The sequence below is a fragment of the Macaca fascicularis genome, chromosome 3 (genome assembly GCF_037993035.2).
Source record: "Macaca fascicularis isolate 582-1 chromosome 3, T2T-MFA8v1.1".
Classification (NCBI taxonomy): Eukaryota; Metazoa; Chordata; class Mammalia; order Primates; family Cercopithecidae; genus Macaca; species Macaca fascicularis.
In genome coordinates this window covers 83,890,102-84,034,280 of record NC_088377.1, presented here as the reverse complement: position 1 = coordinate 84,034,280, position 144,179 = coordinate 83,890,102, and positions in this window count along the sequence as shown.

The window sequence follows — 144,179 nt, the reverse complement described above, 5'->3', positions numbered from 1 at the left end:
ATCACTTCCTCTTTAGAAACTTAAAGTTGGAGGGCACCTGCAGAATCACTGCTTTATCCCTTGACACTGTGCAGAAACACCATTTACAGCTGCCTTCAAGCGTGCAAATGGTGATGGAGACAGGGAGTCCCTCCCAGAGCATGAATCAGTAGGGCTTGTTTATCAAAGAGTCTCCACTGAATGGAGCCAAAATCTGTTTCTCACTATATTATTTCCCTGGATTTACCAGCAGAAAAAGCCTAATCCCTCCTTCAAATGATAAGCCGTCTAAAATTATAGGCAGGTAAGCTTTAAAATTTAAAGGCAACTGGATCTTCACATCTCTATTGCTTCAACCACACAGATGGCATGCTTTCTAAGCCCTTTGTCATTAAATTGGGACAAGTTTATTCCTCTGTGCTGGTTTTAATTAATGGCATACCCCTGAAATCCCTCAGTTTTCCATGAAGAACTAACTTGGCCCCATTGTCTTCACTGAAGACCCATTTCTTAGCCCCCTTTCACAGCGGAATTACCTCTGAGGCATCTCTGCCCACTATTCCTGTCTCCTTTCCAATTTGCTGTTGAGCCCACTCCTCCCACACTCTTGTCCCCACAAGTCTGCAGAAACTCTTCTTCCCTTAGGCTAAGGGAAGATTTCCGTGTTACTCTGTTCAACCTTCCATTCTCAGTATTTCTCTTTTGGCTGCTCTTACCTCCCTTCCTTACCCCTTGCCTACAGTGACTCCTCCTGTCCATGGGCTCCAACAACACTGGCCTGCCTGCTTCTTCTGGACAGTCCGGACCCTCTGGGTAAGAGCTTTGCTCTGCTGTCCCACGATGTGTATCCATTTTACCAGATCCGTCCTTTGCTTCACAGTGAGGCCTCCCCTGGCCACGCCTCCTGGCCCTGGATTGACTCAGAAGAAATTACCCATCTCTATTTTATCTGCACAGCACATACCTCTGACCTAGATAGTAAATAATATGGTGAGTTGTATTTGTTGGCCATTGTTTGCCTCCCTGATCTGTACAATCTCAGCAGGTGCATGCAGGAATGGTTGTCCCTTGGGTCTCCTGAGTGCCTAATGCAGTTTCTGGCATGAGGCAGGCTTTCATCACATTCTAGATGAATGAGTAGCATTATGAATGGTGGTGTGTACGATGGAGGGGACGAGAGAGCTCAGTGGGCTGGAGAGGTGGACAGAAAGTGAGTGACATGGAACATAGAAGAGCTCCCAAAACTTTAACCACTTTAAGGGAAAGAGCCCAAGTTAGGAGAGTCAGCATGTTAGTTATTTGTTACGTCCCTATAAATGATCATAAACATGGTATGAGTTTGGGTGAGGAAGAAAAAGGATAATTAAAAAAAACCACAAAGAATACGCGGGTGTCACCAATAATATTTTTTGTAGGCACATTTGAAGTTTTTAAAAATATACTAAAAAAACTCAATGCATAACTTGAGTACCTCACCGTTGGGTGGGCTAACCTTGCTTATTAACTTTCCAAGTACAGGAATAACCTCATAATACTATTAGCTGACGCCTTTAGAAATAGTGTTCCATAGGTAAGTGATCTGGTATTTACAAAAATGAGAGTGTGGGAGAGCAAGTGTGTACTTTCAGTCCTTTATGCAGATCAAAAATAGCCCACACTGGGCTGACTTTTTGCTTTCAGAGGAGTCCACTAGGTTGGGAAAGAATGAATCTCCCCTTGGGCTTTCAATCTGATGATCTGCAGTAGGTCTGTCATCTCTCCTCCCGTCACTCTTCAATAAAGGGGCCAAGTCGGCACTGGATTAAAGTGCTTGCCTTTCTCCATGGCTCTGAGTTTTCAAATCTTTTTGGCAGAAAATAGTTTTTCTGATGCTAAGAAATTGCAAAAAAAAAATTCTCACGTGTCATTCAATGGACTTGATTAAAGGCAAACTTCAGGCGGTACCAACGTCATTTTACCACTGAGTACCTAGTTCTTCACCTTGGCGAATATTCTATTCACATCTTAAGGTTTGGGCATCATGGATGCTTCCTGGAAAAACAAGCAAATAAAATGTTGCAATTAATAGCTTTTGAACTGAGAGTCAACATGTTGTTTCAGAGCAGCAGGTATTCAGTCTTTTAAATGAAAATTGCAAAATCTAAATCCACTTTAATCAAATTATAAGCTGAGAAAGAAAAAACATATTAATCCAATCATGTATTAAATAGTTCTTTGGAAGTGATACCATTGATTTGAAGTTATTCTTTAAAATAGCAAACAAGAAAGGACCCATGGTAACCACACGAGATAATTACTTGGGTTTTTATAGTTTCTTTTTAGGATACTTCAAGAGTTACTTTGTGCCTTGTCTATGTCTTCAGAAGAGGAAAAATTCTGTGGCATACAATGTTGTAAGGACAAGTGTATTTTCCAGGCTCTTGCCACACCGTGGAAGTTTCCTCTAAGGTCTCACTGTTATACTTTAAAGCCCTCATGTTTCTGGTTCCCCTAAGATTCAGGATCCCCCCAGGCCAGATGTCCTCTGCTGGCCACACATATGCATCTGTACCTGTCCTAATCCATCAAATATAGAATTGTTGTCTTTCAGGTTAAGAAGGTCTTTCTTCTACAGTGTACTCTGAAGTGTCAAAGTGGCAAGTTTAAATGCAATCTTAGTTTAATGGGTAACTAAAATACAAGATTTTACAACACTGTCCCTTTCTTTTCTGACCCAGAACAGTGGAGATTTCCTAAGGTGAACAGGTTATCATTTCAGAGGTGATAAATCTGAGTCTTAGGACAGATGAGCAAACAGTGTACTAGTATCTCTGGAATTTGGATCTTCATGGAATTTAGTCTAACAAAATCCAAGGTTTTCTCCTCTGAACACTGGCAAATCAGCTTATTATAGTTTTTTTTTCAAATACATATTCTTGTGAATTTGAGTTAAGTGTATGACAATAACAAACTTACAACTGTGGTACGCCTCTTCTTATCATGAACATCTGATCTCCTAATTCCTGAATCCCATCTCAGGCATCTCTGGAGGCCCAATCTGTTCAATGCATCTTTTCCTTCATGCAATGACACTCAGGCTCTTTGGCTATGTGAGCTGTGAACCGTATGACCCATGTGACTAGGGTCTTTTCCCCAAAATGTATCCTCCCTAGAGGCCTAAGTTCTTGAAAAGTCACAATAAGACTTAATTGATCACTAAGGGAATAGGCAAATTTCACTGGGAGATAAAGTAGGCAGGGTTGTATCAATGCCATTTCGGGAAGACAAAGAACACCTTTTGCCTTCCATTCTATTAAACTGACCTGCACTTAGACTGGAACCTGCTCTGGAGTCAGCCTGTCCAGTTTCACTTCCTCGTATCACTGAGCTCAGGCCACCAACACCAAGGTAGCTTCTGGTAGTGGGGTTGGGGGAGAAGGTGTGGAAGAACATGCATACATCTGAGTTAAGATTCCTTTGTGCCATAATCTCCCTGTCTGAAGCAGCTGGTAGATCTCATCACTTCCTTGTCATAGGAACACCTGCTCATTGGAGCACCCCAGGGTTTGACTTGTGCTTTTCATGTCTCTATCTCTAATGCTCATTTGAAAATCTCTCCTGGCTTCTTGACTAGAAATATTATTCCTATGGAAGATTCCCAGACTTTAATCTCCAGTTCAGCCCTCTCTTGAAATCCACTCATATGTCCAATCACTCATTTAACATATCTGATTGGATGCATAATCTGTGCTTCCCACTCAACATGTTCCCTTCAGAACCCACCCACACTTGTGGCAATCACAGTCTACTCTTATTTAGGTTCTGGAAACTCTTTGTTTTCAGGAGCATTGGTGAGTCCTGGGAGTCAGTCACATTTTTATCTTGTTTTACATATCCCACATCCAATCTTTCAGAAAGTTGTTTTGGCTCTAGCTTCAGGATATATTCAGAAGACAACCTCTTGTTGTCAGCCCTACCACCTACATACTGATCAGAGTTATCATTATTTCAGGCTTTGATGATCTCCTGGCGAGTCTTCTTACCTTTTTCTTCAGCTCACCACAGTCCAGACTCAACGAAGCATCTGGAGTAGGCATATGACGCTTAACTCATGTTGTGCTCCTCTCAGACTCAGAACCCTACAGTAGCTTCTTATTTCCCACAGAGTATAAACCAAAGTCCTTAAGGCAGCCTTCCAGGCCAGGCATTAACTTCATCTTCTGTGCCTTGCTTCACTCATCTGTGAGTTGGGTATAATGATAGTACCTGCCTCTCGAGATATTCATGAAAGTTAAGTGAGTTAAGACATGTAGTGAGCACAAAATGTGCCCATTACGTGTTAGTCATGATTCTAAGGGCTGGTTTTGGTTAAGAGGTGTCAAATCCCTCAAATTCAGGATGAGATGCAATATTTATGCCTTTTGACACAGTAAATAAGACTCCACCAAGAAAGGTTTGACTTTTGGAGGTGGACTGGGCAACAGTCCTGCAAGTATAAAGGGAGAAATAAAATACTCTATTTTGCCTCTTTTCCTGGCTCTGAGAAGTTCAAGGTAATATTGATAATCTTCATCCAAGTAAAATTTTAGCTAAAAAAAATCCATTTAGAAAATGTGTTTTTAATATTATGTCAATTTGATTTAGTGTGACACTGAATCATGTGACCTTCCAAAATCCAAAACTAAAAGGAAAGTGTTAGAACAAATCATCTTTTCTAACTTACTGACGATCATAATCATTTAAAGACTTTAAGGAAAACAAATATTAAGAGAAGGACTAGTAGCTTATTTCACTTTTAAATAATTATGCTATTAGTAAATGATCATAAAATTAGCTTTAAACTATTCATTAGTCAAGCAGATTGAACCAATGATGACTATTATTCTATATGTGATCATTATAAGACTTGATCATAAATACGGCACTGTACAATTTCCCTGGTTTATAAACACATTGATGTAAGCAGATGTTTATCTTCTCTCTCTAAATATGAAAGTAACATATTTAGTGCACTCTAGAAGCCAGGCATGCTAGTAGGTAGAGTTCACACTTTGACCTTCCAAAATCAGACAGTGTGAAAGGATACACATCCTAGAATGCTTTTTTGAGGGTCCACAATTTTCACATTATCTCTTCCAACAAGATGGCAATATCAGCTATGGAGAAGCTGGTTTCTGATAGTCAATTTAATGGGAGATTATCTGTCTACCTAACATAGTCAACAGAAGAATTGAGGTGCTTCTTTTTTAATTCCCATTCTTTTTTCCTTTACTTGCTTACATTTTGCGTGTTATTTTTCATTCTTCTTATTATAACTTTATTTAGATAAAGTCATTTAAGTCTTATTGTGAACAAATACTATCCTGAAGATTACTGAATTTTAAAACTCAGTTCAATAGTTATACTAGCATCTGTGTTTGTCATTAAAAAAGGAAGAAATCATGACTAAGTTTTAGTCACTGCATTCAAGAAGCATCCAAGATACTTGGTGGAAAAAATCAGAGAAATCCACAAATCTCTTTGATCTTATGATGGCAAGATGAAGTCCACAAGAAATGTGTAAAGCAAGCACACTGGGAGTTTAGAAGACCTGGAGAGACCTAGTTTGAGCCAGTTGGTGAAAAAGCCTAAGCAGATTAAATGAAGAGGTGGGGCTACATGGTGACTTTGGAGTGAAGATGGACGTGTGACAGTTAGACATATTAGACCATTAGACAGGAGAAAATACCTGAAGCAAGAGCATGAGCTTTCTCTAAAGGAAAGGAAAGGAGCTTGCTCAGGCAGTGAAGAATAGCCAGTTTGATTGGAGCAAGAATATATGAAGGGAAATAAATAGTGGAAAGTAAGTTTGGAAAGGTAAATGGATAACCTAAAGAGCTGCTAGGGACTTCTTTATTAGGTGAGCAGTAAAGAGTCATGAGAGGTTCCAGAACAGGAACATGTTGAGGTCAGAGCTCAGAAAGACTTCCCAGGTAAATGAACATGAAATGAAAATGAAAGAATATAGGAAACTCTTACATTATCAGGGAGCATTGACAGGGGATATGTGTAGGATTTTCATTACATATGTAACAAATGGATACAACTTGGCCACTGCAGTATCAGATATTTCTGACCCTGTTAATGTGAATTTAGCCATCAGCAGGGCAGGGAGTAAGCAGGTATTGTAATAATTGGTAACGATTGCAATGCTCTGAAATTCCTCAAATGCACACTATGTTCACCCATAAGAAACCATCATGACTTAAGGAAATTTTAGTATTGCTATATAAATCTAAACACAGGTACTCACTACTGACCCAATTTAAATGATTAAGAAAAAGTTATATAAAAAAGTCTTTCTGGAATATCACTATTTACTGTGGTGGAATGCATCTTTAGTTCCATCTGCTTGGAAAACTGAGATGGGAGGATTTTTGAGCCAACTAGTTTGAGGCCAGCCTGGGCAACATACCAAGACTATATTACAACAAGACTATAATTTTTAAAAAATTAAAATTTTTTAAATGTTTAACAAAGAATATCATTATATATAAAATTTACAGAAGTTAAATCTTAAGCTTTATTATGGAAAAATACTTACATTAATTATGACATCTATTTCATGGGATATGGTGCTGATAAAATTATTACTATGTCCAAATCAATTGAAGAAAAGAAACACGTTACAGAGTATCTTAGGAAGTTGGCTTATAATAAACAACAAAGAAAGGATGGATTACTGAATAATCTTTAGAACAATTGGCTAGATGTTTAGGGCAAAAAGCTGGATCCTTATTCCTCTCATTATATCATTACTTTTATATGATTCAAAAATGTAAATGGGCAAGAAAAAGTCATAAAAATGCCACAAGAAAGCATGAAATAAGGCATCTTACAAAAGAAGAGTCAAAGTTGGCAATAAATATAAAATGCAACCAGATAAAACAAAAACATGAAGATGTATCAAATTGGCAAGATTAAAACTTCAAAAGACAATCTTAGTTTTGAAGTTTTGCAGAAATGCACAAACAATAGTAATAGTGGGGGTGTAAAATTGGTAGAAATTTATAGTGAGCATGCTGGCACTTGTAATGGTTAGTCTCATGTGTCAACTTGGCTAGACTATAGTAGACAACTGTTTAATCCTACACCAATCTAGGGGTTGCCGTGAAGGCATTTTATAGATGTGGTTAGCATCTACAGTCAGTTGACTTTAAGTGAAGGAGATTACCCTCTATAATGTCAACGAATCTCATCCAATCATTTGAAGATCTTAGGAGCAAAAACTGAGGTTTCCTGGGGAAGAAGAAATTCTGCTTCAAGACTCCAGCATCAATTTCTGCCTGAGTTGCCAGTTTGTTGGCCTGCCTTATAAATTTCAGACTTGTGAGGTTTTGGATTGCCACAATCCTATGAGTCAACTCCTTAAATCTCCCTCTCTCCAAAAAAAAAATAAAACACAAAACCTCTTTCTCACTGATAAAATATATACATCCTATTCCTGTTTCTCTGGAAAATCCTGATTGATATTACTCTACATATAAGAATTTAACATGCACAGCTCTATTTTATAAATTTATCTCAAGAAACTAATTTTACAAGTTGGAAAATACATATAAACAAGTACATTAATTTCTGTGTTCTTTATATAATTGAAATACTTGACAACAAATGTCCATTTCCTAAGGGCTGGTTAATAGCCATGTAATAGAAAATCATGGAGTCATTAAAATAAAATCTCAAATTTGTTTTAATTATGTTCTTTATAGTTGGCATTTTTTTCCTCATCTATTCTTCTAGGGTTATTCTTTGTACAGAGGATGAAGAAATCCATGTGCACAGATGGGACTTCTCCCTTGGGCTGCAGAGATGTTCCCAACTGTCTCCTGGACATTTCCAGTTCAGAGTTAACAGATGATAGAAGAGTTATCTCATCTTACATATTTACTTGCTCACATCTCCCAACTGCTGCAATCACCCAAGAGCAAAATCGAGGTGTCTGCCTTAATAGTTCTTATCAATGCATCACTGCACACAGATGTGCATGCACTTATACACACGCTCCTTCAATCCATCCTACGTGGTGTTGATTGTATCTCCAATACATTCTTCGTAACCCTTCTTTCTTCTTTCCCTCTACAGTCCCTAATCTGGACAAGACACTAATAATTTCTGAGGGGTATAATTTTAATACATTATTCTCTGAACTCCCTACTGAAAATTCATATTCTTCACATTGCAAATAAAGTGCTCTCTCTATAAAATGACATTTGATTATGTTACTCTCTTTGTATTTGTTTTATTATATTAATTTCAATCTTCAAAAGTCCCCCCACTTCTCATACTATAGCAGCCAAATTCCCACAGTCCAGAGCTTGGCTTTCTACATTCTGCTCCTGACAAGCTCAAGCTCTGTGGTTCCATCTCCTTCTGTTCTCCCGTGGCTTCCCAGACTGCTATTCTGTCTTCCTGGAGTCACTCCTGATTGTGTTGTGGTTGCCTGCAGCCTCCTTCTCTATGCACATGGCATTTTCTGTGGCAGAAACACTGCTAATCTATTATAAGCCTAGTCAGCTTCTGCTCATTCTTCAAGTTCCCACTCAAGGGGACACTTCTGTGAGTCTTCTTTCAGCATCCTGAGTGAAATTGATTACCACCTACTTCATGCGTCTTATGGCCTTATGCAAACCCTGTCACAGTCCCGTTTCATTTTAACGTCCATGTGCTCCAAATAGACCATGCTCTTCAACAGTGAGAACTAGGATATACTCCATTACCTAGCCCCACACCTGCAGGAATAGATGTCTTAGTGTGGATTCTACCTAAAAGTAGATCCTGAAGCAAGATCTTAAGTGCAAGAGGTTCTGTTTGGAGGTGATTCCACAAGAAGCACGAGAAAGAGAATAGGGAGGTGAGGCATGGGAGGAAGGAAAACTGTAAAGTGTACTAATCAGTGGGTCATCCCTCTAGGCAACTGGGATTCAACTGGACAGGGCGCACCTGAAGAATCATATAGAACATTCCTCATAATACACTAAATCTTATTTTGTCACATGTTATAAATTTATCTTTTGAAGTCAGTCCAAACGAGAGTGGTCTTCAATTCTACGTGACCCCTATTTAGATACTGGAAAATAGCGAATGCACTCTCCCTTTAACCCTAACATCATCCACAGCTTTGACAGCCACAAACGCTTCATCATAGGGTCTCACTTTTACAAACTCATTCCATTTTATGGCTGTACCATATAAAAATAATGCCAAGGACTAACACGGTGAAACCCCGTCTCTACTAAAAATACAAAAAATTAGCCAGGTGTGGTGGTGGACACCTGTAGTCCCAGCTACTCGGGAGGCTGAGGCAGGAGAATGGCGTGAACCCGGGAAGCAGAGCTTGCAGTGAGCCGAGATTGCACCACTGTACTCCAGCCTGGGTGACAGAGCGAAACTCTGTCTCAAAAAAAAAAAAAAAAAAAATAGTGCCAAGGACTACCCACGGTGCCTTGGAACCTAAGCATGCCAAGGTGTGTGGTGTGGCAGAGAGTGCCAGATACTTCTTTGCCCAGGGCTCTAATCAAGCTGCTGGAGTGAAGCCAGTTGTTGTAGTCCATTTGACTCACACACTTCTTGGATCCAATCTGCACACCCAAATTTTGGCTTATGATATATATCAGCTTGCATTTCTTCTTGGCTTTCCTTGTAAAATGTACTTATTACTGTGCTTCACAAGAATTCACGAGAATCTATTCAGTTGAGCCGAGGCACTGTGCCTGGAGTTAGAGGTACAGACACAGACTGAACAAGGGCAGTGCCTGTGAGATGCTCACAACTTGGCAGGAGACCAGATGTGTCCAGGGTCAGAAAAACACTTAAGGGAAGGGCTCAGCTGCAGACATGGACAGAGTGTATCTAGAGAAAGAACATGCAGCATAGTCACGTGAGACTTTCCTAGCATCTAACTTAATGGAATGTTATGTTTCAGGGTTATGGAATTGCACATAAGCCAAGAGAAAAAAACATCCTAAAGGTTTTGGTTTTAAGTATTCAGAATATGTGTTTTGCTTACCAAGCCAAGCTATGCTTAGCCATGGTATCTAGAAAGGATTTGTTGATTTCTAGATATTCAGTGATTCCATTATTTAGTACAAAGGAGCTAATAATAATAAAATAGCTAATTCTTAAAGGGTGACATATGTAAAAGAAAAATATGAAATAATTTGCATCAATATTATTAACTCAGATAAAATTATGGAAACATTTATTTTTCTTAGTTATATAATATTTGAGTTTTGTTTAAAGAGCATGTATTATCTCAATAAATCAAGAAAAATATACAGTAAAAAGTAGAAAAACAGAAAATTCAAAGACATAAAGAGACTTATGCAATGGTGACTCGCAGGGGAAGGCAGAGAAGCACAAATAAAATATTTATTATTATATCTCACATCTTGACTGTTCCTTGTAACTATTGTATTAGTTGGTACTCTCCCTGTAAACACCCAATGAGTTCTTACTGCCTGTTGCACAAACAAATCCAATTGACTAAGACCAGCACTTTGATAAAGACTTTAATTGACATGAGGCCAGCCATGCGACCGGGAGACAAAGTTGTTACTCAAATCAACTCCCCAAAAACTTGGGGGCTAGGGTTTTTTGAGAATAGTTTGGCGGGCAGGGGAATGGGGGTGTGGAAAGTGGTTCTCTTCTGGGTGGTGCCACAGGATGGCTGGTGGGTCCAGGTGGAGCCATCATCATTAGAAATGCAAAAACTGGAAAAGACATCTCAAAGGTTAATCTTCAGTTCCATAACACTGATCTTATCTGCAGGAGTAACTGGTGAAATTTCGTATCTTGTGACCTCTGAAATAATGACTGGTAATTGTTTTTAAGTTTTAATACCTTGGCAGAATTCAGGCTCCTCATCCGCCTAACCTGATCGTTTTTCACTAGCTTTACAAAGTCAGTTTAGTTTTAGGGAAGGACTAGTATTATTATTTAAACCATAAACTAAATGTCTTCCAAAGTTATCTTGGCCTAAACCCAGGAATGATTAAGGGTAGTTAAGAGGTTAAAGGCAAGACAGAGCTTTGCTAGATCAGATCTCTTTCACTGTCATAATTTTCTCACTGTTATAATTTTGGCAAAGGTAGTTTCATCCCAGGAGCTTTAAAAATGCTCACGGATGTGTGTTGAGACTGTAAGAAAGTTTAAATTTTCCTCTTGAAGTCTGGATAATTTGAATATATAAAACAAACTGATAATAGACAGATTAACAGGAAAAATGACATACAAATATATTACATGTACATGTGTAAATGGACGTCATAAAAAATAAGAAAACTCAAAGAAAAGACCAGATGGTACAAGTTTCATCCATCCTGAGGTTACAGAAAGAGGGGCTTGGAGCAGGGCAAGACAGTTTATGGGAGAGGGAAGAAGGGAAAGCCGTAGGGCAAAAGCAGTTGGAAACTTCATGCAGATGAAACCTCAGGTAACAGGCCTCAGAGAGAGCAGATGGTAATCGGTGGTAATGGTTTCCATCAGACCATTAAGAGTATCAGACTCTCAATTAATCTTTTTTAGATCCAGACAAGGGGGCCTTCAGAGAAAGCCTACTTGCATTCGTTGTTTATTTCACTTTATTTCCTCTACTGATGTAAATCTCCCCCACAAAAGACAGCTTTGCAAAGTTACTTTTATCTGCAGGACCTCTGAAGAGCCATCTCAAAATATGTGAAAGAAGTATATTATGGGGTTAAATAGTTTTGGTTTCCTTTAGGACCATTAAAAACTCCTAGACTAGTAGTAGCAGCAGTAATAATAATAATAGTTATTAACTTACAGAGAAGTTTGCTTGATCTTTGCAGATATGGGAATTGTAGCCAAATATTATTCTTGATACTTTATGAAAAGGCAAAAATTGCCCTAGAATGAGTGTAATAAGATGTTAAAATGGAATTTCTGGCTGAAATAGAAAGATACTGATTTCCAAAGTAATGAGTTAGACAAGATTTACAAAACATGTGGCCAAAAACTGGTTAGATGACTTTTAATGAAGAAGTTTGTGGGGCAAAAAATAAATAAATAAAAGTGTGTGTATGCACTGTTGTGCTCCACACCCGTGGAGAAAAGTGAAAGAAACAAAATTGAGTTTTTATAATAAAATCCAAATTCGCCTGCTCTATGGGAGAAGGTTGACTTGCAGCCATGAGAGTCAGCATAGATTGTATTGATCTTGCCTTCTTGGCCTGGCAAAGGTCCTCAGTTTGCATTGTTAAAAGAAAAACTTTGGATACATTAAATTTAACAGAGTTTAATTGAACAAAGAACTATTATCAAATTGGGCACCTCCTAGAACTAGAATAGGTTCAGAGCATCTCCAGGGCTGCCAAGTGATCAGATAACATTTATGGACAGAAAAGGAAAGAGACATACAGAAAATAGAAGTGAGGTACAGAAACAGCTGGACTGGTGACATCTCGGTGTTTGTCTTAGTTGAGCATGGTTTGAAAAATTGGCCAGCTGTGAGTGGATGCAATGCAGTCACTGTGATTGTGACTTGGCTATTTGTTAAGAGAGTAGATTCCAGTCTATTTATACATCTAGCTAGGTGTAACCATGTATGGAGAAACCTTTAGGCTGAACTTCAAATATGTAAAAAGACAGTATTAGGTTAAATTTAATTTAACAGTACGTCTGCTGTCCAATTGTTACTGGAAAGGGGTCTTAATCCAGACCCCAAGAGAAGGTTCTTGGATCTCATGTAAGAATTTGGGGCAACTCCACTGAGTAAGTTGAAAGCAAGTTTATTAGAGAAGTAAAGAAAGAAAAGAATGGCTACTCCATAGGCAGAGCACCCTTGAGGGCTTTGGGCTAGCTATTTTAATGATTATTTCTTGCTCATATGCTAAATGAAGCATGAATTATTCATGAGTTTCTGGGAAAAAGGCAGGGAATTCCCTGAGGGGAGGTCATCTTTTCCTTTTAGATCATATAGGTTAACTTCCGAGCATTGCCATGGCATTTGTAAACTACCATGGCACTGGTGGGAGTGTCTGTTAGCATGCTAATGTTTTATAAGTAGTATACAATTAGCAGTGAAGATGACCAGAAGTCACTTTTCTCGCCATCTTGGCTTCAGGGGCATTTAGCCAGCTTCTGTACTGCATCTTGTTTTATCAGTGGGGTCTTTATGACCTCTAACTTGTGCCAGCCTCCTATCTCGTCCTGTAGCTAAGAATGTCAAACTTTCTGTGAATGCAGCCAGTAGGCCGCAGCATAATTTTACCCAACCCCTTTTCAATATGGAATCTCTCTAGTTTTACTGTCTCTGACAAGATGAGATGTGTATTAAGTATGTCTTTTATTTTTTATGATCTGATGCTTTGACTTCTGGGGCCTTGCTGACCCTTAAGGATAGCTAATTCCTAAAGATAGATAACAGCTTACCCAGGAACACACCTTCAAATACAAATCTGTCAATCCAAACCCACACTTTTAGGAACCTCCACTGTGAGACTCTCACAGTCAGGGCTACTGTCCACCTGCCCTGATCACTCCAGGGCCAAGTACCAGGCAACTAGGGACAGCTCCTCTGCCCCAGAGCCTGGAAATTATTCAAACTAGCCTATCCTAAGCCTGCTTCATTGGTATTGCCTAATTGTTCCTGCAGAAACCACAACAAAGGCTGTACCCATGTGGGCCCTCTCTCCCTCTGCCTCCTAACTCACCCTGGTATTGCCAGGTCCCTAAATGGAGTGTGGTGCCTCTCCTCATGGGAACTGGGTAAGAAACTATCTTTTCAATGGCAATTATCTCCTGATCTGTTAGCTTCACTATACTTCTCTTTTCTATTAATGCAGTATATTTTAGAGCAGATAGAAAATGGACCATGTGCCATTGAAATCCACTAAGATGAACTACTTCACCTGACACATTTGCATCTCTAAACCAAGAGCGATGAAGTGAAGCACCTGCAAAGTAAAGGAGCCCTCAAATACATATGCACTATAAGATAATGGTTATCTTAGTAAGTTATCTTAGTATGGCCCAGGATTGAAGATAACTATATATTTTTTCCAAGTAGTAATCGTATATTGGTGTAGCGCTATTGATGTTCATCCATTGTTGTTTATAATTTCAGAAATCTATAGTCATCTGTCTTGAAAGCTCAGTTTCCCATTTCGAAACACTTTCATTTTCCATGATTTTTCACCCACTATTCACTGTCATCTCACAGAACTTTCTGGAATGCCATGGCAATGTAGCAGTCTCATTGTCTGGGGTATTACCTGCAGCTCTTTGTCTCATGACCAAGAAAATTAAGGAGCCTGGACAACAAGGGTGAGGTTGGAGCAAAAGTTTAACAAGTGAAAGAAGAAAGCTCTCTCATGAGGAGAGGAGGCCCAAAGGAGAGTTGCTGTTTCACAGTTGAATACAAAGGCTTTTTATGGACAAGCTAGTCAGGCAGGGTGTTTTATTAGCATAAGGCACAAAAAACCAGTTAGGGCTGGGTTTCTTATTTGGATAAGGCATACATTTTTGGCAGCTCTACCCCATCCCTCTAGTGCACATGTGGGCCTTTGGCCTGAGTCACTCCATATTGTTTTCTTTCCCTTACTGTACATCTATTGGAAGAGGAAAATTTTAATTGTGCATGTGTCTGGTTCTGTGTAACTCTTCTTATCTGTGCAGCTACAGGCATATCCTAGGCAAGACCCCTGTGTAAGTTCTTTTATCTGAGCATGTCCAAAAAAAAAAAAAAGAAATGTACTCACTGAAGCCCACTGTGCGTATGTGAGACCTGCTGATTATAACAGACAAAAATGTTTTATGTTGGACCTTGCTTCTTTATCTCTTCTTGCAGCTTGAGTTTTCAGGCTTCTTACTTTCTCCCTTCTCATTTCCCCTTCAGGAATGGAGACCCAGACTGCTGTTAGGGAGGTTGGGTGATGATCTTTCTGGATACTTCCTGTTGGAGAGGGACGTTGTGTGGGGAAAGTAGCCAGGGTTTCTCATGGGATCGATTGAAAAGTCTTTGGAAGAAAAGTGTTTCCATCTTGGGCTTCATTTGCAGTAACATCTGGAGTTTGATAGTCTCTAGGCAGGAAGAGGTAAGTTTTGCAAGAAGATTTAGTACATAGAGACTAAATATGAGTATTAAGATCATCCCTGTTAATGGAGGTATTATTGGCCATAGCTATGACGGTAAGATTTGTTTGATAGCTGCCAGCCATTCTGATAGGTTGGATTTCTGTAGATGAGTTATAATATTGGTTGCTTCTACTAGGTGTTGTTGTACCCTAACAGAGGAGTTAATGTAAAAACAACATTCTTCTTTGAGAAAAACACATATTCCTCCTTGATTTGCTGTAAGGAGGTCTAATCCTCTACAGTTTTGTAAGGTAACACCTGCAAGTAAATCTAATTGTTGTAGTTTGTGAATGGCAGCCATTATTTCAGCTAGGACCTGAGTTTGTTGGAAGGAAAGATTAAGAGAAATGGACCCAGGAGTGATCCCCAAAAGTTCAGACACAACAGCAGCAAAGGAAGTAATACTGTGGGGCTTGCTGTCTTTCCCATGGCATAGATACGTTTTATAAGAAACAGGAATGCTGCAGTGGCATTGGCATAAGACAATTTTGGAAGTATTCCAACACTGCCACAAGTTCCCCTCCATTGGCTTGAAAGACTCATAGATCCTGAGACTCCACACTTGAAGTCTAGCCCTTGTTTGGGGTCTAAAGATACCTCATACCACAAGGAGGCTAGATCCAAAGGGAGATTCTGTGAGCTCCCAGAGGTTCCAGTGAGTCTTTCCGAGATAAGAGACCTGTCTGCAGCTAGTTGTGCCTGGAGGTTGGAATGAAAAGCTGAGTCAGGGTAAAATTTTAAAAACATCTTTTGTACCCCCTGGGCAACATTTGAGCTAAGGGCAAAGATGAGTTATTTATTAATGTTGTGGACCAATCTGTGAAAATATTTGAAGTGATCTCATTGCTGGTATATTGAGGTCTTCTTGGGTTTAGATATTTAATGAGAAGGAATTGGTGTTGTTTTTCTTGGTAGAGGTATAAATTGATTTTTGTTTCTGAGGAGTTACAAGGTATTTCTTGGGTTGTCTAAGAAAAGCTTCATACGAAAATTTAGATAAAGCTTCCAAGAAAATTTCTTTTGTTCAGTGATATGTGAAGCAGAGGGGAAACTGGCTTCTTGAAGTTACATTGTGAAAAACCCTCACAGGGTTTGGGGTTCATATAAAATTTAGATTGGGACATTCCTTATGACTTGTGATAGTACTGTAAGAAGTAGCTTTTCTATAGTTGGACTGGGATATGTTACTTCTAATTGGATGGTTATGGTGACCCTGGTATTAACTTTGGCTAATTATCTAATGATGATGGTAGTACTTCAGCTAATAGCGATTCCAAAGTCCAAATGTAGCAAGAGGTTAAGTTGGTTATTGAGGTCAAGTGTTGTATTTGTTGTATAACGGGGCTTAGGGGATCAAACCATCTTATTAGGAAGGGAAAAAAATTACTTTAGTAACAAAATCCTCATGTTTGTCTTTCATCAGCAACTATTATCCCTGCTATTAGGATAGTACCTAAGCAAAATACTACAGAAATTAAGGTTCTCTGTCTGGTACTCCACTCTGAAGGTGCTACATGGTGGATGACCCTACTGCAATAAGTAGACTGAACGAAATAATCCTTGTAAGTATGGTACAGTGAATGATTCCATCTGAGGTTTTATCCATTAAAGTTTTGAATTTCCCTCTGGGGGTCTATGAAGTTACAAACTTGGTCCCATGGATAACAAAGTCTCCCTGTAAATATGCATCACAAAGAAGTTGCAATACTTGATGGCAGATTTTGAAAGGAAATGTGGAAATAGATGAAAGAGTTTGGTTGGGTAAATGTGGGATTGAGCTGGACGAGTAGTCCTCACTCATCTACTTATCTCGTGAATTTTCAGTTTAAGGCCCTCTCCTTTTTCACATTGATGTCTGGGTTGCTTTTCTCGGCTGTTAGAGATTGCTCCCTCTGCTTTCCAAGCTTTGACTTGAGTGTGATGAATCCAGGAGTTGATTCCTGCAATTTTTACCACTGAGGGGAAGGGGAACAGTGTAAAGTCCCCCTCAATTGGGGCCTAGAGATGGGGAATGTGAGGGGAGATAATTCAACAGTACTAAGTCTCCTGGGTTAAATAAAGGTGTTCTTATTTTCTGGGATTGAGCTTCTGTTGGCTACGTTAATTCTTGTTGGAAGTGAGTCAGCAAGTTATATGTTTAACTAGTTCAGAAGTTTCCTGGTCTAGTAAAAGGTTATTGGTGAGGAAAGGCCACTCATACATAATTTCCAACAGGCTTAAAACTAACTTTGAAGGGGTGTTCCTTATCCTTAGTGAAGCTATAGGAAGAAGGGTAACCCAAGGCAGGTGAGTTACTTTGGAACATTTTCTTAGGTGTCTTTTGATCATATCATTTGTTTTCTCTGCCTTTCCTGAGGATTGTGGTTTCCAGGCACAGTGAAGGTGGTACTGTATGCCTATCACTTTTGAGACCTCCTGTGTAACAGCCACTTTAAATGAGAGGCCATTGTCACTTTGGAGATACTTGGGGAGTCCAAAACAAGGAATTATTTCATTAATTAACACTTTCATTACCTCAGAGGTCTGTTCTGTCTGGCATGGAAATGTCTCTACCCAGTTAGTGAAGGTATCTACCCATACTAAAAGATATTGAATGCCCTTTACTTTTGGCATATGGATGAATTCCATTTGCCAGTCTTTCATTGGAAAACTTCCTATCTTTGAGCTCATGGTGGGAGGAGCTGGCTGTTGAAGGGATTATTCTTGAGACAGATTTCACACTCATTGACAAACTGTTTGACCATTTTTAGCAGATTTTCCTCTGAGAACAATTTCTAGGTGCATTGATGTCTCATCCTCTCCTAGGTAAAAGGCTTGGTGAAGGAGCTTAAGAATCTTCCATTGACAGGAAGCTTGAAAGTGGTTTGCTGTCCTCTGATTGTAACCATCCAGAGGGCTGAAAAATGTATCCTCAAGAGGTGGTTCATTCTATTTCTGCAGGGGAATACTAAGGCTTTATTCTTCTTATGGAGCCCTCCCAGATTAGAGGGGCTTCAAATGTATTGGAACTTTGGGGTCTTCTTTTGGCTGACTTAGCCATCTGGTCTCTTTCTATCCCCCTCAGATGTCCCCTGCAATGTATTACTGCCACTTCCTGTGGGAGAAAAACAGAATAGTAGCCTGTTGATTTTCTGATGATATTTGATGGGAGACCCATTAGCAGTGTCTTTCCTTCCAGATAGTGGCACAGGCATGGAGAAATAGGAAGGCATACTTGGAATCCATATAAATGTTAGCTTACTTTCCTTTGCTCAATTCAAGTGCTTCTCAGGTGATTAGCTCAGCTAGTTGAGCTGAAGTGCACCCTCAATAATGTTATTTTCAGTGACCACTGCATATCCTGCTTCATGGATTTCCTGTTCTACAAAAGAGCTCCCATTGGTAAATAAAGTCTAGTCTGTGACTTCCAGGGGAGTTTGACGTCCTCCCTGACTGCATAGGTTTACACCACTACATATTTACAGTTATGTTCAGGTTCTCCAGCTTTCTCCCAGAAGAAAGTGGCTGGGTTCAGGCAGGGACAGGGTTTTAACTGAACTACAGATCCTTCTGACACCCAAGCTTGATATTTGAGGAGGCAATTATCTGTTAGCCAGAGGATTATCTGTTACCCTTAGAGGATAACAGTCCTGCCCCATTATGTGGTGTATATACAGTTATGTCATTCTCCACGGTTAACTTAGTGGCTTCTGGCTCCATCAAGGCTACTGTTGCAACTGCTTGGAGGAAAGCTGGGCATCCTTTAGCCAACAAGTTGAACTCCTTTTTTAGGTAACCAATTGGTTGTTGAGTTGGATCTCGAGCCTGGGTTAAAACTCCCAAGGCTATTTTTTTTTTTTCCTTTCCAAGACATAAAGATTAAACACATTTTCTATGGGAAGACTGAGGTCTTGTGCTTTAAGTAAGGCTTGTTTTAGCTAGTTAAAGCCTTTTGGAGCTTCAAGTTCCCAGATCAGGAGGTAAGTTTTAGCTGCCCGAGTATCTCTCATAAGGTGATATAAAGAAAGTGCTATCTCACCATAACTGGGTATTCATAACCTGCAGAAACTTGTAATGCCCAATAATCCTGTCAGCTCTTTGAGGGTTTGGGGAAGGGGAAGGGGTAAATGGGCTTAATCCTCTCCTATTTCTCTGGTCCCTACTGACAAGACTAGACTTAGGTACTTTACTGAATTCTGACAGAGCTGAGCCTTAGACTTTGAAACCTTATATCCTCTGTTAGGTAGGAAATTAAGAAGAGCCTTAGTGACTTCCAAAGAGGCTTCCTCAGTTAAGGCACAGAGGAGGATGTCATCTACATATCATAAAATTTCAACCTGAGGGTGAGAGACATCAAATAGATTTTTCAACATGGCCTGTCCGAACAGGTGAGAGTTGTCTCAGAAGCCCTGAAGCAGTATTGTCCAGGTTAACTGGGTGGTCTGATTGGAGGGATCTTCAAATACAAACAAATATTGGGAGTCAGGGTGCAGTGGTATACAGAAAAAAGCATCCTTCATGTCCATAATGGTGAACCATTTGGTTCTCTCAGGTATTTGAGTTAGCAGGGTATAGGGATTGGGAACTATTGGATGAATTGAAACCACAGCTTCATTAATGAAGCAGAGGTCTTGAGCTAGTCTCCATTCCCCATTGGGTTCCCTAAAATTGCACCACTAAAATTGGAGTGTTACAGGGACTCTTGCATGATCTGAGGAAGGCTTGTGTTCTTAAGTTATTAATAATAGCTTCTATCCCTTTTCTAGATTCTGGTTTTAGGGGATATTGCTTCTGGTTAGGGAAGAAAATAGGATCCTTAATGTGGATTTGGACTGGTACAGCAGTTATAGCTTGGCCAATTCTTCCTTGGGTTGTCCAAACCTCTGATTTAATGTTGGTTTCCACTAAGGGGAGGCAAAGGGTTTGTTCTGGATCTGTAAGCATGATGGCCCCCATATGGGCTAGAATATCTCCACCTAGTAAATGAGTAGGACTTTCGGATATGATTAAAAAGATGAGTAAACAGTAGGTCTCCACAAGTATAACTAAGGAATTGAAGGAAACATTGGGTTAAAGTCTCGCCTGAGACACCCATGGCAGTCGTACTATGGGAGGAGAGAAAGCCTAGATTGGAGAAGAGTACAGAGAGACCAGATCCAGTGTCCAGAAAGAAGTCTGTTTTCCTCCCTTCAAACTCCAGAATCACTCAGGCTCCTGGATGGTGATGGCAGTCTGAGCCATTGGAGCTGGGGAACTGAGCCCTGGGACCCATCAGTCCTGCTGGACCATGTGGGAAACTGCTCTTGGACTCACTGGGCCTGTGCCCCTGGGGGCAGTCTGCCATCCAGTGGTCCCCACCACAGGCAGGACAGGGTTGAGGTAACTTTCTTTTGGTGCCTTGGCTGTACTTTTTAAAGTGTCCTGTCTTGCTGTAATGGTAGCAGTTGGCAGGTGCATGTCAAAGATCCTGGATTTTATTGGCCTGCAATGCGGCCACCAGGGCCACTGCCCTTTTCTTGTGTTTCCTTTACTTTTCCTGGGCCTCCTCCTGGTCCATATCGTAAAAGGCTGAGGTTTTCTAAGGTGCTATGTGGTCCTATGCCCTTTTTCTGTAACTTCCTTCTAATAACAGGAGCTGCCTGTATAATAAACTTGTCCTTTGAAATTAGCTGTCCCTCAACTAAGTGAGGAGATAGAGAGGTATGTTTTACTAAATTTCTTAACCTTTCCAAAATACTGGAGGAATTTGCATCTAGTTTTTGATTTATCATGAAAAGCATAGAGTAATTGAATGGCCAGACTTTGGTCCTCCATAAGCTCTCTAATATGCACATTTAAAAATGTTTTCATTTCCATTCATCTAAGGGATCACTGGGGTCCCTACTAGGGCTTACAAGGGGCACTGCCTCTCTTCCTATGGGGTGTTGGAATTATGGTTCGTTCTCATTTTCTTTTCTTCTTGACTGGTTATAGGAGACATGTTGATCATCCTCAAATTTTTCTGCTGCCTGCAGAGCTGCTAGATTTTCAGCAGCTGTTAGGGTCTGATTTGGGAGCAACATAACATCTCACTATGTAAGGTAAAACACTTGGGTCAGGTTTTGGAAAGCCTCTAGATATTGATTGGGGTCATCAGAGAAGTTGTCTAGGTCACCTGTTATCTGTCTAAGATCCTGAAGGGAAAAAGGAACCTGGACCCCAGTAGCACCAGGCCATCAGTATTTCCTTTAGGGGTAAGAGTGAAGTTGGAGAGGGGTGGTAAAACTGGAGGAACTGGTGATGTGGCTAGAGAGGGTCCTGAATAGAGAGAACAGGAAGGGCTGGGGAATCAACAAGCTGCATGTGAGGCTTCCCCAGGGGGTTGTTTCTCTGATTCTGGGGAATTGTCTACTGTGGGTTTGTCTGATATAACTGCTAAGAAGGCCAGGCTGATTTTACAATGTTGGAAAAGATCGGGATTATCTCCCATGGCAATGGAGGCTTGCACATAAGGAACCTCAGACCATTTGACCTCCTGTCTACAGAAAATATCTAGTTGTCATAGAGTATTGAAATTAACACTTCCCTGAGGAGGCCAGGCCTCCCCATCCTGCAGTAGGTAAGTCAGCCATGCCTGAGTGTAAAAGAATATGAGATGCTTTTTCTTCAGAATCTGAGGGTCAAAGGAGTTCCAGTTTTTCAGAATGCACTTGAGAGGAGAGCAGGCTGAAGATGGTTTGTTACCCATCTAGAAAGAGAAGGGAAAAAATGCATCCCTTTGTCACCTTCCTCCTCTTGGAGTGAGCCAGGGTGCAGAGAAAGATAGAAAGGGCATCCCCCTTCTCCTCCTTCCCTCCCTGTATTCTCTGGGTCCCAGCAACTGCCATAGGTGCTGTCCATGGATTGCAAGCATGACCTTCATCCATGGATCCTGAGGAGCTAGTTGGCAGTAGTCACAGTTACCTAGTTATTCTTACCTCTGCAATGCTCTTGCTCTCCATTGGGGATTACCTATTGCTCTCCTAGACCCAATTGACCAAAAAGGCTCCCAAGGTACCACAGGGACCTGGGAGAGATTGTACAGTACTTGGAGGGGAGGGTATATTAATTCTATCTTTGCCTTCAGTAGCTATGGCCCTGGCAAAGCATTGTATTTCCAGAGAGTGGAACTGATTGACTTCTAAGCATAAAATCCTTTTTGTTTAAATACCAATGTAGCTGGATGCAGAAGAAATGTCTCAAAATAACATATGGGTCGAATGGCTGTCCTCCCTTTGACAGGAACAGTACTGAGACTAGAATCTGTCTTGCCAGGATGACTTCTTCTGGCTGTTGAAAATGGAGTTCATCTGTCTACAAATAGGGCACAGGGCCTGATTGCTGATAGAGGGATGTAGGAGAGAAATAAATTGGGGAATTAGAGGTTATGGCAAAAGGCTAATAGGGCCCACCACAGAGAAAGAATCCCACTTCACTAGGTGGATTGGTAAGACCTTAAGCATTAGGTAAACATCATGGCTCCAAATTCTTTCCAGGCAGAGGTTAGAAAGAGAGGTTTTGGGGACTGGGTGCAGTGGCTAACACCTGTAATCCTAACACTTTGGGAGGCCAAGGCAGGCAGCTTGTCTGAGCTCAGGAGTTCAAGACCACCCTGGGCAATATGGTGAAACCCTGTCTCTACTAAAATACAAAAAATTAGCCAGGCATGGTGGTGGGAACCTGTAGTCCCAGCTACTTAGGAGGCTGAGGCATGAGAACTGCTTGACCCTGGGAGGTGGAGGTTGCAGTGAGCCAAGATCGTGCCACTGCACTCAGTCTGGGAAATAGAGTGAGAGTCTGTCTCCATTTAAGAAAAAAAAAAGGAAGGAAGTAAAGAAGGAAGGAAGGAAGGAAGGAAGGAAGGAAGGAAGGAAGGAAGGAAGGAAGGAAGGAAGGAAGGAAGGAAGGAAGGGAGGAAGAGGTTTGGGGCTTAAAAGGCTATCCTCATAGGATGCCACCCAACAGAAGAAAATTAACTGGTCTCCAATGGAACAGAACAGAGTCCTCAGAAATAATACCACACATCTACAGCCATCTGATCTTTGACAAACCTCAGAAAAACAAGAAATGGGGAAAGGATTCCCTATTTAATAAGTGGTGCTAGGAAAATTGGCTAGCCATAAGTAGAAAGCTGAAACTGGATCCTTTCCTTACTCCTTATATGAAAATTAATTCAAGATGGATTAGAGACTTAAATGTTAGACCTAATACCATAAAAACCCTAGAAGAAAACCTAGGCAATACCATTCAGGACATAGGCATAGGCAAGGACTTCATGTCTAAAACACCAAAAGCAACGGCAACAAAAGCCAAAATTGACAAATGGGATCTAATTAAACTAAAGAGCTTCTGCACAGCAAAAGAAACTACCATCAGAGTGAACAGGCAACTTACAGAATGGGAGAAAATTTTTGCAATCTACTCTCTTCTCTACCATCTACTCTCTACAATCTACAATCTACTCTCCTTCTCTACCATTCTCTAACTAGGTTCAGCCACCAAAGGATGTAAACAGAAAAGCTGGAAAGGAGCCTTTATGATGGTGGATATGAAGTGCTGGAAATTGAGTAGCCCCAAAAGAGCCTGAACATCTCTTTGTAGCCTGAACATCTCTTGTAGCCTGAACATCTACAAGATTTCACAACTTCCATGATTTGTTATACTCTTCAGTAAAAGTAAAACAGTTCTTGGTGTCGTAAAATGGCATAGTCTTTTGGGATGAATGTGCCCTGGGTGCCTGCCTCTGTTTCAGTCCCTCATATATTAATTAATGCCATCTACTAGGGTCTTCAAACCTAAACATATATGGGCCATAGTAATTCTTTTTGTGACCATAAAAGGAAGAGGACAGATATTTATGATATTGAAAACTATAGTGAATCCAGAATTTGTTCTAAGTTTGGAAAAATGTTAGTCACCATCCAGATATAGGGAAATAAATGTTTGAGCCTGGGATTAATGATGTATCTTTTATGTAACGTGTTACTTTGACTCATTATATTTACACTCCTGTGAGAGGCAGATAAATTACGTTTCCCTTTTTTAAAACATTTACAAATTGCATGTCCATATTTTTAAATATTATAATAAAGTATGAAAAACCTAAAATTTACCATTTTAACCATTATTAAGTATACAGCGGCATTAAGTACATTCACATTGTTGTGCAAACATCACCACCATCCGTGTCCAGAATTTTTTCATTTTCCCTAACTGAAACTCTGTAGTATATTTATTATTTAAACAATAATTCCCTATTTTGCTCTCCCCATTGGCGTCTGGCAGCCACTATTCTGCCTTTCGTCTCTATGACTTTAACTACTCTAAGTACCTCCTATGAGTTGAATCATACAGTATTTTTTGTAACTAATATCATTGAGCATGATGTCCTCAAGTTTCATCCATGTTGTAACATGTATCAGAATTTCATTCCTTTTTAAGGCTGAATAGTATTCCACTACATGTACATACCACATTTTGCTTACTCATTTACTCACCAATGGTCCACTTTTTGCCCATTATGAATAATGCTACAATAAACATTGGTGTGCAAGTATGTGTTTTTATCTCTGCTTTCAGTTCCTTTGGGTACGTGCCTAAAAGTGAAATTGCTGGATTATATGGTAATTCTATTTTCACTTTGGAGGAATCACCTATTTTTTACTGTGTTTGTATTATTTTTACATTTCCACCAGCAATGCACAAGGGTTTCAATTTTACCACATGCTCATCAACATCTGTTATTTTCTTCTTCTTTTTTTAATAACAACAATTCTAATGAGCATGAAGTGGCATCTGATTGTGATGTGATTTGCATTCTCATGATGATTAGTTAAATTCAGTGTCTTTCCATATGCTCATTCACTATCTTTATATCTTTGAAGAACTGTCTTAATGCCTTTTCTCATTTTTGAATCAGGTTTTCTGTTGTCAAACTATAGGAGTTACTTGTATATTTTGGATATTAATCTCTTATCAGATATGATTTGCAATATATTCTGTCATTCTGTGAGTTGCTTATTACTCTGATGATAGTGTTACACTTTTGAATTTTGATGAAGTCTACTTTATATAATTTTTTTCCTTTTGTCACCTGTGCTTTTGGTGTCCTATCCAAGAGATAATTGCAAAATTTAATGTCATGAAACTTTTCCCCTTTAAGATTTTTAGTTTTAGCTTCTACTTTTTTTTCTTTGATCAATTTTGAGTTAATTTTCATATATGGAATAAGATAAGGATCCAACTTAATTTTTTAAAATCATGGCCATCTTTGGAATTAAGATAGCATGTTTTAACTTCAGAGTTATTATCACCCTCATTTTTTAAATTTTAATTTTGAAGTTGTGGAGTACATGTACAGGACTTGCAGGTTTGCTTCATATATAACAACATGTGGCGTGTGGTTTGCTGTACCTATAAACTCATCACCTAGGTATTAAGCCCAGCATGCATTAGCTATTTTTTCTAATGTCCCACCCTCTGACAGGCCCCACTGTGTGTTATTCCTCTCCCTATGTCCATGTGATCTCATCGTTCAGCTCCCACTTATAAGTGAGAACACGTGGTGTTTGGTTTTCTGTTCCTTTGTTTGCTGAGGATAATGACTTCCAGCTCCTTCCATGACCCTGCAAAGGACATGATCTCACTCCTTTTTATGGCTGCAGAGTATTCCATGGTGTATATGTATTGTATTTTATCTTGCTGAAATAAGGCAGGCAGACATGATTACAGAAAAAAGAACAAAACAGAATGAACAAAATCTCCGAGAACTATGGGATTATGGAATTATCCTCATTTTATTCATAGGGACACAGAGACTTGGAGTAGCAAATGCCTCATCCCTCAACTAGGTAGTGAGAATGATGATGCAAACACAGCTCTCTTTATACCAACCTCAAGCCCATAAATAGTCCCCATATATGTAACAGTTAAGAGAGCTCAGGCCAAAGTTAATTAATCTGTGTCTGTTATAATCATAATGTAAAGTATATTCATGTAATAGGATTATTCTTATAATACATGTAATACCCATTGCTTGTTTGTATTTAAATTTTAATATTTGTAAACAAACAGGGTCATTAAAGCAAAATTAACTTTTAGATTTGTCAATAACTTTTAACATTTGCCATCCTTTGTTTGCTAGAGTACATATAAACTAGAATATAAATGGTTAGGGAGAAATCATCACTGGCAGGAACATCTTAGGTTGGCAAGTCACCTGTTCTGACATTCATAGTTGCTTACTGCATAGAGCTCTTTATTGTTGGCAAAGCATGTGCATTTTCCATGTCATTCCTTCGGTCAATATTCATTTATTGAGTGAGGACTGTGTATCCGTGGGTACTCTGGGCACTAGATTGAGGGAGACTGCACTTCTGAACTTTGGATGTTGAAATTTCTAATTGGAATTATTTCTACACTGGTGTCTGGTAGTACCAATGGGTGCAGGATGTAGGCAAGCATTGAGGGGCTCATCCAATTCACATCTTAGAGATAAGAATCAGAGAACACTTTGTAGAGAAGGTGGCAACCCAGTGAGACTGTTAAGGATGCATAAGGGACAAGGAGAGTATTTATTGTGTAGCATTTATGTGGGTTAGAGACATTTAAAGATCATAAGCTAATGTCCTTCTTACAATAAACCTTTAGAGTAGGTTCTCTTATTTTATTTTATTTTTTATTTTATTTATTTATTTATTTATTTATTTTATTTTGAGACAGAGTCTCGCTCTGTCGCCCAGGCTGGAGTGCAGTGGCGCGATCTCGGCTCACTGCAAGCTCCGCCTCCCGGGTTCACGCCATTCTCCTGCCTCAGCCTCCCGAGTAGCTGGGACTACAGGCGCCCACAACCGCGCCCGGCTAATTTTTTGTATTTTTAGTAGAGACGGGGTTTCACCGTGGTCTCGATCTCCTGACCTTGTGATCCGCCCGCCTCGGCCTCCCAAAGTGCTGGGATTACAGGCGTGAGCCACCGCGCCCGGCAGGTTCTCTTATTTTAATTTTACAAATGAGGATACTGACTCAGGTAAGATGACACACAAGGAAGATGTGCACTCAGGAAGAGAAAGACATACCACATAAGTCAATAATTTGGGCTCCAGTGGGGACCAGGGAGGCATGAGTCTGTCTGAGCAACAGGGAGAATAAGTTTTTTTTGTCGGAGAAAATAGGGATGTGAGTTGGCTTTGCAAGTCATGATGGGGTGACAAGCTGATTTTAGGAATTTGGACCTTTAGCTTTAGGCAGGGGATATTTAGGGCTCAGTGGATGTCTGTTAGGGCCATGAAGCTCCTGAGAAGTGTTTGCAAAATACTGGGTGTATATCCTGGTGTGTATTTCGTTGGTTAAAAGATCATAGCTTTTATGAGATTCTCAGAAGATTACAAGATTAACAGACCGAGTGCATGATGGAAAATCAGTAAAGACCCTCAACCAGGGAACAGCCTTAAACAGATTTCACTGCTGGCCACCCAGAGCAAGGAGGTCAAGGCAAGAGGGTGTGTTGCTATTGTTGTGTGGTAACAGGCTGATCCCCTGGGTCCACTCACCCTCCTTACACATTGACCCCCTTGGTTTACATGAAGTTCCATGCAGGAGCACATTGGTATTGTAATTCAACCTAATGCCCTTCACATGGTCCCAGGGCCTAGAAAAGTGGTAGCTGCTTAAGTGCAGTTCATTGAATGAAATGAGTAAATGTGTCTACGATGGTTGGGTACTTTAATGAAGGTAAATATTAATAAATAAAACAAGTAGCAAGTCAGGAACTGAATAAATTTAAATAAAGGCAAACTAACCACAAAAAGCAAGTAGAAGATGAATCTCAAGGTCACTAGAAGCCAGCAATATTTGTTTCCTAGTCACAGTTTTTCTCAAATTGAACACATAATGACAGTTCAAATATTCCAAGTGTGAAGGACAAAATATGAAATATTTGCAATGAATTAACAGAGAGGAAAGAAGGTGGAATTTGATGGCAACAGCCCTGGAGTCCAGCCCACTGTCTCATGTTTGCTGTTGGAGGGCCCACTGAATGTCTCAGGGACTCAAGTGTCCTTAAAGAAAATCCCAGAAAACAATCCCAACCTACTTACAAGGTGACTATCTCTCTGGATAAAAGGAGACACGAGTGCAAACAGGAATTGTTAACTGGAAAGCGTTTATAAATGTGATGGTGAAATAATTATTTTAAAGTAAACCGTGAATGACACATATTACTATCCAAATATGCCAATGAGTTATTAGTAATACAAACACTTCTAAAACGAGTTCGCCCTGTGGCACTCAAAACAAACGTTTTTCTTGAGCTAGTAGACCAGGAAGTAGGGAGAATGCTGCCTTGAGTACACCTAAAAGAAATAGGGTAGTGATAAACTGATAATAATAAAGTGTGACTGAAAAGAATTGTCTGTTGGGCCATCAAAAAAGAACATTTTGTTTTCCTTTAATCAGCTCCTGTCACTTTTTCTTCTGTCAAGAAAAATGTGGTGCAGACATACATCTTTTGGGATGATCTCAAACTTCATTCTGCTGCTGGGCATTGTTTGTGGGGAAAACAAGTAACTTTTCAGATGTTCCATATGAAATAAATAAAAGATTGTTTTCTACACTCATATTCTAGTTTCTGCTGGGAATCACTGCAGACTGTTTACACGGGTCTGGATGAACTTGCAAATACAGAAATAGGATGGGCCTTATTCCCGTTTTGGAGGATTGAGGGCCTGATAGGACACCACTTGGAAGCAAATCATAGTTTGTTTGTTTTTTAGTGTAAAGGAAATTTGAGGTTCTGGGATACAGGAAGTGCCCAACAAATACTTAACTTCTTTGTAATAATTTAGTTAAGTTGTTAGTACAAACAGGGAATGATATAATGATCAGAGGTGAAATAAATTTCTGAGCACCTCCTCCAACATAAATCTCATCTCAGATTCAGTAAACACTTATCAAACATCCCCTTGTGCTGAGAGTATGTTAAGAGTGAGGCGTATAAAACAGTATCGCCTCCGGTGAGGAGCTTGCAGGCTGATTAGCAGGAGAAATAGATATGGAAGCTTAGATCATACCAAGGAAGTGCAAACTAGGGTCTGACCAGTGCTCAGAAAAAGCACAGAAGAGAATGAATCCTGGTTTTTCTTGGAATTTGTGGAAGGTCTGTCAGAGGAGAGATGCACGGTGTTTTAATTATACCCAGGATTTGTTTACAACAGACACAGACACTTAAATGACTATCATAACGGAAGGAGTTCAAACTCACAGTTCCCTGGAAGCAGGAGGCATGACATACCACAAGGGGCTTAGGATTAGCTAGTTTGAGTAATTTCAGCAGGGTCTGGAGTATTGACTGAGGCTTTTGTTTGTCACCTGGTCCCGGGGTAACTAAGAAAGGCCAATAGCAGCCCTGAGTGGAAGAACCTTATAGAGGAGGTGGGGATGGAATAGGAGAGATGGAAAGGTATGGCCCAGGAAAGCTGGAGCCTTTAAGAAGGAAGAAGGAAGGTAGTATATTGCAACTTTTACAAGGACTTTGAGGCTTCAGTGGGGGCTGCAGAGAGCAGAGGGGTAGGGGATCTCGGGTCTGGTGGGTATGAGGAACAGGAAGACAAGAGGAAAGTCACTCCTGCCCAGCTGCTCTAGTTTCCTACAAGAGTATTCTATTTCCTCTTGCCAGCTTGTCTCTTGAAACAGCTCTTGATACTTCCAAAATGTGGAATCGGGAAAATCTGCCACTGAAAGAGAGGAGTTAAAGAATAAAAATAGGATAATTTAAAATGACAGCTCACAGAATGGGGACAGAGAAACATGACTTGAAACCCACCTATATCATGTCATTGACTGATAGAGTTACTTATTTTCAATTATGGAAGCCTCAGTTTCCTTATCTGAAAAACAGAGATAATCACAATGCATGCGCTTTGAAAGAAATAAATGAGTTAAGTCATGTTCACTCCCTGCTGCCATTCACTACAAGTTACTGTATGCTGTCTTGTGGTTAACCACATGTGGACCCAGCAGGGCATTTAAAAGCATTTCATTGGCCAGCATGTGACTCAGTTTGACCTGAGCTTTCTGCAAGGCCATGTGTGCATGAATGCAAAAAGAAAGTAATCACTGAAGCCAGTGCCAACAGAGACCAGTAAGTCATGACCCAGTTATGTACACCAGGCATTAAGGATTATTTTTCATATGAAAGTTCCAAAATATTTCCCCATATATAACAAGTCATTCTCTCAAAATACTCTGCAAGGAAGATGTAATATCACCTGTTTAACAATGAGGAAATAGATGCCAAAAGAAATTAAGTGTGTCAAATTCTCCAAACCAACTCATCAGTGACACCTACCTGAACCCAGGATGTTAATTTGAAGTCTAGCACATCCCCCCAGTCGCTAGTCACTGTGTGAAAAATGGGAACAAGTGTGCAATTTGCTTCGCAAAGAAAGGGGAGGAAGGAAGGGCAGGGGTGGTTCCATGTTGTATGAGTTTGAGAAGTGCTGGTTCCTGCAATACCATGTCCTCCTCCTGAGATGCCTATGACCACTGCCACAGTAAAAACTGACAAGTTTTTCCCTGAAGGAAGTCACCTTAACTTTGATCTAGCATTTCCTAAAATTGTTATTCTACTGAAGTTACAACTTAAATAACACGTTAATGTCTGCCCTTGGGAAATGCTGATAGGTTGTACTGTCATGTTGTTACAGTTGTTTTGTTTTAAAAAAGTTATATTGGAACCCCTTTCCACATTATCATTATTATTATTATCATTATTACTCTTGTTTAGACAGAGTCTCACTCTGTCGCCCAGGCTGGAGTGCAGTGGCACAGTCTTGGCTCAGTGCATCAGTGCAGTCTTCACCTCCTGGGTTCAAGCAATTCTCCTGCCTCAGCCTCCTGAGTAACTGGAATGACAGGTGTCCATCCACTCCCAGCTAATTATTTTTTTTATTTTTATTTTTTAATAGAGATGGGGTTTCACCATGTTGGCCAGGCTGGTCTTGAACTCCTGACCTCAGGTGATCTGCCCACCTTGGCCTCCCAAAATGCTGGGATTACAGGCGTGAGCCACTGTGCCTGGCCACCGATTTTTATTATTGTGTTTTATTTCCTATATTTCAACAAACGGATTCTCTTTCCATTAAAAGTTTTGTTCTGCTATTCAAACAAATGGACACTTAAGTGAGAAATTTCCTCCTAGACTCACTGAATTTATTCACACAAATTAGAATAGCAAGGATTTCTCGTGAATACTGTATTACTTGAAATCTGCAAATGATGTTTTTTGCAGAAAGAAAAACTGTTAAAACATATCTCAAAAAAGCAACAATGCCTAATAAAGATAAAATACAAAAGTTTAAATAATTGTATAGTTAAAGAAAGATCCTTATTAGATTCAAGATGAATATCTGTTTTGGTTACCTTTCTTTAGCAAGACTATCTTCCCAAATTCAGCTTCTGTGCTTAGATTCTCACACTCAAATCCCACTCAGCAGTGTGAGCCTAACTGGGTGCAATTTACATGGCCATTTTCCATTAATTATGTAATTAATTAGCTACATGTAATATGAAATATGTTTTAAAAGGCAGAAAACTATAAATATTAAATTTGTTTATTTAAATCCAACACTTAGCCTCAGTAACTGTCAGGCCTCTGAACCCAAGCTAAGCCATCACATCCCCTGTGACCTGCACGTACACATCCAGATGGCCGGTTCCTGCCTTAACTAATGACATTCCACCACAAAAGAAGTGAAAATGGTCTGTTCTTGCCTTAACTGATGACATTACCTTGTGAAATTCCTTCTCCTGGCTCATCATGGCTCAAAAGCTCCCCGACTGAGCACCTTGTGACCCCCACCCCTGCCAGCCAGAGAACAAGCCTCTTTTGACTGTAATTTTCCTTTACCTACCCAAATCTTATAAAATGGCCCCACCCCTATCTCCCTTTGCTGACTGTTTTCGGACTCAGCCCACCTGCACCCAGGTGAAATAAACAGCCTTGTTGCTCACACAAAATCTTTGTGGTGGTCTCTTCACACGGACATGAGTGGAAGTAACCACCTTAACCTCTTGCTACATTTGGACTTTGGAATCACTATTGACCGAAGTACTACCATTATCATTAGATAATTAGCCGAAGTTAATACCAGGGTCACCATAACCATCCAATTGGAAGTAACATATCCCAGTCCAACTATAGAAAAGCTATTTCTCACAGTACTATCACAAGTCATAAGGGATGTCCCAATCTGAATTTTATATGAACCCCAAACCCTGTGAGGGTTTTTCACAATGTAACTTCAAGAAGCCAGTTCCCCCTCTGCTTCACATATCGCTGAACAAAAGGAATTTTCTTGGAAACTTTATCCAACATACCCTGGTTGTTGGTATTATGTGTGAGTTTCTATTAAAATCTGAGCATTTGGGGCATCATGTTCTAAAACTCTGGATTTCACTGAACTCTGTGCCTGTTTTAGTGGCTTCCTCTGACACTTCTCCAGCTGGGGAAATGGCCCACTGCCTCTACCTTGCCAGATGGGGTAGAAGTCAAGATTCTCCACCTGGGTCTATTTACACTGAGTGTGGGGAGAGATTCCTAGTTTTTCTGGGTAGAGGTGGGGGGCCACAGTTTTTCTCTGGTATTTGGCTGGAGTGGGGATATTATTGTCTAAAAGTTTCCTGTCTTGCTAGGCTGCCCCTTTGCTGGTGCTTTGGCTAGACAGAACGAGTTTTTTCTTGGGGGATTGCATTTATTCATTTTGTCTGTGCCTGTTGGCCTTTCCTCATTGCTCACTTCTTCAGATCCAAGTCTGTAACATGTGAGGCAAAAAGAAAAACCCAAGGCACTCACCACCACACCAGGCCTTGGGTCTGAAGGTCCCTCGCTGGACTGCTTTCTCTCTGCCTGTCAGTGTCTTTTTATGGTGGGGGTCATGAGAGACACTGGCAGGCAGAGAGGCACTATGTGTCATGCCCAAAAGTATTCATGGGAAGAATTGGGAAGTACATGTGCTCCTCTTTCTCGATTCAAACCCTTGACCACTGCTCATTTGTAACTCGCTTCTCTGCCATCTGGAATCCCCAGAAAAAGATAAATCCTACTGACTGCCCTTCCGCATAGGAGCTCTCCATATTTGAGAAGAGCAGGGTTACCCTGAGACTCCTCTCAGCAGGCTGCCGCCCGTGTCCTGGGGAAGCATGACCTCTTACCCAAGCACAAAAGCCCAGCGTAGCCTAATCAGCTGAAATCGTTCACAGGCGTCCGCTTGGCTGCAGGGCTCCAACTGTTACAGGTGATGTTTACTATCTAATTATCAATTGAATCATACCAAGCTTGTAATCAATCAATAAATAGCTGGAGGTCTTACTCCTATGAATGTCTAAGCTTTTCTAAGTCCCTGTTCTTGTAGGGTTTGGGGCAGAACTTTCCTGCCTCTATGATGTTTCACTTTGTTTGATTTGGGTCATTGTGTCATCAATTGTGTCCCCAGAGTGAGCACCTGGGCTGTCTCCTACCAGAGACTTGCAATCCACTGCCATTTCTGCCCTTTAAAGAAGAGGAACTCATAAAGGAAAGGCTACCCTAACCAGCCCTTTAATGAAATGTTTTTGGATTATTACATATGATTCTTATTAACAGTAGTACAGTATTTATTCATATCCTTTGCCCACTTTTTGATGGGGTTGTTTGTTTTCTTCTTGTAAATTTGTTTAAGTTCTTTGTAGATTCTGGATATTAGCCCTTTGTCAGATGGATACATTGCAAAAATCTTCTCCCATTCTGCAAGTTGCCTGTTCACTCTGATGATAGTTTCTTTTACTGTGCAGAAGCTTTTTAGTTTAATTAGATCTCGTTTGTCAATTTTGGCTTTTGTTGCCATTGCTTTTGATGTTTTAGATATGAAGTCTTGGCCATGACTATGTCCTGAATGGCATTGCCCAGGTTTTCTTCTAGGATTTTTATGATTTTAGGTCTTACGTTTAAGTCTTTAATCCATCTTGACTTGATTTTTGTATAAGATGTAAGGAAGGGGATCAGTTTCAGTTTTCTGCTTATAAAGAAAACATTTATGCAACCAACAGACACATGAAAAAATGCTCATCATCACTGGTCATTAGAGAAATGCAAATCAAAACCACAATGAGATACCAATTCACACCAGTTAGAATGGTGATCATTAAGTCAGGAAACAACAGATGCTGGAGAGGATGTGGAGAAATAGGAACACTTTTACACTGTTGGTGGGATTGTAAACTAGTTCAACCATTGTGGAAGAAGTGTGGCGATTCCTCAAGGATCTAGAACTAGAAATATCATTTGACCCAGCAATCCCATTACTGGATATATACCCAAAGGATTGTAAATCATTCTATTATAAAGACATATACACACGTGTGTTTATTGCAGCACTATTCACAATAGCAAAGACTTTGAACCAACCCAGATGTCCATCAATGATAGACTGGTTAAAGAAAATGTGGTACATATACACCATGGAATACTATGCAGCCACAAAAACGGATGAGTTCATGTCCTTTGCAGGGACATGGATGAAACTGGAAACCATCATTCTCAGCAAGCTATCAGAAGAACAGAAAACCAAACACTGCGTGTTCTCACTCATAAATGAGAGTTGAACAATGAGAACACATGGACACAGGGAGGGGAACATCACACACTGGGGCCTGTTGGGGGATGGGGGGTTACGGGAGAAATACCTAATGTAGATGACGTGTTGATGGGTGCAGCAAACCACCATGGCACATGTATACCTATGTAACAAAACTGCACGTTCTACACATGTGCCCCAGAACTTAAAGAATAATAATTAAAAAAGTACAGTAATGATGAAAGAATTCTACTTTCTTACACAAAAGTAGAAAGAAATCTTTTAATTCTAAAACTTAAATTTCTCCAATTTGAATTGAGTTCATATTTAGTGATTGTGATATTATAAAAATCCAAACTTAAAACTTAGTTCCCCTATTTGCAGTACTCAAAAAAAAAAAAAGTTTCATTAAATTTCTGTACCAATTAGTAGTAACTTGTACAATTTGTGACTGCTTTTACATTTCCAAAAATAACACCATACCTATTATCTAGAGATTTCCTCAGTGTATTTGAATTCTCCCATTCATAGGTGTTTAATTTGCACGTAACCTATCAGAAACATAACTACTATCTATTAGGGATAAGTAAAGAAAGGTAATGTTTCTTAAATATATTTGCTTACAAGCCTTTGATGATAAGCAGATGACACTTACAAAATCTGGAAGACAAATTTGGAACAAAATTATGAATCTAGGTGTTTCCCGAAGACACTAGCAAATTGCCTACCAAGATGTCAGCAGCAGGCAGTACTTAGGTCAAATTAACCTAGGTTACAATCTGTGCCAGGACTCTTCAGACTCAAACTCTAATTTTCTCTGTGTGCTAAAGCAGATGTGCCCCTCAGAGATGGACTCACTTTAACAAAGACCTCATAGAGCTGGGCTGGTTTGGGCTACCACTTGCTCATGGCTCTCAAAGTTCAACACATACTTTCCAACCCTCTTCAAAGAACTAATCCTCCAGGGCTATTTGTGTGTGGACAGTCTGCTTCAGAGTCCCATGGGCTTCTTGGAATTGCTTTGTCCAAAGTAGAAGCTGTTCTGTCTCTCTCAACTCTTGTCTTCTCCCGGACACACAGTTTTCCTGCGAGAGCACCAGTTGCTCACTCCCTCACACCAGCTCCTTGGGGACCTTGCCTGACTATGCCCTTTCTCTTTCACTAACTTTGTCCATTATGCCTTCTAATAGTTCCCCCAAATCCATCTCATATTCACTCTTCTATGATTAACCTTGTTTAAACTGTTGTCATAATTTCTGTGACTACAACATAAATCTTCCAAATGGATCCTATCCTCCAAGTCTCCTTGCTCTATCCCTGAGTTGTCCAATACACTAGCCAATGGCCACATGTTGCTACTGAGCAGTTGAAATATGACTGGTGTAGCCAATTATCTAAAGCTTTAGTAGTATTTAATTTCATTAAATGAAGAAAATATAGACACTGGATTCAGTTGTTAGAAAACAAGAATCTCTGGTTGAGCGTGGTAGCTCACACCTGTAATCCCAGCAGTTTGGGAGGCTGAGGCAGTTGGGGAGTGCTTGAGCTCAGGAGTTTGAGACCAGCCTGGGCAATATGGTGAAACCCCGTCTCAATCAAAAACATAAAAAATTAGCTTGGTGGCATGTGCCTGTGGTCACAGCTACTCGGAAGGCTGAGGTGGAAAGATCACGTGAGCCCAGGAGGCGGCAGTTGCAGTGAGCCAAGATCGCGCTACCGCACTGCAGCATGGGCTACAGAGCCAGACTCCATCTCAAAAAAGGAAAACAAAACAAAACAAAACAAAACAAAACAAAACAAAAAAACAAAAAAGAGAGAGAAAAAAACCCTTTCAGAATCTCTGAAAAGCTCCAGCATATGAATGTACTCTTCAACTTTAAATTTGATGAAATCTAAATACAGATCAAGTAATTGTGATGAGAGTTTAGCATCTAAATAAAAATATGCTTTATGTATAAAATACATGCAAGGTTTCAAACACTGAGTACAAAAAGAGTAAGTATAAACTATCATTAATAAATTTGTATACGGATGACATTTTAAATGACAAAAGTTTGGATGTATTCTGTTAAATAAAATACATTATTACATTTATTTCACTTGTTTCTTGTGGCTATTAAAGAATTTTAAAATTGCATTTATGGATCACACAATATTTCTATTGGTTGTTTCAACCAATCCATGTTCCACCTCTCCATCCATTGGTTGTCTCTCAATCCATATTTCCCCTGCTACCAGCAAGTGAAGTGCTCTGTTGGCTCTTCACTTCCTCCTTCCTGACATCTGTCTACGGAATAGAGCCCAGTGTTCCCTGCAGCCTGACTTCTCTGCCCTGCCCTGGGCACTGCAGCTGGAAGTTGGCACATCACAATTGAAAGGCTCCCAGTGGAAACATTTCCTCTCCCAACACCAGCCCGCCATGGGGCACTCTACTTAAGAGGGTTGCTTTTCTGTCCCTTTCTCTGCCTCCAAGTCCTTTCCTATTATTCCTTTAAGGCAAAATAAAACAAAAACACAAACCTGGCCAAACTGTATTTGTCATTTAAGAACCAGCTCAAGGGTGTCATTTTCTCCAAAGTGCAGTGATACCACTGCCTACTCCTTGACAGGTAGATCATTGCCCTGGGCTGTGTCCCACGGGGTCGCTTTCCAAAGTAAGTTACAGTAACACCTGCATGCCATCGTTCTCCCCTATCAGGGAGCTCACGGTTTCAGAAACCCAGGAAGCTCCTTTCTAAGGAAATACTTGGATGAATAAATGAACTCAACAGCCACGTCAGTGTTACTAATTCACAGTGATAAATAAAAATCCTCCTGCAGGTTGGAATGCACAGTGGTTTGGCCAGGCATTTTTTTCCATATTTGGAAAACTAGCACAAGCAAGGCTTTATGAGATACAGAATCAGAAAAACATGAGAGCAGGTAATCTAAAAAGCATGGTCAGGGCAGTACAGCTATGGCTTTTGCAAAGTAGCAATTGCTGTCCATGGGTCAGTTGTCTTATCTGCCTCTGCCACAACTACTGTCTTTTTTCTGTGTTCTTGGGAATTCCCTGACTCTTCAGCCAATGCATTATCTTTAAAGATATTTAAACATATACAGTCCAGCCTTGTTAGCCGGAGGTCCATTCTGCCTTTTCTGAGGAGTTTTTGTCAACCTACCACCTGAGTCACCAACCGCTTACTATAAATTTACATCAGTCACATTTCCTCCATTCCTGAGTTTATGTGGCCACCTGATAAACAGGCTTCTCACACATTGGTGTGTCTCGACGCAATTTTTAATGTTTAAAAAAAGGATGTAAATGCTTAAAATCATATTTTCTAAATAAGTGAAGCAAATGTTAAATTTTTTAAAATTTCAGTGTCTTACTTACAAAATTTATTTGTTCTTAATTGCTAAGAGTTTGAAACCTGTACCTGTCTGAATCTTTCATTGACATGGACATAGACATTATCACCCAAACACGAAGTGACAAAGCATTTGACAGAGTGAACATGGAGGAAGGCCACTCTTATCAGTGTGAAAGATAGTTGCATCCTATGAGGATAGAAGACACGGAAGATAAAATCTGAAATACAATAAATATGCACTTGTTTATATTTTTCTCTTCCATAATTACCATAGTGACCTCTTGCCTGATAAAAACGTCAACAGGGATGGGAGAAGATGGGTCTCAGCTGTACTCTCAACAGATTCAACAGGCAGAAAACTAGTTTTCAGGGTCACAAAAGTTTAACTCATTTAATGAGCTTATTCTTACATCCTATTATTGAATTAAAAGCATGATTTAATACTACAGGGTGGAAAAAAGCAAACTGCATTGCTTTGAGAGATAAATTCCTCTCTAGCATCTTTTAGCAATTCCTAGCATTTGGAACCGCATCCTATTTAATATTTTTTGTTGTCCTTTTTCATTTTTATTCTCAGTAGTCATTCTAAATGTGTTTTTAAATTCATAATGATTTAAACTCCTAGGAGGCTGTGTGAACTTTGACAAGTGACTCAACCTTCCTGGATGTCAATTAAACACTACATTTTTGCTGGGCTTTAATCATCTAAATAAGATTCTATTTTTCCTTTACAGATACCTTGACATCTCTTATTCTTCCACGTCTCCATAAATTGTATGTCTAACTTTCTCTGTTGGGATGTTTGCACCAATAATACAACAGTGGTTCTCTGACTTGAGTGTGCCTTAGAATGAGCTGGAAGTCTTGACACAACGCAGACTGCTGGGTCCAGTCCTGAGGTTCTGACTCACTAGGTCTGGGGTGGGGCCTGAAAACTTGTGTTACTCACCAGCACCCAGGAGCTGCTGATGCTGCTGATGTGGCTACCACAGTTTCAGAACCACTGCAATACAGACATCTTCTCAAGGGTGCAGAATACAGAGCTTAAAAGATGTTTGCATGCCTTACGAACATATTAACATTGAAATATCCATAAAGAAAGATGTTCATCTCCTTACCTTTTAACTCATGTTCAGATCACCTGTTCAGGTTATCTTTGCATTTGGAGATGAGGTGATATATGTGGAGAATTTTCAAACACTAAAAGCAAGTGATACGCATGGAAGGGAACATGACCGTCAGTAGCCAGTCATGACTAATTATACAATGTAATCTTTCAAGGCTCCCTCATTCCTCCTTTTGTCTTTGACTCCGTTCTTCTTATCAGCTGGGTGTAAAGGCAAACAGCACCTCTCTGAGCTCAGATATGTTCTTTACTGGCTGGGAGGTCATGGGCACCTTACCTCAGGTCTCCTAGTGGAAGAACTCCCATAGAGACACTCAGATGGCTTGTGAGGGAACCCCAGCTTTGATTTCATGACTCCGGCATTTGTATTTTTAAGTACAAATTACTGTCAAGTAAACTCTTCTTCATACAGAATGTGAAATTCATCTATCCTTCCACCCACTCATGCATTTATTTATGTATTAATTTAAGAAATATTGATTGACGGCCAGGTATGGTGGCTCACACCTGTAATCCCAGCACTTTGGGAGGCCGGAGCAGGTGGATCAGTTGAGGTCAGGAGTTCGAGACCAGCCTGGAAAACATGGTGAAACTCTATCTCTAGTAAAATTACAAAAATTAGCTGGGTGTGCTGGCACACACACCTGTAATCCCAGCTACTCAGTAGGCTGAGGCAGGACAATTGTTTGAACCCAGGAGGCAGAGGCTGCAGTGAACAAAGATCGCACCACTGTACTTCAGCCTGGGTGACAGCAAGATTTTGTCTCAAAAAAAAAGAAGAAAGAAAAATATTGAAATATTGATTGATTATCTGCTTACATGCAGAAAATATGTGCTTTGGAGTTTTTAAATATTAAGAAGAAACTTCACCCTTAGCTTTATTAGACTTAATTGCGAGTGTTTTTATTATTTCTCTAATCTTTTGATTTTAATGATTTTAACATTTGAAGCTGGACTCATCTTACTGGATCGCTCATCATTTTGTCACCTTAAATTTAGCAATATGATTCTCTTCTCCAATGACAGAACATTTCAAGTGACAAAGTAAGCCATGGCAGAGCTACAGTGTGTTGGCATGGCCCCCTTCCTTTTGGTATCATCACCATCATCATCATTGTATGGTTTAATACCTCAACATACATAAAAGCAAACAGTGGAGCTAGCATCCTGCCCATTTTACCCCTAAGATGTTCCAAAAATCTGTGTTTAAAAACCTGTAAAATGAATGATTCAACATCTGTGACAGTTCTTTTATCTGCTTATTGAGAAAACACAGTAGTACTTTCCTGTTTCTCTAAGTGTTAATTTGTGCAAGCTCCTGGTGATCATTTTAATATATATTTTCTGTCCTAAACCAAACCACATGAAGATCCTATTCTAAATTTTGCCAGGGACCCATGTAAAGCTTCTCAACTCACAGATGATAGCATCCAACATTCTGTTTTTGGAAAATTCTTCTTGATTTATGAGAGATGCCCAGTACTGGTTTTACTCTAAGATGTGAGCCAGGATGAAAAGAGTAACAACAACAATAACAACACCCATCAGAACGTGCTTTCAAGTTTCTAAAAGATGTTTAGTCATTCTCACAGTCACCCCTCTTCATAGAACTATGAGGTTGATAACTTTTCTGGCTTCTCCCTAGGGAAATAACTTGGTCAAAACACTCAGGAAGGGATAAGCCAAGACATCAACTTGGATCTTTCCATCCCAAACCTTGTACTAAATGAAGGAAGTAAAATAGGATCAGATGATCCCCTTTTTCATATTGTCTCTGAGAAAACGTAAGTGAAATAAACTTGAGTTTTGGGGACCTGGACACTAATCAGCTTGTTTATGTTTTGGTATTTTTGTTTTTTTACTTACAGATGTTTATTATTTCTTTCATTATTTTGCCAAACCAAGTTTTTCTTAAATCCAAGATCTATTTCCTCGGTCTAAAATAAAAATAAAAGTAAAACAAATAGTATCATTTTATATAAATAGCAGACTTGGGATGCTTAAGATTGAAATTCTTGCCAGAATCATAAATCACTGACAGAAAATAACGGTCTTTTTATTACTTAAAAAATTAAACTAACATCTAGGCTATTTAAATGTTAATAAAAGTGAGTTTGGAAGGGTTGGAGTTTATTTCAGAGAAAATTTTCTTTTCTTTTCTTTTCTTTTTTTTTGTAATTTTGATCCAAAACTAGCCTGTCTCCAGAATGAGGCTTGCAATCTGATCGGCCCTGAATTTCCTGCAAAACTGTGGTTCTTCCTGTTTACATTCAGTTGAATTATTCAAGGAACTTGCATACTGCAACTGTTCAGCACTAACTAACTTCTGTTAGTCTCAGATTAATAACTGGCAGGCAAAAATGAAATGGCCCAGTGGTCATCAAACTCAAATTGTTCAAATCCAAAATATGTCATATATATAAATCATTGCTTTTATAAAACTCTTGTATAAATTAGCTTTACATAAACTACAATTACAAGTTTTGTTTTCTGTAAAAATTGCTTATGAGTTCTTCAATTTTATAGATTTCTGAAAAGGAATAGAATAATCTTTATGTGGGTATTGCTCCTACATTTTAGTGACAATTATTACTTGGGCCTTTCCAATTCTTTGGGCTGGTTGTGCTCTGAACATACGTCTAAATCTACCTTCTAGTGATGGATAAATGCTCTCATCCATCATATTAGAACAATTTCTCAAGTCCTCAACATGTTTTAATTAAGAAAAAATTTGAAATTGTTCCCATCGTGTTCATTTGGCTATATTTCTTAGCCGTAGAAGTCCTCTGATGAAATCGAAGAAGTCTCTTTTAAACAAGGATAGAGGGAAGACATTTTGATTCCTGAAGAAAGCCTGTGATCTGACCACAAATCCAAATAGCATTAACATTCTTGACTCTCCTCACCACTTACTTTATTTCTAAAATAATCTTTGCTTTTTTATTTAAAACGAGCACCAGTTATGAAAAAACCATAGAACACATTGGTTCAACAACCAATGTCAAAGAAGAATGAACATAATTCTCAAAATAAAAATAGACACTAGTAAACCTCACCTCAGATATTCTGAAAAAAAAAAAAGTTTAAAATTAAGTCATGAATTGTAGAAAAGAAAGAAGTTTAATATCCTAGTAAATATGAAAGTAAATACCTTATGTTACTTCTGGAAATATATATAATTCAAATTTCAAATGGTGATGTGACATGTGACCAAGTAAAGGGTTTTTTTTTTGTCATTGTTTTGTTTGCTTTTTGTTTTCTTCCCCTAGCAGTACATATCCCTACAATGTCAATGTAGGAAGTGGGAATATTTCCAAGGTTATCCCACAAGCACTTCTTTGGTCCTTAAGCTAACTTAATCATCCAGAGTCACTATGAACCTGAGCATGGCTTGGCTTGGAAACTCTGTGCCTTACTTAATGGACAGATCAGTAGGTGGTGAAGAGGAAAACACTGATCTCAAGGAGAGTCCCATGCCAGCATCAGGGATCCTCTGAGTCAGGCAAACTGAGGGCCTCAGGAACTAAAGAAAAGGGCTGCCTCTGTCAACAGCTCCACTGATTATAGTGGAAATAGCCTCTTTTCCCCATCTCTCCAGCTGAATTGCTCTATAATTATGTCCAGTTTTACATATTGAGAAATGCAAAACAACAAAAGCCTTTATTCAATCAATAGCTTCATTGTGTGTGGTTAATTCTGATTTTGCATCCTTTAGATTTCATGTCGTGCATTAGATTCCAACTAAAATCTCTCTTTGATGAAACTGTATGCATATCAATGAACGTAGGTAAATGTAAGGTGCAAAAAGCTTAAAAATTAGAAATGACAGTTTCAATAGTCTCAGTAATTTTAGTAAGAAAAAAATCAATTATCTACTTACTTAGAGAAGTCATTTGTCAACTTTTTGAACTCCATTCAAATGAGCTGGCCATTTATTCATTTATTCAATCATTCATTTATCAGTTCTTTAATTCACTGAGCTTCTACTATGTGTCTGGTAGATATGGGCACTGAAGAGGAATATTCGTCTGTGATTTTATCATAAGGTATACAAGTGAACACGTACAATGCAGTAAGTACTCCATCATAAAGAGCACCCAGCAAAGAATATGCACAGCTTCCTCAGACAAAGAAAAGATGTTGCTAGAGATCATTCCTAAGGGAGACTTATTGAAAACAGATGACTAGGGTTGTGGAAGAACATTTCAGCCAAAGAACAGCCGTGATGTGGCAAAAGTCAAGCCTAGGGCCTGTGGAAAAAAAACCAGGAAAGGAAGCTGAAAGGTCAGGCAAAAGCCAGATAATAAGAACTTTGCGAGAAAAGGAGTCTGAATTTAAGTCAGAAATAGAAATATCACTGGCTGCTATTAATTTATGTGCTAAATATCATGTTGTAATTTCATCTTGTCTGATGGTCACAGCAACTCTGTGCTCATGCCTGTAATCCCAGCACTTTGGGAGGCTGAGGTAGGCAGATCACGAGGTCAGCAGTTTGAGACCAGCCTAGCCAACATGGTGAAACCCCGTCTCTACTAAAAATACAAAAATTAGCCTGTAATTCCAGCTACTTGGGAAGCTAAGAAAAGAGAATCGCTTGAACCCAGGAGGCAGAGGTTGCAGTGAGTCGAGACAGTGCCATTGCACTGCAGCCTGTGTGACAGAGTGAGACTTCATCTCAAAAAAAAAAGGGAAGTAAACCAAGTGACTTGCTCCAATTCACTCCATTTTTCTGAAGCCAATAAAGGATTCACATCTAAATCTCACACACGTTCTTGCTGTAGTAACTGTTTTAGTCTGTTTAGACAACAGTAACAAAACACCATAGACTGGATGACTTATGAAGGAGGGACATCAATCTCTCACAGTTCTGGAAGCCGACACTCTGATATCAAGATACCAGCAGATTGCTGTCCGATGAGTGGTTGCTTCCTGATTCACAAATGGGGCCTTCTGGTTGTGCCTTCGTATGGTAGAAGAAGTGGGGGAACTCTCTAGGGACTCTTTTATAAAAACACTAATTCCATTCGTGAGGCTCCACTCTCAGGTCCTAATCACCTCCCAAATACCCACTTCCTAATATAACCTTGTTAGGGCTTAGGATTTTAACATATAAATTATTGGGTGATAAAAACATTCAGTCCATAGAAGTCACTAAACTGGTTCTACTCACAGTGTGACTGCAAGGCCAGTGCCAGACTGTCATTAAATAAGTACTAGCCTTAAGAATCTAGGAGAATTTATGTTGGAAACTTAGCAATGTGACCTTGCTGTGATGTTCAGGTGCACAATCAATAAACATAATTCATCAGATTACAGAGAGATTTTAGTGCTGTGGACCTCAAATGGGCAGTCTCCAATGGCATTAGCTGTGTCAGGCAGACAAGAACGTCATACCTGTCTGATAATTAATTAAAAAAACAAAAACAAAATCAACTGGTTCTTCACTAAAGTGAATTTGAGAAATATCTTAGCAGTGGAAGTAATTGCTAGAGATGGAGTGAGATTGGCATCAATGTTCTAGAAAAAGATCCCTGGAGTTGCTAGACAGTGGTTTGAAGAGAGATGCAAAGGATAGGTCGAGCACTCAGGTGGAGCCATTACAGACAGCACAAGTCTCCCAGAAGGTGAGAGGTGATAGATCCAGGAACATCACAGTAGACATAAGGTGAAACAAAAAGATTACCAAGAAAGAAACAAGGAGAAGAATCAGTGCTTTTCTGACAAATTGCATATGTAAGGTAAAAGAGCAATGAGGATCAAAACATTTCTGATTTGGAAAACTAGAATGCCTACGATGCCTAGAAATTGGAATAAGAAATATAAGATGAAAATGAGCACTTTGGGGAATAAGGCTGTGAGGATCGTTATGGGAATGGTGGTTTATTTTGTTCATATCCCAATGGGAGCCAGACAGCTAATGAGCTATGGCTGTGAAACCAAACCGGATGAGTTAGAATCTGGCTTCTGCCATTCACTCACTAGTTGCCCTTAAGCAAATTATTTCTGTTCAGTCTGTGTTTCTTCATTTGTAAAATAGAGATAGTAAGAAAGAAAAAATTATTTGACATGACTTTTTTTTTCTTACTTGCTAATTTAATACTATTCCCTAAATTTCCATTTTTGTTTGTTTTGTTGCAGTGTGTTCTGGTTTATTTGTATTTGTAGTTTGTTACTTTTATCTTCTCTGATCAAACGGTCATCTCTGAATTCTTAATAATAGTTCAGATTTCCATACTTTCACTCAAAGAGGATACCCCTAAATATAACTTAATACCTAAATATCTGAGACTTGCTGGAAGAAAGCTGGAAGGGCAATGTTCTTAAAAAAGTGGGAGGTGTGGGATTTCATTTGAAAGTGTATGGACTAACACTTTTTCTTGAGATTATGATTAAACTGTATTTAAAAACAAACTGGTTTGAAAATACTTAAGAGGAAAATGACTTTTTACCCTCTTAGAAATAGCATGGTTTATGGAGAAATAATGGTTTAGTATCATCTAGTAGTTTTGTATAAACAGACCTGGTAAGATGTACGTGGCAAGACACTTCCAGTTTGTCTGTTATAGAAGCTTAGGCAAAGTGAAATACTTTCACCACAAACATCTAGAAATCAGGAATAAGATACCACTAGCACAATTTTACATGAATATCTGATCTTGTAAGGAAGGAAAATAAATCTCTAGTTGCAAAAAAAAAAAAAAGAAAAAAGGAATTAAAGACAAGACAGTAAACTAATGCTGAGGTTCTTTTGAGAAGAAACAGAGACAGGGAGTATGAATCATGAGCCAGGCTTGGGATTACTGGAGAGAGGATGTTCACACTGAACCAATGTAATGAGAAGGGTTTGGAAGGATGCCTTTTCTAAAGGCAGAAACTGCCAAGGGCTATATCCCATGACTTTGAAAAATTTGGGTCATTGGTACAGGCAGATAGCAAAAAAGTAAAGTAATATGTCTGTTTTAGCCTAGCATTTGTAATGGGTGATTGGCAGCTATCAAAACATTCAATTGTGCAAAACTGTACATAATATTTGGAATTAAAAACAATAGTATAAGAAATTATTGAAGGAAATTAATGAAAATTAAAGAAGATATAAATAGAGTAGAAAAGCATTCCATGTTCATATATCATCATATTTAATATTGTTTAGATGGCAGTTCTTTCTAAAAGGATTTACAGATTGAACACAACCCCTACCGAATTCCTGATGGCTTGTTGTGGGTTTTTCTTTTTTGCAATAATTTCCAAACTGTTTCTAAAATTCATGTGGAGCAACATAGGACCCAGAGTAGCCAAAACAATCTTTAAAAAGAAGAACAAATTTGGAGGACTCATAATTCCTAGTTTTAAAACTTGTTACAAAGCTATAGTAGTTAGGAAAGTGGTACTAGAGGGGGAAGACTTTTGTTTGTTTTGTTTCATTTAATATACAACACAAAGTAATAAAAAAAGAGCATAAGGATAATCACATCATCAATGGGATAGAATTGAGGGCTCAGGAAAAAAAACTCTTGCATTTATGGTGAACTGACTTTCAACAAAGGTGACAAGGAAAATAAATGGGGGAAAGAACAATCTTTTCAGCAAATCATGTTGGGGCAACTGAATATGCACATGCAAAAGAATACAGTTGGATGCCTTCACTACATCATTGCAAAATTATTCAAACATGTTAAATACAAAAAATGTAAGATCTAAAACTATAGAACACTTAGAGGAAATAATAGGAGTAAATCTTCATACCCTTGGTTTAGACATTGAGTTTTAAATATATGATAGCAAAAGCACAAGGAATAAAACATAGATAAATTGGACTTCAAAACTGATTGCTTCAAAAGATGCCTTCCAGAAAGTGATAGAACCCACAAAATGGAAGAAACCATTTATCTACTTTCAAATACAAACCATTTGTATTTGTAGTTTGTTACTTTTATCTACTCTTTTCAAATGTCATCTCTCTGAATTCTTAATAATTAGCTAGGATTTCCAAACTTTTAGTCAATCAAAGAGGATACCCCTAAATATAACTTAATACCTAAATATCTGAGACATGCTGAAAGAGCAATGAAACCAAATCATATTTCTGAAGAGTAACATGTATGGAGAATATATAAAGAACTTGCAACTCAACAATGAATAGACCAATGACTCATTTGAAAATGGGCAAATAATCTAAATAGACATTTCTCCAAAAAAAAGATATACAAATGACCAATAAAGACATAAAAAGATGCTCAACTTCACTTTATTAGACATTACCTAAATGCAAATCAAAACCACAATATCCCTAGATATCCTTATAAGATGGATATAATTTCTAAAAAGACAGACAAGAGGGAAATATAAATTAATACAAGGATGAAATATAATTACACACCTATTGAAATGGCCCAAATCCAGAACACCGATAATATCAAATGCTAGAAAGGCTGTAGAGTAACAGAAACTCTCATTCATTTCTGGTGGGAATGTAAAATAGTAAAGTCCCTTTGGAAGACAGTTTGGCAGTTTCTTACAAAGCTAAACATAATCCTATCAGATAATACAGCAGTTACGCTTCTCAGTATTTACCCAAATGAGATGAAGACTACATCCACACAAAAACTTGCACATAAATGTTTATAGCAACTTTATTCCAAATTCCCAAGACCTGGAAACAACCAACCGTTCTTTAGTAGGGGAAAGGATAAATGATTTGTGGTATATCCAGATAATGGAATATTATTCAGTACTAAAAAGAAATGAGTTATCAAGCCATGAAAAGACAAGGAAGAAACTCCAATGCATATTACTAAATGAAATAAGTCAATCTGTATTATTCCAACTATGTGACATTCTGGAAAAGGCAAAATGATGGAGACAGTAAAAGGATCAGTGATAGATTGGGAGAGAGAGGGATAAATAGAAGGAGCACAGAGGAATTTTAGGGCAATGAAACTAGTCTGTATGATACTGTAGTGGTTGATACATGTCATTATACATTTGTCTAAACTCGTAGCATGTGCAACAACAATAATGTAAACTATTTTTTACATTAGGACTCTGGACTCTGAATGATGATGTGTCAATGTAGATTCATGAATTGTAACAAGCATACTGCTCTGCCAGGGCATATTGATAATAAGGGAGACTGTAAATGTGTGGGGGAAGGGAAATATGGGAAGTCACTGTCCTTTTCTCTAAAATTTGCTGTCAACCTAAAACGCTCTGTAGGGGAACAACACACACTGGGACTTTTGCAAGGGTGGAAAGTGGGAAGAGGAAAAGGATGAAGAGAAAATAATTAATGGGTTCTAGGCTTAATATATGAGTACTGAAATAATATGTATAACAAACCTGCATGACACAGTTTACCTATGTAACAAACATGCAGTTGTATCCCTGAATGTAAAAGTTTAAAAAAAAATTTAAAAAAGAATAAGATTTTTAACAAAAGACAAGTATTGATAAGAAGGTGGATAATTGGAACACATTTATTGCGAACTGAAATAGAAATATACATGCTCTTTGAAAAGCAATTGGGCATTATCTCAAAATGTTAAGCATGGAGCTATCACATGACCTGGAAATTCTATTCCTAGGTAGATATTCACATAAAATGAAAACATACGTCCATGCAAACATTGCACATGAAGGTTCCAATTCATAGGAGTATTACTAATAGCCAAAAAGTTAAATGTCTATCAACTGATGAAAAGATAAACAAAACATGGTATATTTATACAATAAATTATTATTTTAGAATAAAAAGGAATACTGACATGTTTCAACACGGATAAACTTCAAAACATTATGTTTAGTAAAAAGAAAAGTCTGTCACAAAAGACTGCATATTATATTATTTTCTTCATATGAAATGTTTGTAATAGTTAAATCTATAGATGCAGAAAGTAGGTAAGTGGTTTCCTTGGGCTTGGCAAGTGTTGCAGAATTGGTTAGAAATGGCTACTTGCTGTGGTCTGAATGACTGTGTCCCCTAAACTTCATATGTTGAAATCCTAACTCCAAAGATGATGTTAGGAGGTGAAGTCTTCAGGAGGTGATTAGTTCATGAGGGTAGAACCCTCATGTATAGGATTAGTACAATTATAAAGAGGTCTGAGGTAACTCATTCATCCCCTTACCATGTGAAGATGGAGTGAGAAAGCGCCATCTATGAACAGAAAAACAGGTCATCACCAGACACCTAATCTGCTGGCATCTTGATCTTGCACTTCTCAGAATATAGAACTGTGAGCAATAAATTTCTATTATTTGTAAGCCACCCAATTTACAGTATATTATTACAGCATCCCAAATGGACAAAAATGCTGATAATGGGTACTAAATTTATTTTTCATATAATAAAATTTTCTCAAATTACATAATGGCAATGGTTGTACAGCTGAAAATATACTGAACACATCTAACTGTACTCTCTAAATAGGCAAATTTTATGGTATATAAATTATATATTAATAAAAATATTTTTAAAAATCAAACAGTATACCTATGTTCCAGAAACCCTAAACTCAGGAATTAACATAAAATTGCTCTTAGAACTGTGACATAGCTGGGAAATCTTTTCAAAGATAATGCAAAATATCAGTAGAACAAAATATCTTCAAGTAGAGGATTCCTATGGATACAGCCTTGTATAAGATGAGCTCACAATTCACAATTATAAAACACACAATGAGACTATCCACAGTGACTGAAAGAGTCAATGGAAAAAATAGGAAAAGCAAATGTTTTTGGTTCTTACCTGATTCTTTTAATGCAACTGACTGTGCACCACTATAAGCGTGTTGACTATCATACTGATCAAATCACTCTAAAAAACCCACTGCTCTACCAACAATTTAGAGTGGATAAAGTAGAAAAGTGATAACAGAAAATCAAAAAGTGATATCAAAGAAAAGCAGGAGAAAGAGAGGATTGTCGAAGCATTGACAAAATCTACAAATATGCTTTTACATACGTGATTACAGGTGATCTGAAACAAAAGCAAACTCCAGCAGACCTCCTGCAGAGGGGCCTGAATGTTAGAAGGAAAACTAACAGAAAGGAATAGCATTAACATCAACAACAAGGACGCTCACACAGAAACCCCATCCAAAGGTCACCAACATCAAAGACCAAAGGTTGATAAATCAATGAAGATGAGGAAAAACAAGTGCAAAAAGGCTGAAAATTCAAAAAACCAGAACGGCTCTTCTCCTCCAAAGGATCACAACTCCTTGCCAACAAGGGAACAAAACTGGATGGAGAATGAGTTTGACAATTTGACAGAAATAGGCTTCAGAAGGTAAGTAATAATAAACTCCTCCAAGCTAAAGGAGCATGTTCTAACCCAATGCAAGGAAGCTAAGAACCTTGAAAAAAGGTTAGAGGAATTGCTAACTAGAATAATCAGTTTAGAAAAGAACATAAATGACCTGATGGAGCTGAAAAACGCAGCACAAGAATCTCGAGAAGCATACACAAGTATCAATAGCCAAATCAATCAAGCAGAAGAAAAGATATGAGACATTGAAGATCAACTTAATAAAAGAAAGTGTGAAGACAAGATTAGAGAAAAAAGAATGAAAAGGAATGAACAAAGCCTCCAAGAAATATGGGACTATGTGAAAAGGCCAAACCTACATTTGATTGGTGTACCTGAAAGAGACAGGGAGAATGGAACCACGTTGGAAAACACTCTTCAGGATGTTATCCAGGAGAACATCCCCAAACTAGCAAGACAGGCCAACATTCAAATTCAAGAAACACAAAGAACACCACAAATATATTCCTTGAGAAGAGCAACCCCAAGACACATAATCGTCAGATTCACGAATGTTAAAATGAAGGAAAAAATGTTAAGGGCAGACAGAGAGAAAGGTCTAGTTACCCACAAAGGGAAGCCCATCAGACTAACAGCAGATCTCTCTGCAGAAACCATACTAGCCCAAAGAGAGTGGGGGCCAATATTTAACATTCATCAAGAAAAGAATTTTCAACCCAGAATTTCACATCCAGCCAAACTAAGCTTCATAAGAAAAGGAGAAATAAAATCGTTTCCAGAGAAGCAAATGCTGAGGGATTTTGTCACCACCAGGCCTACCTTATGAGAGCTCCTGAAGGAAACACTAAATATGGAAAGCAAAAACCAGTACCAGCCACTGCAAAAACATACCAAATTGTAAAGACCATGAACGCTATGAAAAAAACTGCATCAACTAATGAGTGAAATAACCAGCTAGCATCATAATGACAGGATTATATTCACACATAACAATATTAAACTTAAATGTAAATGGGCTAAATGCTCCAATTAAAAGACACAGACTGGTAAATTAGATAAAGAGTCAAGAACCATCGGTGTGCTGTATTCAGGAGACCCATCTCACACCAAAGACACACGTAGGCTCAAAATAAAGGGGTGGAGGAATATTTACCAAGAAAATGGAAAGCAAAAAAAAGCTGGGATTGCTATCCTAGTCTCTAATAAAACAGAGTTTAAACCAACAAAGATCAAAAAAGACAGAGGGCATTACATAATGATAAAGGGATCAATGCAACAAGGAGAGGTAACTATCCTAAATATATATGCACCCAATAGAGGAGCACCCAGATTCATAAAACAAGTTCTTGGAGACCTAGAAAGAGACTTAGATTCCAACACAATAATAGTGGGAGACTTTAACACCACGCTGTCAATATTAGATCAACAAGATAGAAAATTAACAAGGATATTCAGGACTTGAACTCAGCTCTGGACCAAGCAGACTTAACAGACATCTACAGAACTCTCCACCCCAAATCCACAGAATATACATTCTTCTCAGCACCACATCACACTTATTCTAAAACTGACCACATAATTAGAAATAAAACACTCCTTAGCAAATACAGGAGAACAGAAATCATAACAGTCTCTCAGACCAGAGTGCAATCAAATTAGAACTCAGGATTAAGAAACTTACCCAAACTGCACAACTACATGGAAACTGAACAACCTGCTCCTGAATGAATACTGGGTAAATAATGAAATTAAGGCAGAAATAAATAAATTCTTTGAAACCAATGAGAACAAAGACACAATGTACCAGAATCTCTGGGACACAGCTAAAGCAGTGTTTAGAGGGAAATTTATAGCACTAAATACCCACAGGAGAAAGTGGGAATGATCTAAAATCGACACCCTAATATCACAATTAAAAGAACCAGAGAAGTAAGGGCAAAAAAATTCAAAAGCTAGCAGAAGACAAGAAATAACTAAGATCAGAGCAGAACTGAAGGAGATAGAGACATGAAAAACCCTTCAAAAAAAAAATCAATGAATCCAGGAGCTGGATTTTGAAAGGATTAACAAAATAGACTGCTAGCCACACTAATAAAGAAGAAGAGAGAAGAATCGAATAGGCACAGTAAAGATGATAAAGGGAATATCACCACTGATCCCACAGAAATGTAAACTACTATCAGATAATACTATAAACACCTCTATGCAAATAAACTAGAAAATCTAGAATAAATGGATAAATTCCTGGACACATACACCCTCCCACGACTAAACCAGAAAGAAATCAAATCCCTGAATAGACCAATAACATGTTCTGAAATTGAGGCAGTAATTAATAGCCTACCAACCAAAAAAAACCCAGGACCAGATGGATTCAGTCAAATTCTACCAGAGGTACAAGGAGGAGCTGGTGCCATTCCTTCTGAAACTATTCCAAACAATAGAAAAAGAGGATCTCCTCCCTAACTCATTTTATGAGGCCAGCATCATCCTGATACCAAAACCTGGCAGAGACACAACGAAAAAAAAGAAAATTGTAGGCCAATATCCCTTATGAACATTGATGAGAAAATCCTCAATAAAATACTGGCAAACCAAATTCTGCAGCACATCAAAAAACTTATCCACCATGATCAAATCGGTTTGATCCATGAGATGCAAGGCTGGTTCAACATACACAAGTCAATAAATGTAATCCACCACATAAACAGAACCAATGAGAAAACCCATATGATTATCTCAATAGATGCAGAAAAAGCCTCTGATAAAATTCAACACTCCTTCATGCTAAAAACTCTCAGTAAACTAGGTATTGGTGGAACGTATCTCAAAATAATAAGAGCTACTTATGATACACCCACAGCCAATATTATGCTGAATGGGTAAAAGCTGGAAGCATTCCCTTTGAAAACGGGCACAAGACAGGGATGCCCTCTCTCACCACTCCTATTCTACATAGTGTTGGAAGTTCTGGCCAGGGCAATCAGGCAAGAGAAAGAAATAAAGGATATTCAGATAGGAAGGGAAGAAGTCAAATTGTCTCTATTTGCAAATAACATTATTGTATATTTAGAAAACCCCATTGTCTCAATCCAAAATCTCCTTAAGCTGATAAGCAACTTCAGCAAACTCTCAGGATAGAAAATCAATGCGCAAAAATCACAAGCATTCCTATACACCAATAATAGAGGGCCAAATCATGAGTGAACTCTTATTTACAATTACTACAAAGACAATAAAATACCTAGGAATGCAACTTACAAAAGATGTGAAGGACCCCTTCAAGGAGAACTACAAACTCAAGGTAATAAGAGAAGACACAAACAAATGGAAAAACATTCCATGGTCACGGATAGGAAGAATCAATATCATGAAAACGGCCAGACTGCCCAAAGTAATTTATTGACTCAATGCTATCCCCATCAAGATACCATTGACTTTCTTCACAAAATTATTAAAAAAACTACTTTAAATTTCATATGGAACTAAAAAAGAGCTTGTATAGCCAAGACTATCCTAAGCAAAAAGAACAAAGCTGGAGGCATCATGCTACCTGATTTCAAACTATACTACAAGGCTACAGTAACCAAAACAGCACAGTGCTGGTACCAAAACAGATATATAGGCCAGTGGAATAGAACAGAGGCCTCAGAAATAATGCCACATATCTACAACCATTTGATCTTTGACAAACCTGACAAAAACAAGCAACAGGGAAAGGATTCCCTATTTAATAAATGGTAATGGGATAACTGGCTAGCCATAGGCAGAAAACTAAAACTTGACCCCTTCTTTACACCTTACACAAAAATTAACTCAAGATGGATTAAAGACTTAAATGTAGACCTAAAACCATAAAAATCCTAGAAGAACACCTAGGAAATACTATTCAGTACATAGAGATGGGCAAAGACTTCATGAATACAACACCAAAAGCAATGGCAACAAAAGCCAAAATTGGCAAATGGGATGTAATTACACTAAAGAGCTTCTTCCCAGCAAAAGAATCTACAGTGAACAGGCAACTTACAGAATGGGAGAAAACTTTTGCAATCTATCCATTTGACAAAGGGCTAACATCCAGAATCTACAAGGAACTTAAACAAATTTACAAGAAAAAACAAACTACCCCATCAAAAAAGGGCAAAGATATGAACAGACACTTCTCAAAATAAGACATTTATGTAGCCAACAAACATGGAAAAAAAAAACCTCAACATCACTGTTATTAGAGAAATGCAAATCAAAACCACAATGAGATACTGTATCACGCCAGTTAGAATGGCAATCATTAAAAGTCAGGAAACAACAGATGCTGGAGAGGATGTGGAGAAATAGGAATGCTTTTACATTGTTGGAGGGAGTATAAATTAGTTCAACCATTGTGAAAGACAGTGTAGTGATTCCTCAAGAATCTAGAACCAGAAATACCATTTGACCCAGCAATCCCATTACTGGGTATATACCCAAAGGATTATAAATCATGCTACTATAAAGACACATGCACACATATGTTTATTGCAGCACTGTTCACAATAGCAAAGACTTGGAACCAACCCAAATCCCCATCAGTGATAGACTGGTGAAAGCAAATTAGCACATATACACCATGGAATACTATGCAGCCATAAAAAAGGGTGAGTTCATGTCCTTTGCAGGGACATAGATGAACCTGAAATCCATCACTCTCAGTAAACTAACACACGAACAGAAAACCAAATAATACATGTTCTCACTCATAAGTGGGAGTTGAACAATGAGAACACATGGACATAGAGAGGGGAACATTACACACCAGGGTCTGTTGGAGGTGGGTGGCTAGGGGAGGGATAGCATTAGGAGAAATACTTAATGTAGATGACAGGTTGATGGGTGCAGCAAACCACGATGACACGTGTATACCCATGTAACAAATCTTCACATTCTGCACATGTATCCCAGAACTTAAAGTATAATTTAAAAAAATTTGCTTTGAGGTAAAGCATAAAAAAGCCCATAATTTATGATAAAAGAAAAAAGAAAGCTAAAGGAAGCATCCAATAATAGAGCAGAAGATAAGTAATCAACATGGTACTGTTAACCTTTCTGATAACAATGGAGACTTGGAGATGATATCAAAGAGATATTATAATATATTAATAATTTTATCAAGACACTCTCATCTTGAGCTATAATCTTCAAATGACATGCTTTCCCCCAACCCCAGGTAATAAAACTTGGTTGAATAAACTTCAATTAAAAAACTTATGGCCTGGGATAAGTGGCCAGTCTGGGCACCTTTGTGAAATTTGAGAAATTTTCACTTTGTGAAATCTCTGAACATTATATATTTGATACTTTTGCAGATGTGTTTGCTAAGAAAATAACTAATTTATGTGAGATATGCCCAAAGTAGACACAAAGTGTGATTGCGTTCTCTGCTCAGGATGACCAAATCTCATTCTGGGTTCTGCAAATAATCAACAGAGAGATTTTCTTCAAATGAAATTATTTTCTTTTGAGTTTGAGTGACATGTGTGGTCTCGTGCATTAAAATGTATTGAAATTACTGCACACAGGGGCAGAATAGTATGATATCTGCATATACAATAAGTAATAGTAAGTGTAAATCCTTGAACAACTTCAGTCCACCAGCAAATCCACAAGCACGAATTTTCAGAGGAAACTGGGACTGAGCCATTTCAGTAGATAATGATGAGGATGAACACCCATGATGAAAGAACTCGCAGAAGTCACTGTTGGGTGAAGAAAAAGGACACATGACCCTGACCAGATGTTCATTTATCTAATGTCTAGATATTTTAAAATACAGATATTACTATGGATTTAAGCCAAAGAGAGAAAATCCTAAGTGAAATGAATTGAAAAACTGAAATTTGATAGAGATAACCCTGCAATTATTGAAAAAAAAATGGTGAATTTGAATATGTTTATTTGGCATGGCTTAATCAAATTTTCTCTTTTCAGGCAAAATTTTAAAATGAGCAAGTATCATCTTTCAAATGCCTACATTATATTTCTTAATACTAGTGACACACAGTTTATATGTGTGCATCATATAATTTGATTCTCACAATAATGCTTTCAAGATGTGCTACTTTGTACATTCTTTAAATGAAGGCAATTGAGGAAGATTATATGAATTGCCTGCCAAGTTAGCAAGGGGAAAGGGTGGCTTGAGTTCTTGTTTTGATTCCAAGGCAGGCAGAATTGGAAAACAAGAAATATTTTAAACATCTCTACTATTAAAGACAGAATAATATCTATTTTGTTTTGCTTTGTCTGAAGGTGTGAACATTTATGTCCAAAAGACAAACTGCCTATGATTACACAACTTGGGACACTATACTCTGTGGCAGTTTTATTTTTTTCTTGTCCTAAAATTTTATTTCAATATACGATACCATATATAAACTCATTCAAATCCATAAAAAAAAATCAGTAGCCTACAGGAAAAAGAAAAGGAAATCAACTGTGTTAGGGTTCTCTTGAGGGACAGAACTACTAGGATATATATATACACACACACATATATATATTCCTTAATAAACTCCATATATATATAATCTCCTTAATAAACTCCATATATATATATCTCTCCTTAATAAACTCCACATATATATCCACTTACATATATATATCCATTTATATATATATATATATCCATTTATATATATATATATATATATGGAGTTTATTAAGGAGTATTAAACTCACTTGATCACAAGGTACCACAATAGGCCATCTGCAAGGTAAGAAGCAAGGAAGCCAGTCCAAGTCCCAAAGCTGAAGAACTTGAAGTCTGATGTTTGAGGGCAGGAAGCATCCAGTACGCGAGAAAGATGTAGGCTGGGAAGTTAAGTGAGTCTAGTCAAACTGAATGGGAAAAAACTGAAAGCCTTTCCTCTAAGATCTGGAGCAAGACAAGGATTCCCACTGTCACCACTGTTATTCAACATAGTACTGGAAATCCTAGCTAGAGCAATCAGACAAGAGCAAGAAATTAAGGGCATCTAAACTGGAATGGAAGAAGTCAAATTATCTTGGCTTGCAGATTATATCACATTATATTTGGAGAAACCTACAGACTCCACCAAAAAACTATGAGAACTGAAAAATTCAGTAAAGTTGCAGGATACAAAGTCAACAGACAAAAATCAGTAGCATTTCTAATGCCAACAGAAGAACTGGAAAAAAATTGACCTAATTTACAATAGCCATAAATAAAATTAAATATTTAAGAATTAACCAAAGAAGTGGAAGTTCTCTATGAAGTACATTATAAAACACTGATGAAAGAAATGGGAAAGGACACAAAAACTGGAAACATATTCCACATTCATGGGTTGGAAGAATAAATATTGTTACGTCGTTCATACTACCCAAAGCAATCTACAGATTCAATGCAATTCCTATAAAAATACCAATGACATTATTCACAGAAAAAATATGTAAATTTAACACTCCTAAAGTTTATACAGAACCACAAAAGACACAGAAAAGCCAAAGCTATCCTAAGTAAAAAGGACAAAGCTGGAGGAATCACATTACCTGACTTCAAATTCTACTACAGAGCTATAATAAACAAAATGTCATGGTACTGGCATAAAAACAGACACATAGACCAATGGAACAGAATAGAGAACTCAGAAACAAGCCTACACACCTGTAGAGAACTCATTTTTGACAAAGAAACTAAGATCATACACTGGGGAAAAGACAGTCTCTTCAGTAAATGGTGCTAAGAAAACTGGATATCCATATGCAGAAGAATGAAACTAGACCCCTATCTCTCACCATATACAAAAATAAAACAAAAATGGTTTAAGTAATGAAATCTAATACCGGAAACTACTAAATTGGTACAAGAAAACTTGGAAAAAAATATACAGGATGTTAGTCTAAACAAAAATTTCTTGAACAATACCCAAAAGCACAGGTAACCAAAGCAAAAATGGACAAATGGGATCACATAAAGTTAAAAGTTTCTGTACAGCAAAGAAAACAATCAAAAAAGTGAAGAGACAATGCACAGAATATTTGCAAACTAGTCATTTGACAAGGGATTAATAATCACAATATATAAGGAGATCAAATAACTCTATAGGAAAAAAATCTATTAATCTGATGAAAACGGGCAAAATATTCGAATATTCCTCAAAAGAAGACATATAAATGGCAAGCAGGCATATGAAAAGGTGATCATCATCATTGATCATCAGAGGAATGCAAATCAAAACTACAATGAGATATTATCTCACCCCAATTAAAATGACTTATTTCCAAAAGACAGGTAACATCAATTTTTGTCAAGGATGTGGAGAAAAGGGAACACTCATACACTGTTGGTGGGAATACAAATTACCACCACTATGGAGAACGGTTTGGAGGTTCCTCAAAAATCTAAAAATAGAGCTACCATATAATTCAGCAATCCCACCTCTGGGTGTATACTCAAAAGAAAGGAAATTAGTATGTCAAATAAATATCTGCACTCTTACGTTGTTGCAGCACTGTTCACAGTAGCCAAGATTTGGAAGCAACCTAAGTGTCCATCAATAGATGAATGAATAGAGAAAATGTGGTACATATACACAATGGAGTTACTATTCAGTCACAAAAAGGAATGAGATTCTATCATTTGCATTAACATGAATGAAACTGGAGATCATTATGTTAAGTGAAATAAGCCAGGCACAGAAAGACAAGCCTCACATACTCTCACTTATTTGTGGGATCTAAAAACCAAAACAATTGAACTCTTGGAGATAGAGTAGAAGGATAGTTAACAGAGGCTGAGAAAAGTAATGGAGGGGCTCAGGGGAAGTTGGGGATGGTTAATGGGTACAAAAAATAGAAAGAATAAATAGGACTTACTATTTGATATCACAACAGGTGACTATAGTCAAAAACAACTTAATCATACACTTTCAAATCACTAAAAGAGTGTAACTGGCAACACAAAGGATAAATGCTTGAGGGAATGGATATCCCATTCTCCATGATGTGATTATTTCACATTACATACTTGTATCAAAATATCTCATGTACCCTATAAATATATATACTTAGTATGTACCCACAAAAAATAAAAAATAAAATATTTTTTTTAAAAAGAAAACATGGTGATAGGCTGAAAGAATATATATGTCATGTTCTTATTAATATCTAAAATATAAAGATTTTTTTAAAGAATCGATAAGAACCTCCTCTCAAGTTGGACAAACATATTTATCAACAAATTATTCATGAAAACCCCAAACGTTCTGTTTTCTACTGATGCATAACAAATTGCCACAAACTTAGTGGCTTAGAACAACTCTCATTTATTAGCACAAAGTCCTATAGATGAGACATCTGTGTATGGTTGGCTGTGTTCTCTGTTTAGATCTTTGCAAGGCTAAAATCAAGGCATTGGCCAGACTCTGTCCCTTTCTGGAGGCTCTGAGGAAGAATCCTCTTTCGAGCCCATTCAGATGGCTGGCCAAATCCAGTTCCTTGTTGAACTGAGATCCCTGCTTTCTTGCTGACTGAGCTGGGAACTGGTCTCAGCTCCCAAATGCTTCCCACACTCCTTGACACATGGATCTTTCCAGGAGAGGAGAAACACTTTTATGCATTATCCTCTCGTGTGTTGAATCGCCATTGCCAGAAATAATCTAGTTCCTTTTAAGGTCTCACCTGATTAAGTCAGAGCCATTTTAAATGTAACTTGTTTGGGATTTTAATTAAGTATGCAAAGTCTCATTATAGTAACATCTGGGTAGCAATAATTAACTGGGAGATGGTGTATACACAGCATGGGCCATAAATTTGGGGTTTAATTTAGAATTCTGCTTACCACAAACAAGTAAATCAAGTGACGTTCTATCGCACTGATAATCAAATAAATGAAATTGAAGCCAGAATAAAATGTCATTTTACAGTCTGCCTAGAAATAATTATACACACACACCCGTATAGTATATACATATGTGTGTTTGTATACTCATGTAGTATACATGTGTGTGTATATATGCTGTATATAAATGAATGGATGTGCATGTATATCTAAACATGTGAATATATATGCATACGTGTACATATAAAATTTGTACATATATATGTATATGTAGGAAATTTACCATTCTCAATTAAGTGTTGAACCCATCCAGAGATCAAATTTGTACATGATGTGTGACAGGTATCTATTTTTATTTTTTCTACCGAAGAGGAGAAATTATATTTTTTCTCAACCCTCATTAATTCATAGTTTGGACAGACTCCTGCAACAGAAGACAGATTAACAAGAGTAAAACAAGCAAGTTTATTGACACATGCAGTGCATACCATGTTGGAGAAACATAACTCAAGATATTTGCTTAGAGTTTCAGTTTATCTAAGATCTTCAACAAAGAGCAATAAATTTAAGAGAAGCAACGGGACAAAAAGAAAAGCAGTCCCAGGCTTCCAAAGGCAGAAAAACTGTAGGAAGGTAAATTTATGGGCAGACACTAATGGAGTAAATTCTGCTCACAGACTCGTCTGGCTCCATTTCTGGGCTGATTAAGGGCTGTCTACAGTACAGGAAAATTTATATTCTGTCTTTAAGTGGAAAAAAATGGGGAGGAGAGTGGAAAGACCTTTTGTCTTTGTAAATCTTTGTCCTGTTTTTGCACAGAGAGGGAAGCAGAGAGCTTCCTTGTATCTTAACTGTCTCCAGCTAAACAATCCTTTGTATTTTGAGAAGTTACACTCTGGTTTTCTTCGCTATATACATGACCAATATTCCAGCCCCACTTTCTGTATAATATATTCTTTAAAAGTTTATTTGTGATGTCAACTCTATTATCACCAAGTCTCTATTAATCTGTAGATACGTTACTCTGGTCTCTTAAAATGTGATACTAGTCTATTTGTTCCTACAAGAGTAAAATACTCTCTTCATTACTATGACTTTATAGTATTTATTAATATGAAGTATGGTGACTATTTCTTACTGCTTTGCTTTTTAAACTTTGTCTTATCAATTCTTAAGATGTTATTCTTGTATGTAAATTTCAGAGTCAGTTGATCAAATGCACACACTAAATCTATCATTTTAAATTTAATTTCATTAAATGATAAAATAATCTATGGAGAATTTATCCCTTTATGATGTGATTGTTACATCCATGAACATGGTATGCCTATTAATTCATTTTACAAACATAATTAATTAGAATTTTTAAATGTTCCTTTTTTGAATCTTTTGTTATATTTGTTATGTGTGGTTTTTATTTGCAATTATGAGTGGTATCTCATTTTCTATTATATTTTTATCCTAGGCTAGTACAATTTTGGAGTGGCATATTGATTTTTATAACATAGTACTTTGTTCAACAACTTTGTTGAACTCCCTTATGACTTCTAATATTTTTTCTATTGATTTGATAGATATTCTCCATATATTACCAGAAAATAATTACTGTTTTAACTCTTTTCCTCCAAGCCTAGTTTTTCTATTTCTTTGTATTTTTAATTGTATTGCTCAATACAGCTTGAATTATGCTGCTCATTAGCGTTAATAGAAATAATCCCTGCTTTGTTATTATATTACACCTATTATTATAACAATGCAAAAAATAAATATAATTTTTAATACAAAACAAAATAAATATAATTTTTTAATATGCTGCTTTCTATAGCTAGTGATAAGATAGAATTTTATCAGATTAGGGAGCTTCCTTTTATTAATAAATCTCAGAAATTTTATCATCAATGACATTGAATGTTATTAAACGCCCTTCTTTAGAAACAAAAATGTGTATTTTTATCTTTAATTGAGGTTGTGAATACACAATGATTAAATAGGTAATTCTACACTGCTTTTTTTTTTTTTTTTTTTTTTTAATGAAAACAAGTCTCTATTTCCTTTTCCGAATGTTTTATGCTCCACAGAGGTAACCACTATGAACTTCTTTAGCAATCCTTTTGATATTTAATCTCATGTCTCTAAACTATATAGCTATATTAGTATTCTTATGCAGTTTTAACTAGCACATATTTCAATCCTACTAAGTACAAAGATTTAATGTTCTTTATCATCCCCCCCTGTTCTTATGTGACACCTTTATCAGTTTACTTCCCTAGGCATTAAACATAATATTTGTTAGGTAAATACTAAGTGTTTACATTATTTTATTAAACAAAAATTTACAGCTAGGCCTAATAATATATTTAAATTGATCTTTTCTGCAGAACTTTACTATATTTTTGATGTTAATGTTTATTTGGTTTGTTTTACTGTTATTCAGTTCATTAATTTTCAATAGAATTATTATTTACTTAACCCAAACATTACCATAATTATTTAAGCATTCTTCCAATATGTTCAGCTTTAGCAGTTACTTTCTCTTCCTCTGTGACTTTCATCCTTCTCCTATCTTACCAGAAAATCTCTTCAGGTGCCCTCCGTCTCCAACTTGAATTAGCTGCTCTCTGCAACTGATAATCAGAGGAGGTTTAAGGATGTCCTTTTGCCAACAAGCTGGAAAATTATTTCATTTCTTTTTGAGTTGGATATCTGCTTTCTCTATTTTGCATATTTTCCTTTTTTGTCTAATACCATGTTTTGGTGAAAGACAGCCTCTAGAAACTTCCTGAGAAAGAATGAATGAGAAGTATATTCCTGGAGACTCTTATGTCTTAAAATGCTTTTATTCTATTTTCACACTTGTTAGTACCACTGTGTGTCAATTTCTACATCAAAAGTCATTTAATTTTATAGTATTGAGAGCATCTCTCCGTAAATTTCCAGATACTAACAATGCTATTGAAAAGTCTAAAGGTTTCCTAATCCTTTATACTTGAATGAGATTTCATAGGATCTTCTCTTCACCTCTACAGCCTGAAATGTGATAGTGTGCCTTGGTTGAGGAGGGGATTTTACTCATTGTTCAGATGTGGCATAAGTTCTAAATTTAAGGCATAATATTATGTGTGTTTTGATATTTGGTGAAACCGGGAGAACTTTGATGGGCTAACTCTTGGCTCTCCTAGAGTTAGGAGAATGAATGGATCCCATTCTGCTCCCACAGGTAAGGCCTTCATAACAAACAAAGCTTCCTATCACAGAGACCAGAAACAGTTCCTGCTTATCCCTGAGGAGCAGGTTCCAGTTTCTTGCCAGTCTCCATAATTTTTCAAACAAGCAAACAAGCCAAACACATCCTCCCATAGAAACCAGGGTACACCTCACCCTCTTGTTACTACAAAGTCATCCTTCCCCAGACCCTGTTTGTTCACCATGTTCCCAAGAGTCACTCTGTGGCCCTATGTGGCAGGCAGTGTCCACCTTCAGACTGTGAGTATATGTGACTATAAACTAATGTCAACCTCATCTATTCATTGTAGGGTATTGTGTGTTCATGCATGACCTTAGCGCAGAAATCTCTCCCTTGTCAACGGAGTGAATAAGAGGTACTTGAAAGAATTGGCGTCAGAAACAGGATGTTCTAAACATAACTGAGAACACTTGGTCAGCTTTAATACACAGTTTTAACTGTTTCCATTATATGGCGAAGTCTGACTACAACACAAGTGCTATTGCTAGTGACATTTAGTTTGGTTGGCATTGTATTGTCTGCATTGGGTGTTTCCATGTCTTTCTACTCTAAAATATCTTATTCCTAAGATGAGAATTATTATTAATGGATCATATACCCATGTGATATGCCACTGAGTTCAGCCTGTGTTGTCAGGCAGTCTCTGAATCTCTACCTATAGAGGTGATAGTAACACATTCCTTTACCAGTTAGCACCTGATTGCAGGTTTACTGTGTGCCAGGCACATTGGAGGTGTGCAACATGCATTTTCCATTCAGTTTCACAACTACACACTGATGCTGGCACTGTTGTTGCCCACAGGTCACAGACATGGAAACAAAGACAAGGAAAATAAATAACTTGCCCAAAATCCCATGGTATGTGAGTGGAGCTGGAGCTCTAATGGGAGTCCCTGTGGCTCCAGTGCCGGGACACTCAATCAGCAGGCTCCTCAGCAGTCACTCAGACACTCAATCAGCAGTCTCCTTTCCTCAATTCTCCACAGTGGACTTTGAAGCCCTGTCTCCCCATAAGGCTTACGAGGGCGTTTGAAGTACAGAAAATAACAATAAAGAAAGGTAATAAAAATCTGTGACTTTGGGAAATTCATGTTAGCTCTTTGGGCCTCAGTTTCCCTATCTTCAAAATAGGAATGAGAGGTTCTGTCCTGTAACAATAAATGGTGGTTGTGAGGATAAAGCATGAAACTGAATATGAAAGATCAGTACTAATTAGGAGTATAACTATATGGCAAGATGATGAAAAGGCTCACAGAAAAAGCTGATAATTATCAACCCTGCTTCAAGTTTAGTTTCCATGTACACAGGAGATGAAATAGATTCAGAGGGTTTGTTGCTGTTGTTCATTTATCTTACTAAAAAAACACAGAATCACACTGTAAATATTACTCTAAATTTGATAAAGCTGATTTTTGCTTTTTCTCCTTGGAGTAATCCTTCCCTACCACCCTACCTTTATTCTGCTAGCTTCCTACTTCTGCTCTTCGATATTTCTGGGTCTCAGATTTCAGATTCCAAACATGTTGCCTTTCACAATGGAAAAACCATGCACATACTTTTACAAAGTACTTGCTGATGATAAACGCACATAACAACATGAATAGAATGACATTTGAGGCCATATGGGCGATGTGGGATCACACGTATTTGCCTAGAAAAAGAAGGTCAGGACCTGGAGTGTTGCAAGAGCAAGGAAGCAGCAGCAGCAGATGCAACTGGGTGTTGGTTGTAAGCTTAAGTAAAGTTTACACACTTGGTGGGAGAATGAAAGGCTTGCTTATCTGAGTTGCGTCAACTAAATAAAGATTATACAATCAGGGTTTGCCAGGATGATTTACTTTCACCCAAGTACATTATCTCATTTGACTTCAAAGGTTTCTCCCCTCTCCTTTCAGGCCCCATCCAGCAACTACCTCGCTAGCACCCTGGGGTCTGCCAGATTTATTTTTCTTAGTCGTTCTACACTTCTTATTGCAATGATGCTGGGCGCTTCCTGATGTTGGGAGTTGAAGAAAAGGACAAATCATAATTTATGACTGTTTACTCCAGAATTTCAGGGTTGCACATGGGTCACTTCAGCAAGTGTAACTGAATCCTGGTGTAGATGGGATAAGGGCTGCCTTTAATTCCAGGTGAGACCTCAGCAGATCACACATGTTGCATAGGAACTCACATCGCACACTGTTTCTTCTCAACGCCTCGGACCCTAGACACAACAGGAACTGCAGACCCTCATTCCTCCACATCCTCACTGTCAATGCCTAAGGCTTGACTCACATTAATTCTCACCTTCCCTGGCTGCATTCTAATCACTTGTCTCTCTGCAGCCTGGAGCCCTGTGGTGTCTTGTCACATCTTCAATTACTGTCCGGTATCCAAGTGATTAATTCCCTAGCCCTCCCCTCACAGATCCAGTTGTGTTTTCTCTCTTTCTTCTTTTCAGACCATAAACCATAGTCGATCACCAGTCTCCGTTGTCATGGCAAGTGCCCCGAACACATCCATCTCCATTGTGGACATCATTATTTCTATCTGGAGCACACTAGGGCTTCTCCATGTGGACCAATCCCACTCCTCTGCCAGAGGCCAGCTCTTGAACAAGGAGCTCATTATCAGCCTCCTCCTGGATAAGTCCTCTGTCTCTTCCTCAGATGCCCATGTAATGTTAACTGATCATCACCAACGGCAATGTCTTTTCAGTTGTAGTAATGTTATCTGAGAACTATATCCTTATAGGAAAGAAAATGAACAGAGAAAAGGAATGATTCAGGGAGAGTTATTTTTTTAACTTTTATGCTGGGTTCATGGGTACATCTACAGGTTTGTTATATAGGTAAACTCATGTCACAGGAATTTGGTGTACAGGTTATTTCATCACCCAGGTACTAAGTATAGTACCCTATATTTATGTTTTGTGATCCTCTCCCTCCTCTCTCAAGTAAGCCCCAGTTTCTGTTGTTCTCCTTTATGTATTAATATATTCTCATTATTTAGCTCCAACTTATATATTAGGACATGCAGTATTTGACTTTCTGTTCTTGCGTTACTTTGCTAAGGGTATGATCCCCAACTCCATCCATGTTTCTGCAAAGGACACGATCTTATTCTTTTTTTATGGCTACATAGTATTCCATGATGTATATGTACCACATTTTCTTTACCCAGTCTACCATTAGTGGCCATTTAGGTTGATTCCATGGTTTTGCTAGTGTGAATAGTGTTTCAGTAAACATACAGGTGCATGTGTCTTTATGGTAGAATGATTTATATTCCTTTGGGTATACACCTAGCAATGGGATTGCTGGGTTGAATGGTAGTTCTGTTTTTAGCTCTTTGAAAAATTACACTACTTTCCACAGTGGATGAACTAATTTACACTCCCACTAACAGTATATAAGTGTTCCTTTTTTTCTGCAACCTCACCAGCATCTGTTATTTTTTGACTTATTAATAATAGCCATTTGATTCAGGGAAGGTTATCAACAAAGGAACATTTAACAAGAGTGTGGGCATAGGAGAACCAAGAGTGTGGGCATAGGAGAACCAAGAGTGTGGGCATAGGAGAACCAAGAGTGTGGGCATAGGAGAACCAAAAGAGATGGTGCAGCATCCTGAACTTTAGTAGCAGCAAAGCTGTAACCACTCCTGGGCCAGAGGTGCAGGGAAGAAGTGACTGGTCCCCAGAGAGAGTGTTTTACAGCACAGTCCACATAGAGGGGCAGTCACCTTTGCTAAGGACACACCTAGCTGGAGGTACCTTCACAGGGAAAAAGACAGAGGTTTATAAACCCAGACTTACTCACTGTTCCCCACCCCATGTCCTGTTAGAACTGGCGAAATCCAGCCAGGAGCCAAGGCCGTAGGGGCTCTTTGATGAGATGTATACAGCTTGGGCTTCTGCTGCAGGAAGCAGATTGGAGAAGAGTAGAAAGAAAATTTGGAGGGTGAATAACAGACCACTCCTGTTGCCCTCCACATAGGTAATGTACAGTCTCATCAACTACTTCCAGAGTGACGTCAATCTGGTCTTGCCACCTGAAACCTAAAGTCTGAGGAATTGCCAGGGTGTTCATATAAGACCGTATGGTTTGGGTCTCTGTCGCCAACAAAATCTCATGCTGAAATGTAATCCCCAATGCTGGAGGTGGGGCCTGGTGGGAGGTGATTGGATTATTGTGGTGTTTCTCATGGTTTAACATCATCTAGCCTTGGTGCTGTTGCCACAATAGGGAGTCCTCATGAGATCTGGTTGTTTAAAAGTGTGTGGCACCTCCCTCTTCCATCCCTTGGTCCTGCTCCTGCTATGTAAGATGCCTGTTCCCGTCTTGCCACCTGCCATGAGTAAAAGCTCCCTGAGGCCTTCCCAGAAGCTGATGCAACCATGCTTCCTGTACAGCCTGCAGAATTGTGAGCCAAATAGACCTCGTTTCTTATAAATTACCCAGTCTCAGGGATTTCTTTATAGCAGCGCGAGAATGGACTGATACAATGAGAAACAAAGGACACAGTTAAGAAGGATAAACTACAACATGGGAATGAATGTAGAGCCATATCCCTAACCATTCATTGTCTCAAAACCAGGAACATCACCCAGTGCTCAGCCTGCTCCCAGGATGTCTCTTCCCTGTCTACAGAGCTATCTCTGTGAGGCTGTGTTATGGTGTCTACCCTCTCAGGGTTGGTGTTTCTGTCCTGTGCAGATCTGTCTGTGGATGAGGTCAAATTTCATTCCCTTCCATAAACTGATCATGGGGAATTCCTCATTAGACCACAGGTGTGGGAGGACAAAGCAGTGAAGCAGTACAATCAGTTTGCTATGGACATCAGAGTCACTTGCTTTTTCTGTGTGTTTAGTTGGCCTTTCTGTCCCTGTTCAGGCCTCATCTAATTTTTTATCACTTCCATTTTATCATGTAATATTTTAATACAAATCTAGCTTTAAGGTTTGGAGCATCAGGAAGAAAATAGTTCATCATAGAAAATTAGGGTTACATGGCTACATAGTGTCCTGTAATAAATTATTCAGTCTCCAGCAGGCTTGGAAACAAGCCAGGCACTGCTTTTACAGTGCAGGGAAATGCAGGTACAGCCCATCACCAAACTCTCAGGGGCTCTGCTGTGACTCTCCTAACAAGGCTTTCTGAGGGCTCCCTAGAAGAGAGTATATAATTTTCCATAAACATTTCTTGTGGCTTTTCTGGGTCATAAGGTATACATGGCAGGGTGGCTGCCTGGACCTGCCTCAGAGACCTTTCTTGACCCCTCATCCTGCTCAAAACTGACAGACTTGCAATTACACTTTAAATGGGCAAAAAGAACAAAAAAAGAAAATATACATATATATGGCATTTATTGCCTCTAAAATCTAAAGAAACCCACCAAGCTAGGAAGGCTTTTAGCAGACAGAAAGGTTGACAGTTGTCTCCAAGGTCACACAAAGTCACATCCTTCTCCTAGAGCCAACCTGTGTCCTATACCAGGTCATTACAGGTTATAAAAGGCCAGGTTTTCTTGCCCTAGGACAACTGTGAAGGCCCACATCATCTTGCAGACTTATCCATATGATTGGCTAAACCCTTTGGGAGACTGAGTCACACCTTACCATGTCCTGTTTTTCTTTCTTCCTCACCAGGTGTTGATCAGAAGAGTTCAACACAGTGAACTGCCTGCATGTGAGTCTTCATCTCAATCTGTCATCTTGGGGCAAAGGGGTGCAATCCATAGCAGCAACTCACTCTAGAATAAGTGCCACCACACCCCTAAGCTTCTACAGGGTGGATCTCCTACCCTAGGCAGCCACATACACCTTTCAGGCCTCTGGGGCATGGCTACCTGTGCCCATCAGATTCAGTGAGTCTGATATCATCAAAGTAAAGAAGAGTTTGATGTTCTGTGGGTAGGTCAAGATTCCTCCGAATTAGAGTTTGAGAGAAAGCAAGGGAGTTGAGACAACCCGGAGGCAATTTTTCTGTGGGTCCTGTCCTCCAAATTTATCCTAATTTCCCTCACTAATGGTATTAAAGTGGAGGAAAAAATTCATCAAGTCAATAGCTACCTTGCTACCTACCGGAAGCCAGGGCTTACATCCAATTAAAAAAAAACAAACAAACAAAAAAACACACATCTGACTCTACACAGGATTGCGACACTCTATCATGGGGTTTATCCCAATCTGTTGTCATCATTTTCATGACATGTGTGGCACTTGTACATCATCAAGCTTGTCTGAATCTATCCCCATTCTCACGACTCCTCTAGTCTTTTGCACTACAAAAAAAAAAGTTACCAGAAAAAGAGATACGACTCACCATCCCACACTTAACACTTCTCAGGACTTTTATTGTGGCACTGATCTTAGTTGAATTTCTCCTGGGGATGTTTTGTTGTTTATTTTTTTAACTTTTTTTTTGGAGGGTAGGAATGTCCTAGAGATTGTTCAGTTGAACCTTCTCAGACACAAGGCATGAGAAAGCTGAGGGATTCTGAAGGATTGGACCTGAAAAATACAGGTAGGAAATACGTGAGATGGGAATCTGTCTTTTCTTCTGAAATTGGCTACAACGGATATTCACATCAATTTTAATGATATGTTTATATCCGAACTCAGTTAGGAGTCTTAAAAAAAAAGAGAGAGAGAGATGAGATCTTGCCCAGGCTAGAATGCAGTGGGACAATCATAAGCTCACTGCAGTCTTGACTTCCTGGGCTCAAGGGATTGTCCCACCTTGGCCTGCTAAGAGCTGGGACTATAGGTGTGCACCACCATGCCCAGCTAATTTATTTTTATTTTTCGTATAAATAGTGTCTCTCCATCTTGCGCAGGCTGGTTCCAAACTCCTGGGCTCAAGAAATCCTCCTGCTTTGGCCTCTCAAAGTTCTGGGATTACAGGCCTGAGCCACTGCATCTGGCCCTAACTCAGTAAAAGTCTTAATTTTCAGTGGGTATTCAGGAAAGGAATGATCAGAGCAGACATGAAAAAAAGAACTCTTGGAAATTAAAAAATAAAACTATATATTTTTTGATCCACAAATAAACAATACCAAAATTGGCACAAAACTGGTACAGATGAATACTCAGTTGACAAAATGAATATATGTGAGACATTTCCCCAGTTATCGGTTAAGGCTGTTGTAAGGGCATGCTAACAACTTTTCGTATTGATTTAACAGCCGGGAAACTTGCTGAACAGACTAAGTAGACCTGATGAATTGTAGATTCCCATGGATTCTCTGTATAGATATTCATCTTATTGGCAGATAATGACAAGTTTCCATTCTGTCCTTACATTTCTTACTGCTTTTCTCATCTCAGTTTTCTCTGTAGGATGTCCTGTACAATGTAAACAGAGATTATGATAGTAGGACCCTTATCTGCTTCCTGGCTGTGAAAGGAATGCATCTAGCAAGTCATCAATATGTATGACGTTTGTTAAGGTTTCTACAGATAATACAGAAATTTTCTGTCCTCCTTTGGTGGAAAGAAATATTGGATTTCATTAAACATTTTTTCTTCTATCTCAATTGGGATGGTCATGATTATTCTCCTGTCTGTCAATGGTAAATTACACCAATGAATTTATAAATGTTAAATAATTTATCAGTGTTAAACCTAACTGGTAATAAGTTACTGATTTTACATAAATTGAAGAATTGGGCAAACATTTCTTCAGAATGCCTTTGTATTATTTTCTTGTTGGTGATATCAATGCTATATAATCATGATAAAATAACTTAGAAGGTTTCTCTTTATTTTCTATGCCCTAGAATACTTGGTATAAAATAGGATTTGAATCCCTAGTAATTTTGGAAAACTTTCCTAAGTACTTGGACCTCAGTAGAGGTCTTGATTTCTCAGTGAGAGTATGTGTGTGCATATCCAGGTAGAGTAAACACTCAATATTTATTGATTATAAGTCCTTTTTAGTTTCTTATTCTGAGTCAGTTTTGTTGCTATAGAATGATTTTTTCTAAGTTGTTGTTCATTTATTTTTCAATTTATTGATACAGCTGTTCATAGTATTTTCTTGTATTTTAAAAAATCTTGGGTTTATCCATAGTCATAATGTAACTAAACTATGGATAAACAAATATTATAGTCATACTTGCCCAATTCTATATTTAATCCTATTAAATTGTGCTTCAGCTCTTATGCATTGTAGTCCTGTTATATTGTTAGTTGTTTACTATCTTGTCTACATTTTATTTTTCTTATTTATTTTATTTTTTGAGAGAGAGTCTTGCTCTGTTGTCCAGGCTGTAGTGCAGTGGCATGATCTTGACTCACTGCAGCCTCTGCCTCTCGGGTTCAAGTGATTCTCCTGCCTCAACCTTCCAAGTAGCAAGTAGCTGATATTACACGCTCCTGCCACCATGCACAGCTAATTTTTTTTGTATTTTTAGTAGAGACAGGGCTTCACCATGTTGGTTTCGAACTCCTGACCTCAAGTGATCCTCCCACCTTGACCTCCCAAAGTGCTAGGATTACAGGCATGAGCCTCTGCGCCCAGCCATTTTTTTGTATTAAAAAAAAAAAAATTTGGCCGGGCGCGGTGGCTCAAGCCTGTAATCCCAGCACTTTGGGAGGCCGAGACGGGTGGATCATGAGGTCAGGAAATCGAAACCATCCTGGCTAACACGGTGAAACCCCGTCTCTACTAAAAAATACAAAAAACTAGCCGGGCGTGGTGGCGGGCTCCTGTAGTCCCAGCTACTTGGGAGGCTGAGGCAGGAGAATGGCGTAAACCCGGGAGGCGGAGCTTGCAGTGAGCTGAGATCCGGCCACTGCACTCCAGCCTGGGCGACAGAGCAAGACTCCGTCTCAAAAAAAAAAAAAAAAAAAAAAAAAATTTATTTGTGTCTACTCTCTTTTGGGTTTTAAAACACTTGATTAGCATTGCTAGTTCATTACATTATGAGCTCTTTAAATACAGTTATTTAAGCTGTAAGTTTCATTCTTAGTTCTGCTTTAGCAGCTTTCTCCAAATTTATATGTTTGATGTTTTTATTTTCCATCAGGTCTAAATGTTCCATACTTTCTCAAACCACTCTTCTTTCAATTTTGTAGATTTTTTTGTCGTATTTAACTTCATTTCACTATTTCCTGTGAGATGTTAATAATAATGTTTAATGAAACTTGCTCTATGGACTCATGTGTTGTCAGTTTTTCTAAATATACTGTGTTTTCTCTTATTTTTCTAATTATTGGGTGTTTATGATATCAAGCTTTTTTGCTTCTTTATTTGTAATTAATGGAGATACTTAATTGTGTGTCAGTTTAGCCTTTTGTGTATTAGATTTTGCTTTTTATATATTAAGCCTCTCTCCTCAGTTACAAATATTTTCAGGATTATCATATTTTCCTGTTGATTTATTCAGTTGAACGCATTGGTTCTTTATCCTTACATTTGTTATTAGTACAATGTTAATATACTACATCATATTTTTCAGATTGGCGTTTTTTCCTTATAGCTTTTTTATATATTCAATCAGCATCCATGTGCTTTAATATTTTAATAATCATGACAGGAGCATACAATCCAAGCTGAGAACTGGAAATTTAGAAGTCATGCTTAACCTGTTAACTGTTATTGTGAATTTTATTGTATTTGAATTTATTTTTACTTTTTTTCCATTTTTGTTTTATTTTTATCATATTTTCCTTTGTTAGATTTTTTTTCCATCTCTGACTTTAACTGGTAGGTCAAGTTTTCTTTACTTTTATTTTTGAACTTGTTTTGGTTATATATTCCTTCAGTAGTTGCCTAACATTTTAATATATATAAATGTGTCAACATTTAAATTTACTCAGTTTTAAGTCAGGCATGGTGTCTTATGCCTATAATTCTAGCACCTTGGGAGTCTGAAGCAGGAGAATTGCTTGAGGCCAGAAGTTAGAGAGCAGCCTGGGCCACATAGCAAGATCCCATTTCTACAAAATATAAAAGTTAACTGTGCATGGTGATGGGCTTCTGCAGTCCTAGCTACTTGAGAGACTGAAGTGGGAGGATCACTTGAGCCTAGGAGTTCAAGGTTATAGTGAGCTATGATGGCACCACTGTACTCCAGCCTGGGTAAGAGAGAGAGATCCTCTCTCTAAAAAAACAAAAAATTAATGATAATAAACTTATTCAAATCTCTAGTGCCTACTGAATAATAGAAAACCTTTTTCTTTAACGTTCTGCAGTTTTAGTAGGATATGTCTCTATGTGCATTTATATCGTTTTCCTGTATATATGTTACTGTCAGGACTTAGGTCTCCACTCACTTTTAAGAAACCTCAGCACTGTCTTGTTGGGTACAGTACTCACTGTCATTCATTTATTCATTCAACAAATGTTTATTGAACACTGACCCTGTGCCAGACACTAATCTAAATGTGGAGACTCAGGTTGTGACTGAAACAGTAAACATTTCTACGTTTACAGAGCTCATATTCTATTAGTGGTGAAAAACAAAATAAAGTAAAAAACAAAAGAAGTAAATAAGTTGTATTGTCTGTCAGATAAGTGATGTGAAGAATACAGAAGTTAAAGCAAGGAAGACGTTTTCATTATTTATTTATATTCTAATTTATTCATGCCAAATTTAAGATACAATATGAAGGTAAATCCTCTCAGGTAATTGGGTATTTAAGCCAGAGCCTAAAGAAGAGCAGTAAATGGGTTCTAGGCGTAGGAAGAACAGATTTTGGGGTCCAGAAGATGTGAGTCTGTGGGGCCAGAGCAAAGTGCTCAGGGGAGGAGGGAGCAGCAGCAGATGACCCTGGGACGCGTGATGCAGAAAGGGGGCTCCCTGAGTGAGTGTGGACTGGCTCTCCCTTGAATTTAGGAAGCTGTGGGAGGGCCTAAGAGCCAGCGGGCATAATGTAACCTATTTATAAGCATTACCTCGCTGTTTGTGGTGATAACAGATCCCTGAAGGGCTGGGACAAAAACACAGACACCCTCAGGATGCTCTTCACTGATGCTGGTGGTGACCTGAACAGAGGGTGGTAAAGGTGATGACTTTATCCAAGGTTGTCACTTGAATGATGGCCAGTGTGATTTGCTGACAGACCTGAAAGGAAGTGCAAGAGAAATGACTCCCCAGGGCCTGGTTGAAGTTGAGATTCACTGAGAAAGGCAGACAACAGGAGCAGACTTGTGTAGAACAAACGGGGCTTCAACTCTGGGAGGTCATGTGTGAGACACCCACGAAACATTGACATGACAAAAAGAAGGGCTTTGGGTGAAAGAAAATGCAGTTTACCGGGAAAGATTTGGGGCTGAGATATAAACCAATAGTCAACAGATAGCTAATATTTAAAGCCATGTGGCTCCATGAAGTTTCCAAGGAGGCAAGGAAAGGAAAGACAGGAGTAGATTGAGCCCTGAGCCCTGGATCTCTGAGTAGTTCACATGCAGAGACCAGGTGCCCCAGGCAACAGGGAACAGAAAGATCCCAGGGGAGGGAGGTGTCAGGAATCCAAATGAAGGGAGCGTGCATGAAGGAGGGGCCACAACTGGGTTTCCAAGCCTTGCTACCACAGGCTGACAGATGGAGTTTCACTTCCCTCCTGTTCATGGAGACTTTCTCATTCACCTTTCAGGAGTCTCAGTGCTCGGTGGCCCCTCATGCCTTCTGTTTCACATGGGCACTCAACATCAGATCCACCCGGTTTCACTCTGCTCCCCTGTGGTGTTGTGAGAGGTGTTGGAACCAGAGTCACTCCATCTTGAATAGCGGCTGCTTGAAATGAGGCCCTATATTCTGCCTATGCTATAGAGCAGCTATTCTTTATTGTTTTACTTTCCAGATAAAATTGCTTTCACTTTATTCTGTGGACTCGCCCTGAATTCTTTCTTGTGTGACATCCAAGAACCCTGTCTTGGGGTGTGGATCAGGACTCTTTTCCAGTAACATCTTCCATGACAAACCACAAAGACACGATAATGTGGAGACCCCTGACCCAAAAGAAATAGATTGCAGCACCAATTGGCTGGCTTTGTGCAAGTGGTGGGGTATTTTGTCATGGCTAAAGGATAGAATTGGGTTACAGGCCCACTTTAGGAAGGTTAGAGTTTCTCCTAAGAAATAGGGGCTTAAAGGTGCCTCTTAGTAAAGTGCAAAGCTATTTGTCTGAACTTGAATTAAAGGTCCAACTTAGGAAGGTCAGAGTCCATCCTAAGACAGAGGGGCTCACAGGTCCTCCTCGGTAAAGCCCCTTTTGGTTAAAAACAGATGCGGCACTCACAGATGTTAACCACTATTCTCTTTGGATGAATCTGCCTTGCAGTCTGCTGATAGCTGTGGGTGATAGGACTAGGCATATCCCAGTTCAGGGGACATGGGGAGCTTTCCTCCTCCAAAGGGGAAAACTTGAGAGCTAATGGAACTGCTGGAAAAGGTCCCTTTATGACTGACAAGTGGCCACTTAAACTTTGATTCAGTGCTGCTGCAATGGGTGGGTCTTTCTTTGGTCTCCCTGAGCTTCTCTCCTCCCCAACCTTGCCACAGGCAATGCTTTTCTCCCTCCCTTTTCTTCCCCCTCTCTTTCTCTCCTTTCCCCTTTCCATCTTTTCTATCCCTCAGGGTGACTGCCCACTCTTCCATCTTGCCCAGAGACCATGTGTTGAAACTCCTGATCAGAGATCATTCCACCCCCCTTTGAGTGGATTAAAGATGACAGGACCCAACGGGGGCACGTTTGAACCTTGACAGGTTGATACTGGGTGCTGAGCATCATGGCTAGGGTCTATGTTGTCACATATATTTGCTTCAGCCAGAATGGAAGATGTTATTTCAGTTCCCTCCTTGCATCCTGTTGGGCAATGTCTTGAAAAATTGTGAGGCTTTTGCCTATAGTTCTATAAAATGGTAAATGATGATTTTCTATTGTAACATTGGTTGGTCCCATAACTATGGTACAGCAAGCAGGGCCATCAAAGCACTCAGAGAAGGGAACTCAGAAAATGCAGGTAAAAGGGTAAGAATTTCTTACCAGTCAGGCTTCTGGACTCTCTCTTTCTGTGTTAACCTGTTGAATGAATAGCAAAAATCACTGTCTCCTCTGAAAAATGTTGATTAATGGGAAAAAATAATAATTATGAGGCTAGTCTTATGCTGTAGTGAATCTATTATACCTTGTGCTGTGAATTTGTCTTTCTGCATTGTTCTGTCATAGAGGGGGTACTATGGATACAATGTGGGCTTAGGACCTCTAAAAGTCCTCTCTTCAAGCTGGCTCAGCAAATTGGTTAGTTAACAAACTGCTTCAGATCCCAGAAACAAAACCTCGATGAGATTTTTCTCTTTTTTGTTTTATGCCCTTGAGTGCTTAACTTTATGACCATGTGGGGACACTTCTTTTGGTCTGTGCCATCCAGAGGACAGGAGTCTGAGGGTTCATGTCATAGCCCTAAAAATTACCTTGAGCAATTAAAAACTTTGGCAAGCTCAAAATTGACTGCTCTAGCCTCCTTCTGGGAAGAACAAGAGAAATGCCCAATGCTGTAGCTCAGTAGCTAAAGCTTTTGTCTTTTCACATGATAGTCTGGGTTCAATTCCCAGCTTAGGGAATAAGACCTTTATGGTTTGATATTTGTGTGACCTTTGCCATTTATTGATTCTTTTCCCTTCCCTAAATAACTTCTGACTTCCTGTCTTGAATTTCCTTTTCTCTGAGCTACTTTTGGCAGTTCTGGATCTTGTAAAAAATGCTAACTACCTCCTTGAAAACACTTCATATACCCATGGTTAAATAACCTTAGTTAAGGCTTATTTGTCTCACCTGGGAGGTTATGTTTGGTAAAGTCCAACAGTCAGAAATATTAGCTGTTTGTCCTGGCTAGAGTCAGGTAATAAGAGATTTAAAAGATTTTTTTTTAAAAAAGTTATGGTTAAAAGTCAGCTCAACTAATAGCAAATACGCAAGCTATACATATATGTAAGAGGCCTGTTTGTTTTTTTTTTTTTAATCTTCTTGGATTTTACTATTCTAAATAAAAAGTTTGTTATTTTTTCACTCGGTTGACTGAATAACTTTTCTCCAGTTTGTTTTCGTGCCACTCTTCCTGCCTACATAAGAGGATTTAAGATGCTGAAAGAGTATTTCTAACACTTTGGGTCTCCTAGGGAAAAATAGGAGAGGCACCACAGACCTTGTTTGGGGAAATACCTCTGTTTTTCACATGAAACCCAAGCAATTGAAAGCGGGTAGATCCCTCTCAAAATAGAAGGCTGTGTTTTGTTTTGCATTGCATTACCTGACATTTTTGACTTTGGGAATATCAGAAATTACAGATTATGAGAGAACTTTCTGCTCTGCTGTGTGATAACTAGGTAGGAAATATACCTTTCAGGATGACTAATGGCAGTTATGGGGGATACTCTGCTCTTTGCACATTTGAATCAGAGGAACATGCTCTTGGCCACCTAGAAGTCATCACAAAATCTCCACTCCCCACTGAGAGATAAGACTCCATTGAGGGATGGGCTGATTTCCTCTTTTTTGGGGATCCAGGGTCTGTTATAAAAATGGCACCCTTAATTTGGGGGATCTGTTTTGCCTTCCAGCTGTGTCTTCTTATTGGGCCTTAAAAACTGCATGCTTTCCTGGCCCTGTTCCTTGTAGGGCTCCATGCTGAAGCCAGTAATCCAATTAAGAAACTTAAAACTGGCAAATTAAAAATCTTACAACTACTGGATTTTCTTCTGTCTGTTTATTTATATGTGTTGTGTGTTTTATGTTTATACAAATGAGCTCTAATTAATTTGCTTAAAGAAAAATAAGTGCTTAAATCAAATATTTTGTCAAAACAATAAAAACTTTAACGACTCTAAATTCACATGACTTTAGTAATATTTAATAAATACAGTTTAAAACATTGTTGGTAAAATAAAAATGTGTTCAAAACTTACACATTTGATCTAAATTAGGCAGGTCAGATACTGATTTTACTAAAACTACATAAACTGTATCTTTGATTTGATAATTTTTCAACTTACTTTCTTGGGGACTATTGCATTCTAAAGAAGGCTTGGGGACATGTGGAATTAGTCACGCCCCCTGGCTATGCTGAAAGAGTATTTGTACTTCTGTCTGGTATCCTTGGCTCCATGCCTAGTACATAATTGAAATAGCTTACCTACCAGGCTTTTCATCAAAAATAAAAGTTGCTAAGAGTTATCATTGTAACATATGTGACCGAGACTACTAAAGAACAGTTTTACATGCATGGTATGTAAGAAAAGTAGAATGTGTTTCCTGTGGAAAAAAAAAATGTAAGTGTAAGGATGTAGGTTTTTTTTTCTTTTGCCTGGTTTAGAAGGTTAAAGGATTGTTTTAGATTAGATAGGATAAAGCTGAAGGTTTCAGAGGTGGTTCATGAAAGATTAATCTTATAAAAGAAATTATATGTATGAACATGTTGTCTAAAGTTAAAAGGATATCATTCATTTGTTCTGAAAATTGAACATCAGCACAACATGGTGTGTTTAGAATACTGATCTTCTCTCTTGAAGTATATTTTCATGTAATACAAAAAAAAAAGATAGATTTTTGTTTGGCTTTTGAATACACTACAGAAAATAGAAAAGAAAGAAAAGAGATTGTTTGGACAGCTGAGTCTTCCTTCTATCAATGAGTAAAGGCCGTTCTAAAATCTTTGAGTGCCATTTTGAATAAATACATGACTTACGGTGACCTGGGATTTTATTTTTGAGTATCAGGTGTTTTAAACCTTTGATAATCAAGTTGACAAACTTTCCAAACTCAAATTCTAAGTTATGTCTTTTCCCGACCTGATTAACCATTAAGATCTTAGGTGCCCAAAAGTCCAAAAATGACATACTAGCTTATTTAGCATATTAAAATTATACAGAAAGCATTGTCAAATATGAAATGGTGTTGGGATTTCCTTGGGCTGTATTTATATAAATACATTATTGGTATGTATTCCAATATTATGGGAAAGTTCTATAATTCTGATATTACTTAGTGTATGTTATCAGTAATAATGATAATTGTGTAAAATTGTTGTATACCACAGAAAAAAACAAAATTCCCACAGAAGAAACTAAAAGTCAATTGTGCCTTTAACCATGACTTACCTAAGATTTTTTGTCATCCACAGACAATTGCTGTCTTGTTTTGATCCCCTTTCAAAGGTGGTTTATAATCAGCTACAGGACTCTGACAAGTACTCTTAAATACAGGTCTCTGATAACTTCAGAAAGTGTGCCATTACTATAGAGAGGAAAGAACTTCCAAGACTCTCTTGGAAAACATCTTCATAAATATCGAGCAAAGCAGGATGTAATAGCATGGATGACTTTTTGCTTAAAAAGTTGCTAATTCATTTGATTTTGTTTTTCAGAGTCAAGAAAACTTTTCTTTTGAGGTCTTACAACTTTTAACAATTGAGTCCCGTAAATGAAATTTGGAGCATATTTATTTCTCTGTACCTAATTTCTCCAGAGTTGGAGAACTATTTGTGAGTATTATCAACTGATAACAATATAGTTATTTGCATACTGCAATAAGAATCTGTTTTGTTTTGTAAGAGGATACAACTGGGGAAACTGATTATTTTAGCAAAGCTTTTACTGGAATGACACACTTTCAAGTACAAACAGACTGCTTTAAGGAATCAAAGTTAACTTATAGAGCCAAAAAAAGCTCCTTTGGAAAACTGGCCTCATATCTTCTCTACACAGTCTCTTTGCAGGGTTTTTGACCTGTGGTAAATAAAGAATGTCAGTTTATTTTCTTTTATCTTTTCTTTTTCTTTCTTTTTTTTTTTTTTTTTTTTTTTTTTTTTTTTTTTTGGAGTCAGGGTCTCATTCTGTCACTCAGACTAGAGTACAGTGACTTGATTTCGGCTCACTGCAACCTCCACCTCTCAGGCTGAAGCAATTCTCCTGCCTCAGCCTCCTGAGTAGCTGGAGTTATAGGCGTGTGCCACTACCACCTGGCTATTTTTTGTATTTTTAGTAGAGATGGGGTTTCACCATATTGGCCAGGTTGGTCTCCAACTCCTGACCTCAAATGATCCACCCACCTCAGCCTCTCAAAGTGTTGGGATTACAGGCATGAGCCACCACTCCCAGCAAGAATATCACTTTTTGACAAGCCCATGAGCCCCAAGTTAACTTGGGACCTTGAGAGGGCAGAAACTTACTTAACTCTTAGAAGCATTTGCAGGCACAGATAAACCCATGGATGGGTTCAAGGCTTTTAAATGTCTAATCTAAGATTCCTTATGGAATAAAGTTCCATCAAAGATAATTTAAAAAGGACCCTATATGACAAATAATTATTCTTGCTGCACTTTATACAAATAAACTAAGTATAATAAGACTAACATTTATTTTGCAAACAAACCAGTCCTATCATGATTTGTTTTTAATAAAATTGGGAACAGGGGAGAGAGAAAAAAATGTTTCAAAAACTGGTGCATCTGTTATTACATTCTAGTCTTGTCAGTTGTTTCTGAGCTTTTTTCTACAATTTAGTTTGACCCTGCTTATTCCTGTGAACCAACCAGTGATCTCTGGCTGCTACTCAGAAAAAACAAAAGGAACATGTAACATAAAAATCTGGCTCAAGTGCTTTGGGCATGTATTAGAATTGGCTTGACTTCATATGAGTTTGGTTCTAATAATTGCCTAGTTTATGGAAAGCCTTCTTACTTGGTTCACTTGGGATTATTTTACTTATTTTGCTTTACTGTTGTGGAATACATAGCTGTTGCACTCTTTGTGTAGGAATGCAAGATAGGCTTACTCAATGTTTTCTTAAATTGGACACATATTAATCTTCCAGTTTTTAACTTTTGTCGGGACTCAGAGTTATTAATGACCCTCACCATATGGATGCTTTCTGACTGAGCTCCTCTCTACCTTGAATATAAAAGACCCTAATAGTTAGGCAAAAATATCATCATCCCTATTCAGCCTGAAGAGGTTACGGAAAATGGATATTCATCCCTCTGCAACCCTTAGAATTAAAGGTCCTCTTGTAAAAGGGAAAGAGAAACATATGTCAGAGGCATCTGAACCAGAGAAACTCCATCTTGAGTAGAGGATGGGTAAAATGAGGCTGAGATCTGCTGGGCTGCATTCCCAGGAGGTTAAGCATTCTTAGTCACAAGATGTTTAGGGTTAGGGGAACAGATTAATAATAATAATCAACAGATCCAGAACTTAACAGACCTAGGAAATATCCTGATGTCCTGATACCTTAAGAATAAAAGCATTCCTAGTTTAAGAATAAGTTTCACTTTAAAGGTAATATCAATTCTTGCAAAACATAGAAGTTACAAAGATGACCAATCCTTCATCACAGATCCTTGTAGTGGAGCACATCTCCCCCATGATTTTGTTGTTGTTATCTTCTACATAAACAAGCACTGCACCTAAGGTGAATGCATTCAGTATCTTACTTTTGGATACACCCTTTTCTGCCTATGGAGCAGCTCTTATTTTATTCCTTTACTTTTCTAAAAAATTTGTTTTTACTTTACTCTGTGAACTCACCATAAATTCTTTCACATGCGAGATCCAAGAACCCTCTCCTGGGGTCTGAACTGGGACCCCTTTCTAGTAACAGTGTTAACTAGGACTCATCCTCCAGATCTGAATTTTTTTTTCTCAGTTTCTACCGGCTGGGGTGTCCCTTATCTTTCTTTTGGTCCTGATGATGTATGATTATTTATCTTATTTCACATTTTTTCCCAGCTTTCTGACATGTTTAGCATTTTTCCAGGAATCCTGTTAATCAACTGTTTTTGTTTTGTTTTGTTTTGTTTTGTTTTGTTTTTTTGAGATGGAGTTTCACTCTCATTACCCAGGCTGGAGTGCAATGGTGTGATCCCAGCTCACAACAACCCCTGCCTTCTGGGTTCAAGTGATTCTCCTGCCTCAGTCTCCCGAGTAGCTGGGATTACAGGTATGAGCCACTACGCCTGGCTAATCTTGTCTTTTTAGTAGAGATGGGGTTTCTCCATGTTGGTCAGGCTGCTCTCAAACTGCTGACCTCAAGTGATCCACCTGCCTTGGCTTCCCAAAGTGCTGGGATTACAGGCATGAGCCACCGCACCCAGACAACTATGATTTTTTCAGTGTCATTGTTTCCTTGGGGAGTGGGAAGATAACAGAAAATTGTAGCCCTGGTAGGCATGCTGCAGACTTTCTTGCTCTAAGTTAAACTTTCCATCCTTGGAAGATCTTGCCTATTATCCCGGACAGAATAAACATTACAGCTAAACAGTGGCCGGGCAATCCATGCTATTTGTAGTTCCATAAAGCTGAGTTATTCTAGATCCTAAGTGCCACCCTAGTGAATGTTGAGTGTAAGTGTATTATGATCTTGTGGTAGGCAAATAGCCCTCCACAGATGTAGACGCCTACATCTGGGTCCCTGGAACATGAATATGAATATGATATATTACATGGCAAAGGGACTTTGTAGAAGTTACTAAGATAATTTCAAATAGGGAGATTATCCTGGATTACCCAGGTGGGTCCAATCTCATCACCTGTGCCCTTATGAGAAAAGACTTTTCTCTGGCTGGAAGCCAATTGATGTGGCAGGAAAAGTGAGAGAGATAGCTCAATTATGAAAAGAACTCTATGCACTGTTTCTCACTTGAAGATAGAAGGGGCAGTGTGATGAAGAATGCAGGTGGCTAAGGGCTAAGGAGCTGGAAGAAGCTCCTAGCTGACAGTCAAGAATGTGGGAACCTCAGTCCTGTGGCCACAGGAGACTGAAATCAGCAATGGCCTGGATAAGCTTGGAAGAGGATTCTTGCCAAAGCCTCCCAAAGGGAATGTGATACAGCCAGAACCTTTGGTTTTGACCTTGTGCAGAGAAGCAGTGAGCCATGCTGTGCCTAGATTTTTGGACCATGGAAACTTCGAGATAACAAATCACTTTTGCTATCTGAGCTGATTTAAATTTGGCTTCTGTTGCATCTGAGAGACTAACGTACATCCTGGAGATCATCTACATCTTCTTGAATGGTTTGAAACTATTGGTGATAGTTTCAGCCAGAACATTTGGTATAAACAGAACCTTGTCTAGGAGCCAACATACAAAACAAATAAGGATAGAGCTTCCAGGGCTTGCTTGCTTCAGAGCTTGGGTTGAAGTCTCACCAGACTCCTTCCCCTGCCCCTTGTTTCTCCAGGCATTCCAGGTTTCTTGGTAAGTTCCTGAACACCACTGGCCCAGTCCACTGTGACTTCCTTTCCCTCCTCCCTGAGATGTACAGAGGTGGAGAAGCAGATGAATCATGAGCTTGACCACTGCCGCACAGAGAATTACAGGAGAGTTAAAACTTGAACCCACGCTCTTCTTTTTTCTCCTCTGGACTGACTTGACCTGTCGCTGAGGCCTTTGGAGGGGAAAGTCTGCTTTACCATGCCACAAAATAGTCCAGTGAAACTCATGTTTAGCTGGTTTTGATGAGAAATTTTATAGAATAGAACAAATGTGTATCACTGGTGCACTCTTTCCCCTTTTAAAAATTTAGTTTTCGTATACAGAAACCTTGAATAATCATTTGCACTCCAGTGGTAATTACCAATATATGATCTCCTTCCAGTCTCATAATCAGGTAGGCAAATATGACGTTATTTTCCTATGTTAGAGGATACTGAGGATTACAGGGAGAAGCAGGAAGACAGCAGCTTATATTGACAATAAATCTCTAAAAGAAATGACAATCAACTTCTAAAAGAAAGAATCCTGCAGTCTGTAAGTGTTCTTGACACAGGAAGGGATGTGGGGATAGCACTCCCCTGGGTCACAGACACTCAGGAAGCCCAAAAGCAGGACTCTTCCTCCTTGGTGGCCCCAAGATCCTCATCTGCAGGTCCTGCCTGAGAGGGCGTCAAGCCACACATTTTGTAATAAGCTCCTCAGATGTTCTTGGTGTCTATCCTGTCTGAGGAGCCCAGGGAGAACTCACACTTGTACTTATTCCTTCAGAAAGCTAGAGGATAATGACCAAAACAATTTGCCTCTTGAGACCGTTCCCAACACAGGGAATGGATCCAGGCATGGTGCATATGTAAGGACCCTAACAGGATGTAACTGAGTCAGGTACATTAGAGATAGTCCATCCCAAGACCTTTCTCTTTCGCTCAGCTTAGCCCTTCTGATACTGGTGAGCTAGGGGAGGCCCCAAATGCTGATGGACCTCAACCTTGGTTGGTTTCCAGTCTTTTAACACCATCATAAGAAGGAATTCAAGAAAGGATCAGAAATTAGTAGAAGTATGGAAATGTTTCACAAAGTGAAAAGTACACACTCAAGAAAGGGGAGTGCAGATGTACTCAAGAGAGCTGCTCACAAGGGACTTTGGGGCTGCTATCTTTGTGGGTTTCTTTAACTAAGGGGTCAAACATTCATGAAGATTCCTGGAAAAAAGTGGAAATTTCGCAGAACTGTTGTCCCACCCATTTTTATACCAAATATGGGTGTTCCCAAAACTATAATGGCATGGTGGATGTGTAATTGTGTTACTGAGCATATCATGAGGTCCTAGGAGAAACCTAGGTCAAATCCAATGCCCTGTTGGGTCCAGTTTTAACCAGCTTGGTCCACACCCTGGTTTTTCAAGGTCTGATCAGCCCCAAGCTTCTGAAGCTATTTTAACAGTTTCCTTTTGCTAGTCCTGGGAAACTGTGGCCTGGAATTTTCTATTCTCCTGCAACCATCCTGTATTATTCTTGTCTCACTTCCACAGGCTCTAGAATAAGGCATAACCCTTGTCAGCTCCAAGATATCCCAACTCACTTACTGTCTCATGAGCTGGGATGGTAAATGCCACTGATTCTTGCTATGTTCTTCCCCGTCACTCTGAACCTGTCCCTCCACACTCTCTTTCTGCAGGGCATGTTTGGGCGCCTCTGACCATTGGCTCTTATTCACATGTTCATTTAACAAAGAATTATTGAAATGCTTATTCAGAATTAAGGTCATGCATTCATGAGTAAAACAGGTGTTGTTTTCATCCTTGGGGAGTTTATAAGCTTGCGGGGAAGATAGATAGTAACAACTAAGCTATAAGAAAGAGCTTAATTTCAATTGTGGTCATTTCCATGAAGGTGGTATCCAGGTGCTGTTACAAAGAATAACAGAGACCAATTCAGGGATTTTCCCTCTCACCCTGCTCTTCTGCCCTTGTTTATAAAACCAGAACTCTTCCCTCTCAAATTGCCAGTGAAGGAAATAAAAATATTTTACCCCAAATATCCTTTTTTGATATATTTTGAAATGGCTGCTACAGGGCCAGCAGACTGAGATGGCGGAAAATTTCATCCACAGAGAATCTCTGTTAATGGAGCTAGGCTTCCCCTTTCTAGGCACTATCCAGATCTAGAGAGACTGAGACATCTGACATCTTTAAAAGCCTAAAAAGAAACATTTACCATCTATCCTCTCTCAGGAAGCTTCATCCGCACAATAAATCCACACTTCCCGGCCAAGCCTCTTCCTTACTCCGTCTCATAACCTGTCTTGTCACTAAACCTGATTTACCACCGAACTTGGTTTTGGCCATGCTCTGAGCCACTGTTCTTTCTGTAATCTTAAGATGGAATATAAGCTTCTGTAACTCATCAAGAAGTTGAATCTTTCTTCCGAAGGCTCCTGTGTATACACACTGAATATATTTGTATACCTTTTCTCCTATAAATCAGTCTCATGTCTGTGATTTTAAGCAAACTTTTAAAGAGACAAAAGCCTATGTCCCCCACACCAGAATGGAAGTATCTCTCTTCTGTCCTTCATGAAGCATCTCATTCTTGTGAGAGAAGATTGAGAAATGGCTTATTTTGTGAGAAAGCCAAATCTTCCCAGAATTTCTGGATGTCCTGACTTCTAGGTGAACCTGTTGATCTTTTCACTCCCACCTTCTCAGCAGTAAACCAAGGCTCAGCCCCTAGGAGGGAGTTATTCAGAGATTGGCTATGTGCACTCTCTTTAGTAGGAAGGAAGCAAGAAAACTAGTGGTTTTGTCCATCAGTGTTATCTGCAATAAGCTGGTGTTTTTTTAAAAAAATTTATTTGTCTCTTATGCCTATTCTCCATTCTTTCAGAACTTCAGAGGGTAGGATGGAGAGAGAAGTGTGTGAATAGTCCACCAGTAGCCTGATGTATGACATGCCTTGCTAGCACGGGAGGCTGGCAAGGGAAGATTCTATTCAGGAAAGATGAGCAAGAGGGAAATGTAGCAAAAGGAGGTGACATTTGGGGCTGGGTGAGAGAGTGTGTGATAAGTAGGTGTTTCTCCGACAGCCAAGAAGGCAAGGGTGTTAAGCAAAGGGGCATGCAGCAGGGGGAAAAGCCCAGAGCAGTTGGGTGGCCTTGTGTGGCTGAAGCGTCAGCGACAGCTAGGCTGATTATTCAGGAAGCTGGACCAGGACTTTGCTGGAAGAGACGTGCATGCCACGGTGTCTTCTGTATGAGTACCATACCAATATTCTTGCAGGAGCCAGTAGTTGAACACATTGAGACAGACCTGACCCCATCTGGAATTTATATACAATTATTTACCAAACTCTACTGATTTTTCTTCAAAATCTCCCTCGTGCATAGTCTTTCCTAAAGAAACGAATTGTTCTTTTAGCCAATTATAATATCACCATCAGCAATTGCCTCCCTTAAGTGCTTGTGTTTGTCTTTCTGTTTCATTGAAGTTGAGGGAGAAAAATATATAATTAAACTGCAAGTGAGCAGGGAGTGAGACAGTGGCAGCGAACCAGAAGCAACACACGCGTTCACATTCCACTCGCTCATCAGTGACGTCTGATCTCAGCTGAAATAATAAAGTTCCCAGGGAGGCATCATGGCCCGCCAGTGACCTCCACAGGGAAACAGTGCATTTTATGGCCCGTTATAGAAGATGATCTTTGTGCCCTTTGAAAATCTCCTGGTCAATATGTTATGGAAGAGGAAGAGAAAACAACCTCATGAATTTCCAAATCATTTAGGTAATGCACATTTCCTGGGGTCAACGCTTCATCATGCTCTAAGATCAGGCCTAGGGATAGAGAAAACAAGCTTTGTCTCCTACTCCCCAGGAGATCACTTAAGTGACAAAGACAGCAATCATGACAACAGAGGGTGTCTGTGGAGTGCTATTCACAGAGGCTGTGTTAAGTCCACTGCGAACACAGAAGAGAGAGCCTGGCTTGTGTGGGCTGGGCCCATGAGTGCTTCAGGGAAGAGATGCTGTGCTGGATCCTGGAGTTGAAGAGGAATCTTCCAACAGATTAAGAAAGGGTGGGCACCCCATACACAAAAGAAAGCGTGGAACAACATGTAGACACAAGAATAAGAATGACATGCATTTAACAACTGTATTAGTGTGCTGGGGCTGCATAACAAAGTATCACAGCCTGCTTGACTTCACAGAAGTTTATTCTTTTCCGGTTCTGGAAGCAACAAGTCTGACATCAGGGTGTCAGCAGAATTGGCTCCCTTCTGAGGCTGTGAGGACAGAATCTGCTCCAGGCCTGTCTCCTAGCTACTGGTGGGTTTGCGGGCAACCTTCGGTGTTCCTTGGCTTGCAGAAACATCATTCAGGTCTCTCCCTTCAGTTGTGCGTGGTGTACTCTGCATGTGTGCCTGTGTCTACATCTCCCCTTTCTCCCACCCTCATCTGTCCACATACATGGTTGTCTTTGTCCTTGGCTTTCTTCTGCTCATTCTTCAAGCCTCAATTTCCCATGTTAGATTTCCTTTCCCCTTGGAAGCCACCTTGGACCATAATCTTGTCTGCAGATTAAAATACGTCATCCTGGATTATAATTGCCAGTTTGCCTGACTGTACTTCCACTAGCCTGTAAACTTTTTGAAATTAAGGGCTAGCTTTCATTCATCAGTTGTATTTCCAGTGCCTAATCCAGTACATGGCATGCAGTAAGTGCTGAATAAATGTTTGTACAATGTATGAGAAAATGAATGAACTTAAGCCAGTCTTTGAAAGATGTAGCCTTATTTTTCATACAACCTGGACATCTGCCATAGCAATGGATTTCTCATGAATGATTTAGCACCATCCCCTTGGTGCTGTCCTCACAATAATGAGTGAAACTCTCATGAGATCTAGCCATTTAAAAACATGCCACATCTCCCTCTCTTCCTCTTGCTCCTGCTCCAGCCATGTGGCTTGCCTGCTCCCTCTTTGCATTCTGTCATGATTGTAAGTTTCCTGAGGCCTCCCCAGAAGTGGAGCAGATGCCAGTATGCTTCCTGTACAGCTTCCAGAACTGTGAGCCAATTAAGCCTCTTTTCTCTGTAAATTCCCCATTTTCAGGTATTTCTTTATAGCAATGTGAGGACAAACTAATATAACTCAATAATTCACCTTCACTCTTTCACTTGTACCAAAAATAATTTGTGCAGCACCTGTTCAGCTCCAGCTCAAGGGGGAGTTTCAGTACTTGCACTCTATGTTCAACAACACCTAGATATATCCCAAGACAGTTCAACAACACTCATCTGTATGGACATGGTAGATTAACAGAATCTCAGGCACATGCCATTTCAGGACGTTCATGCACAGTGGTGTGCTGTGCCAAGCCAGAGTCGCACGCTTGCTTGTGGGAAATGTGAAGGAGGTCTCTTCAGGGGAATAGCTATTTTCAAAATTAGAAACTCACAGCATTCAAACATGCTTCAGTTTTCACTACATTCTCTTCTACCGAGTGGAAGGGCTGAGTCAGAAAACTGGTGTGGAATTAGAAAAAGAAAAAGTACTGGAAGTATTTTGAATCCACCAAAATAACTAAAATATTTTTGAAGATGTTTTTGGACTGGATAATCCAGAAACATGTTCTGCAAAACTCATCTCCAGTTAATTGACAACTTCATATGTACTTCAAAGGAAATGCCATCATCACGTCTCTGAAAGAAGTACAAACCACACCTGATACGTTTCTGTTTTAGAAGTCTTTGGATGGCACCATGTTCAGGAGCCCAGTGAACTTTGATGAAAGATGGTAAGAAGGGAATATTTTCATAAACATTTTCCCCCTTGAACCAATGGGGTGTCATTAAACTAAAGCGAATCAGCAGACACCCAGCAGGCTCCATCTGACTGGAAATTCACATATGCCAAGTATATCATGCTCTGTAGTCTGGGAAAAAAATAATGTTCTCTAATTGACAAATGGAATTTCAAAGTCAGTATACCCCAGCACTATAGATCTGACTAATGCTACTTTGGTCCTCTTAAAACTGTCTCCACTGAGCTATGATTTAAGAATTTATGACACGAAGATTTAACAATATGTCACAGCATATTTTTTTGTATTCTTTTAAATAAAATTTCTATTATATACATTATCTAATGCACTTTATTTATAGAACCATTCAAAATCCACCCAGAGCTCATTGCCAGGAAAAGTTTTTTCTACTAGTGACCTGGTGTGATACCTCCTACTTGGCCAGCATTTAATTAAATTTGTTTAATTTATTTTTAGTTCTGTGAGAGATTTAAGATGTTTTATTTCGTTTTGTTTTGTTTTGTTTTTTGAGACAGAGTCTTGCCCTGTCATCCAGGCTGGAGTACAATGGCGTGATCTCGGCTCACTGTAACCTTCACCTCCTGGGTTCAAGCAATTTTCCTGCCTCAGCCTCCCGAGTAGCTGGGATTACAGGCACCTGCCACCATACCCGGCTAATTTTTTGTAACTTTGGTAAAGATGGGGTTTCACCATGTTGGCCAGGCTCGTCTCGAACTCCTGACCTAGTGATCCACCCACCTTGGGCTTTCAAAGTGCTGGGGTTATAGGCATGGGCCACCGTGCCCACCCCTTGTTTTGTTTTTCAAAAGGCGCTGTGGTTAAATACATTTAGGAAATCCTGGATAAATACAGTTAATTGTGATGTAACTGGAAAGCAGCACAAAGCCTTTAGCACCCTGATGTACATTGTGAAGTTCTGGAAAATGCAGACTCTCCCAATTTTTTTTAGCCAAGAAAACTCTTTTTCTTGAAATACAAAACAACTTTTCAGGTTTAGAGTTCTGTGAAACATTCTTGGGGAAATACTATATAATAAGTGTTTTTTTACCTCCTTTTCTTGGCTGCATTGAAGCTCAGTGAAATTTTGTGGTCTGCATCTTGTGTATGTTGCTGATTCTTCTTCATAATGAGGGGAGAGGGTGTCTGTGGTAGAAAGGGTAGGACACTACCCTATAGCAGTTTGCCACTAGTAATTGGTGTACAGTTGGGAAGCCTGCAAGTTTTAATTTTCTGGGGTATAAATTGGCAGCAAAATGTCTACCTTGTGGAATTCTTTGAAAATGTGAAGTTGCAACAATAATGCAATGTACTAATGTTCATTCAAATATTAGTAGCCACTAGTTACATTTTATCCCCTTTTTCCTTTACTTATGTATAATTGTCTAAATATTGTAGCATGTTTTTATTTAAAGCTATTTCAAATTTACATAAGGAAAATTGAATAACTAAGTAAGTGATTAAAATATTTAAGATATTTAAGTAATTTTAGATAGAAAATAATGTTGGGGCTATTTTTTCAATTAGCATTTTGCCATATTTTAGGAAATCAATGACAGTTTTTATTCTAGAAAGAATTCAACCCTAAATATATTGTCTATGCATTTATGCTAAAAAAAAAAAAAAAAACCAAGGATTTCAAAGCACTCTAATTATATATATATGTCAGCCACCTTAAGACAGATTACCAGAAAGACTACAAAAAGCATTATGGCACAGCAAAAGTCTGTAAGTTCCTTAGTTAAATGGTTTTAACAAAATGCTGTGCTTTGTATAGCTAATTTCTATGAACCAAGATTACAGTAGTTCAATTCATAGAACCAATAGATGACAGATGATAAGTTAATTTTATAACTTTGCTTCTTGGCTTTTGATTTTTGGCTCTTACATTACTTAGAAGGGCTCTGAGGATTAATAAGTGCCTGCTCACCTCCATTCCCATCTGGCCTGAAACTATTAATTGGCTGTAAGTATTTTGATTCTAAGCTTCTTGGCCATAGGGGTCTCCCCAAGGGACATGAGAGACCTGGGTTAGGTAGCACACCACCCCAGCATCAATATGCAATAAAACAAAAGCTTGGCCATTGATAGTGCTTCTGGTATATCTTGACCCAAAACAGGGAAACAAGCACGGAAAAGATAAAATTTTAAGCCCCAACTGACTAAATGGAACCCTCCTCTTTGACCAAGGAAATCACCTGAAAACATCCTGAAAAATTAGTTCAGGCCATGAAAGGAAGGGGATGGTTGAATGTACCTTGTTATACCCTTCCGCATTTAAAGTTTAGGCACAACTGAGCAGCATTAATGTTTAAATAAAGATCAGAAGGCTGACAAGACAGACTCTTTGCAGCAATAACATACCAAATGATAACCAGGACCTAAGACCATGCCAGACAAGGGTTAAGTCACACACTCCTAGACTTAAAAAGTATACTCTGTTCTAACTGCCACAAGGTTTATCTTTCTCTCAAGCAGCCAAACAAGCACTGACCCCAAGATAAGCAACGTTAAAACAAATTACATTTCTTCTAAGTGCTGACTAACTGACCCCAGCCCCTATTCCACCAGCTATAACTGCAGCTTTAATTAGACAAAAGACTGATTTCAATGACTTTCTCTTGATAAAAAGACCACAGAACATGGCCTAATTCTGGCTGGTTTACAGAAATTAAGCACTTTTGTAATTAGATCTATTCGTGTCCTAAATAGACCAACTGATGTACAAGGCCTAATTGTAATACATTTAGACGTTAAGTCTCCATCCCAAAATAAGCATGGGCCATATGTTATACAGATGTTTATTCAATACACATGTGTCAGGACCACCTTCATAAATATTCATAGCTCCCCCTGCAACCTGTTAAAAATGTGTGTTTAACCAACCAGTTGTGATATCTCCACAGGAGCTCTCAGTACAATTAACAGTGGGAAACAAACTTACCGACTTTCTTATTGATATGAGGGTCATATATTTTATAGTTATTACCTGTATATCCCCTGATTGAAAACAAAACAGAACAAAAATGATGATGATTGCAGGAATGTCAGAGAAAGGTATGAGTCATCCTTTTCTTGCAATGTTTAGATTATCATCTTAGAGACTACAGTAAACACACAAGAAACCCTGAATGTTGGGTGTATATTCAAAATAAACTGAAAAACATCTCTGCCCTCCAGGACATGAACGAACAAATTAATGCAATGTCCAACCCTATGATGTTACTAAACCAGTGGTTCTCTTTTTTGTTTGGGTCAGGACCCTCCTGATTAAAAAAAAAAACAACTCATCATTCTGGCTATATTTCTAGGAATAGGCATACTTCTTTACTGTGGGTTATACTGTTGCTATACAACATACATGGGGTTACAGGATCACTTTTCCCAGATCTTACCCCCTCATCCAATGATGCTTTGACTTGTTACCCCTGTGACCCCAGGAACACAAAAATATTTCAGACTCCAAGAAAGTAAGCCCCATTCCTCAGACACCTAGCAATGCCTACAGCCAGCAGGAAGTAGTCAGAATGAAGTCGACACCCTGATACTCTATAGAAATGGAATGGACATTGACAGTAGGGAGTTTGTAACCTATACGGCCAGTTTGCTACCTTACTCTAAAAGTAACCCCTCCATCACTTTGTTTCTTACTACACATATATCGAACTTCCTGTTTGCTTGAGAATTCTGAAGGCTAATCCTGGAACAATCCAGGCATGAAGCAGAAATGTTGGTTGTACTTTTCTCCCTTCTGAAAAGAATTCGATGCGCGGTTAATTCATAATCTGATCCTTGCCAACTGACCTGGTTACATCTCTACACATTTTTTCATTAGCAACATACATTTAAATCTAACCACATTTTTGCATGGGTGATAGCTCATTCCTTTTTACTGATGAATAATATTCATTTGTATGTGTATATACCATTGTTTATTTAGACCTCCAATTTAGAAATAAAATCCATGAGAAGTCAATTGCTGTACTACAAGTTGATTTTAATGATGTATTTTTTTCTCCCCCTATAGATGTGCAATTGTCCCATTACCATTTGCTACAAGTGTAGTGTGCTGTTCGGACTTTGTCAAAAACCAACTGACCACATATGCATGGGCTGTTTCTGGGCTCTTCATTTATTCCATTTATCTATTCTTCCATCCTTTTATCAATATTGCAAAATCTTAATAATATAATTATCAAATAATTGTGAATGTCAGCTGATGCAGAACCTGCTTCCTCTACAAGAAGATCCTTGTTATTCTTGGCTGTATACAATATAATACTATATCAATTATAGGATAATCTCCTTACGTCTCTCTCTCTCTTTCTCCCTCTCTCTCATCTCTCCCTCCCTCCCTCCCTCTCTGTCTCTCAGACACACACACACGTGCACACACAGGTACACACACACATGCTCGCACACACACGCACATTCTGCAAGGATGTCTATTATTACCTCACTAAATCTACACATTAATTTGAAGAAACTTAACATCTTTTTAAAGTTCTGTCTTTCTAAGTATAAACATAATATTTAGATATTCTTTAATTCATTTTAGTAATGTTTTAGGTATTTTTTTCTAGAGATCTTGTTTCTATTTTGTTAGATTTATTCCTTGATATTTAACATAATTGAAGTTATAAATGGTATATATTTTACTTATTTGTTAAATGGACATTTAAATCTATAAACATCTTTTAAATATTGCTTTAACTTTATTCTAGAGGTTTTGATTTGTAGTGCCTGGCACATGATAGATCGTCAATAAATATCTGTGGAATTCTCATTATGAGAGTTGAGCAGGTTGACCTCTGAGTTCATTGTCAGTTATGACTATTTAGAATTTTTAGATGTTGTGTTTGTGTCAACTTTTCTATTACATATTTAAAAGTAGGAAAATGCCCAGCAACCATGGTTGCATTTTGGTATTTATTTAACTTCTTAAAACTTGCTATCATCATGGTGGTGAAAAAAAATCTCTTTTGAGATTTTTCACTAATCAAACAAATGAGTCACTAAAGAGGCTGGTGATGAGTCATCGGAATGCAAGCACTTATCCCAGTTATGCAAATGAAAGATCTGATTAGAGTGGTAAATCCAAAATCTGAGCCCCAAAGTTCACCAAGGTGAAACAGTTTTAAATCCTCAGAGTAGTCACCAATTTATTAAAAATTTAATTATAAAATGGAGGACTACATCTATGAGTAGGAAGATTAACGGAATATTTAGTGCTTCTATGGTCATTTTATCTGTAAGCTTTCTTTTGACCCAAGCTCTCCTTCACAGCAGTGAAATCTAATATAAATAATATTCACCTGTGATGCCCACAAAAGATTTTGTCTTTTCTCATGCCATACAGGTGGCCCAAACTAAATTCATGGTTCTCCCTCAAATCACCACTATCCTCCCAGTAACTCAGACTTGTAATTTCCTTGATATTCTGTTTAGTTAATAATGAAAATTAGTTTTTTAATTATACCGATTTAAAAACAATAATACAGCTAATCAAAGTATAAAGAGGTAAAAATCACTTGAAATTAGACCATCTTGAAATAAATACTATAAACATTTTGGTGATCATTTATTCATGTACATGTTTGTAAGTTTAAATTACCATCATCACATAATACTTTCTTTTTGTCTTGGACATATTTTACTTTTTTATGGCATTACCTCTCTCTCATTCCTCATCAAATGCATCAATATCTCCAAATGCCCAGGTACACAATGTTAACAGCAAAATGTGTATCCTTCCATAATATTCTTCATCAAATGAATATATAGTCATATACAGCGTTTTCATTTTCTTGTGTTTATTTAAAAATAAAGAGTATATCCAGAGCTCTAAAACCCAGTAATAAAGTAACAACCCAATCAAAAAATGGACAAAAATTTAGAACAGATACCAAAGAAGGTACTAAATAGATGACAAATAAGCACATGAAAGAGATGCTCAACATCATTAGTCATTATGGAAATATAAAGAAAAATCACAATTATATACTTACCAGAATGGCCAAAATTGGAAACAATGTCTACAAGGGCTGCTAACGTTATGTGGAGGAACTGAAACTCTAATCCACAGTCTGTGGAAATATAAATTGGTACAATCACATTGGAAAACAGTTTAACAGCTTCCTATAAAGTGAAACATTCACTGACTATGTGATAGTCTTCCCATTTGTAGGTATTTTTCCAAGGAAATGAAACTATATGTTCATGCAAAGACATGTACAGGAATGTTCAAAGTAGCTCGTTTTTTAATAGTTTAAAAGTCAAAGCAGCCAAATGTTCATCAAGTGAATGGATAAACAAATTGGGTTGTGTCCACACCATGGAATACTACTCAGCAATAAAAAGAACTCTGATACAAGCCAAATGAATAAATCTCAAAATATGATGAAAGAAGCAACACAAAAAGAGTAAATACTCTATGATTCTATTTGTGTAAAAATCCAGAAAAATTGGAATTAATTTGCAAAAAGGAGAAAGTAGTGGTTGCCTGGGCATGGAAGGGGCTGTGGAAGGGCAAGATGGAGAAATTTCAAAGGGACGTGAGGACAGTTTCAGGAGTAAAAGATATGTTCATCATCCAGAATGTATTGTTGGTTTCATGGGTACATATATGTCTCAGAAGTTAACAAATTGTGTAGTTTATTATGTGTGGTTTATTTAAATACACCAAAGTCAGTTTATATATATGTAACTTCTTTTAATTGGCATATAACACTCAATAGCATACATGTTTCATAATTTATTTAAATACTTCTCTACTGATGTATATTTATATGTTCCCAGAGTTTTACCACCACACTAATGATTACATATATACATATATATACACACATATATAAAAACTATATATATGCCCACCAGCACACATAGATAATAGCTATATAATTATCTATTTACAATATCTAGCACTATTTATGCAATAGAACTTTTAATTCTGGGAAACAGATTGCCAAAACTAATTTTTTAAAAATTTCTGTGGTATGATACATCATGTTTCCAAAAGGTTGTTACTATCCATCACTCCTCTGCTAATACAAGAGAGTATGCTTTTGATTTATACACTCAATAGATACCATTTCAAAAATATTTTGCCAAAAAGAAGGATATAAAATAATATTCCATCATAACTTTAATTTGCATTCAATTAAAAATCAGTAACTAATAACATACCTTTATATACATTGGACATTAAGATCTGTTATTGTATTATTATTTTTCTAATTTTATTCTGTGTCCATAACACTATTTCATTGTTTGCTTTAGAAATCAACTCATATATGTTCTTTGCATATTTTACATATTAATCTTTTATCAATCTCTGTATTACATAATCTTTCATCAATCTATGTATCTGTGTGTCTAAATGTCTTTTTAAACACCATCGTTTGTTATTGATTTTCTCTGACATAATTTGTCATAATATTTTAAATTATATATAGTAAAATATGTGAATTTTTTTAAATAATAATTTTGAAGTTTCTTTCTTGGTTTGAAATATTTTCACAGACTTTTAGGATAAAAATACTTACAACATTTCTTGTTATATAGTTATTAATGTATAATTGATACCTAATAAACTAAACATGATAAGCATATAATTTTATAAGTACTGACTCTTCTATGGCTTTAATTATTTAACATTTTTATTAGAATTACTTAGTTCAACATCCAGAGATAAACATGGAATTATAATTATTTCTTTTGATAGTCAACAAAACTTTCAAAAGCCATAAAATCCTTAGGAATAGTTTTAGCAGAAAAGATATACCTAAAAAATAAAAATATAAACTTATATGATCTTGTTAGATGAAAATAATTGAGAAGGGAATACATGAAAAGACCTAATATTCTTTTATAAAAGAAGATTTGGAAGCTTTTATTTCAAAATGAATACATAAATGAAATTTTATATAAATTGAAATAGGTTCACAATTTTAATTTGAATATTATTTTTAAAATTAAATATAATGATATTAGCCTCTATGAAGAAAAGCCTGACATACAACTGAAACAATATGAGGAATAATAGATGATCTTCCCCCTACAGTCACTAAAATATAAATACAGAGTGATCAAAGAGTATGGTATAGACATATCTCCAGACATATGAAGTAGAATGGAAATAAATATCTAGAAATAGTAATGAAACATATATGAAAATACATTATATGACAAAGCATGATTTTGACTTGAAAAATATTGCAGGACTCAGCTGAATATTCATCAGAAAGAAAACTCCTTACCTCACACCATATACAAAACTAACATGTCAGATCCACTCTTAATTTATCATTTCCTTTATAATCCATGAGCCATATATCATCAGGAAAGTATGTGTGTAGGTGTGTATGTATGTATGTATCTATCATCTATCTATCTCTCTATCTGTTTATATTTTAAATATAAACTTTGATGTTAGAGAGCCCTATGTTCAAATTCCAGATCTATTATTTTCCTTGTATAAACTAGGAAAAGTTATTTAAGACCTCCAACCTAGTTCTTTCAACTGTATAGGGGGATAATCATGCTTATATCACATGATGTTAGCAAAAATTAAGTAATATAACATGGCTAAATTGTAACTGGTTTTGGCAGAGAAATTACAATCAGCAAAAATCATTTCACTCTACCTCTTCCCTAGGATAGCTTAATCAATTGTAAATTACTCATCATATCTGTCCATTTCTTTATATTATTAGGATATTGCTCATGAGAAGTTCTCCTTCTAATTCCAAAAGTTTCTAGTGTCTTTGCCTTTGGTGTCATACTGACAACCACCCCAAGACAACCTCCTAATGCAGACATATGTTGATCTGAGTTTCTGGACAAATCTTTATTTATCGCTTCTTAGTCCCCTTCTGTGACACCAAAACCTTCAGGAATATAGAAACTGAGGATCTCCCACATTGCAAAAAGAATAAAAGACGCAGCTACATTTTATTTTCTCTTAAACCTCAAATTGTGCTGACTCAAGAAAACGAGATGTACACTGAGGTTTCTGATATGAGATTCCAGTGAGGGGAGGTCAGGACTCTACCCACCTTACTGCTCATGTTGTTGCCAAAAGCGTTATTCAGCTCACTTTTGGTTCCAAAAGGCATACAGTAAAAGAAGTTTCAACAAGTTTGAACTCTTCAAGTTAGGCAATGTTTGAGCATGTCATTTCTCAACAGCTAAGTTAATATTTTCTTGTCCTGAAATTAAAAAAAAAAAAAAAAACTTTACACTGATCCAAAATACTAACATAGACTCAACTTTCTCATCATCATAATCAGAGTAAACTGCTGCAAGCTTAAACAAGGTACAAAGCACTTGGGTTTAATAACCATATTTTCACCTTAGGATACTAAATGTGAATTGCTGGGAATGAGGACATTATTTATACATCCCACTTCTTAAGAGTGTTAGAAGCTTGTATAGCTCAGGAAGAATTTCAGTGGAAATTGACAAGGCTACTTATAAGGCCCTGACCAATTATTGTTTCAGAGAGGATCAAATCATGGGTTTGGTCTGGTAACTGCTTTCTTAGACATGCTTTGTTAAACTGGAATAGAGTTCCTGAAAAACACTTAAGAATCTTTGATAGAGAAAAGAGAGATTATCTGTAGTTAGAGGCTGTGTTTCCTAGCTGCTTATCAATAGGAAAGTAAAAATGTTTATAGAAACAAAATCAGCAAAGTGGTTTTCTTCAAAATATTTGCTTCAAAAATATTCAACTTTATGATTTGTGTAGAAAGAATAAACCTCAGTTCAGCTTGGTACAGAGAAAAGTGCCTGGCAACAGTGAGTCTCTCACCTGGCATCAGTGAGTCAGAATGAGGTGATGTAAAGTGAGGTAGTCCCCCTTCCCTTACTGTGAGCAGGAGCCAATGACTAGCTGAGTCCCAGTTCCCACCAGATTGAACAAGGTGGACATGATGGTGGGAGGTAGACTTACCTGGCAGTCCAGTTTTCTAGCTCCTTTCCCTGGGTGTCAGCAGAGGCCAGGACAGAGTGAATCCACACCCCTACTCAAAAGAACAGAGAGAGTATGGGTCACTCCTACACTTCCCCTAGGAAAGTAGCAGCAGAGCCAGGGTGAACCTGAGCATTCACCCCACACACATGCATTGGGGGGCCCACTGTGTTGAGTTGGCATTGGCAGGGCCCAAAAGGAAACAGAACATATACATACCCAGCCCTCATGCCACATCTCATCAGGCAGATTGCCCAATAAAAGAGAAAGAGTAAATAGGATCTGTTGTTTCAAAATTAGAAGAAAAAGAAGCAGCCAAATGTTAGGATATAATTAAAAGTTATTTGTCATTTGAAGAACCAGGGACATCACAATATAAATGAGAAAAGAGACCAGCATAAAGATGAATCAGATGTTAAAATTATCTGGAAGGATCTTAAAGTGGCCAAAATAAAAATATTTTAACAAGCAATTATGAGTTCTTGTGGAACAAATAAAAAATAGAAAATCTCAACAAAGAAATATGTCATAAAAAACAAGTGCCATTTTAGAACTGAAAAATAAAATCACAGAAATTAAAAAACAAACTCCCAGGATGACCTCAGTAATAGACTGGAGGTGACAGAGGATAGAGTTGGTGAACTTGAGGACAGATAGTTAAAATTACCTAATCTGAATGACAAAGAGAAAATACACTGGGGAAAAAAACAAAGTTTCCGGTACCTGTAGGACATTTTTTTTTAAATGCTAAAGTTTATTTGATAGCATTTCAGAAGAATAGTAAAAGAGAGTGAGACTAGAAGGCATTCGAAGAAATAATGGCTGAAAACTTCCCTCACCTGGTGAGAGATTCAGGGTGAGAAAACCTCTATCAAGATAAACCCAAATAAAACATGCAAGAAAGACACATCATAATTAAATGTCTGAAAACTGAAGACAAATAAAAACTCATGCAAGCGTCCATAGACAAATGATGCATTGCTTGAAAACTTCAGAGAGGAAAAAACACACGTGTAGGTTAGAATGTGTAAAACAGGGTGAATATAATAGACTCTCCTAATTCTCATAAGTTTCTCAAATCATATTTGATGGTTGAAGCAAAAATTATAATACCACCTGATGTGATGCTCAATGTATGTAGAGGAAATATTTCAGACAATTATGTTATAAAGGAGATGAAGGGACCTTAAAGGAAGGAAGATTTCTTCACTCAAGGTCATACAAATTTGAAACCTTTAGACTATGATAAGTTATGTGTGTTGCATAGAGAATTCTTGATATAACTAACTCCATCTTAGAAACAGACTCCACCTTACATTTCACAAGGCATCACGCCAACAGGACTAGATGTTTATCTAATCCATAGAGATTGCACCCAACCAGAGGGGGACATAGCCAGAGGACTTCCATTCTTCACCAGAGGACTCTGTGGCCATAAAAAGAGCAAGAGTTCACCAGCTTGAGACGGCCATGTTAAGACACTGTCCTGCTGTCACTCATGATCAGCACCTAGCATCTGCCACTGAAGGTGCTTCCCCAAAGGCTCTTCCTGCAAGATGCTAACATCCATTGGATCAGCTGAGACACTCTCCTTGTCCGTGTCACCCTCCTTAGACTGGTTTATTAACCCCATTTTTATATCCCCTTTTCTCTTGATTTTAAATGCTATTTTGTTTGATGTGGTACATTTAATCTGTCACATTTATATATTTATTAAGTATACTATTACATATGGTTTGCAATGTTGACTCACTTGTGGACCACATGAGCCTGTGTGCCTGCAGCTCTAACTACCTATTGAATGGGTAGTACTAAGGAGAATTGCCTTCTTGTGAATTCCTTCTAGCTCGTGGCTTTTGTGACTGAAATAATACCTATAAAAATCTGACCTTAGGGAAAGACACAAATGTGCATGAACCTGGTTATGTCTGGCCTGGTGTTACTCATGACATATGTGTACTGTAATGCCTGGAACAACCACTAAGAGAACTCTTCCAAATACTATACTTATAACACACTAAGTAAGTCAAATTGGAATTCTAAAATATGTACAAATAACCCAGAGGAAGTTGAGAAAAGAGGGACAGAAGAATGAGAAAGAGAAAACAAATGGGCAACAAATAATACAATAGTAGATTTATGCCCAGATATATCAATAATTAATTTATACGTAGTTTTACATTTTACATTTAAGTTTGTGATCCATTTTGAATTAATTCTGGCGTAAGGTATGAAGTCAATGTTGTGACTTCTTTTTTTCCTTTTGCCTAGGAATGCTCAGTTGCCCCATCACTGTCTGCTGAAAAGACGCTTTTGCACCTATGTCGAAAACCCACCGGATGTATTTGTATTGGACTATTTTTTAATCCTCTATTCTGTTCCACTTGTCTATGTGTCTATCTCTCTGCCAATGGCATACAGAAGAAGATATAACAATCCTAAATGTGTACAAGCTCAACAAGAAGCTTTACAACACATGGAATATAAACTGATGATCAAAGGAAAAAACAAATCTGAAATTATAATTGGAGATTTCAAAACCCCTCTCTCAGCAATTGAGAGATTAATTGAGAAAAAAAAAAAAACAGCAAAGACCAAAGAAATTCAAAAAGGTGTCCTAGCATCTTTGAGCCTCACAAAGCCCCATATTCTAACCATGAGTTCTCTTGCTCTCACTAGACACCCTCCACTCAGTAGGAAAGGGTCCTCACCTGTCCAGTTCCTATAAACTAGACCACCTGCAACGCATCAGGTCCTCAGCCTGTTGGGTTTCACCTCCCTGCCAGCCCACACAAGTTGATCACATTCTCCCATAGAAATGAGGTGTCACCCCCTCTCCTCTCACTACAAAGCTGGCCTCTTGCGGTACCTGCTTGTTCCTTCTCTCACAGAGCACAACCCCCATGGCCCTGTGTGATGTGTGATACTCTCTCCTTATGCAGACAGCACATGTGACTCATGAGCTGTGCATCTCACTTGTCTGGTGCTGAGTGTGCTGTGTTTGGCCATCTCATACTGTTTAGAGAGAGGTGTCTCTTCTTTACCTATGGGGTGAATAGGAGGTGATGAGAAAAAATATAGGTGCCTTGAACTACATTATCAATGAACTTGACCTAACTGAGGTTCAAGCAACACTGCATTCAGCAACAGCAGGGTATACATGCTTTTCAAGTGTTTGCAGACATTTACCAAAATAGACAATATTCTAGTCTTTGAGATGAGTCACAATAAATATAACAAGATTCAAATAATACGGAGATATTTGCTGATTACAGCAGAATTAAGAAGAACTAATAGAACGATATCTGGAGAATCCTCAAATAATTAGAAATTAAATAATGTTGGCCACAGAGGCAAATCACTATCAAAAGAATAGATTTTTAAATCAATAATAATTTTAAAAAGACTAGGGTATACATCTTACAGTTTTCAAAAGAAATGTATAGCTTTAAACAGTTACATCAGAAAAGAAAAACAATCTAAAATTAGTTGTCTAGGTTTTTTTTTTTTTTTTTTTTTTTTTGGAGACAGAATCTCACTCTCACGCAGGCTGGTGTGCAGTGGCGCGAACTCAGCTCACTGCAACCTCCACCTCCCGGGTTCAAGCAATTCTCCTGCTTCAGCCTCCTGAGTGACTGGAATTACAGGCGTGTGCCACCACACCCGGCTAATTTTCGTATTTTTTTAGTAGAGATGGGGTTTCATCATGTTGGTTAGGCTGGTCTTGAACATCTGACCTTGTGATCTGCCCGCCTCAGCCGCCTAAAGTGCTGGGGTTACAGGCGTGAGCCACCGCACACTACAGTTGTCTAAGTTTTTAACTTAAAATTGCAAAGAACAAATACTCCCAAATTAAGTAGAAGGAAAAAATAATATAAAAACAGAAAGCAATTCATAGAAATTATGTTTTTCTATTATTTATTTCTCTATCTTATCTGTCTCTATTTTCAATTTATCTCTTAATCAAGGAAAAGAGGAACAATAATACAATTAGAAAAGTAAATAGAATTGAAAGATGTTTCACTGAAAATAACAATAAAATTTACACTCTGATAAAATGATGAAGACTTAAGAGACATAAATCATGCTATTAAGATGGGAAAAGTAGATATAATTACAAATTCTACTGACCTTAAAATGATAAAGTAATATTATATACAACTTTATGTCAACAAATTCAATAACTTAAGTGAAATGAACAAATTATTTGAAAGACACAAATTACAAAAACTGATTCAAGTAGTTCAATCTGAATAGGCTTAGATACATTAAAGAAATTGAGTACCTGGCCAAACACTTTTCCACCAATAATTAAACATTCCAGGGACACATGGCCCCTCTGATAAATTTTATCCAATATTTAAGCAAAAAATGACACCACTGCCACTCAAAACTCTTTTATGAAATAGAGGAGTGACAATTTTGCCACCCATTTTATGAGGCCATTATTAATCTGATATTAAAAACCATACAAAACTCAATAATTAAAAAATATGGAACTATATTCTCTTATAGTTTAACACTGAAATAGTTTTTAAAAGTTAACCGGTAGAATTAGGAACACATAGAAGGAGTAATACACCATGACTAAATGGGGTCAATTCTACAATGCAAGTGTGTTTTTTTAAAATAACATTTTATTTCAAAATAATTACAGAATTTTTCCTTTAGGAAGTAGCAAGGATAGTGTGGGGAGGACCGACGCCCCTTCACCCAGTTTTCTTGTTGATTACATTTTACTTAACTATAGTGCAACATCAAAACCAGGAAAGTGGCACTTGGTACAACGTGTGCATATAATTCTTATTATATTATATTTAATAAAAGTTTTGGCTCGAAACTTACAAATCAGTAGTAGGGTAAGAAAAACTATTCTCTCTCTGAATTCTGTTATGCAATAACATGCATAAAAATGTTAAAATGAAGATTGGAAAGTGTCACATACTCAGAAATTAAAGCAACTATCATACAAGACATTGTGTATTATAGCTATTAATAACATCATACTTCGATTTGTATTTTAAAGGAAGAGAGTATAATTTATATTTGTACTTTCTACTGCTCTGCTTACACAATTGCAAATACAATCATCTATTGAATATGGATGAATGTGTCTCAGCCTTAACAGTTAAATTCCTTGTGCAGAATATAGCCATTCTATGTGTACATTATTTCTAAGAGTGGCAGTATATTTTTATTTATTCAGACATACAAAAATTTTTAAGGTAACTTTCAGCTCAACAAAAATCTGGATTATGCTAGAGATACAGATAAACATGTATTTATGGGCTCTTTATGAAGTTCCCATGGGAAGCCTGAAAGTCAAAAGCAAGACCATAAAAATGAGCTCATCACTCTTAAGCAGCAGATAACTTACTCAGATAAGATAATAAATGTCCCAAGTATTCACTTTAAACTCCGATTGAACTGTGCCTGAACCCAGGGAGGTTGGATTCCCAACCCTGGATTGCCTTTCCCTTCTCAGTTCTCTTACTTCCTGGTTGGAGCCCAGGTGTCCTTGTGCCAGCAGCTTTCTATCCCCAAACCACGTCCTTCACACTCTGCTGAGCCAGAAATGAACATGGACGTGCTGGGAGTCTGCACACACAGCTGGTTTCTATTACAGTTTTATAAGGTTTCACCTGACACACCATTGGATGAGTTTTTTAAATTGTGCATGTGAAAATCTTTTAGTGTTTATAGATTAAGTGCTAAATCTTGGCAATGCCAGCTCACTGTTATTTAACAATTTCCTGAAGACGATGTGTGTACCTAAGCAGGCACACAGCCTTTTTAGTAACGAAGCCTCTGCCTGTCCTTCCAGATACATCTTGAGCAGTACTCCCACCTCCCTAGGCTTTCTGAGTTACACAGTGATCACTACTCTGCCCTGTGTACGTGCTTGAATAATCTTCACCTATAAGTTAGTGACCTACCTTTGTCCATGCTGAAAATATTCTTCCCTTTGTTTCTGCTCAGTTGGGCTTCATAGGACAGCTTCCTTTTATTACCCTCTCGATGGAAAGTCCAAGGCAGGCATGTCTAATTGACTGAAACTGGGTCATTTATTGTTCTCTCTGCAGGCCAGGAGAGTGAGGATATAGCTGGTTTGTACAGGATAAATTTGACAGCAGATATTGCAGATCAACTTTAGGGGACTGTTGAGGCTCTGCTGGGAGAGCAGAATTAGAGAGAGGTGAATTCATGAGAGAGTTTAGGCCCAGAACTGGAAAGACTAATGCATGTGAAAAGTGAGGAGAGGTGTCTGACAGCCTCATCCAGATTCCTGGCATGTGGGATGGGGGCAGATGGAAAGGCCATTCACTGAAATGGGAGCACACTTCCTTTACTCAATGTGGAGTATTTATGAATATAGAAGAAGGAAAGGACCACGGGACAGATTCACTTTTTGATGTTTCTATCCATTGTTCAGGGGTCACTGATAAGTGAGAAGTTGGGTGCCTTGGACAGGAGACCATGACAGTGATCTGGACCTGACATGGTGCTGTCAATTTAGAGGAAGTAGTTGAAGCTGTGTGTGGAAGAGGCTCACTCTGGTGGTATCGCTACAAATGCAAAGGCTGAATACCATGGGTCATGCTCTTTCTTTGAGCTCCTAGAGAGTCTGGTGCAAGCCATATGTTGCCCTGTGCATCTTTGATTGTTATCTTTAGTCCACTGACTAAACTATGTTTAGTGGACTTTAGCCCACTGACAATTAGGTAGGACTCATTACAGGCTATGCACAGTTCCAAGCATGTGTTCATGTGTTTTCACTCATTTGGTGTACACAACACCTTAAGAGGTAGGCATTTTTTATGAGGCCTGTTTTACAACAGAGAAAGGGGAGGTGCAGAGAGATAAATCCCAACATTATAGTAAGTGTTAGATCCAGGGCTTCAACATGAGACTCTTTTGCCCTGAAATCCCTGTGTCTCACCACAAAAATATGCCTCTTCCAGAATTACATCATTTGTCACTCTGCCCTGTCACAAGACACTTAATGAAGGGGGGGTCATCTTTTTGAGGGATTGTAGGGTTCATAAAGAGAAGCTATACTTTTTCCGGGTTATTCTCTCCAAAGCCAAGTAAGAGTGGTCAACACAGCTTCAAAATGTTTGGAGGAATCTGCAAGAAGGAAAATCTGATTGTGTTTAATGCATATTATGGCAGATGGCATATTGAATTATAAATTTCTGAGTTTACTTCCCCATAGTTCTGTAAGCTTTTGAAGGCAGCATTTAATGTTAACCACCAAACCCCTAAATGTTTGTGTTTTTTAAGAAACAGGCGGCCTCTAACCCTTCCAGCTCTAGAGGAGAAAAGGGAGGAGAAAGATGACATTTGGTTGTGCTCCAGGGAGAATGTCTAAGTTGTGTAAGTCACTTCTGACTCATGGGGAAAGGTTATTCTAAGTTTCTGTGCACAGTTGTTTTTGTCCTTGTGTGAGGATGCTCTGTAGGGCACGCCAGTCCCCCGGCTCATCCACAGGAAGTCTTTCATAGGAAGCGAAGTGCAGTGTGTGGGGTTTCCTAAAAGGGCTTCAATATTGCAATTCTGAATCTAAAAAATTTCTAGACCTTTAACATGGGGTTAAAGGTCAATGCAGGAAATCATTAGAGCATAGTAGGCATCTTCAATGAGATGAGCATTTGGTGTGGACAGAGGGAAGGGAGGGTCTCATTAACATGCTGGCCAGTGAGGGCCTCATAGGTTTTATTTGGAAATAACAGGCAGTTAATTTCAGATTTACATGCAGGTTTATCTGCGTACTCTATGTTTTCAGATGGCATGTGCTACGTTTTAACCAACTGTTTATCTTTCCTTTCACAATGTGAATTGTGAGCTGCAATTAATTCTAGCAGTATCGAGTAACTCCATCCATTTCTGGAACCTAAATAAAAAACAATGAACCACTCTTTCTAAAATGGGAGGCCAGATTACAAATCCTATTTGGCTACCCCTCATACTAGTATAAGAAAGAGACCATAAGTAAAGGGGAGAAAGGAAGAATGGAACAGCGTGTTCACTCTTGGGTATTACTCCGCTGATATTATTGGTTCTTTTCTGCAATGAGGAATCAGTGTTAGCATACAGTTGGTTTGTAAGAGATGATAGGGGAAGATGGTAAGTAGATCTGGAATTCAAAGAAAACTTCCTGGAGGAAGAAGAATGTAAAAATGTAATAGAGGGATTCTTCTTCTTCCTGGTTTAGTCTTGGGAGGGTGTATGTGTCCAGGAATTTATCCATTTCTTGTAGATTTTCTAGTTTATTTGCATAGAGGTGTTTATAGCATTCTCCGATGGTAGTCTGTATTTCTTTGGGATCAGTGGTGATATCCACTTTTTCAGTTTTTATTCTTTCTATTTGATTCTTCTCTCTTTTCTTCTTTATTAGTCTGGCTAGCAGTCTATCCATTTTGTTAATCTTTTCAAAAAAACCAGCTCCTGGATTCATTCATTTTTTTGAAGAGTTTTTCACCATCTCCTTCAGTTCTGCTCTGATCTTAGTTATTTCTTGTCCACTGCTAGCTTTTGAATTTGTTTGCTCTTGCTTCTCTAGTTCTTTTAATTGTGAGGTTAGGGTGTAGATTTTGGATATTTCCTGTTTTCTCCTGTGGGCATTTAGTGCTATAAACTTGCCTCTAAACACTGCTTTAGCTGTGTCTCAGAGATTCTGCTACACTGTATCTTTGTTCTCATTGGTTTCAAAGAACTTATTTATTTATCCCTTAATTTCATTATTTACCCAGTATTCATTCAGGAGCAGGTTGTTCAGTTTCCATGTAGTTGTGTGGTTTTGAGTGAATTTCTTAATCCTGAGTTCTAATTTGATTGCACTGTGGTCTGAAAGACTGTTTGTTATGATTTCCATTGTTTTGCAGTTGCTGAGGAGTGTTTTACTTCCAATTATGTAGTCAATTTTAGAATAAGTGTGATGTGGTGCTGAGAAGAATGTATATTCTGTGGATTTGGGGTGGAGAGTTCTGTAGATGGCTATTAGGTCTGCTTGGTCCAGAGCTGAGTTCAAGTCCTGAATATCCTTGTTAATTTTTCTGTCTCATTGATCTGTCTAATATTGACAGTTGGGTGTTAAAGACTCCAACTATTATTGTGTAGGAGTCTAAGTTTCTTTGTAGGTCTCTAAGAACTTGCTTTATGAATCTGTGTGCTCCTGTATTGGGTGCATATATATTTAGGGAAGTTGGCTCTTCTTGTTGCATTGACCCCTTTACCATTACATAATACTCTTCTTTGTTTTTTGATCTTTGTTGGTTTAAAGTCTGTTTTATCAAAGACTAGGATTGAAACCCCTGCTAATTTTTTGCTTTCCATTTTCTTGGTAAATATTCCTCCATCCCTTTATTTTGAGCCTATGTGTGTCTTTGCACATGAGATTGGCCTCCTAAAGACAGCACATTGGTGGATCTTGACTCTTTATCCAATTTGCCAGTCTGTGTCTTTGAATTGGGGCATTTAGCCCATTTACATTTTTTAGTCCATTGCATTACATTGAACCCATTACATTAATTCCAGGTCACAATGTTATGTGTGAATTTGATCCTGTCATTATTATGCTAGCTGGGTTTTTTGCCCATTAGCTGATGCAGTTTCTTCATAGTGTCCGTGGTCTTTACAATTTGGTATGTTTTTGAGTGACTGGTACTGGTTTTTCCATTCCATATTTAGTGCTTCCTTCAGGAGCTCTAGTAAGGCCGGACTGCTGGTGACAAAATCTCTCAGCATTTGCTTCTCTATGAAGGATATTATTTCTCCTTCGCTTATGAAACTTAGTTTGACTGGATATGAAATTCTGGGTTGAAAATTCTTTCTTTAGAATGTTGAATATTGGCCCCCACTGTCTTCTGGCTTGTATGATTTCTGCAGAGAGATCTGCTGTTAGCCTAATGGGCTTCCCTTTGTGGGTAACTTGACCTGTCTCTGGCTGCCCTTAATATTTTTTGAAATTGAGGCAGTAATTAATAGCCTGGTAACCAAAGAAAAGCCCAGGAACAGATAGATTCACAGCCAAATTCTACTAGAGGTACAAAGGAGCTGATACCATTCCTTCTGAAACTATTCCAAACTATAGAAAAAGAGGAACTCCTCCCTAACTCATTTTATGAGACCAGCATCATCCCGATATCAAAACCTGGCAGAAACACAACAAAAAAAGAAAGTTTTATGCCGATACCCTTGATGAATTTCGATGTGAAAATCCTCAATAAAATACTGGCAAACCAAATCCAGCAGCACATCAAAAAGCTTATCTACCCCAATCAAGTCGGCTTCATCCCTGGGATGCAAGGCTGGTTCAATATAAGCACCTCAATAAACATAATCCACCATATAAACAGAACTAATGACAAAAACCATAGGATTATCTTAATAGATGCAGAAAAGGTCTTTGGTAAAATCCAACACCCCTTCATGCTAAAAACTCTCAATAAACTAGGTATTGGTGGAACATATCTCAAAAGAATAAGAGCCATTTATGACAGACCCACAGCCAATATCATTCTGAATGGGCTCCCTTTGAAAACTGGCATAAGACAAGGATGCCCTCTCTCACCACTCTATTCAATATACTACTGGAAGTTATGCCCAGGGCAATTAGGCGAGAGAAAGAAATAAAGTGTATTCAAATAGGAAGAGAGGAAGTCAAATTGTATCTGTTTGCAGATGACATTATTATATATTTAGAAAACCCCATTGTCTTAGCCCAAAAATCTCCTTAAGCTGATAAGCAACTTCAGCAAAGTCTCAGGATACAAAATCAATGTGCAAAAATCACAAGCATTCCTATACACCTATAATAGACAGACAGAGAGACAAATCATGCGTGAACTCCCATTCACAATTGCTACAAAAAGAATAATATACCTAGGAATACAACTTACAAGGGATGTGAAGGACCTCTTCAAGGAGAACTACAAACCACTGCTCAAGGAAATAAGAGAAAACACAACAAATGGACAAACATTCCATGCTCATGGATAGGAAGAATCAATATAGTGGAAGTGGCCATACTGCCCAAAGTAATTTATAGATTCAACGTTATCCCCTTCAAGCTACCATTGACTTTCTTCACAGAATTAGAAAAACCTACTTTAAATTTCATATGAAACCAAAAACAAGCCCGTATAGCCAAGACAATCCTAAGCAAAAAGAACAAAGCTGGAGGCATCATGTTACCTGACTTCAAACTATACTACAGGGCTACAGTAACTAAAACAGCATGATACTTGTACCAAAACAGACATATAGACCAACGGAACAGAACAGAGGCCTCAGAAATAATGCCACACATCTACAACCATCTGATCTTTGACAAACCTGACAAAAACAAGCAATAGGGAAATGATTCCCGTGTGCAGAAAACAGAAACTGGACCCTTTCCTTACAACTTATACAGAAATTAACTCAAGATGAAATAAAGACTTAAAAGTAAGACCTAAAACCATAAAAACCCTAGAAGAAAACCTAGGCAATACCATTCAGGTCACAGGCATGGGCAAATACTTCACGATTATAACACCGAAAGCAATGGCAACAAAAGCCAAAATTGGCAAATGGGATCTAATTAAACTGAAGAGCTTCTGCACAGCAAAAGAAACTATTATTAGAGTGAACAGGCAACCTACAGAATGGGAGAAAATTTTTGCAATCTGTTCATCTGACAAAGAGCTAATATCCAGAAGCTACAAAGAACTTAAACAAATTTACAAGAAAAAAAAACAAACAAACGTATCAAAAAGTGGACAAAGGATATGAACAGACACTTCTCAAAACAAGACAAAAGCTCATCATCACTGGTCATTAGAGAAATGCAAATCAAAACCACAATGAGATACCATCTCACGTCAGTTTGGCGATCATTAAAAAGTCAGGAAACAACAGACGTTGGAGAGGATGTAGAGAAATAGGAACACTTTTACACTGTTGGTGGGAGTGTAAATTAGTTCAACCATTGTGGAAGACAGTGTGGTGATTCCTGAAGGATCTGGAACCAGAAATATCATTTGACCCAAAGGATTATAAGTAATTCTACTGTAAGGCACATGCACATGTATATTTATACATACATGTATGTATTCACAGTAGCAAAGACTTGGAACCTACCCAAATGTCCATCAGTGATAGACTGGATAAAGAAAATGTGGCACATATACACCATGGAATACTATGTAGCCATGAAAAAGGATGAGTTCACGTCCTTTGCAGGGACATGGATGAAGCTGGAAACCATCATTCTTAGCAAACTAACACAGGAACAGAAAACCAAACACTGCAAGATCTCACTCATAAGTGAGAATTGAACAATGAGAACATATGGGCGCAGGGAGGGGAACATCACACACCAGGGCCTGTCAGGGGGTGGGGGGCAAGGGAAGGGATAGCATTAGAAGAAATACCTAATGTAGATGACGGGTTGATGGTTGCAGCAAACCACCATGGCACGTGTATACCTATGTAAAAACCTTTATGCTCTGCACATGTATACCAGAACTTAAAGCATAATAAAAAAAAAAAAAAGTAATTGAATCAAACAGGTGAGAGGAATACATTAGACAACTTAAAAATGAATATTGTTTTATCTTTCTTCCCCACTTATTTCCTGACACTTGAACCACTGTATGATATTAATGGTCTCCATAGAGTTCCATGACCTCAAATCTCTTCGTCTACTGTACTTGTCATTACAATCAAGCACTATGCTGCTACCAGAAGTATCTTCTCTAAATGTTATTGTCTTTTAACAACAAATGAGGAAACAAAAGCAAAATAAGGATGATGACAAATATGTAATGATGTATTTCTGCTGGCTATAGGTGAGGTACACATTTCTGCATTACTCCAATGATCAGATCTCACGCTATTTCACCACTTTTATTTCCATGGATGATTCCTAGAAACTACCCTTTTCTTTAAAAAAAGCCACATATTGACCTATCTCTTCTTTCACCCAGAGTGTCTTACTTTTTTCTTATAAGTGTCTATATACAATCTTACCCTTCTAAAAAGCAAACAAATTTTAAATGCATTTCATTAGCCCCTTGCCTACATGCAAATTCTCCATCTTCTGAGCTTCCATTACCCTTTACTTTTCTCTCTAGTTTATTATTTTGACCTGTAATAAATAGGTAGACGGGGTGTGGGGATGCAAGAGAGAGAAGCAGTTGTATCTGTTGAAAGCAACTTGAAGAGAGCAGGAATAAATGTGTTTCTTCTCTTAGCCTCAAATAGCTTTTGCCATAGTGAACTATACAGAGCAGAGCTCAAATACGACAACTTGAAAATGTCTTGGGTATGGAAGAGAAAGGATCATGCAAGGAGCTGTTGTGGCTTTTTCAGAGGGTGTGGCTATGAAAGTTTCCGAATCTGAATGTGATTAGTTGGGTGGAGTGAGGTGGTGCAGTTCCCTCAAGTACTTGTCAGCCAAGCCCCATATTTCTCAGGTATCTAATGAGGCAGGAATGTTGAGCGTGATCATGGGACAATTACACACGCCTTTCCACTTACAAAGCATCTGCTTATCAGTATTTAATGATTTATTTCAACCCTGCTAGGCCTAATCAAGACAGAACACATTTTGTACGTACATCTAGGCAAATGACAAAAGAGAGGGCAGTCACTGCCTCTGTAACCTGGTATATTTCATGTGAGTGTCACATTTCCTTTCTCATTGTGTGTTTTTTCCCCAAATGAATTATGAGACCACTGGGTATATTTCATTTTATCAGATGTAGATGCATTTTCTTTATCCTCTTGAAACGTATTTTAATCTAGTCCATTAATAGAATTTAAATAAAGCCCATTGAAAATGACTAAGCATTGTGCAACAGGAGAAAAACTAAGTACATTCTGAGCTAGATCTCTATTCACAATGTGCATGTAAAGTCTAGCAGGTAATGAGCTTAAGTTCAGTTACCTGTTTGAATAGGAGGCCTGAGGACATCAAGGAGAGTAAACATGTAATATAAAACATATGTAGATAAACGTAAATATGTAAGCAAATTCCTCAGCATGTAAAAGTTTTAAAGTACATATATAAAGCCCAAATATGTAAACATACTCTTTTAAGAATATTTTAGAGATTCAATTGCTGGGCATAATTTACAGTCCAGATGTTTCAGTCATTTGGCTTGTAGATGAAGGAAACAATCACAAGCAGAATCAGTGAATTACCCACCACCCTACAGGAAGTTAGTGTAAGTCACGAGGTTCAGAACTTAAACCTGAGTGAGTGTTCAGGCTCCCTGTCCTGTTCAATGTGAACTGTACCTGTGGTTCTCAATTCTCTACTTATTATATCCATAAAGCAGTTTTTCAAAGAATAAGAGTCCTGACATTATAAAAGCACTTCTCTCCTTTCTTAAGAAGATGGCCTATCTGAGCAGGCATTCTGCTCCATATTTGTCATTTGTAACATGTTTAGAGACAGCAATCCTTGACTTTGGGGAGATCGTAGAATTCTCTATCTCATGAGACATTGGCATCCTCTCCTTAGAAAAATAAGCTTCATTGCACACATTCAACTTTTCCTATAATTCTTAGGGAGGGGAGCAAGCATTTCAAGTTAGGAACACTTAGGATGTCATCACTTTGTCAGTGATCTTCCAAATTATTACCATCTGAATTGAGCCTAAGAAACTGCCATTTAATAAAAACTGTAATGTCTGGAACACAAGAGCTGAACAAATGAACAATGAAGATTACTTAAATGTGGGATTGTGACTTTAAAAGCTGCCCACATGTTGCAAATTAAGAAACAGATGGTTCAGGTGTTTAGAAGTCTCCCTTCAACCCTGCCTTATAATTTGGTCCAGCCTTGCAGGGTACTTCTTAGTTACCTCCTACCTCTTTCTGGTGTTAATGGATAATATATTACTGTAATTTCCAAATGGGAGCCCAGTTCATTATGTGCGAAAGAGTCACCCCACAGATCTTTGTTGATGGCCCTATTATGGCGGCAAATAAATAAATGAAGGACTGAATGAATGAAAAGGAACTGTAGGAAAAAGAGGTAAACTGGATAATGAGATTCCTTAAAAAGAATCCCTCATACTATTTTAGGATAAGAGAAACCATCAGCCAAGCATAAGCCACTTTTCCTCTAAGGAACTTTAGAATATTAAGACAAAATATGGGGGGAAAATATGATATGGCGCTCATAATGGATGACTGGCTTCCCTCAGATGACCTCCTAATAGGCAGTCTTCCATGCAGCTGAGAAAGCTGTGTTGCTCTGTTATTATAGGACAATAACAGCTACTGGTCTTGTTTCAATGATTGTAGTGCTTCTTCATCTTTGCTGGCCCGGAGCTGTGAGCAGTGTGAAATAGCTCAGGTGGGATAAGCATATTTCTCCAGTCTAGGAGATAACCCCCCTGGGTCTAGATGGGAAAGTATGTAGGGATCAAGGTCAGGCTTCAGTCTGTGGTGCAGCAGCTTCCTTGAAACAGCCTCGCCTAGGACAGGCTGAGCCAGTCAGTCAACAACAGCTTTGTTTATTGCATTCCTACTCTGTGCTAGGTCTAGGGACACATTCTGGGGTATTCTCCCCAGTTCAACCTTTTCTCTCCTCACTCATCTCCATACCACGACAAATGACGGCCAACTAGGGTCACCTTTACTAGGGACAGTCTTGAGTCATTATTTCTCAGACGATATAAGCTCACTAATAAAAATAAATGCTTTTTGGAAGTGGGAAACATTGAATTGCACTTTAAGAAACAAGGTGCTGGGGATAGAACAAGGAAGAGTACATTTATACCCGACCCTGAAGGATAGATAGAGCTTTCCAGCACCCTCTGGGGTGGGGGAGTATGTGGGTGTGTTTGCATGGGGAAGTAGGTGAGGCTCATGTACCTGGAGAGCTTACATTACAGGGTGAGGTGCAGGCATGAAGGTACAAGAGTTACAGGCAGGTCCCGAGGCAGTCCAAGAGTGCAGAGCTTAAACACAGTCCTTAAAACTGGGAAGACCCCAAGTCTGACCTTAGTTCCGGGAGTTCATGACAATATCTCTATAAAATGGGCATCTGGCCCCTCCCTTCACAGGGTTGGTGTATGGATGTGAGGCCATGTTCCTAACTTAGCAGGCAAGTGGGCAGTCCTGAGTGGCAGCTACCACTATTTTAATAGACACACCCCATCCAAGTTTATCAGTTATTTTGATTGTCACCACAGACATGCAGGCCTCCTTCACCCCACATGCCACTCTGCAACGTGTGTTTGTTTCTGCTCAGGGACATATCGTGAAGGAGCTGAAGAAAAGGCTGACCCTGAGCTCAAGGAAGCTCAGCTGTCATCCTGAGTTTCCAATATTTTATAGAGTATGTGGATTTATTCATCGCCATTGCATGTGCTGTCCTGGCCTCTCCACTTGCCTTGAGCAGCAAGTTGCGACGAGGACTCTAAACATGATCATACAAGACCGTCTCTATCTTCTGTCCCTGCCGCATGTCCTTGCCCCCAGCAATGGACACAGGGAGCCAACAAAGGCAACTGAACACATCACACTCTTGTGGATGGAACCTGAGAGGGAAAGGCAATGCAGGCCCCCAGTGTGCTCAGGCCGTCCTGCCTGGGGTAGAGCCTCTGAAGCTACCTGCATGGAAGAGGACAGGTGGGGACTGTGACTCAGAGGCAGAGCATTTTGTGGGAGTGGTGCTGGGGGACAGAGTGCCATCCAGGGCTGCCACAGGCACAGTGCAGCAGGCAAGAAGCTAACGTTCTGGATGGCTGCACGAGAAACGCAGAGGCTGCTCAGGGATTCAGACTTCAGCCTTGAGGTTTGTAGGACCTTGAGAAGTGAGGGGATTAATCCAATCAGTGGGCAAGGCAGGGAGTGCTTGTTTAGACTTTCTTCAGAGACCAGCCAGGCTGCCCATCTGCTGACTGCCCTATCAGTGTGACAAAGTCTTTTAAGGGGGTGATGTCAAGGTGAGGAGGAAAAGCAGAATGGAGGTGCAAGGTAGACCCAGGTTTGAGTCACAGGGACAGTGCAGGTGGCAGGGACAGAGACTCCGGCCAAGCATGGCGGTGGGTGCTCATGCCTCCAGTATGGTGCTCACTGCCAGGGCCTGCTTAATCCATGGTGACCTGATGCAGACATCATGAGGACATGAACCTGGGGGACCCCAAGTTGCCCCGAAGGATCTTCAGAGACATCTTGGGGGATGGATGTGTCATCTTCCCATGCCTCAATCTTTGGCTCTTTTACCTATTGAATTTTTACTAGAAGCAAAGGATTTACCTGTGAAACTCTAAACACATGGGAGTAGCCCCGATACAGGGGAGAGCCCAGCCTCCAAGCTGGATAAAGGAGGGGGCTGAACTCCAGAATCTTTCATTTGCCACCTCCATCTTTAGGCAGTCATCAAGCTTAATTGCTTTCCCATTTATTTTCATACAGATGAAGATTCTATGAACTGATTCATTTACTATGTAAGTCTGAATGAGATAACCGGTATTAAGGACTTAGACTGTAATAGAAACTCAGTCATTGTGAGTGCGCTTCACCTCTTTTTCGTCTTAAATTCCAGTCAACTTGCCTTGGTCAGACTTCTTGAAGATTGATCAAGTAACTTTCTGGAAAGGAGCAGTGAGTTGGGCCCTGCAGAGCATCTGGGGCCAAGGACTGTAATACTCACCGTACTGTCTTGCCTTTGCAGTCACGTCTTTTTTTGGCTGTTTCTTACCTGCCTGTCCCACTACACTTTTGCTGGGAAATGGCCCCAGTAAGCAGTCTGTTGTGGATCTCCTAGTCCTAATGGGATCAAGGCTCACAGGAAGGGTTTGCTGGGAGAGCCATTGCAGGTGCAGCAGGGCTCACCCTGGCATCAAGTACAGATGTGGGCGTGCATGTAGCCTGGTGACAAGTGGCATGCATTCTCACCAGGACACCTCACCCACCTGCTACCCTGCCAGCATGGCATCAGATACAAAATTAAAAATGTTTGTTTCGAGATCTGAAAAGTGAGAGTGGAAATTTTGAGAGAAGAGGCATATTCATGTGGGATCCTGCACCTCCGCCTTCTAGTCAGACCCCAGAGAGTAAAGACTGGAAGCTGTCTGTTTCATCGGGGGGTGTCTTACCCGGCTCAATACAGAAAGTGCGGGTAAGTCTAAACATAGCTGGCAAATGAAAATACTAGAAGGCCAAGAACTCCCCCTTACTCTCTTTCTTGGTTCATGTGGATTTAACTTAATAAGTCAAAATTTATCTTACAGGAATTAATGCATTCATCTGAGTTTCTCAGTCATCCAGCTATTTAATTAGTCATCTTTCAAAATGGATAAACTACTAGAAAATTTTCAGGTCTTGTAACCACTTACAAGAAAACAAGCGTTTGAAACAAAAATATTGGATAATCTAAATTATCATTTGTTGTATCCCAAGGAAATGAATCCTATTTAGATCACAAATAATAAACTAGTGCAATGTGTACATATATATTTATAAGGCAACTGTGCATTTGGAAAACAATGCTTTGAGAACTGTGTGTTTAAGTCATTCTGGAACACGGTTATTAAAACTGGGATGTATGTTTGTGACTCTTCTGGAATCTTCAGGTTACAGGATTAGGGGGAGAAATCAAAAAACAGTCACCCTTTGTTCTGAGCAAATGTCACTCTGAAAGCAGGGCTATATACAAACACCTGCAACCCAAGTCCTTGGCAACTGGGACAGCAGGGAAGATGGTCCTGTGAGCAGAGAAGAGCACGAGAGGCATGCCCCTGTGTGGATGAGAAGAGTAGAGAATGTCTTTCTGTGTGACATTCAGTGTACCATTTAACTGGCTGCACACACTCCTCCATTATTCAGTCCCCTCTTCAGCTACAACAGGGGCAGTATGACACCAGAAGGCAGTGGTCTGGCGGCTGTTACCAATTGTTCAGGGCTTCCTGGAGACGCTTATCCCCACTCATATCACCCAGTGTGGAGCGGACACCTGACCTCTTGTGATCAAGCACAAAGAAAATGGCCTGGACCCTTGGGACTGGGCGTTGGGCCTGGTTCTGTGGCCAACGACATCTAGGCAGCTGCCAAAGTATCCCCCCAACCTCAATCCTCCTGCAAAGAAAATGTGGGACTAGAATGCATAGGACCTATCTTCAGGCCAGGCGGTGGCTCATGTCTGTAATCCCAGCACTTTGGGAGGCCCAGGTGGGTGAATCTCCTGAGGTCAGGAGTTCGAGGTCAGCCTGGCCAACATGGTGAAACCCCATCTGTACTAAAAATAGAAAAATTACCTGGGCATGGTGGCACATGCCTGTAATCCCAGCTACTCAGGAGGCTGAAACAGGAGAATCACTTGAACCCGAGAGGCTGAGGTTGCAGTGAGCTGAGATTGCACCACTGCACTCCAGCATGGGTGCGACAGAGTGAGACCCTTTCTCAAAACGCACAAGCGAAGACCTATGTTCACTTCTGAGGAGAGAAGCCCACTGTCATTCTGATCTTTGTTTCTCTGTATCTAACACTCTATCCTCACTTCATACCAGCCCCAGATGATTCTGTAATTTTCTGTTTATCACTGGTTTTAAGCAATTGCTCTATGAGGTGTCCTGGTGTTAGTTTCTTCAGGGGTTTTGTACATGGAGTTTGTTGAGCTACTTACTTCTGTGGTTTGCAGATGTCATCAAATTTGGAAAATGTTAGTCATTATTCTTTCAAATATATTTTTTTTGTTCCCTCCTCTTCTTTGGGGACTCCAGTTATACTATTATTTAACCATCTGTTGTTGTCCCACAGCTCAATTAACCACAATTCTTTTTCTTCCCTGTCTTCCTTCTCTCTATGTTGGATTATTTCTATGGCTATGTTTTCATATTAACCAATGCAGTATTTAATCTCTTATGTCCGTGTGGTATATCTTTCATCTTGAATATTATTCCTTTTATCTCTAGAACTTCAATTGGAATCTTTTTATATCATTGTGTCTCTTCTTACCATGTTCAATTTTTGCTTCTTGAACATGTGGAACCCAGGCATAGTAATTGTGTTCCTGTCCTGAAAATTCTAACATCTGTGTCACACCTGGGCCAGTTTCAATGATTTTTTTTCTCCTCTATTTTCGTATTTCTCTCATCTTTGACTGGATGCTAGACAAGAATTTTACCTCGTTATGTGCTGGATATTTTTGTATTTCTACAAATATTCTTGAATTTCTCTCTGATACATAGCTAAATTGCTTGGAAACAGTTTGACTTTCTTCAGGTCTTGCTGGGTTAGGCAAGACCAGAGCATTAGCAACAAAAATATGTTTTCCCTGCTCTGAAGCAGAATGTTTCTGAGTGCTGTGCTTGATGCCCTGTGAATTATGATGCTTTCCACATTGGCTGGTAGAAATTGGAATATTTCCTTCTCTGTGTGAGTTCCCAAGGATGTTTTCCTCTAATGCTTTCACATAGTTCCTTCTCCAACTTTGTGCTGTTTTCTCGCGTGCATGGATAGGCTGGTCTGTACTTAGCTGAAGGCTTCAGAGAAGCCTATGCTGATCTTGGAATTATTTCTCTCAGTGCCCCTCTGTTTTCTCTGTGTTCTGCTTTGCAAACCCTAACTCTCTGATCCCCTGTACTTCCAGTTTTGTCTTCCACTCAGAGAGACTCTGAGTTCTACCTGGGCTTGTCCTTACACACCATGGCCTGGAAATTGTCTGGGGCAAGTGCAGGCATCGCCTCCTGTGTTCCCTTCTCCCAGGAGTCCATTTCTTGTGTTGCCTGATGTGCAAAGTCTTAAATATCACTGTTGCATACATTTGTGTGTGTGTGTGTGTGTATGCATGTGTGTGTGTGAGAGAGAGGGAGAGTTGTTTCAGGTGGGAGTATAAATATACTTCTTGTTACTTCATCTTGGTCAGGAGCAGCAATGGTCACCTTAAGGGTCTTAAGCCCCTTTTCCCAATGGGTGATTAAATACTTTCACTACACTCACTTCTAACTCTGAAATTCTGTGTCAACATCAGAATATTTGTGTGTTTTTGGATTTTTCTGGTGCTCTGTAGTTTCAATTAGAGCAGATTACAGAATTAATCACTTCAGTAAATCCATTCATTTATTCAAGTTTGTTTATTTTTACTGAATGACTCCTGTGACAGAGTCTGAAAGAAATTATTGAAATAAAGAGCCATCATGCCCGTCATCCTGGGAATAGGAATCTATAGTCTGTCTGGTGGTGCTGATCACCTTCAAGCAGACACAATGTTCAGATGAATGCACACTTATAAATGTAACACACTCCATTCAGGATGATAACTAAGAATTGTGAGAGGACACAGGAGGGAGGGTGAGATTAGACGAACACTCAAGACTGGCCCTTGATGAGCCCCAAGGATTAGAGGGAGACAGCAGCACCACAGGTGAGGAAAAGGAACCTGGTGGAGAAACTGTGTATGTGGGGATACAGCTAACCAGAGAGGTGAGAAATCTCTCTGAGAATTACAAAGCACTGCTCAAGGAAATCAGAGAAGATACAAACAAATAGAAAAACATTCCATTCTCATAGGTAGGCAGAATCAATATTGTTAAAGTGGCCATATTGCCCAAAGCAGTGTACAGAGTTAATGTTATCCCTATCACAGAACTAGAAAAAGACTATTTCAAAATTCATATAGAACTCAAAAAGAGACCAAATAGCCAAAGAAATCTTAAGCAAAAAGAACGAAGCCAGAAGCATCACACTACCTAACATCAAATTATACTATAAAGCTGCAGTAACTAAAACAACATGGTACTTGCACAAAAACAGACACTAGACCAATGGAACAGAACAGAGAACCCAGAAATAAAGCTACACACCTACAACCATCTGATCTTTGACAAAGCCAAAATAATAATGAGCAATGGGGAGAGGACCCCCTATTCAATAAATGGCGCTTGGATAACTGGTTAGCCAAATGCAGAAAATTGAAACTAGTCCTCTTCCTTTCACCATATACAAAAATAAACTCAAGATGGATCAAAGACTTAAATGTAAAACCCAAAACTCTAGAAACTTTAGAAGACAACTTAGGCAATACCAGCCAGCACACAGGCATGGGCAAAGATTTCATTACAAAGACCCCAAAAGCAATTGCAACAAAAGCAAAAACTGACAAATGGGATCTAATTAAACTAAAGAGCTTACACACAGCAAAATAAACTATCAACACAGTAAACAGACAACCTATAGGATGGGAGAAAATATTTTTAAACTATGCATTCAACAAAGGTCTAATATCCAGAATTTATAAGGAACTTAAGTCAACCAGCTAAACAGTGAGTATGTATGTACAAAAACAACCCCATTAAAAATGGGCATAGGGTATGAACAGGTATTTCTCAAAAGACACACATATGGCTAATAAAGATATGAAAAATGCTCAACATCACTAATCATTAGAAAAAGCAAATCAACGACACAATGAAATACCATCTCATACCAGTCAGAATGTCTATCATTAAACAACAGATTTTGGCAAGGTTGTGGAGAAAAGAGAACACTTATACACTGCTGGTGGGAATGTAAATTAGTTCAACCTCTGTGGAAAGCAGTTTGGAGATTTCTCAAAGAACTTAAAACAGAACTACTCTTTGACCAAACAATCACATTACTGGGTATATACCCAAAGGAAAATAAATTATTTTACCAAAAAGACACATGCATATGTTCATTGTAGTACTATTCACAATAGCAAAGACGTGAAATCAACCTGGATTCCCATCAGTGGTGGCTGGTTAAAGAGAACTTGGTACATACATACCATGGAATACTACACAGCCATAAAAAAGAACAAAATCATGTCCTTTGCAGCAACATGGATGCAACTGGAGGCCATTAACCTAAGTAAATTAACACAAGAACAGAAAACCAAATAGCACAAATTCTCACTTACAAGTGGCAGCTAAACATTGAGCACACATAGATGTAAAGACGAGAACCACAGACACTGGGTCTTACTTAAAGAGGGAGGATGGGAGGAGGGCAAGGGTTGAGAAATGACCTTTCAGGTACTACGATCATTACCTGGGTGATGAAATCATTTGTACGCCAAGCCCCAATGATTCCCTATGTAACAAACCTGCACATGTGCCCCCTGAACCTAAAATAAATGTTGGAAAAAAGTGGAATTGCCATAGTGATGGCTCATGTGAGCCAGAATTCCAGATGAAAGGTGCAGAAGAGGAAGAACATATCTGAAAGCATACCTTGAAGGTGACAGTCCCTGTGGCCAGCTTTCAGAGGATCTCTTTGTTTCAAAATAGGCTGTGTTTAAAGAGCCTAGGGTAGAAACAACTGAGCAAGGTTTCCCTGAGATTTTAATAATCTAGGACAGAAAAATCATCTCTCTACCACAGGACATTGAATACTAACTAGTAGTGATAAGTGAATAACTGAGTAATATGAATAGTTGCATAGAACTGTATAGGTTTTCATAAAGGCACTTCTAACTCTATGATTCCATTGGATTTCCAAATGAGTACTTTCCCCAGGGTCAATTCTTCCCATTTGCCTGTGAGGAAATGAAGCCTAAGGTCACAAGACTTTTCTCTAATATAGGCTGTAAGGCCAGCTACATAATTTGTTGGACCCAGTGCAAAATGAAAATTAGGGGCTCCATGGTCATAAGTTATTAAGAATTGCAAGATGGTGACAGTGGAAACATTGAACCAAAGGTGAGGTCTTTCTGAGAGGGGCCCTGGGAGACTGCAGGCCTCATCCCTGCAATGTAGGTCCTGACACGCAGACTTCAGCCTCAGACCACTGAGAGCAAATTCTGATTCTTCTCAGTCCTGGTCAAGTCAGGCTATGACTATGACATTTGTGCTTAAAGGTGCTGAAAAATAAAGGGAGGAAAAAACCATTGAAGAAGAGGTTCCTCCAGACACCAACTAAGCAGTATCCCCACCAAGCCAGTGATCTGTGATACATAAACTGAACTTTTCATTCAAGAGAATACAGAGGCCTCCCTTGCACATAAAAGTCATTTTGAGGCCGGGCATGGTGGTTCCCGCCTATAATCCCAGCACTTTGGGAGGCCAAGGAAAGCAGATCACGAGGTCAAGAGATCAACCATCCTGACCAACATGGTGAAACTCTGTCTCTACTAAAAACACAAAAAATAGCTGGGTGTGGTGGTGTGCGCCTGTAGTCCCAGCTACTCGAGAGGCTGAGGCAGAATTGCTTAAACATGGGAGGCAGAGGTTGTAGTGAGCTGAGATTGCACCACTGCACTCCAGCCTGGTGACACAGTGAGACTCCATCTCAAAACAAAACAAAACAAAACAAAAACAAAACAAAACAAAACAAAAACAAAACAAAACAAAACAAAAAAACAGCTATTTGCCTTGGCCTAATGGTTATGCCAAGAGATGAATTCACAATATCCTCTATTTATGTAAACTCTACTGTTTCCTAAAGCAAGGCATAACCATCTTTAATATAGATGCCTTTCATTTTCCCCTCCTGCTTCTTTATAACTTCTGCTCCAACTTCTGACCATGTTTGTGAAATTAGGGAATTACAAAGTATGATTTCAAGGTCAAGCAGGTTCTTATCAGACTTCAAATAATTATGCTTCAGGGATCACTGAATTGACTCAATATCCTGTAACTTACTAGCTAAGATTATGAGGCTGGCATTCCATCCAGAATTCAGGAAATAAGCTATCTCAAGTTAAAATAGGGAAATAAAAAGTTCATGCTCACAGACTTTTCTGCTTTACTAGGGGGGTCTTTCAGTGCTGAGCATTTTGCAGACGGTGCTATTTAGTCCTGGTCTCAAAACACAACCTTCCCTGAAAGGAAGCCTAATGATTTGATTTAGTCGGCTCTAGCTTCACTTTGTCTTAACTCATATTCTTTTCAAAATTCAAATAATACCTTAAACAGAGACATTTGATATCTCTCCTTTAATGATGGAATCAACTCCACGAACTTGTCTGTGGCCTTGTAGGTCCTGTGTGAGTTAATCTCAACGTTTGCATCACAGTGTCCCTACACACGTGCTCAGCTTGTTCTAGCCTGGCTATAAATTGTCCACCAGACATACTTTTCATGGTTTGGGAATGGTGACTTTTAATAACATTCTTTCTGAGCCTGAAATTATGGTCTCTTCATGTCACTAGCTTGAATCCTGCCATAGCTCTATCCATCCACTCATATATGTATGTCCATACACATCCATTTATCCAGCTTCCTTTGTACTCATTATCCGTCCACCTGGCCATTCATCAAACATGTTCAAATGTCTTTTTCATGTCATTGAGTGTTTTAGGTGCATACAAATATGAAGTCTTTTAAAATATAATATCAAGGGCTACTGGGCCAGGGTAAAAGGCAGACACAAAAAGTGTGGCTGAGCTGGGGCAGTGGCCAGATGTGAGGACGGGAATGGGCACAGGCTTCTAGTGGGAGGAAAACTCACTAAGACAGATAAGGAATAATAGGAAGGGATCCCAGGAAGCCAGTGCCCAAGATGAGAACTGAAGGACTAGTAAGGCTTGGCCGTCTGCTGAAGGCCTGCCGAATCATATGGCATTGAGAGGACTACAGGTTGTTTAGCATCACCGCCACCTGGAGCGCATGGCGGTGAGTCCCAAGAGCTGCACCTGGAGCAGCGAGCAAGGGGGCCACATGCACGGCCTGTGTGTTGCATCCAGGCGTTTGGACTCAATGCTGACCAACACTGGTGGAGTTTTAATTAGTGGGGAGACATGATCAAATTTGAATTCTGGAAAGATCCCTCTGAGGACAGACTGGGCAATAAGAATTTTTCAAGAATTAATGCAATCATCCAAATGAGAAATTAATATTTGAACAAAGCACTGGTATATGGAATGGAAAACTATGTACATTTGAGAGAATACAAGAGACGAAATCTACAGAACCTGGTGATAACAATTGTTAAGAAGGATAGAAATGAAAGTGTCAAGGATGACTCCTGAGTTTCTGGCTTGCTCCATGTGATTGAATGTGGTTTACTTTACTGAGGTAAGAAACACAGGAGAAGCAGTTTGGAGGAAAATAGTGAGCCTTGTTTTATATATGTTGGTTTCTATTGATCTCCAGATGGAAATGGCAAATAGAAATTGAATGTATGAGTTCAGAGGCCAATAAAAGGGCAGCCATCTAGCCCAGGATAACCCAGGTATTTTATATATAATCATGACCATAGAGCTGGATGGTGAAATTATGAGAGTGAGTAAGATGGTGGTAATAGTTAATACACATATATTACTTTCTATGTGTCAAGCACTATCCTGTAAAGTACATGCATATTGTTAACACTATTGGTTTTCATTATAGCATTAAAGAGAGTTTTTTAAAAAAACACTAGAGCAATCTTGGCACATAGAAATGAAGTAACCTGCCTGATATCCACCAGCTGGGAATAGGTAAAGCTGAAATGGAAGCCCAGGCAACCAAGCCCTTGAGTCTGTGCTTCTAACCACGAGGTAGCACTGCCCCTCAGGGTATGGAGGGCACTTGCCATATGGGAGACATTCAGGAAGTACATATGGAGCAGGAGAACTAATGGATGGAATTAACAAGAAGAAATGAGATCCTCTTGGAAGCCCAGCTCTGATGTATCCAAAGTGCAGAATGCCCTGAGATGCTCCAGTCAGAGTGGCTCCCCCTCCCATTCAGGATATTCTCATCTTTCAGGATATTTATGGAGAAGCATCTCTACCATGTATAGAACATTGAGTCATGGCCAAGTGAGGTCTATACAACTAGCTGGTGAGCAGTGACCATACCACATTCTGGTTTTACAGTTGATTCTTTGGTAAGGACTGCATTACCTGCAGCTTAATGACAGTCACAGATAAAGAACCTGTTGAATTATGGTCTCAGGACACTGAGTTGTCAGAGTCAAGGCAGTATAACCTAAGTGAAAGTAGAAAATGAGTTCATGGTGTAAATTCCCAGCTCACAAATTTGGGTTGACTTCAAGAACTAGGATCTAATGGCAGAGTAGCCTCATTTTTCTAAGCCTTACTTTCATCCCTCTCTCAAACAGAGTAGACTATGTCTGTCTTTCAGGGTTGATAATAGGATTCAAACTTTCCAAAGTTCTTAAACAAAGAGGCTGCTGTGAAGGAAACTGTTCTATCGATGCATGGTAGATATTTTTACAATTGTTTCCCAGAGATTCACTATAAGAAACATAGACTGTTAGGGTGTAATGCCAAAGATTACTGTCACCATACAAATTATGCAATGGATACATCTAAATTAATCATAAAATAAGCTGGACACATACCAAGTGCCAACAGTCTTAGGACAAATCTGAAATCAGGGTTTCACAAAGCACCATGGTCAGGGTCTGGCAACTAGAAGTTGGGTAGCATTTTCAGTGGACATGTTTATTAGGAGACCTGGGACTTTCACAGTTTATCCCACTCTGTGCCTCCACAATAATTGGTCCTAGGTGTTTTATAACCCATCAGAAACTCATGTGTATAAATATTTTATAGGAGTTCATTCATCTCCATTATTTTCCTTGTATATATTCCTAAAATGATGGAAGGCAAGATAAATCCACGTGAATCCTCCAAAGCCAAAGTTGTTCTAGAGTTAAATTACAAGGACCTAGACAATTTAGCTGCTCTGTTGAGACACCCCCACAAGTTATTTCCAGGAAAGTGCACACTGTCTTTTTACTTATGCAGACAGGTGGAGATTCCATTGCTTCCTAAAGCACCAGTGGTTCCCATAATTTTGCTATGGACGGAATTTTAAGTCTCAAAAAATGTATTCCTAAAGCATTATTTTTCAGTTGATTAAAACTCAAACAATAATTCTGTAACACAGAGTCAAATAATTTTTGAGCTGAAAAAGGCCCAAAATGGGTAGTACTCAACTTGATAGTTCCCAAAGATGTGGTGAAGACTTTTCTCAAAATCAAAAGCCAGAACCAAAACTCAACATCCTGCCTTCTTCATTCAGCACTCTTTCTTCTCTTGAGTCCCACCACTGCCCCACAAGCGTATTCTTTAGTGATTGTTATGCCTGTGATCTCTTCCTGAGAAGATTAAGATTAAATCAAATTAAAAGCTTTTTTTTTTTTTTTTTTTTTTTGCGATTCTGAGTTAACCTTGGAGTGGCTGAAGCTCCATTTTGCATGGATTTAAATAGTTACTATAAATGTGCTCATTTAATCAATGTCACAAGCATATGAAGTATAATTCCTCAATGTCTTGATAGAAATTGTTCTAAAATATGTGAACATTAATGGAAAGGAAATCAGAAGGCAAACCAAACCTTCTGGCAGACTTCTATTGCAAAATACTTCAAGGTAGTTCATGAAGATAGTTAACGAAGGCAGTGGTTGATGAATGGAGCGTAAACTGTCTGTGTAATGTTGCGTGTAACTGTGAAGGAAGCAGAGTTAATGAAAGCAGACAAGGAGGCCAATGTGACTAAGTCAAGCAGCAGATTCTAAACAGAGGAACATAGAACGCCTCCCAGGAAAAGCAGTGCCCATCTGGAATCATTACATAGAGGGGCACGCTGCTACAGGAAAATATTTTAAATGTTCTAAGAATGTAGTGAGGATTACAAGTTTTTGTTTTGACAAGTAACACGATGAATTTCAGAATCTGAAAACCTGCTGACACACATGGAAGGAAAGATTACCATATTTACCAGCAAATATGAAATATCTCTGATTCCATCTCATTTTTTCCCTTGATAGAATAACACGTTTGCTCTAAGTTGAGGGGAAAAGAATGGGGAGGTACAGGAATGGGAAGATTATGTGAGAGTTTAGATACACTCTTAGAAACATGTTGAAGGACTGTTCTATTGCAGGCTTCATCTGTACACACCATATCCCATTCCCAGGGGAGCAGCTTAGATGTACGGGAGGGTGAGGAGAAATTCTCCAAGCCCTTGAGGAATTTCTCAGAATAGCACAGCTAGGAAGCTCTAACAAGAGGCTCTAACCTAAATTATTTGATTAGATACATTTGGGCATTTTCTGACCCTTTCCTGAGGGAGCTTATCCCAAATCCTCAGGAAGGTACCATAAGAAGCTGTGTGTTTGCATTACTAGTGAGCAGAAAGTGTTCCTTAACAGCTAGAGAAGCAAGCAAGTTCACCAGGGAGAAACAACAGTGAAGATGACAGAAAAAGAGGCATGTACAAACTCACATCACTCCAAAACCAACCCAGAGGATGGGACCAGAGCAGGTCAGCAACACAATAGATAGCATTTATTCCAGGACCTCACCATGTGCGGAGTTCAGCATCTGTGTCAATGACAACGTTCACAGATGGACTAGAAATCATTTATTGGGCTTTGTGTGTCCCTTTGGGATAGCAGTTTGGTCCTATATTTTCAACAACATTTCAGTGACTAGCAAAGTCGTAAGTACAGAGCAGGGATAAGTTTGTGGAATTAATTAATAACATGTGGATATGTCTTTGTTTCTATGCAAGTCTTCATTCCTCTTATCCTCATCTGTCTACATCCCATTCAGCCTTAGAAAGGTTGGCACTCATCACCTGTGAATCCCAGTATCATTTCCTCTGTTGCCTCCCATTGACATTAATGAAGACATGTTTGTTTCCCACACTGACTCTTGAGCTGCTTCAAGCCTCGTGCTGCTTCTTCTTCACTTTGTTTCCTGGTACACAGCCTAGGGAGGTACACAAACCAGGCACTCAGGAAACAGAGGCCAAATGGACCAACAGAGTTCAGGAAATGTGTTGGCTCAGTTATGCTGTGAAAACATAAGTGTAAGCCACTCAGACACACCGACTGGAGTAAGTAGGAGTATGACTTGACAGTTGGAGATCCTGGGAAGACATCTCAAGGCAACAGTTCTCAAAGTGGGGTCCCCAGACCCAGCATCACCTGAGAACTTGTGAGAAGGTCTCAGGCTCCACCTCAGATCTACCAAATCAGAAGCCCTGGAGCTGGGGCCCAGCATCTGCATTTTAACGAGCCTTTCAGGTGATTCTCATGGGCACTCCAGTTTGAGAATCACTAATCTAAGGGACTCTACAACAAGCATTCATTCATTCATTTCACTGATATTTATTAATTATAATACACTAAATGCCAGGTAACATAGAAAGATTTGTCATCAAGGGTCCTAAAATCACCGGGAGGAAAAAGCCACGGGTCAAAATAAATAACCATAAACAGAACAGGGCATTATTAGAGAGGGGTAACACAGTTTGGGTGATCATAGAAGATAAAATTAAAAGCATTGATGTGTGCTGGCCTTGTCAGATATTTAAGAATATGTCATTATTATTTCTGAGGTTGAATTCTTGCTTACTTGGTGTGAATTTTCTTTTACTACTATTATTATTATTATTATTTTATTATACTTTAAGTTCTAGGGTACATGTGTACAATGTGCGGGTTTGTTACATATGTATACATGTGCCATGTTGGTGTGCTGCACCCATTAAATCATCATTTACATTAGGTATATCTCCTAATGCTATCCCTCCTCCCTCCCCCACCCCATGACAGGTCCCAGTGTGTGATGTTCCCCTTCCTGTGTCCAAGTGTTCTCATTGTTCAATTCCCACATATGAGTGAGAATATGTGGTGTTTGGTTTTTTGTTCTTGCAATAGTTTGCTGAGAATGATGGTTTCCAGCTTCAGCCATGTCCCTACAAAGGACACGCACTCATCCTTTTTTATGGCTGCATAGTATTCCATGATGTATATGCACCACATTTTCTTAATCCAGTCTATCATTGATGGACATTTGGGTTGGTTCCAAGTATTTGCTATTGTGAATAGTGCCACAATGAACATACGTGTGCATGTGTCTTTATAGCAGCATGATTTATAATCCTTTGGGTATATACCCAGTAATGGGATGGCTGGGTCAAATGATATTTCTAGTTCTAAATCCTTGAGGAATCACCACACTGTCTTCCACAATGGTTGAACTTGTTTACAGTCCCACCAACAGTGTAAAAGTGTTCCTATTTCTCCACATCCTCTCCAGCACCTGTTGTTTCCTGACTTTTTAATGATCGTCATTCTAACTGGTATGAGATGGTATCTCATTGTGGTTTTGATTTGCATTTCTCTGATGGCCAGTGATGATGAGCATTTTTTCATGTGTCTGTTGTCTGCATGAATGTCTTCTTTTGAGAACTGTCTGTTCATATCCTTTGCCCACTTTTTGATGGGGTTGTTTTTTTCTTGTAAATTTGTTTGAGTTCTTTGTAGATTCTGGATATTAGCCCTTTGTCAGATGAGTAGATTGCAAAAATTTTCTCCCATTCTGTAGGTTGCTTGTTCACTCTGATGGTAGTTTCTTTTGCTGTGCAGAAGCTCTTTAGTTTAATTATTATTATTATTTTTTATTTTAAGTTCCATGATACAAGTGCAGAAAGTGCAGGTTTGTTACATAGGTATACATGTGCCATGTGGTTTGCTGCACCTATCAACTCATCACCTAAGTTTTAAGCTCTGCATGCATTGACTATTTGCCCTAATGCTCTCCCTCCCTTTGCCCCCACCCCTAGGCTGGCCCTGGTGTGTGTTGTTCCCCTCCCTGTGTCTGTGTGTTCTCATTGTTCAACTCAAATTTCTTTCACAGTATCGTAGATTTCTAGGCATAATGGACCATATGTCACTTATATCTGTATTGTAAGTTTTGAAAACACTACTAAGTCAAATAGTAGAGCGTATTAAACTTAAGTGAATGAATTAATGAATAAAAGATCCGGGGCAGAAGGGTAGACAGTAACAAATGTAATCAAACTGGTCCAATCCAAGTAAGAAAGATGTAAAGGGTATATTACGACTGAAGTGCAGGATGCCTATTTGTCACAAGTAGAAATAAGAACAGAGAAGTAAGCCGGTACAAGGTTATTGTGGGATTAGAATATATACCCAAGGAACATGAACCTTATTTCCAGACGAAAGATGCTTTTAAATCTAATTTTAGATTATTAAGACCTAATTTAAAATCTGGTATAACTTTAAGCTAGCAAACATTTATCCCTGGCACATGTATTTTATTGAGGCGTGAGGTATTCTGTGATCTTCAGCACAGCTAAAGAGTAAGAGGCGATCCATTATCTAATACAACTGGGGCTATGTGACCCAAACAGCCTGATTCCAACAGTCACTGCAGTTGACAAAAATCAGGCAAGATGACATCTGGTGCTGTGATTGCTCCACCAGGAAGTGTGGAAACATAAAATGGTAAAAAAGCAGAACAACTTTCCAAGATCAGCATGGTCACACCCTATAAAAATCCTCATGATTCAGGATGACTCTCTGAGACAAAAGGGTTTGGAAAGTTCACACATCTTGAAAGCCACATTAGATGAGTGATTCTTCTGTATCCTCTGCTATTTAAACTCTAGAAGAAATGGTTTGCATTTATAGGCTCTAATTTTGGAATGGAAAAATCAATCGCAATGCATCCAATAGATGACATCATGTATGGTTTGAGTCTCGAGGGCTTATGAAAGCCCCCTAGTCTCTTAGTATTAATGCTGAGCTTCATAAAATAAACAAGTAAAACACACATAACTTTTGTAACTCAGGGTTTCAAAACACATGTGTTTATGATATGACTTTCAGCTATTGGATTTTCCCCCACAGAGGTGAAAGGATTAAATAAATCAGATGAGACATTATCAATATCAATGCAGGTGGCCTTGTGGAATGACATTGGTCCAGGAGGCCTCCAAAGTTATCCTCAGTCACAGGATCCATTCCTTGGTAACCCTTCAATGTCACGTTGTAGTTCAAGTTAAAATGTTCACCTCCAGGATCTCACTGTCTCATTTACATGTAAGCAAATTTCTTGCATGTTCCAGGAAACACACCATTTCTTTGGGACCACAGAGGTCAGTGGACCTTACTCCTCCTGAAAGCAGGTGCTCAGCTCTGCCCATTTGCTGATCTGTCAATCCATGTATCTGCCTTATCTGCCTGCTTTGTCCTGTAGGTATTGATAGAACAGTTGGGATTTTTCCACGATAGCAAAAGCAATGTACACATTAAGATTCAGAAGTATCCTTAAAAACTCAAGCACACCAACAGCATAACCCAGTAGGACTCTTGAGAGTCACTGTGGCCACTGTCACGTGGGAAGAAATAATGAAGTCCTTTAAAAACCTTGTAAGAGGGCGAAAGTTGGCTCTGCATAGCCTGAACTCTAATCAAACATGTAATTTATTAGAACATAATTGCAAAGTTACCTTAATAATGTAAATATTTATAAAAATGAATTTCAGGGCAATTAATGGCCCATTATCTCCAGACTGAGGACCTCTAATTGGAACATAATTTTAGGATCAGAGATAAAAGTTGAAAAACTTCTCAATTATATTGTGAAACAATCAGTAAGCACTTAAGTAACTTCTCAGGTCTCCTAAATTTCCAAGTAGAAAAAAACCTGACACTCAGTTAATCCTCTCAATTTAAGGAGTTTTTTTTTCCTAGTCCCTGGTTTAAAATTATTTAACTTCCAGGCCCATTCTAAAATGAACATTAAATTGGTATGTTTGATGGTATAAACGCTTTGATGGTTTAAATCCTGGATTGTAAAAAATAATTCAAAAATAAAGTAATCAGAAAAATTCATTTCTCCTCAATGATTGGCGTAATTCTTTCAGCGGGGCAAATTCATTATGGAAGCATATAGATGTCTTTGTCAACATAAGTGAAAGAGCAAAGGGTTTATGGAAAGACCCCAACACTTATATAAAACAATTGATAAAATGATTAATTCACCTACCGTATGAGAAGGTATTTCACTATTGATGAGTAGAATTTAAAGATCATCAGCAGCATCACTAATCATTAGAGAAATGCAAATCAAAACCACAATGAGATACCATCTAACACCAGTCAGAATGGCTATTATGAAAAAGTCAAAAAATAACAGATGCTGGTGAGGTTGTGAAGAAAAAGGAATGCTTATACACTGTTGGTGGTGAGAGTGTAAATTAGTACATCCATTGTGGAAGACAGTGTGGCAATTCCTCAAAGACCTAAATACAGACATATCATTCGACCCAGCAATTCCATTACTGGGTATATACCCAAAGGAATATAAATCATTCTGTTAGAAAGACACATGAATGCACACATATGTTCATTGCAGCACCATTGACACTAGTAAAGACACAGAATCAACCTAAATGGCATCAATGGTAGACTGGATAAAGAAAATGTGGTGCATACTATGCAGCCATAAAAAAGAATGAAATCGCATCCTTTGCAGGGACATGGGTGAAGTTGAAGGGCATTATCCTTTGCAAACTAACACAGGAACAGAAATATGTTTTCACTTACAAGTGGGAGCTAAATAGTGAGAATGCATGGACATATAAAAGGGAACAGCACACACCGGGGCCTTTTGTAAGGTGGAAGGTGGGAGGAGGGAGAGGATCAGGAAAAATAACTACTGGATACTAGGCTTAATAGCTGAGTGATGAAATAATCTATACAGCAAATACCAATTACACAAGTTGACCTATGTAACAAACCTGCACTTGTACCCCTGAACTTAAAAGTTAAAAAAAAGAATTTAAAGAGGATGAGATTAAAAGACTATCTGAACTTGAATTCAGAACTCTAAACTTAGATGAGTTATTAAAGTTTTCTGAATCAAATTTTTCCCCTCTGCAAAAATTGGGATAGACATTTGCACTTGTTTGACTGTAAAGTGACAATGCACACTTCAGTGCTTGACACATAATGGTACTGTGGGATGTGTGTGCCAATTGAATTAAAGGCAAGTGTACTAGAATGCAATTAGCCAAGAATCAGACTTGCACAGTTTTCAAAATAATTTCAATGAAAAAAAAAATTCTGCAGGGCACTTCTTACTCATCTGGTGCATCTGTAGTTGTAGTCAAGAAGACGGATGGACAGAAATACAGCCTTTTTTAGAAGCCTTCAGTGCTATTGACCAACACATTCATTCTCTTCCTACCCATTCAAACATAGCATGTGACATGCTCTGGCCAATTAAATGTAAGCAGAAGGAATGTGCATCCTACTCCTGGGCAGAAAACTTTCAGAGCTGGTGCACAATTTGCTGTGTTCTTTCTCCTGCTCCAGAGACCAGAAATGCTCCAGCTGGTGAGGACTTGACTGCCTGTGTCTCTGAGTGAAGAAGTCACGGAGCAGAGCACCCAACTGCCTGTGATTGACATGTAATAAGAGTGAGAAAAACACTGTATTGTTTTAGCCCCACTAAGAGATATTGGAGGTGTTAATGACTCCAGCATCAATATAGTCTAGTCTACACTAACTCAAAGAAAATGGTACCTGTTTTAGTTTTGAGGACTATCATAACAAAGTTCCACAAACTGGGCAGTTTACACAGCAGAAATTTTATTGTCACAGTTCTGAAGGGTAGAAGTATAAGATAAGATGTTGGCAGGGTTGGTTCCATCTGAAGGTAGTGAGAGAGAATCTGTTCCAGGACTCCTCCCTTAGTTCTTTGGATTGCTGGAAATCTTTGACTTTCCTAGATATCTACTGTATGATTCAATCTGCCTTCATCTTCACATGGAATTTTCCCTGCATGCCTGTCTATGTCCAAATATCACCTTTTAATCAGAACACCAGTCAGATTAGGGATCAGTATGGCATCATCTTTATTCCACTAATTAAACTCACAGCGATTCTATTCCTAAATATAATCTAACTCCGAGTGCATTTTAAGGCACTGTGGGTTAGGCCTTTAACATACGTATTTTGGGTGGACATAATTCAATCATAACTATACCTAAAATTTGGCATAATGCAAACTCAAAATGTATGGACACATCGTTGCATAGTAGGTAGAAATTAAATGGTTGACCACGGCTGGAATTTGGTGATCCATTAAACTGTAGTGTAATATTTCATAAACTTTCCATCTCTAGTAATTTGCGAGGTGGAAGGTATTGGAAAACAGAGTATTAGTGGGTTGCTGCTGTATTTGGCAAGGCATAGTGAAAGGAAAGGAAGGAGTTCAGCAAAGAGTTGACTATTTTGTAAACAAGAATGAAAGGAAATAGAAAGAGGCCACACATTTAGGGGCCTGTAGTGTTATAAAGAGAATAACATTTCACCCTGAAGATTACCAGTGATATTTTAAAATATTCAAATAAAAAATAATATTCAAATCTTAGCTTTGTAGCAAGCATTAAATAAAAGCTATATCTTTTAAACTCAGTGAAAAATTCCTCTGAACAAATGTCTCAGAGTAAAAATTTAATTAAGGGCCAGGTGCGGTGGCTCACACCTGTAATCCCAGCACTTTGGGAGGCTGAGGCCAGTGGATCACCTGAGGCCAGGAGTTCGAGACTAGTCTGGACAACACGGTGAAACCCCATCTCTACCAAAAACACAAAAATTAGCCAGGCATGGTGGCAGACACCTGTAATCCCAGCTACTCAGGAGGCTGAGGCAGGAGAATTGCTAGAATCCGGGAGGCAGAGGTTGCAGTGAACCAAGACCATGCTACTGCACTCCAGCCTGGCAACAGAGCTAGACTCCATCTAATTAAAAAAATTAATTAAAATGTGGCATCCAGTAAATTCTTTCAACTTCATCCAGCAGCTCAGAGAAAAGTGTCTAAGTGTATAGCTTTTCCATTAAACCTAATAAGCTCAAGTTACATGAGACAGTAATTAAATCAAAAGACAGAGAGGTGGGAAAAACAGCAAAGACACTTGGTAACTCTGAGAGCTATGTCTGAAAAAGGGGGATGAGCCAGGCAATGTTGTGAACACCTGTAACCTCAGTACTTTAGGAAGCTGGGGCTGGAGAATCACTTGAACCCAGGAGATCAGTCTAGGCAACAAATTGAGAGGCTGTCTTTACAAAAAAATCAAAAAATTAGCCAGGTATGGTGGTGAGAACCCGTGGTCTCAGTTACATGGGGGTGCTGAGGCAGGAGGATCCCTTGAATCCTGGAGATTGAAGCTGAACTGAACTGTGATTGAGCTACTGCACTCCAGCCTGGGTGACAAAGCAGGACTCTGTCTCAAAAACAAAAGGAGGGGGGAGGATTAAAATAAAATAAAACAAAAGAGGAGTAGATATGGCTACTGGTACATAGAAATCATGCAGATAAGGTGCCTATTAAGTAGTCGAGATAAATGTATCACCAAAATAATCACAAAATTTGTCAACATTGGCTATTAGAGACCTAAACTGACCCGTAGGGTGCCCCACATACCTAGGGGCAGAAAGTGAACTGAAGAGAACTCTCAGCCTTCAGCAAGGGCATGTGTCCCAAGGGCCACATTCAGTGGGGTTGAGGATACTGTAAAAGAGAGAATCTTCCAGATGGCAGAGCAAACAGCCATGAAGAAAAGTAAACAAAGGAGGTACCCACAGGAACAAGAATCAGAGTCTGTGATGGGAAAATTCCCTGTCCCCCTAAGTAGCAGGCCCTCAAAATACATGTCCAAGGGAAATTGAAATTGCTGTATCCCAGGATATCTTTATGTGGCTTCCGTTCTTCCCTTTGTACACTGGGCATGTGTGTTGAGGTTACTGCAATCTTGTTCCACCATTATAAATTGAGCATGTGGTGAGGAAGCAAGGAATTTGCCTTTTTAATTCTTATGTCATTCTTTCTTTTCTCCCAGAAATCCTGGGCTTTATGCATTGTGCTTTATGGATAGGATCTTGGGGTTGTTTTTCCTGGGAAAAGGGTGGGTGTGTTTTGTGTGTACAATCAATGAACTGGAATGACAGACTATGGCTATCATTGGTGCTGGAATTTCTCTTCCAGACTCATGGTCAAGACGTCGTCTCTTGCTTCCTTGAAGTTAGGCAAGTCGGGGCCCCTGTGTCTTGCTTTGGTGGGGGAAATGTGAGAAACCATGATATTTATCACCTCTAGGTGGAAATATTTCAAAGCTAGTCCATGCGATTTGCCATGCTCTCTTTTCTCTGCTACAGCAACCGGCAACATGCCAAATACTGGGGGCTTTGCTGTTCATGTCTCTGAGTCAATATGACATGGAGAAAAAGCCCCAGCTAAGCTGAAATAGACATGTAGCATAAGAAAAAAATAAATATTTCCCATTTGTCATGAGTGGTGCAAGGTTAGAGATAACCAGGTCATGCATTTTTGTGTCTTTCCACAATGTCAGGCTTTTATTGATTGTGATTCAATCACAAAAGCCACAAGCCACATGGAGTTCCCAAGGAGGCAATTCTCCTTGTTACATCTTGTTTACTCAGCAGTCAGAGATACGGGCTCAAGCCGCTCCACAACTCAGTCAGTATTATAAACCATACAAATCCATATAAATCATAATATGCTGAATCAATATATAAATGTTAGGAATTAAGCATTCCACAACAAGCAAGGTAACATTTAGCATCAAGAGAAAAAGAGATTGGAGAGAGCCTTAACAAACTAGCCCAGGGGGAGGGAAGAAGACAAAAGGAGTCCTAGTCTGGGCCTGATGATCCAGCCCCTGGGTTTTGCAAGGAAGAGTCTTTGAGGTGGCACAGCCTTCAGTGACAGATGCCAACTTCTTATCACAGGTGACAGCGGGACACTTACCTTTCAGGGCGAATGTTTAGAACTGTGGACAGCTTGTTCTTTTATAGCCACAGAGTCCTCCAGTGAGAACTGATAATGGAAGAGTATGCTTGTTTGAGTCCTTACCTGGTTGGAGGCAGTAATTTTTTTTGTTGTTTATTAAACAAACCATTTTATGCTTGTTGGTAAAGTGAACTGGGATTATAAAAAGCAGTCCTTTTCTAAGATGCAACTACTTTTGTCTAGGGTGCTCTATAAACTATTCCAATACACTGAGATTGGGGCTTGCATGTATTTGCAGCAATATTTCACACATTCTGATGAATACAATGATTCACTATTGTATTCTGAAAATAAGGAAGATGTAGTTGAAAATTTGAAAGAAAACAGATTGGCTCAAATGTTATTAGAGTTCTGAAAATAAAATAAATTAGTTGAATAAAGAAAAGAAATAAGAAAACGAAATTCTAACATATTGAGGGGTATAAATAGGTTCAATTTATCAGGAAAAATTTGCCTAATATAATATTAAATAAAAAGTAATGTTGATATGAAAAAGTGTAAATATTAACATATAGACAGTTCCAAAAGAATTTAAAAAGAAAAAAGTTATTAAAAAAGTTCGAAGGATTCAAGATGGCCGAATAGACACCGGTCTGCAGCTCCCAGCAAGATCCACACAGAAGGCGGGTGATTTCTGCATTTCCAACTGAGGTACCCGGTTCATCTCACTGGGACTGGTTGGATAGTGGGTGCAGCCCAGGGAGGGCCAGCCCAAGCAGGGTAGGGCATTGCCTCGCCCAGGAAGTGCAAGGGGTCGGAGAATTTTCTCCCCTACCCAAGGGAAGCTGTGAGGGTCTGAGCCTGAGGAACTCTGGCACAGATACTGTGCTTGTCCCACGGTCTTCACAACCCACAAACCAGGAGATTCTTTCCGGTGCCTACCCCACCAGGACCCTGGATTTTAAACACAAACTGGGTGGCCAATTGGGCAGACATCCAACTAGCAGCTGCCAGAGCTCTTTTTTTTTCCATACCCCAGTGGCACCTGGAATGCCAGTGAGACAGAACCGTTCACTTCCCTGGAAAGGGGTGCTGAAGCCAGGGAGCCAAGTGGTCTGGGTTGGTGGGTCCCACCCCCACAGAGCCCAGGAAACTAAGATCCACTGGCTTGAAATTCTTGCTGCCAGCACAGCAGCAATCTGAGATCCACCTGGGACATTGGAGCTTGGTGGAGGCAGGGGCGTCCGCCATTGCTGAAGCTTGAGTAGGCGATTTTATGGTCACAATGTAAACAAAGCCTCTGGGAAGTTTGAACTGGGTGGAGTGCACTGCAGCTCAGCAAGGCTGCTGTGGCCAGACTGCCAGATTTCTCCCCTCTGAACAGGGCATCTCTGTGAAAAAGGCAGCAGCCCCAGTCAGTGGCTTATAGCAGATTTAAATGTCCCTGCCTGACGGCTCTGAAGAGAGCAGCAGACCTCCCAGCACAGCTTTTAAGCTCTGGTAAGGGACAGGTTGCCTCCTCAAGTGGGTCCCTGAACCCCGTTTATACTGACGGGGAGACACCTCCCAGTAGAGGTTGACGGACATCTCATGCAGGAGAGCTCTGACTGGCATCTGGCAGGTGCTCCTCTGGGTCTAAGCTTCCAGAGGAAAGAACAGGCAGCAATCTTTGCTGCTCTGGAGCCTCCGCTGGAGATACCCAGGCACACAGCATCAGGAGTGGACCTCCAGCAAACTCCAGCAGACTGGCAGCAGGTTGGCCTGTTAGGAGGGAAAGAAACAAACAGAAAGCATTAGCACATCCACTCAAAGACTCCATCCAAAGGTCACCAACATGAAAGACCAAAGGTTGATAAATCCACAAAGATGGTGAAAAAACAGTATAAAAAGGCTGAAATTTCCCAAAACCAGAACGCCTGTCCTCCTCCAAAGGATTCCAACTCCTCGCCAACAAAGGAACAAAACTGGAGGGAGAATGAGTTTGACGAACTGACAGAAATAGGCTTCAGAAGGTGGGAAATAACGAACTCCTCTGAGCTAAAGAGGCATACTCTAACCTAATGCAAAGAGGCTAAAAACCTTGGGGAAAAGGTCAGTTGAATTGGTGACTAGAATAACCAAGGTAAAGAAGAACATAAATGACCTGATGGAGCTGAAAAACACAGCATGAGAACTTCGTGAAGAATACACAAGTATCAATAGCCGAATAGATCAAGTGAAAGAAAGGATATCAGTGATTGAAGATCAACTTAATGAAATAAGAAGACAAGATTAGAGAAAAAAGAATAAAAAGAAGTAAACAAAGCCTCTAAGAAATATGCGACTATGTGAAAAGACCCAATCTACATTTGATTGGTGTACCTGAAAGTGACGGGAGAATGGAACCAAGTTGGAAAACACTCTTCAGGATATTATCCAGGAGAACTTCACTAACCTAGCAAGACAGGCCAACATTCAAATTCAGGAAATACAAAGAACACCACAAAGATACTCCTTGAGAAGAGCAACCCCAAGACACATAATCATCAGAGTCACCAAGGTTGAAATGAAGGAAAAAATGTTAAGGGCAGCCAGAAAGAAAGGTCTAGTTACCCACAAAGGGAAGCCCATCAGACTAACAGTGAATCTCTCTGCAGAAACCCTACAGGCCAGAAAAGAGTGGAAACCCATATTCAACATTCTCAAAGAAAATAATTTTCAACCCGGAATTTCATATCCAGACAAACTAAGCTTCATAAGTGAATGAGAAATAAAATCCTTTACAGACAAGAAGCCCTAAACATGAAAAGGAACAACCGGTACCAGCCACTGCAAAAACATACCAAATTGTAAAGAAGATCGATATTATTTACTGCATTAACTTAACGGGCAAAACAACCAGCTAGCATCACAATGACAGGATCACATCCACACATAACACTATTAACCTTAAATGTAAACAGACTAAATGCCCCAATTAAAAGACACAGACTGGCAAATTGGATGAAGAGTCAAGATCCATCAGTGTGCTGTATTCAGTATGCCAATCTCTTGTGCAAAGATGCACATAGGCTTAAAATAAAGGGATGGAGGAATATTTACCAGGCAAATGGGAAGAAAAAAAAAAAAAAGGCAGGAGTTGCAATCCTAATCTCTGATAAAACAGACTTTAAACCAACAAAGATCAAAAGAGAAAAAGAAGGGCATCACACAATGGTAAAGGGATCAATGCAACAAGAAGAGCTAACTGTCCTAAATACATATGCACCCAATGCAGGAGGACACAGATTCATAAGGCAAGTTCTTAGAGACCTACAAAGAGACATAGACTCCCAAACAATAATAGTGGGAGACATTAACACCCCACTGTCAATATTAGATAGATCAATGATACAGAAAATTAACAAGGATATTCAGGACTTGAACTCAGCTCTGGACCAACTGGACCTAATAGACATCTACAGAACTCTCAACCACAAATCAACAAAATATACATTATTCTCAGCACCTCCTCACACTTATTCTAAAATTGACTACGTAATTGGAAGTAAAACACTCCTCAGCAAATACAAAAGAATGGAAATCATAACAAACAGTCCCTCAGACCACAGTGCAATCAAATTAGAACTCAGGATTAAGAAACTCACTCAAAACCACACAACCGCATGGACACTGAACAACCTGCTCCTGAATGACTACTGGGTACATAACGAAATGAAGGCAGAAATAAAGATGTTCTTTGAAACCAATGAGAATGAAGACACAATGTACCAGAATCTCTGGGACACATTTAAAACAGTGTTTAGAGGGAAATTTATAGCACTAAATGCCCACAAGAGAAAGCAGGAAATACCTAAAAATGACACTCTAACATTAAAATTAAAAGAGCTAGAGAAGCAACAGCAAACAAATTCAAAAGCTAGCAGAAGACATGAAATTTCATAACTAACATCTGAGCAGAACTGAAGGAGATAGAGACACAAAAACTCTTCAAAAAAATCAATGAATTCGGGTGCTGGTTTTTTGAAAAAAATCAACAAAATAGACTGCTAAGCAGACTAATAAAGAACAAAAGACAGAAGAATCAAATAGATGCAATAAAAAATCATGTAGGGGATATCACCACTGATCCCACAGAAATACAAACTACCATCAAAGAATACTATAAACACTTCTATGCAAATAAATAAATAAATAGCTAGAAAATCTAGAAGAAATAGGTAAGTTCCTGTACACATACACCCTCCCAAGTCTAAGCCAGGAAGATGTCAAAACCCTGAATAAAGAAATAACAAGTTCTGAAATTTAGGCAGTAATAAATAGCCTACCAACCAAAAAAAGTCCAGGACCAGACGGATTCACAGCTGAATTCTACCAGAGGTACAAAAAGCAGCTGTTTCCATTCCTTCTGACACTATTCCAAACAATAGAAAAAGAGGGACGTCTACTTAACTCATTTTATGAGGCCACCATCATCCTGATACCAAAACCTAGCAGAGACACAACAAAAAAAGAAAATTTCAGGTCGATACCCCTGATGAACATCGATGTGAAAATCCTCAATAAAATACTGGCAAATCAAATCCAGCAGCACATCAAAAAGCTTATCCACCATGATTAAGTTGGTTTCATCCCTGGGATACACGGCTGGTTCAACATATGCAAATCAATAAACGTAATCCTTCACATAAACAGAACCAATGAGAAAAACCACATGATTATCTCAATAGATGCGGAAAAGGCTTTCGATAAAATTCAACACCCCTTCATGCTAAACGCTCTCAATAAACTAGGTATTGATGGAATATATCTCAAAATAATAACAGCTATTTATGACAAACCCATAGCCAATATCATACTAAATGGGCAAAAACTGGAAGCATTCCCTTTGAAAACTGTCAGAAGACAAGGATGCCCTCTCTTATCACTCCTATTCAACATAATACTGTAAGTCTGGCCAGGGCAATCAGCCCAGAGAAAGCAATAAGTGGTATTCAAACAGGAAGACAGGAAGCCAAATTGTCTCTGTTTTCCGATGACATGATTATATATTTTGAAAACCCCATCGTCTCAGCCCAAAATCTCCCTAAGCTGATAAGCAACTTCAGCAAAGTCTCAGGATACAAAATAAATGTGCAAAAATCACAAGCATTCCTATAAACCAATAACAGACAAACAGAGGCCAAATCATGAGTGAACTCCCACTCACAATTGGTACAAAGAGAATAAAATACCTAGGAATTCAACTTACAAGGGATGTGAAGGACCTCTTCAAGAAGAACTACAAACCACTGCTCAAGGAAATAAGAGAGGACACAAACAAATGGAAAAAACATTCCATGCTCATGGATAGGAAGCATCAACATCATAAAAATGGTCATACTGCCCAAAGTAATTTATAGATTCAATGCTATCCCCATCAAGCTACCACTGACTTTCTTCACATAATTGGAAAAAAACTACTTTAAACTTCATATGGAACCAAAAAAGAGCCAGCATAGCCAAGACAATCCTGGGCAAGAAGAACACAGCTGGAGGCATCACACTACCTGACTTCAAACTATACTATAAGGCTACAGTAACCAAAACAGCATGGTACTGGTACCAAAACAGATATATAGACCAATGGAACAGAATGGAGGCCTCAAAAATAACACCACACATCTGCAACCATCTGATCTTTGACAAACCTGACATACACAAGCAATGGGGAAAAGATTTCCTATTTAATAAATTGTGTTGGGAAAATTGACTGACCATATGCAGAAAACTAAAACTGGACCCCCTCCTTACATCTTATACAAAAATCAACTCAAGATGAATCAAAAACTTAAACATAAGACCTAGGACCACTTAAAACCTCGAAGAAAACCTGGGCAATACCATTCAGGACATAGGCATGGGCAAAGACATCATATCTAAAACACCAAAAGCAATGGCAGCAAAAGCTAAAATTGACAAATGGGATCTAATTAAAGAGCTTCTGCACAGCAAAAGAAACTATCATCAGAGTGAACAGGCAACCTAGAGCATGGGAGAAATTTTTTGCAATCTACTCATCTGACAAGGGGTAATATCCAGAATCTGCAAAGAACCTAAACAAATTTACAAGAAAAAAGCAAACAACCACATCAAAAAATGGGCAAAGGATATGAACAGACACTTTTCCAAAGAAGACATTTATGCAGCC